At 45.5% G+C, this 144,179-nt stretch overlaps 1 long non-coding RNA gene and 1 pseudogene across 4 annotated transcripts; both read left to right on the top strand.

Moving 5' to 3' along the window:
* The first annotated feature begins 2,735 nt into the window (after positions 1–2,735).
* On the top strand, positions 2,736–6,302 carry LOC125535529 (uncharacterized). Of its 4 annotated transcripts, XR_015615709.1 has the most exons (6): positions 2,736–3,054; positions 3,164–3,267; positions 3,335–3,414; positions 4,247–4,461; positions 4,944–5,070; positions 6,038–6,302. It is a non-coding gene; the product is annotated as an uncharacterized LOC125535529 (long non-coding RNA). The 4 variants fall into 4 exon arrangements; XR_015615708.1 differs by lacking the exon at positions 3,335–3,414 and having other exon boundaries at positions 4,205–4,461; XR_007294710.2 differs by lacking the exon at positions 3,335–3,414 and having other exon boundaries at positions 2,738–3,054; positions 4,944–5,051.
* Positions 6,303–68,185: 61,883 nt separating this feature from the next.
* LOC125532843 (ACT domain-containing protein ACR2-like) lies at positions 68,186–127,948 on the top strand (annotated as a pseudogene).
* Positions 127,949–144,179: the final 16,231 nt, after the last annotated feature.

Here is a 144,179-nt window from a genome sequence, read left to right as displayed (position 1 = left end):
TACTGTCAGTGATCAAAGGCTGAAAGAATGACGAGCTGGGAAACAAATTTCCCAGCTCGGCGAACAAGCGAAGCAATCATGCCCCCCGCTCAAGGTGCCTACCGACATCGTCGATAATGATCCGAGGATGGTGCCCGGTTATAGCAATCTTGGAGATTACCTGCCCGACGATGTACATTATGATTTCATGGAGGTGCAGATACAAAGATACAAGTACGGGAAGCCTCTCGTCAAAGATGAAAGATCTCTATCAATGATGATGCAAAGATTGCATGATTGGTACTTGAAAATCTGCAGAGAGTTAAAAAGGAACATGACCTCGTTGGAATTAAACTGTTGCCTATTCCATTTGAGGAGTTCTTTCAGTTTTTCAATCAATTGGCCCTCGATAAAGCAACGGTCACCTGCTACTGTCTGTAAGTAGTAGTACTTCTGTCATTAAGTCTCTCTATATAGCTCAGCTCTTTCATTGCATGTATTTATAATTATCCTCACTATATTATGCAGATTGAAGATCGTCGAATTGAAGAAAAGACAAATTAGTGATATTGGGTTCATTAACACAAATCTCATAGATGCAACTCAGGTTAAATTTCATGCCACAGATACCGAGGCCAACTTGCTACGATCGTTGGTAATAAATGAAAACAAAGATATAATACTCTTTCCTTACATCTTCAAGTGAGTGTTACTGTCTTGTGCATATTCGGTTTCCCTTATATATTAGTCAAGGTTATAGTAATGTAATTGATGAGTTATGCATGCGTGTGCAGTTTCACTATATTCTCCTAGAGATTAAGCTTGAGCAGGGACTAGTAACCGTCTTAGATTCGAGACAAAAAGATCCCCAGGACTATGCGGACATGACTCAAATGCTCGAGAAGTAAGTTAAATCGATCATTATCCACCATATCAGCAACTTTGTTCATTTCCTGATATATCAAGTAATTGTTTTCTTTGTCTGGCAGGGTTTGGAGAAAATTCACCAAAAAAGCTCCGGGACTGCCGAAGAAGCTGCAATTTAGACACCTAAAAGTAAGTACTATAGTAGCATGTTCCGCGCATCTCCTAGTGATTCAAGCGCTAGTTTCATCAATACCATTTGGCATTCTTGCTTATCAGTTTGATTGACCACTATTTCTTGTAAAGTGGTTGTGGCAAGAACAAGGCAATGATTTCTATGGATACTACGTTTGTGAGTCCATCCGCCACACGACCTGTGAGCAGGGCTACTCTGACGAACAATATGAAGTGCGTAAATAACAACATTCACAATTTGATTTTATTACCATCATTTGTGTTGAGTTTCATTCATTCATATATATATATATATATATGTATTGACCCCCTTCTTCAAATTAGATGTTTCGGAAGCGGGATGAACTCCTAGCACCAGCTCGCATGCGAGCAATTCAAGAGGAATTGGCGGCATTCTTTCTTGACCACGTGATCGCTGAACACGGAGAATACTATGTGGACCATGCATTCGTATGTTAGGAGATTATATTTGTAAGAGATAATTATTGTATATATGTAGCCGGTAGTGCCGGATAGATATACGAGAACTTGTTGTTCGACCAATCTCTCGGAGAAGGAGAGGTGGTCGATATCACTTCTCTCTGTATGCATATATGTTCATGACGATCTTCTGTTTCCTTCGTTTGCTTACTAGCTAGCTAGCGTGTCTAGTCCTCTCTATACGTATGTATAGTACGTAGCGTCGATCAAGCACGGACATAAGAGAGGACACTTCTCTCTATTAATTAACCCCCCCAAATTGGTCGACCAAGCACGGACATAAGAGAGGACCAAGCTAGCTAACACAATATATGAAACACCTAAATTAACCCCCCCAAACCCCCCACTTTAAAAAAAACAAAAACCCCAGCCACAGAAATGCTGACGCGTGGATGCCTATTGGTCCCGGTTGGTGCCACCAACCGGGACCAAAGGCCCTCCTGCCTGGGCTCCGCGCACAGGCCACGTGGAGGCCCATCTGTCCCTGTTCTGGATTGTACCGGGACTAAAGGGACAGGGCATTACTACTGACCCTTTAGTCCCTGTTCAGGAATCGGGACAAAAGGCCCTTACGAACCGGGACAATAGGCCCGTTTTCTACTAGTGAATATGAGATCATTTATTTCAATTTTTCATGTAAAAAAGTAGAAGAAAAACAAAAGAATATTGAGGTAGATTCTTTTTTGAAGCATAATTTGTCTTTTTGATGAGAGGTGGATCGAAAGCATTTTACATCTAAAGATTTGGTCAACTGTACATAAAGTGTTGTCTTACAGTTTTGGAAAATGGAGTGGTGCTGTAAACATTTTTGGCACACCGAAAATAGAAAATGACCCCCCCCCCCCTAAAAACTCATTTCTCATAACAATTTTTAAAAGATATTTGTCTTATTCCAATTCCAAGTTTGTTAGTTTTCCTAGAAACTATGACACATTTGGTGACACAATGAAAATGTTTCTTTTTGAATTTCTCAAATCATAAAACTGTTTATGATTCAACACCTTTTTTTGAAAAATAATATGGTTCAACACCTTATTTTTAGTCGATTACGACCAATTTAGAAGGTCATAATGTGTACTGGGTTCTGATTGGTCCATGGGCATGTCACGCGGATCATGCTCAAATGCCGTCGGATGCTCTCGGATCCGTCGGCAGCCCTTTCTCCCTCACACCCCCCCTCTTTGTCTCAAAAGAAAAATAAAAAAGTAAAAAGTAAAACTCCCTCACCCTCTCACCCCATGAAACCTAGCATTGTAGATCCGCCACCCACCCCTCGTCTCCCACATCGCCGCCGCCACCCCGATCCCTTCCCTCGTCTCCCACATCGCCGATCGACCGACGCTCTCGCGACCTCGATCCCGATCCTAGCCCCGCCTAGCTCCTCCTTTGGTTGCGTTTGGCATATAGCCGAGGCGGAGCCGCAGAGGAGGCGGTGCTGCATTGCTTTGCTTCGCTTCGCGGGAGGGAGGGAAAGTCGGCCAACCTTCTCGCTGCTGGCATCGGCGTCGGCGTCGTTCGCGTCTCCGCTGCCCGCAGGTGAGCCGCCGGCCTCCTCTTGCCCCTCCCCTCCCCTGCCTAGGGTTTTTGTGCTTCACCAACCAGAGCTGACGAGCATTTCTTCACCCCGTTCCGTTGTTCGTCGCAGCTACAGTCACCGCCGCCCCCTCGCTCCTCCTCTCCGGCGAGCTCGGCGACTCCCTCGCCGCGGAATCCGCCGCTCCTCCCGCTTCAGCACGCCCGCGAGTGCAGGTGAGAAGCACGCACCCCCACCACCCCCCTCTCCGACTCCCGCAGTAACGCCATCCCCTGCTCGTAGTCAGCAGTTAATCGGCGGGACGGAGGGCCCGCACTTCTGCCCGGGCGCCGTACGCTCCGCGGCGGACGTTCATATTTCGGGTCAGGATTTTGGCCGGGAAGGTTGTGCGGTGAACTGCTCTTGGTCGACATATCGTTTCTGCGAATTTTGGCCGTGATTTGGGATCGGGATTTTGGCCGGGATTTGCGTCCCAGGCTCCCGACTGTTCTGTTCTTAGTTTTTAGGTATCATAATACTTGAGCTCTTAAGTTACTGATGTGATTCGTGGATCATGGCAATAATGCTTCCTAGTGTATTCCGAGCAGATATTGGATGGATCAGCAGGGGAGCAAATATTCAGAGCAGATATTGCAACTGATTGCTTAGTTATCGAGTGGCATGCAATTTTACTTGACTTGTTCTTAGTGCATTGCTTAGCCCAATTTGTGTGCACATTGCTGTAAGACGAGCTGTGTTGTATGATGTTCCTTTACGATGACAAGTTCTATCTGCCTTTCAGTCGGATGCATTTGTATCTCAATCTTCTGCTGATGTTGAGATTCATTTGCTAATCGCTAGTTTACTCATGTTCTTACTTACTAGCGTGATTCATGAATGCTTGTTAGCGTATTCTGAGCGAAAAATCTTTCTGATTTTCTTAGTTTCTAAGCCAAATTGGTTGCTGAACCCATTATATATCTGTCAACCCTTGCTGAGTGTTAAGTACCTGCTGGTTGTTATTATTGCTCTTTTTTATGAAGGAAGTTAGTATTTAACATCAATCGCTTTAACGCCTAGCGACTAAACAATGTTTTGTTTCTGGTTAGTTAGGATGATTCGTCCGCTTGTATCCATTTTCCTGAACTAATTCTGTGTATTACTTCATTTTAGGTTAATTTTTCTGATGCGTTTGTGCATGCGTGTGTTTATAAGTGACCTCGGATCTGGTGAAGGGCGCCAAGGAGAAGCAGCTCAAGGTCAAGGGCCTCGATTTGGGCTGATTTACTGATTTGGTTTCCTCTGCTGGTGATGCTTGTTCCTGAAGGCGCTGGCCAAGGAGCTGGTGCAGTCCAGGAAGGAGGTCAACCACCTCTACGAGAACAAGGCCTAGCTCAACTCCATCTCCATGCACCTCGGCAAGATCGTCGGTAATGGACACCCCCTGCATCGTATCTATCTTTCTAGATAGTATTCAGTATGGTGACATTTAGTAATATACAGCTGCTGTTCATGATGCTATTACAAACTCTGAAATCTGGTACTTGGCGAGCTCGTTGGTAGCAAACAGTTTCTACTGGCCTCGTATCATTCTATACTAGTATTGATAGATAGCATCCAAGTTTGTTGTCTACTGACCTCTGCTGGTGTCTTGAAATTCTTGGGAATGGCCCGTCCGTCTGGACATGCAGTTAGTCTGAATCTGTTTTGGCAGCTAACATGCCTCATCATTCTGACTACCTGCTTTCTCACTTCATGGCACTTGAGAACATTCATTACTTCAACGATCCTACAATGGCGGTTTAGGACATGCTTATCCTTTCAAAAAAACTGAGTTCGGGCAATACTAATGTTTATATCTATCATTCATTACTACTGTTTATATCTAATCAAGACCTTATGATTTACATAGGTCGGGTTGTCGCAGGTTCCATGGAGCCCCCTTCCCTCGTCAAGCTCGGCGCCAAGAGCGAGGAGCTACTCTTCGCCTCGCCTCGCCTCGCACAAGCAACGTTGTCTGGTTGCAAGAAAATATTCCTGTCTGCTCTTTCACTAGTGTCGACCCTTGCTTTCGTTATTAATAATTCACGCATGCTCCACAACTAATACTGAAGATGCATTTCCATCCCATCTAGTAGGTGCTAACTCAATGCAAACAAATAAAATAAAATTAGTAGGTGTTGACTAATGTGATGTTGAACGATGCTAGCTGCTGTACCAATGTGATGTTGCTTGCTTGATTGATGACTTGTTGTCATTAACTAGAAAAAGGAAGAAAACCTTGTCAATTTATTTGAGGAAAATCATGTATCCCATTCATTAGACAACCAGTACTACTACTTGTATTTGCATGTTTGCTTGCTTGCTTGCTTGTAGCACTATCAAGTGTGAGGAAATCCAGTACTAGGATGTGTGGAGCTGGGACGCTGTTGGATCATTAGCACTTGTAGCACTATCAAGTTTGTACTGATTGCAGATAGAAAACTTTGTAATTTTGTTTCCGTAAGATAAACTTTGTGATTTAATTTCTGGAAGCTAAACATTGTAAGTCTATTAAGAAACTTGAGCAAAATCAGTCCACAAGTTAGTTGAAGTCACAAGTAAGTCTATTAATAACTTAGCACTGGTCAAGTTAGTTGAAGTCACAAGTGCTAAGTCTATCGACTTAGTTTTCTGCTGGAAGTCAAATCTCCTAAACACTAGAATGCCTGAAATGTCAGGATAGCAAGTACTAGCCCTGTGCTTCATTCTATGTACCGTTTTGGTGTCTGTGCATGTATGGGCTAGCTTTTTGTGTAGAATAGTGAGTTGATGCTTCTTTCTACAGAAATACAAAATGTTAGCTCTATGGATGTTTATGTACCTGCAACTTCTTCCAGCTCTAACTTGGTTATATAACAGTTCAATTCAGTTAATCTTTCGGGTGTTAATACACTACTGTGCAAGTTCTATGGTATGTGAGTTCCTTCTATTGTTGCAAGCATTGACACAATATGTCATGTGCAGGGAGCTCCGCATCCGAGTCTCGTCCATCGTCGGTAGCAAGGAGTTGGGCCAACGGGGCAAGCAGTGCTGCTAGTTACTTGGTGCACCATCGCGTGTGGCGGCCTATTTTGCTTCCAGGAGCTGTATTGTTTATTTGAAATTGAAAGATGTACTTGGCTACTGCCTAGTAAAAAATTGAATGATTGTCATGTACAGTATATGATGTAGTGAGCTGTAGGAGTGAAATGAAATTTTATCTACTTTTGTATGTGTTATTTTCCTATAATGTTGTGTACATTTTACTTGAACATTAAGTTCTCCAGAAAATGTTCTTACTGGACCTGATAGTGGCCACGGCCCAAATATACTTGTACTATTAAGATGCCATGGCCCAAAATAACCAGGGCTGAAAAGCTATTCAGAAGTACTATAAGAAGGCCTCGACTCAAATAGAAAATAGAAACAAAAAGGAAACAAACTCTATGGAAAGGTAAAGGCCCATAATAGAAAAGGCCCAAAAACATCTAGGAAAAAATCATAAATGGGCCGAATTGTTGGGCTAGGCCCATGTAGAAAACTGAATTGGACCGGGCTGAATCTTGTGCCACATCAGCTTGCCACGCTGGATGCCTACGTGGCCCAGGGAGGTTGCTAGTGACCAAAACAAAACAGTAGGCATATTTTGGGGTCGCACCCCGAAAATTTCCCGTGAATTTTAGCATGACATTGCTAAAAATGGGACATATGGGGTACTTGCGACTAATGCATGGCCCGGGGTATCTTAGTACTTAATTAAGTAGGATCAACTGTTTTTTGTCCATCACTCGATAAACTACATGTATGTGATTTAGCATGACTTTTTTAGGCAACACAGTGGGTGATCTTCCAACTGCATTTTTTCAAAGAAGATGCAAAAGAATGAAATTGGCTCACTGTGCCAAGGGAAATCAGGCTCAATGTAGGACAGATGTAGTTGATTTGCTGTTCTTATGGAATAAATAATAGTTGTTTAACTGAAACCATTTACTGTAGGACTTGCAAGCAGCTGTGCTTGCAAGCAGTAGCCCTTCTCTCTTCTTCTAATTTCTCTCATCTCAAGCAGTTAAAAACTTTATTTAATTAAAACTACTCCACACAAAATTAAATGAAACTTTTCAAACAAAAATGATCATAAACATATGGAGTAAAGTTTTAGTATAGATCCAAGCACAATAAAGTTTCAGTAATGTTATGGAGTACTGAATTTTGCAATTTTGGTTCTCTGTAATTTTGCAATATTGCTTGCAGTAAGTATTGCTTTAATATGTGAAAATTGGAGTAGCATTATTGCTTGCTCTGTAGTGCATTTTTGCTAGGGACCTGATACACCATAGTGGTGCATTTTTACTGCAACCTAAACTGGAGTAAACTAGAGTAGGACCTAATACATTTAAGCCATTTGCTAGCACTTCTTGACTAAGACAATTCCTAACAATTTCTCTAGATTTCCAAAATTCAGTTTTTTAGCGCACACCGAAGCCCCAAGAAAGAAAACTGCAATCTGAAACAGATGATCACTTTTCATCCCTTGGATTAGTTTAGTATTTTTTCACACACTCAGACACCCTTGCGTGCCATGTGTGTGAGAGAGATAGTGAGAGGAGACAACAAGAAGGGGGTTAGGAAGGGACTTGGACCTTAGCAACAACAGACTAACAGGTTCCATCCCAAAACACCTAGGCAATGTCACAATAACCAACTTTTTGGTGACATTCCTCGAGAATTAGGTTATTTGGTCAACTTAGAGATCTTGTTCCTTGACAATAACCAACTTTTTGACCAAACTTTTTTCCTATTTAGAGCGAAACATGGCCCACAACGATGAGGATGGCGGTTCGTGCAAGGCATTCTGGGAGCTATCCCAGGAGATGGAGGAAGAACCTCACCGCTATGAGGACACCGCGGAAGACACCGATCCCGACTACACAACCCCTAGTGGCGTCGGGGATGACACCACTGATAGATGGTGCGCCAAGGATGCCACCACTAATGATGGCAGCGCACGCACAGATGGCAGCCAACCGAAGAGGTAACGAAAGGACCAGCACCCGAACATGCTCGGCACCGTCAAGGAGGAATTTACTGAAGTGTCCTCCAGTGGGCAGCCAACGGCGCCCAAAGAATTAGTCAAGGGGTACACGGGACAGCTCGGGTGCATTCTCCGAAGCACCGTCTTGATCAACACCGAGAACCTAAGGCATCGTGACCGAGGGAATTTGCGCAACCTCCTCTTCACGAAGCTGCACGAACGATACAAGTTCCCCGGTGACTTTGCAAACACACGCCTCTTAGGGAATAAAGTGAACAGTGCCGCCCTCACGAAGATGAGCACGGCCTTGGCTACTTGGAGAGCCGCGATGAAGAGAAGGATTGAAAAAGGTGATAGTCATGAGAAGATTAAGGAGACAAATCCTTCGATCAGCGAAGCTGACTACCTAGACTACAAGATCAAGTGTGAGACCAATGCAACCGCGGAATCAAGTCAGTGGGGGAAAGATATGCGGGACTTGAACTTAGGGGTCCACAAACTCGGTCCAGGAGGTTACAGAGTGGTGGAACCTATATGGGACAAGGAGGATGCGGAGCATGCCGAGCAAGGCCAATCGCCCCTCTTCGATAAATACCGTGACAAGCAGACCAGGAACTATGTCAGGGCCCCGTACAAGATTGACCCGGTAACCAAGGAGCTTACCATGGATTCGAAGACCAAGGCACTTGAGCTTGTTCTGGTAAGGAATACACCCCCAGGTAATTAGCTCCATATGGTTGCATTCTAATTAATGAAGCCAATTTTCTAAATGGTTCACGTTCCTTCCGCAGGAAACTGAAAGCAGTAGCGCGGGGTCATCTCATAGCTCCCCTTGGGACATCACTTTAAATCAGGCGTTGAACGTAATGAAACACAAGGATAAGCTCAGTAAGCTGACGTCAGCTGGTCGTGTGGCCAGCAAAGGCTTGTCCATGAAATGGTCAGAATACTATACCGCTGGGCGAAAGGAGAGAAAGACCATCTCGGAAAGCCAGGAGCGCGAGGTTCAAGAACTCAAGGCACAAGTGGCGCTGATTCCAGAGATAGTCGAAGAGCAAGTGCGAGACCAACTGGGAGCGACGATCACCGCCATTATGCCTACCTTGCTTGAGGGGCTGCAGGCATGGATTGCGGGTGGCCAACAAGGGCCGCCCCCGATTCCCAGCTTCACGGGTAGCAACTCGCACATCGCGCCGGCGGCGCCATTGGTGTCTCCAGCGGAGGCGGCGCCATTGGTGTCTCCGACGGAGGCGGCATTGGTGTCTGCAGCATCGGCACCGGCATTGGAGCTTAATGCACCCGGGTGTGGGAAGAATACGTCGGCCGGCACCTCGGCAGCAAGCGGCCCCTCCGTCACTTGCACGCCCGCCATTGGCGATGCCTCGAAATTAGTCGAGCTCGACGCCATCACGGTAACTAAGCCTCTCGGCCAATGACTTCATCTCCTTGCCTTTGACTAGGCATCCTAACGCCCTACATGTTTTTGCAGGGCGCCGCCGACGTTCCATGCACTCTCCTGCACTTCGTGGATGGTGAGTTGATCGATGTTTCCAAGGCCAGAATCATTCAACAAGACAACCGCCTATTCCACGGTAATCCGATGCCACCCAATGTGTATAGGGTTCAACTGGTTCGGGTGCTGCGGGGCTACGATGACTTGTTACCTCTGTATCGACCCCCTGGGGCCAACGAAGATGATGTGATGACCCTCAGCGCCTGCATAAGCTGGTCTATGCTTTGGCCGAAGAGCCAGATTAGTTTGGGGGCGGGGGACACCACCCCACAGACAACACCGCCAGTCGTGCCGGCGCCAAGCCATGGCAAGACCGCCGCAACGCTACCGCCGTCAGCAGATCTGGACATGCATATGGCACAGGATCCGGACGACGACGACGGTACATTTACCAGGGTCGACAAGTACTTCAACGAACATGGGTATGGTGATGAATTCTTGGGGCCTCCTTCTCAAGAACCCAACCCTGCATAAGATGATCGTGATCTAGCTGGTACCGCGGAGAAACCCAATCGCATCAGGTGTCGTGTGGCGTTCAGTTCTCAGGAGACGCCTCCAGCTGCCGCCTTCACCGAGCCTCAGATAGCCAAGGTGCGAAATATTATCAGCCCCAACACACTCAAGAAGGTGGTCTCTGAGAAGAACTCGATCCCATTACAGCAGAAGAAGAAGGGACGGAAAATAAAGAATAACAAGGGTGCGAGCCAGCCGGCACCGAGTACGATCTGTGCTCAGGACGGGCCACCTTCACCGAAGGATATCTCGAGGAGGGTGCATGTGGCGGGTAGGCCGATGCTACCGACTAATCTTCTCAATGCTGCAACCAGTGCTATGCGGAGTCTGCATGACAGTGTTCTTTCTTTGGAGAAGCGGCGTCTCTCCGAGAATGTTGTGGCATTCCCGGTTTTCGTGGCCAAGGTGCCAGAGGGCAACGGCTTTGTCGACAACGCCATCGGGGGTATCATCGTCCTGCAGTTTGATGACATCTTCGCTATGTTTAACCTTCATCCACTACACTACACCTTCATTCGGCTATTTTCGATAAGTATGGAGATACGGATCATTAGAGACAAGACCCCGGACATTGTGATAGTCTACCCATTCTACATGTGTGCAAAGATCTTGGACAGCGCTGGGGACCGGCAAGTCGCGAGTTCATACCTCGAAGGCGTCATTCTGGCGAACCCAGATAAGGATAACTTCCTCGTGACTTACTTTCCCGAGTAAGTCATCCCCTCACCGCCCCGTAACATATGATTTGTTAGATTTTGATCGTTCTTTTTTTTCCTAACATTCCGTGTTTTGTGCAGTGACACACGTTGCACACTCATCCTCTTAAGCCCGAACTATTCCATGGCCACGTATTTCGACTCGGACCATTAGTTGAATAAAGACTACAAAAATATCAAGAAAGTTCTTGATGATGTTCTCCCTGGCTATGCCAAATCTGGAGGCACCTTCAGGAGGCCAATTTTTATGTACGGCAAGCACGTGTGCACCCACGTAACGACGTTCCACTGCGTCAAGCAGCCGCCTGGCGGTCATAAGGATGCCTACTACGCCCTCCATCACATGTGGGGGATCGTACGGGACCATAATCACCTTCTGCTACCAAATAGTCTCAAAGATTGGGCCGCACGCTTGTCGGCAACCCAGGACGCGGACCTCAGACAAGAATTCTTTCGCATCCAGCCAGAGTTTGCGGAAATCATCCATCAAGATATCCTTCAGACCTCGGGGCAGTTGTACCTTAGATATCAACCGTCCAACAGTGAAATAGAAACAACGCTACAAATGCAGGCTGACAACGATCACGATTTCATGACCATCATGAAAGACGACGGCTTCATCCACGCTCGGTCCCTGAGTCGAGTCGAAAGTAGTGGTGCTATGTAGTTCTGAAATATCGATTTACTCATGTTGTAATTAAACTTTAATGAACTTGTATGTCTCTTTGGTTTTGACAGTCGTTCAACTTATATGTAATCGATGCTATTTATTAGTAGGACCATGAATCGTGCTATTAATGTGTTGCTTTTCTCTTCTTATCCTTTTGTTGCATACTTATATATTTCTTATGTATTTTTTGTGCATTGCTACTAACGTTTTGTTTGTCTAGTGCATAGAGATGTCATCGTATGTCGTGTACAAGGGTAAGGTTCCCGGAGTCTACGACGACTAGGAGGAGTGTCGGAGACAGGTTCACCATTTCAGCGGTAACAGTTGCAAAGGGTACACCACTAGGGCGGAGGTGGAAGCTAGATACGCGCGCTATCTAGCGGGAGAGAGGAGGGAGCGGAGGAGGAACCAAATGAAGACTAGTTTCATCGTGATGATGCTCATCGTGATGACCGCAGCTCTCTTCTATGTGATGGTACTTTAGATGACCGATATCGAGTTGTAATGTGAAGACAAACTCGCTACTCGCGGTCTCGAGACTTGTAATGTTCTAACTTTGTTCGGTATTTTGAATTCGAAGACTAATATGATGAATTGTATTCGGAGACTAATCTTCTATTGTATTCGATAAATCTGATGTTTATATGTTGTGCTGTCTATATTCTGTGCAGTAATATATTTTGTAACATGTGCAAATATCAGAAAAGAAAAAAAATTCCTAATATTCATACTAGTGGCGCACTGCAATAAACACACTAGTCGCGCATTATCTAGAAGTGTGCCATTAGTAACCTAGAGCACAAGGTAAATATGGCCCCCTGGGAGGCATAGTAATGGCGCATTGGTGGACATAGCAATGGCTCACGGTGTGGTGCGCCACTATTATCTGAGATACTAGTGGCGCACCAGAGGTGCGCCATTACTATTTGTTACTAGTGGCGTGTTAATAGTGGCGCACCTGTAGTGCGCCATTAATAGCAAAAACATGTGCGCCACTAACAGCCCTTTTACTAGTAGTGAGGTGGCTGGCGCGTGTCGGCATGCCGCGGCCACACGCGCTCTGTCCTTCTGGCGCGGCAAGGAAGATGACTGACAAGGTGGGGGTGGTCTGGGCCGCTAGTGGGCTACGAGGTGAGCACACACACTCTCTCTCTGCTTTCCTATTTTGTTCAGTTTTTCTATTTTTTGCTTCTGTTTTGAATTTGGTTTACTAACCAAATTATTTTTGCAGCTTCTGGAAACTTTTGTCAACGCAATATGGTTTATCCCAGAGCTCCACAAAATAGTTCAGAAGTATTGGAGCAATAAAAGTATTTATAGGATTTATCTGCTCCAATCAAAATACAATATGAGTTAATTCAAAAATCCATAAATGGCCAAGAAATATGCTCATCATTTTTGGGAGAGGTTTTCACCTTTATCATAAATCATGAACATTTTCAATGGCATTTTGGGTTTATTGAAAAGATTTAAAGTTGAACCTAGTTGAAAATATTAACTGCTAGGGTTTGAACATCCCCAATTCAAATTCATTTGAATTTTGAACAAGATGACATGATGATCAAGCAAAGACAACAGGGGCTGAGCTAGGATGTGACATCTCGGTCTCACAGAGATGGGATTGTAATCTCTCTATTTCCCTTTGTAACGTTTCGGTCCAACCGAGATGAGCGATCAGTCCCACCAAGATTACAACGCAAACTCTATGTTTCCCTTTCGTAATGTTTGGGTCCTACCGAGATGACCGAATCGGTCCCACCGAGTTTGGCTGAACGACTCTCTGGTTATTCTATTACCAAAATCGGTCTCACCGAGTTTGTGTAATCAGTCTCACCAAGATTACGTTATTCCCTAACCCTAATGACATCAGCCCCACCGAGTTGACATGTCGGTCCCACCGAAAATCCTAACTTGCACATTTTGAACTAAATCGGTCTCACCGAGTTCTCTGAATCGGTCCCACTGAGTTTGGTAAATTGTATTTAATGGTTAGATTTTGTGTGGAGGCTATATATACCCCTCCACCCACTCTTCATTCGTGAAGAGAGCCATCAGAACATGCCTACACTTCCAGATTACATTTTCTAAGAGAGAACCACCTACACTTGTGTTGAGATCAAGATATTCCATTCCAACCACATAAATCTTGATCTCTAGCCTTCCCCAAGTTGCTTTCCACTCAAATCATCTTTCTACCAAATCCAATCCTATGAAGGAGAGTTGAGTGTTGGGGAGACTATCATTTGAAGCACAAGAGCAAGGAGTTCATCATCAACACACCATTGTTACCTCTTGGAGAGTGGTGTGTCCTAGATTGGTTGGGTGTCACTTGGGAGCCACCGTCAAGATTATGGAGTTGAACCAAGGAGTTTGTAAGGCAAGGAGAGCGCCTACTTCGTGAACATCTACCCTAGTGAGGCAAGTCCTTCGTGGGTGACGGCCATGGTGGGATTGACAACGTTGCTTCTTCATGGACCCTTCGTGGGTGGAGCCCTCCATTGACTCGCACAACCATTACCCTTCGTGGGATGAAGTCTCCATCAACGTGGATGTACGATAGCACCACCTATCGGAACCACGCCAAAAATCTCCGTGTCTACATTGCGTTTTCTCCCTCCAAACTCCTCCCTTTAACTTCATATGCAATTGTTTTACATTCCACTGATTGCGTTTGTAGGTTGATTGCTTGACTTGTGCTAAGTTCCTAAAATCTTCCAAGAATTAAAATTGGGAAAAGGCTAGATTTTTATTTGGTCAAGTAGTCTAATCACCCCCCCTCTAGACATACTTTTGATCCTACATATGGGACACATCCAATGGTACACTCCCTCTCTCCCAGTTTATTTGTTTTGAATTTTTTCGTTTTATAAGTTTCAAATTCAAATTTAGAGCTCCCCATCACATGTTGAGATTACAATGTACATTAAATCATTGCGTGCATGTATAGTAAAGAAACAAATCTCTAGTTTGGTGATACGTCTCCGTCGTATCTACTTTCCCGAACACTTTTGCCCTTGTTTTGGACTCTAACTTGCATGATTTGAACGGAACTAACCCGGACTGACGCTGTTTTCAGCAGAATTGCCATGTTGTTTTTTTTGTGCAGAAATAGAAGTTCTCGGAATGACCTAAAAATCAACGGAGAATTATTTTGGATTATATAAAAAATACTGGAAGAAGACTCCACGTCAGCGGGGCCTCCACCTGTCCACGGGGGTGGGGGCGCGCCCCCTGCCTCATGGGCCCCCTAACGCTCCACCGACCTCAACTCCAACTACATATATTTGTGTTCAGGGAGAAAAAACCAGACAGAAGGATTCATCACGTTTTACGATACGGAGCTGTCGCCAAGCCTTAACCTCTCTCGGGAGGGTTGATCTGGAGTCTGTTTGGGGCTCCTGAGAGGGGAATCCGTCGCCATCATCATCATCAACCTTCCTCCATCACCAATTTCATGATGCTCACCACTGTGCGTGAGTAATTCCACCGTAGGCTTGCTGGACGATGATGGATTGGATGAGATTTATCATGCAATCGAGTTAGTTTTGTTAGGGTTTGATCCCTAGTATCCACTATGTTCTGAGATTGATGTTGCTATGACTTTTGCTATGCCTAATTCTTGTCACTAGGGCCCAAGTGCCATGATTTCAGATCTGAACCTATTATGTTTTCATCAATATATGAGAGTTCTTGATCTTATCTTGCAAGTCTATAGTCACCTATTATGTGTTATCATCCGTTAACCCCGAAGTGACAATAATCGGGATACTTACCGGTGATGACCGTAGTTTGAGGAGTTCATGTATTCACTATGTGTTAATGCTTTGGTCTGGTACTCTATTAAAAGGAGTCCTTAATATCCCTTAGTTTCCAATAGGACCCCGCTGCCACGGGAGGGTAGGACAAAAGATGTCATGCAAGTTCTTTTACATTAATGAACTGGAGCTAGTTTTGTGTCACCCTAGGTTATGACTGTTACATGATCGATCGCATCCGACATAATTATCTATCACTGCTCCATTGCCTACAAGCTTTCCATATATTGTTCTTCACTTATTTACTTTTCCATTGCTATTGTTACAATCAATACAAAACACCAAAAAAATTACTTTTGCTATCGTTACTTTTGCTACCGTTACCACTACTATCATATTACTTTGCTACTAATTACTTTGCTACAGGTATTAAGTTATCCTGGTGTGGTTGAATTGACAACTCAGCTGCTAATACTTGAGAATATTCTTTGGCTCCCCTTGTGTCGAATCTATAAATTTGGGTTGAATAGTCTACCCTCGAAAACTGTTGCGATCGCCTATACTTGTGGGTTATCAAGACTATTTTCTCGCACCATTGCGGGGGAGCATAGCCCTATTCTTTGAGTCACTTGGGATTTATATCTTCTTATCATTATGAAGAACTTGAAAGATCAAAGAACAAATATTTATCCCTCAACTACGAGGGGAGGTAAGGAACTGCCATCTAGCTATGCACTTGATTCACCTTCTATTTTGAGTAAGCTTGCGACACCTAAACCTGCTTCTGCTATTAATTCTGATGTGTCACATGTTATTGATGATGCCACTTCTACTTTACATGATACTTATGATGAAACTACTTCTATGCTTGATACTACTATGCCACTTGGTGAATTTCTTGATGAACAACTTGCTAGGGCTAGAGAAAATGAAATTATTGAAACTGATAATATTGATGAAAGTGATGATGAAGATTCTCCCCCTAGATATGAATTACCTGTTGTGCCTGAGGGCTATGTTACGGATGAAGAAACTGCTAGAGACTTTCTTGCTTGTAATGATAGGAGTGATCTCAAGAAACTATTAGCTAAGTTAAAAAAACGTCTAAATGCTAGAATGAAATATGATCCTGCTTATGCTACTTCACCTATCTTTGTCACTCATAAGGATTATGATTTCTCTGTTGATCCTGAGTTAATTACATTGGTTGAGTCTGATCCTTTCTATGGCTATGAATCTGAAACTGTTGTGACACATCTTACTAAATTAAATGATATAGCTATCCTGTTCACTAATGATGAGAAAAGTCGCTACTATTATATCCTTAAGTTATTTTCGTTCTCATTAAAGGGTGATGCTAAGATAACTGCAAACAAAACTCCCCCAGGATTGTTGTTAGTTGGAGGCACTTGTTGTTTCGAGCAAGCCATGGATTGATGCTTGTTGGTGGAGGGGGAGTATAAACTTTACCATTCTGTTTGGGAACCGCCTATAATGTGTGTAGCATGGAAGATATCGAGATCTCTCGGTTGTTATGTTGACAATGAAAGTATACCGCTCAAAATATTACTCTTATCTATTTCGAAACCGAGCTCCGGCACCACTACAAATCCCTGCTTCCCTCTACGAAGGGCATATCTATTTACTTTTATGTTTAGTCATCATCCTCTTATTAAAAAGCACCAGTTGGAGAGCACAGCTGTCATTTGCATTCATTCCTGTTAATTTTCATTGAGTATGACTTGACTGGATCTCTTTTACCATGAATTACAATGTCTACTCAGTCCTTGATCTTTAAAGATGCTCTGCATTTATGTTTTGTGGTCTCAGAAAGGGCTAGCGAGATACCATCTTGTTATATCATATCATGATTGTTTAGAGAAAGTGTTGTCATCCGAGATTTATTATTATTTCTCGCTAGTTGATTATGCCATTGACATGAGTAAACATGAGACCTAAGTGTTATTGTGAATATGGTTAGTTCATAATCTTTGCTGAAAACTTGAATGCTGGCTTTACATATTTGCAACAACAAGAGCAAACAGAGTTTGTAAAAGTTTTTCTTTATCACTTTCAGTTTATCAACTGAATTGCTTCAGGACAAGCAAAGGTTTATGCTTGGGGGAGTTGATACGTCTCTGTCGTATCTACTTTTACAAACACTTCTGCCCTTATTTTGGACTCTAACTTGCATGATTTGAATGGAACTAACCCGGACTGACGCTTTTTTCAGCAGAATTGCCATGGTGTTATTTTTGTGCAGAAATAAAAGTTCTCGGAATGACCTGAAAATCAGGGGAGAATTATTTTGGAATATATAAAAAATAATGGAAGAAGAATCCATGTCAGGGGGGCTCCACCTGTCCATGAGGGTGGGGGGCGCGCCCCCTGCCTCATGGGCCCCCTGACACTTCCCCGACCTCAACTCCAACTCCATATATTCGTGTTCGGGGAGAAAAAAACCAGAGAGAAGGATTCGTCATGCTTTACGATACGGAGCCGCCGCCAAGCCCTAAACTCTCTCAAGAGGGCTGATCTGGAGTCCGTTCGGGGCTCCGGAGAGGGGAATCCGTCGCCATCATCATCATCATCATGAACCATCCTCCATCACCAATTTCATGATGCTCACCGCCGTGCGTGAGTAATTCCATCGTAGGACTGCAAGATGGTGATGGGTTGGATGAGATTTATCTTGCAATCGAGTTAGTTTTGTTAGGGTTTGATCCCTAGTATCCACTATGTTCTGAGATTGATGTTGCTATGACTTTGCTATGCCTAATGCTTGTCACTAGGGCCCGAGTGCCATGATTTCAGATCTAAACCTATTATGTTTTCATCAATATATGAGAGTTCTTGATCCTATCTTGCAAGTATATAGTCACCTATTATATGTTATGATCCGTTAACCCCAAAGTGACAATAATCGGGATACTTACCGATGATGACCGTAGTTTGAGGAGTTCATATATTCACTATGTGTAAATGCTTTGGTGTGGTACTCTATTAAAAGGAGGCCTTAATATCCCTTAGTTTCCAATAGGACCCCGCTGCTACGGGAGGGTAGGACAAAAGATGCCATGCGAGTTCTTTGCCATAAGCACGTAGGACTATATTTGGAATACATGCCTACATTACATTGATGAACTAGAGCTAGTTCTATGTCACCCTAGGTTATGACTATTACATGATCGATCGCATCTGACATAATTCTCTATCACCGCTCCATTGCCTACGAACTTTCCATATATTGTTCTTCGGTTATTTACTTTTTCGTTGCTATTGTTACAATAACTACCAAACACCAAAAATATTACTTTTGTTATCGTTACATTTTCTACTGTTACCACTACTATCATATTACTTTGCTACTAAATACTTTGCTGCAGATATTAAGTTATCCAGGTGTGGTTGAATTGACAACTCAACTGCTAATACTTGAGAATATTCTTTGGCTCCCCTTGTGTTGAATCTATAAATTTGGGTTGAATACTCTACCCTCGAAAATTGTTGCGATCCCCTATACTTGTGGGTTATTATTTGCCACGAGTTCATGCAGCGGTAGCACCACAAGGCCTGTCGCAGGAGTTACATTTACCTCTGGGGGCCCTCAAGTCTGAGCTTCAGCGCCTTACGACACCTGCCTTTGAGTCAATAACATGTGGACCCGATAGGTGGCAGGTCCACATGTAATGCTCCCGATGGCAGAGCGGTAGTGGGGCCGAGAGGGGTGAGCCGCAGGTCGGGGGACGTATGGTGTCATGGGTTCGAGCAGCATCGTGGGAATCGCGTGTGGCTGTGGTAGAAACTTGATGCTCGCCGCGTTTCAGTAGGCCCACATGTCATGCACACAAAGGCAGAGGGGCGGTGCGGCCGAGTGGGGTGAGGCGCACGTTAGGGGACGTGGTGCCGTGGGTTGGAGTGGTGTCGTGGGAATCGCGAGTGGTAGTGGATGAAACGTGATGGTCGCCGTATTTGAACTTCCATGGACAAGCTGTCATGTCTACGGACACATGCATTGCATACCGATCACTGGAAGGAGTAGTAGAGAAATATAGGTGGATAAATAGTTCCTTATAGTCAAGCTGACCCACGCTACTACTTGTTCCAAAGACATGCACACCATCGAAATAGTCCATCTATATCAATATACATATAGTAGGAATATATTTTTACAAGAGAGGAAATCGTTCATCCATCCATAATGCCCTACTGCTGGTGCAGCATCTTCTTCTTCTTCTTCTTCTTGTTCTCATTTTCTGTGGGAGACGGCTTCACAACAAGCTCTTTGCACCTTGTAGCTATCTCGAAACTCACACGGCCATCGAGGGCAACATATTTTATTCGCTCGTATGTCAAGGGATAATTCTACCATCCAGACAACCTTAATGCCAGCGTCTCCTCACCCTTCTGAAGATTTGTTCCGAGCACAAAATTTGCTACGTCGAATAGGGATGGTGTCGATTTATCACAATCTTCTACAGGAATTTTTATTTTTGTTTGTACGTCAGCGATGCTTTTCAAATCAAGGTTGTACGGCTCCAACTTCTGTTTGTCCCCTGCGATGGCTGCCCCTCAGAAGTATATGTCCTCCCGAGACAAGAAATCATGAAGCTCACCTGGTATGGAGGGCGCGTGTATGATGTGGTACACCAAAACATCATCTTCAAGGCACAGCTTAAGGACGGCGGCCCGTTGGATCTTCCCAGTGGCACGCTCCATGTACTCTGCGTCGAGACAGATGACATTCATCTCCACTTTTTGGAGGGAGTTGGATACATTCTTGATCCACTTCCAAACAACCCTCGGGTGGTCGGTGACTGTGGCAACTATGCTAAACGAGCCTTCGACGAGGACATGTTGGACGCTAAAAACATGAATCTCGATCTCTTTCGCCATTTGGAACCGCTGGACCGGAGGGTTATGGTTTGGAGAATTAGGATTAGATGGCTAGTCTAACAGAAGAAGATGATTATTTATAGGGGCTTCGGAATTACTCTAGGAGGATGTGAAGTGGTTAACACAATGTGAATGCAGTGTGATTTAGATGCAAATGAAGATCGAGTAGTGAAGAAGCCGAGGAAAATCTGTTCCCGATGGAGAAGTAAATGGGAGAAGTGGCCTGCAGGCACTTGGTTAGACGGCTAGGTAGACTAAACGAAATGGCTACACTGGTAGACTGAGGAGTGGGGCATGTCCCTGTACGTGCCCATCCTTCCAGCGCTACATGTGCCACTAGCTAGTTGAGGTCACTCTTTCGAATCACCGTGGCGAGACATTTTATGATTCCTTTTTATTTCTGCACCCCTCCGGACAGGTGGGACCTATGCAAACGGATAAAATAACGTGTCATAGCTGGTTCGCATGGATATTGGCGCATGCGTGGGAGACACAACATTCTCTAGTTAAGGAAGATGCGGTTATCCTCAAAAAAGAGAAGTCCTTCTTCGAGCTTCCGCATGCACGAGAATTTGGCTCTGCTCGCAATATGGATGATACCTGGAGGATGAAGTGAACCCAGAGGCATGCTAGCACGGGAGTACTAATCATGTTCCTACTACTCCTACTACTAGTAGTAGTACAACTGTGGTACACTTGATGGTCAAAATACTATTATTCATCTGGTCCTCAGAGTGAAGTGAGAAGACCCTATGCCCGAGGTGACACTAGTCCAGGCGGCGTGTCCGGGTTACCAAAATCAGCCTCACCTTGTGCACTGTGCAGTCACTGTCACCGCCGCTGTATAGCATGCCTCGCATCATCTCCCTCTCCCCTAGCACCACTCCATCTCCATCTCCATCTCGCCGGAGATCCTGAGGTCACTCTTCATCATCTCACTGTGCCCCCGCATACCCTCGCCTCGCTCGCCTCCCCCAGTACCACTATTCCCCCGCTAGCCGCTCCAGCACCAAAAGCCTTCTCCCCCTTAAATCAAGCCCCCCAAAACCCCACCTTCCAAACTCCACCATGGTAGAACATGAACCTCACATCATCCATATGAGCCGCAATTGGAGAAATCTCCCCAGTGACGTCCTCGACCTCTGTTGTTCGTGTATGGATATGTTGAGAGCCCTGCGGCTAGCTGCATGCTCGAGGGGCATGCACGCGGCCATTGTCGAAGCGAGGCCTAAGCTTTGCAAGACACCTTGCTTGCTACTATCTGGTCTTGCGAGATATGCTCACCATGATACGAAGGCGTACATGATTCCACTCGACTTCAATCTGACCTCCATTAGCCGAAACTTCTTTGCAGGTATGTAGTGGGTCGCCATACATCATTTCCCTCGACTTCGATCTGATCACCATCGCCTGAAACATCTTGCAGGTATGTACTGGGTCGGCATGAAGTCCCACTGGATGGCTGCCGTCAGAGAAGACGGGGAAAAGTTGGTGCTCGTGAACATCCAGACCTCCCATGAGATTATCCTTCCTCCGTTGGATGATATAGAGTTTTACCTTCGCGGTCCAAGTCATCTAGATTACGTCATCGGTTGGACGCACCTTGTTTTGCAGAAGATTGTAATCTGCCAAATGCCCACATGACATGCGGATTACGCATACTTCAAGCTAATTGCGTTGTTCAACAAGGGACTCGCCTATCTTTCCGCCGGTGCCTTCTTTAGCTGGAGACAGCTAAGCTCGCAGTGGATCATCATCAAAGCTAACACACACTTGTGTGATGCTATTGAACACAAAGGCATCATCTACGCGATCGACATAGCAGATGGCACCACGTATTGCTAGGACGTCGCGTGTAAGTTGTTTCCGTCTGATGTTAATGATGACGCCATGACACTGTTTGAACTTTTTGTGATGATTGACATATCCCTGTTTGAGCAAAATTTGAGTAGAACTATGGCAATGTATTAGAGACGCCGTAAATCAGCTATATTTGAAAGAGTTAATCCATGCGATTGTGACCATGTCATTACAGCCAATTTGTACCCCTGAATAATCAAACTGTTAGGAAGATATTGATATTCTCCTTATTTTATAGTAATCTATATACTACTAAATATGAGTGTGTATAAATGGCCATGTTAGTTTCCTCATTTTCATGATGTAGAAACAGGCATCACACTATTGATTTCATCTAACCATACATTAGGGAAGTAAATGTGCATACGGAGAACTCTATATTTTGAAGTAGTGAAATCCTGTAATGCTTACCTTGTGTACATACCTATTTTCGCCCTTCAGCAATCAATAGCTAGAATAATATGTTCACAAATATTTTTTCCCACAGAACATGAGTATATAACAATGCATGGTCTGTTAGTTTCCTTGAAGAATTTGTTTGTGAGGATAGAACATGATTACATAACATGCATGACATGGTAGTTTCCTGTGAAGAATCGATTGTGAGATAACATGAGTATAACCATGCATGGCACTTCTATATTTTCGAACCCAGTATACATTTCCCTGTATTTTCCTTCGAGTTCCAAGAGGGACATATCAATGTTGTTTCTTGCATTATCCTACTCATACTCTGAACAATGCTGATCTTACATTAACAATGCCCGTCCTTTTTGATATGATGCAGTGTCCCTATAGTTACTGCCCTTTGTAATCACACCACCTTTGCCAAAAACAGGGAAGCACAACTGGTTCCTCGCTCGATCAGAGGACGACAAAACACTGATGATCATTCGGACACATGAGCCGGAAAAGTTATATTGCAAAACCCCATTTTATGCAAGTACCGTGAAATACGTGAGTATCAGGACAGTGGCTGTTACGTCTATGCGTAGGATACCAGCTTGTTGGGGCCTGCAGTATTTTTGAGATGGAGGAGGGTAAACATCCTTGGTTCATACTCTCTGTTTCTCGGACTCAATTATCCGATTAACCAGGAGATCACCATTGGCAAGTACCTTGATGGCAGAGAGGCTCTGTTTGCTATGGAAAAATGTGTCTACACGGCGATCCCTAGGAGTTCGGGAGCAAACTCCCCTGATTCTCAACGATACAGCCTGCAGCCAAAAGAAGGTGAGAATGATAAAGGCATCTGGATTAACTTTGATCCTTGGATGTGTCGAGTCCGACAGGCAGTGATATAGTTCAAGCCATCAGGTTGATAGGTAATTGGGCTGTTGCGTCGAAAGGGTGGAGTACTGGTGTCTCCGGATCAGTAGGGGCTGAACCGGGGCTGTAAATTATGATGGTGTTGGATCATCCCTCCTAGAATGACTTGTTGTCTTTGCTTCTTGTTCTGGATGGGTAGTTCTCTCTTTTGTTATGTATGTTCCTTGTCATTTGGTCATCCTCGTCTATGTCACTCTTACTATGTAATAGTTCCCTCTATTTAGAATGTTATTCTCGTCTGGATCATGAGAGTCTGAGCGCTGCAGATGGGTGCGTTTTGGTGGTGTAGCAAGACTTCTTATGAACTATCATGTCTTGTTGTTTATGTCAGTAGTAATCACTAGTCAGTGTTTGAATGTTGTATATATCGTTGTTTCGAACTGTTTATTGTCTCGAACTACTAGTGGGCTTAATGAGGCCATCACCATTCTCCAGTGTTTAGAGTATATCTCCTTTTTTCAAGTTATAATTTGAGCTCAGTGTCTTTTCGATGGTGTACACCTGTTTGGGCCAGTGAGGAGTCATTGAATATGGGCCGAGTAGTAACGCAATGCCAAATAGGTCAATTATGACTCTCATGCTGGGCTCTCAAAAGATCATCAAAAAAAGGTCAGGCTCTCAAAAAAAGAAAGAATAGGGACTCTTAGGACGACATGTGGGCGCCGCCGGTGTTTTTGTGCGCTTGCACACCGAGAGCATATTGGCGCGTGTTCGAAATTCGTGCTACCTTTTCATCCCCAATCAACCGCCCCTCCCCCACCTCTGGAATCTCGATTCCTACTCCAGTTCCCCCAAATCTCCTCCTGTACTCCCTATACTCAAGCGCACTATCATGTGCGCCGGTCAACGCGGATCTCTGAGCTAGAGATCCTGAGGTCCATCCTACGTTCGGGCATTGCGTGTTGTCGCTCAACAGTGGCATGGCGGCGCTTGACGACTAGTTTGCCGGCAAAGTGCTGATGGTAACCATCAACGGCGACCGGCCTCCCATCTTGCTGGATGACCTTGTCAAAGCTCTTGGCATTGAGCACAACATCCAAAAAGGGATTTGCTTGTCAAAGTCTGTCCGCCACCGGTTGATTTCTTCATAGGCTTCGGACAACTTTTGACTACAGTCGTGTGTTCGAATCTTCTCGGCCTTTGTTCTGCGATAGTGCGCTGGTGAGCTTTGATCGGTGGCACCCAGGATGGGGCTCGGTGCCCTCTGAGCTTGAGTTTTTAACAAATCTTAGCTTCCACGGCATGCCTCGACATGCTTGGAATAGTGAGTCCATGAATGAGCTTATCAATGACCTTGGAGGTGAGCTCGTAAGTATGTTTGTTCCTCCAGAGAGCTGGACTCTGATAGTTATGGCATCGATGAAGAAGTCGTCCACCAATCCGAAGGTGATTGGAGTTGAGATACCGGTGCAGGAACCGGGGTTGTACTATTCGGCGCCACCAAGGCCGCCGCGGACCACATTAGGGATGTACCTGTATCGAGTGTTTGTGCATGTCGAAGAAGTGGTCAATCCATCAATCGAAGTCCTGCCGCCGTCGTTGGTGCCCGGGTCCGTCGACAACGTCCATTACAAGAGTCAACATCAAACTTTCCCCATTTTGCTTGGAACGATGCATGGCACAGGGCCTACTCCATCGCACGGCGGAGGCCACAGCTTCTTTAGGAGAAGAGGCATGGCTGGCTGCCTGAATGTTCTCTAATTTGAGGTAACAACTGAATCTTGTCAGACGACCTGTTCTATTTATTTACCTAAACTTTTTTAGAACGGGTTGTACGTCAACTTAATGTTCTAGCAGAACTTATATATTGTGTTGTCTGTCTGTTTTCTTTGCACAACATTCAATATTTTTCCCCGTCATTGATAAAGACGATGAACTGTTATGTACGAGTTCATTGGTTTCAACATAGCCCTACCATTAATGATCCACTGCTTTCACCCTGATTGTGCCGATTGTGTGAATTTTTTGTATGCATGTTCAGTGTGCTATGATGTTCTATATGATTGTGTCAACTATATAAGTTTTTACTGAGCATCATCAATGCATATGGCTGAAAGATGTATTTACGAGCATCAACCGATGGGTCTCTCTTTCTCTCTCTCTCTCACACACACACAAGTGGGACCCGTTGAATTATTTCCTCCCTCGTGACAGCTTTTAATTAGGTTCCACTATACTCAAACTTTTTTCTTAAGTTATTAATTGAGCTCAATGACTTCAAACATTTGTACACAAGCCTTGTTTGGGCCTTTCCGGCGTCACTGAATGTGGGCTGAGTAGCCATGTAAGGTTGTACTCTACTACACAGGCGTTTTTTCAACATCAGCAATGCAACTGGGCCGACACTTGTACACAATCCGGGTCAACTTGTTATTCTCCACCCCGCAGGCTGCAAATCTTTCCTAGGAGCGATGCATTAGGCTTAACAAGAAAATGGGCTTTAAAAAATTAAGAAATGGGATGTAATTATAAAAACTGGGCAGTGACTATAAAAGAATGCACCAAACACGTAATTACTTTATAAAATATTACTTTTGGATTTTGAAATTTTTAATTTCATTAATTGTTGCGCGCGCAATGTTTTGTTGGATTTTTACGTAATACAAATTTATATTGAAATTGTATTTAATCTGACTAGAAATTTCAGGACAAAAATATTTCAGATCATATCAAAATGTGGGAAATTTTATTGAATTCTGTTTTGAACGGTCAGTTGAAATTATTAATCGTTGTCCTAGCTAGAAAATGACCTATACTTTTAACAAAGTGTAAATGGGCTGTAGTAAATTCCATTAGAATTCAAAAATGGGTTGTGCATTCTTATAAATCGCAAATGGGCTATAAGTTCTCTCCCACACACTTGTGGGCCTACTAAGTTGACGCGTATGCAAGGGTTTGTCAACTTATAGTCAACACACGGTTCTAGCAGCAGTGTCCGTTGGATGTCCATCCAACGGATGTCATGCTTCTTCCGCTGACATCTAGGGCGCACCGTTTCGGAGGCTGATCTATGGGCCTACTAAGTTGACGCGTACCAAGGGCTTTGTCAACTTAGTCAATATAAACGATTCTAGTTGTAGTGACCGTATGATGTCCATCCAACGACCGTTGTGATTCTTCAACCTCTGGTCTTCTTGCTCCAGCCGCCCAAAGCAGCGCCGGTCGTGCCGCCTGCTCCTGCCTCCCATGGCCGGCTGTGCTGCCGCGGAGGCCTCACCTCCCCCTACCACTCCCACTGCTGGCCAGGCCCTGCGGCGATGGCATCCTCACACTGCAGCCGAACTAGTGAACCGTCGTACTCCTCTCCGCGTGGGCATCCACTGACGCGTCTTCCCCGGCTCCGCGTCGTCCCCTTCCTAGGCCTCGCCGTTGTCCACCTCCTTGGTGCTCTCAGCGTAGCATGGTCAATGTGGTCAACGACCAACTTCCATCGGAAGAGTGTTGTACGTGGAGAGGCTGACAGCTGGGTCCACGGCCACAACAAGGAAGTGCCTCCTTATTAGGCGGAAAATAATTATTCCTCCACCTGATAGCAGGGACCCACCGGACGGGCCACCGTATTTCGCGAAAAAATGTTTCCCCCCTGACTGCTGGAACCCACCAGCTACATCTTCGCATGCAAGGAAGTGCATCGATATTACGGGCAAAAAAATGATTCGCCCCCCTGACTGTTGGGACCCACCAGCTACATCTTCACACGCAAGGAAGTGCCTGACAGTCGGGACCCTCCTGGTCGAAGCGTACGTAGCTTTGTCATTCTGGTTGCGAACGTGTACGTACATACTAGTCGATGTTGAGGCGCGCACGTGTCGTAGTAGAGGCGCACACGTAGCATGTACACATACGTCCAGCGGCCAGAGTGCAAGAAAGAAAATACGGCCACATACGTACATACGGGCGAGGTCTCGAACGCCTACTCGCGCATACGTATGACCAAGGCTCGTGTACATGGTTGGGTCGGAATGGAGAAGCTGCGCCGTCGTCATGTTCATGGGGAGGCAACGGAATGCTTCTTGTTCATCGGAAGGGAACTGAACGTGTGCTGTTCATTGCGAGCCAACCAGCTTGGATGGAATAGCCGATGGAAACGAAGCCTAACGTACCGCAGAACGAAGGAAACGGCCTTGTGTTTGACCGGCCACGGTCGAAATGGGATTCTGTTCATCAGAGGGGTCTGGCATACCGCAAAACATAGGAAACAGAGTTTTGTTGGACCTCCTACAGTCGAAACAGGGTCCTGTTCATCTGGAGGGTGTGGCGTACCGCAAAACGGGACTCCACAGGATACTATTCATCTCCACCATCGACCTCCTCCAGCCTCCACCAGCGACTGTTCATCCACGGGCTCCTGTTCATCCAGCCTACACGGCGCGCTCCTCCATCGGCTACTGTTCAACCAGCCCTCTCCACAGGCGTCCTATTCAGCCACCCCTCCACGGGCTACTGTTCATCCAGCCCTCCACCGGCTACTGCTCAACCAGCCCTCCACCGGCTACTGTTCAACCAGCCCTCCACGGGGTCCTGTTCATCCAGCCCTCCACGGGGCCATGTTCATCCACCGACTCGATCGATCGGGGTACTGTTCATCCAGTGGCAACGGCCTCTACTACCACGGGTTCCTGTTCATCCAACCCCCACCGGGAACTGTTCATCCAAACCCCCCCAACAACGCTCACTGTTCATCCAGAGGAAGCATCAATCGGCTTCAGTTAGCAGCAGTAACGAAGTAATCGATCGCTCGGGTTCACTTAACAGCCATCGATCGATCGCTCGGGTTCAGTAACGCGTAGCCTGTAGTGCAATCACTCAGGTTCAGTTAGAGCCCAACGCCTCGCTAGGGTTCAGTTAGAGCGCAACGCCTTGGACACACAAGCGAACGTATGAGAGAAACGTGCATCACTTGGCTCCCGACCAGCCACCGTAACCGGGAACTCCCCGATATTTTCCTGGCCCTCGCCTCTACCACAGTTTTTCCATCATGGACGACCCAAAGAATGTCATGCAGCTGCATCTCCGGCCCACCCAGGATGAAAAGCCCATTTTCTGTCACGATTTTTTGTCATAGAAGTAGGACCCCACCACATCTATGATGATACCGGGTTTTTTCAAAATTATTGTCATAGAAGTGTCATAAGTATGACAGAAAAAATATTCTTTCGGCCCAAAATGTCAAGGATGTGTCTATTTTTTCTACTGTCAAGAAAGTGGAGCCAGTCAGAATGATTCCGAAATTTCTGCGGTAAGTAAGAATCTGTCAGGAAAAACGGGTATGCATCAACTCACTGCTTGGAACCCGAAGTACCTGCATTTAATGGAAGAACCCAATGCAAGGAGTTAGTGCTTGGGTGTTCATCAGGAAAAATCTGATCACCACTTCATGCAAGTTTGCCAGTACAGCCACAACAATCGACAATCACTCTCGGATTTGTGGGCCAGACATATACTCCAATCATGATAACAAATCACACTCAGCTAAGTCAGCAGATATGAAAAGAATTGGAGCCAGTATAGGCATGAAAATGTGAGGTAAGATCTGCAAGGATATGGATACAGTAAAGCAAACCACCCCAGAGCCAGTCAGGTAAGTCAGTTGAAGAATTTAATGGGAACAATCAATAAAGGAAAAAGGATACCCGAGTTGGAAATGGTCTCCTTAAGTCAGTATATGCATACTTGTTCCCTGAGCAACCAAATCTCGAGGACGAGATTTCATTAAGGGGGGAGAGTTGTCACCACTACAAAAAAAGACACATCCGTGACATTTTGGGCCGAACGATTTTTTTTCTGTCATACATATGACACTTCTATGACGATAATTGTGACAAAACCCGGTATCATCATTGATGTGGTGGGCTCCTACTTCTATGAGAAAAAATCATGACAGAAAATGGGTTTTTCGTCCTGGGCGGGCCGGAGACGCAGCTGCATGACATTCTTTGGGCCGTCCATGACGGAAAAAACCATGGTAGAAGCGAGGGGGGGGGGAATTTGGGGAGTTCCCGGTTACGGTGGGAGGTCGGGGGCCGAGCGATGCGCGTTTCTCTCGTACACGTACGCGCGTGTGTGCGAGGCTGATAACCCACAAGTATAGGGGATCGCAACAGTTTTTGATAAGTAAGAGTGTCGAACCCAACGAGGAGCTAAAGGTAGGAAAAATATTCCCTAAAGTTCTATCGACCACCGATACAACTCTACGCACGCTTGACGTTAGCTTTACCTAGAACAAGTATGAAACTAGAAGTACTTTGTAGGTGTTTTTGGGTAGGCTTGCAAGAAAATAAAGAGCGAGAAAATAAAAGCTAGGGGCTGCTAAGGTAAACAAGCAACTAAAGTAAATATAGCGAGTGTGGAAAAGTGGTGGTAGGAGTTGTGAAATTGTCCCTTAAGAAATTGACTACTTTACTAGACCGATAGCAAGTATTATGTGGGAGAGGCCACTGCTAGCATGTCATCCCTTACTTGGAATTCTATGCACTTATGATTGGAACTATTAGAAATCATCCGCAACTACTAATGTTCATTAAGGTAAAACCCGACCATAGCATTAAGATATATTGGTCCCCCTTCAATCCCGTATGCATTAATTTCTATGCTAGGTTGAAGCTTCTTTCACTCTTGCCCTCCAATACATAGTCCTATAAACATACAACTAACCCTATGGTGTGATCCATGCGCGCGCTCATATGATGGGCACCAAAGGACAGCAACATAACCACAAGCAAATTAAATCAATCATAGCAATTCATCAACCACCGATAGGACAATGAAAATCTACTCAGACATCATAGGATGGCAACACATCATTGGATCATAATATGAAGTATAAAGCACCATGTTCAAGTAGAGGGTACAGCGGGTTGCGGGAGAGTGGACCGCTGTAGATAGAGGGGGGAAGGTGATGGAGAAGATGGTGAAGATGGCGGAGGTGTTGGTGAAGATCGCGCTGATGATGATGATGGCCACAGCGGTGTTCCGGCGCCATCGGAGGAGAGGGGGAGAGGGGCCCCCTTATTCCTCTTCTTCCTTGACCTCCTCCCTAGATGGGAGAAGGGTTTCCCCTCTAGTCCTTGGCCTCCATGGCATTGGAGGGGCGAGAGCCCCTCCGAGATTGGATCTATCTCTCTGTTTCTCTCTGGTTCTGCGTTTTGTTCTGGCTATGTCTCACCGTTTCGTATATATATGGAGATTCGTAACTCCGATTGGCCTGAAACCTTCGCCGTGATTTTTTCCGATTATTAGCTTTCTTGCGGCAAAAGAAGAGCGTCAACCGCCTTACGGTGGGCTCACGAGGGTAGGGGGCGCGCCCTAAGGGGGGGGGGGCGCCCCGCTGCCTCGTGACCACCTCGGGCACTGGTTCGTGTTGATTTTCCTTCCAAATTTTCCATATTTTCCAAAAATAAGCTCCATCCGTTTTTATCCCGTTTGGACTCCGTTTGATATGGATATTCTGCGAAACCAAAAACATGCAACAGATAGGAACTGGCACTGGGCACTGGATCAATATGTTAGTCCCAAAAATAATATAAGAAGTTGCCAAAAAGTATATGAAAGTTGAATAATATTGGCATGGAACAATAAAAAATTATAGATACGACGGAGACGTATCAGCATCCCCAAGCTTAATTCCTGCTCGTCCTCGAGTAGGTTAATGATAAAAAAGATAATTTTTGATGTGGAATGCTATCTAGCCTAATCTTGATCATATGTCTAATCATGGCATGAATATTACGACACGAGTGATTCAAAGCAATAGTCTATCATTTGATATAAAAATAATAATAGTTCAAGCATACCAACCAAGCAATTATGTCTTATTGAAATAACTTAGCCAAAGAAAGCTCATCCCTAAAAAATCATATAGTCTGGCTATGCTCCATCTTCACCACACAAAATATTCACATCATGCACAACCCCGATGACAAGCCAAGCAATTGTTTCATACTTTTGACGTTCTCAAACCTTTTCAACTTTCACGCAATACATGAGCATGAGCCATGGACATAGCACTATCGGTGGAATAGAATATGATGATAGGGGTTATGTGGAGAAGACAAAAAGGGAGAAAGTCTCACATCAACTAGGCGTATTAACGGGCTATGGAGATGCCCATTAATAGATATCAATGTCGGGAGTAGGGATTGCCATGCAACGGATGCACTAGAGCTATAAGTATATGAAAGCTCAAACTGAAACTAAGTGGGTGTGCATCCAACTTGCTTGCTCATGAATACCTAGGGCATTTGAGGAAGCCCATCGTTGGAATATACAAGCAAAGTTATATAATGAAAATTCCCACTAGTATATGAAAGTGACAACTGTAGAGACTCTCTATATGAAGAACATGGTGCTACTTTGAAGCACAAGTGTGGTAAAAGGATAGTAACATTGCCCCTTTTTTTGTGGGCTTCTTTGGCCCCCCTTTTTTATTTAGGCTTCTTTGGCCTCTCTCTTTTTTTGGGCAATGCTCTAATAATGATGATCATCACACTTTTATTTACTTACAACTCAATATTACAACTCGATATCTAGAACAAAGATATGATTCTATATGAATGCCTCCAGCGGTGTACCGGGATATGCAATGATCTAGCATAGCAATGACATCAAAAAACGGACAATCCATGAAAACATCATGCTAGCTATCTTACGATCATGCAAAGCAATATGACAATAAATGCTCAAGTCATGTATATGATGATGATGGAAGTTGCATGGCAATATATCTTGGAATGGCTATGGAAATGCCATGATAGGTAGGTATGGTGGTTGTTTTGAGGAAGGTATATGGTGGGTTTAGGTACCGGCGAAAGTTGCGCGATACTAGAGAGGCTAGCAATGATGGAAGGGTGAGAGTGCGTAAAATCCATGGACTCAAGATTAGTCATAAAGAACTCACATACTTATTGCAAAAATCTATTAGTCATCGAAACAAAGTACTACGCGCATGCTCCTAGGGGGATAGATTGGTAGGAAAAGACCATTGCTCGTCCCCGACCACCACTCATAAGGAAGACAATCAATAAACACCTCATGCTCCGACTTCGTTACATAACGGTTCACCATATGTGCATGCTACGGGACTTGCAAACATCAACACAAGTATTTCTCAATTTCACAATTACTCGACTAGCATCACTCTAATATCACCATCTTTATATCGCAAAACTATTGCAAGGAATCAAACATATCATATTCAGCGATCTACAAGTTTTATGTAGGATTTTATGTCTAACCATGTGAATGACCAATTCCTGTCATCTCTCTAAATAGATATAAGTGAAGCGAGAGAGCATTCTACAAATGGTATGCCCACGCTCTAACAAATATAAGTGAAGCAAAAGAGCATTCGACAAATGGCGGTTGTCTAAGTGAAGAGAAATAGGCAATCCAAACATCAAATGATATAAGTGAAGCACATGAAGCATTCTATAAAGCCATACTCAAAGAATATAAGTGAAGTGCAAAGAGAATTCTATAAATCAACCAAGGACTATCTCATACCAGCATGGTGCAAAAAATAAAAATGAAAACGAAAGCAAAGACGCTCCAAGATTGCACATATCGCATGAACGAAACGAATCCGAAAACATACCGATACTTGTTGAAGAAAGAGGGGATGCCTCCCCAGCATCCCCAAGCTTAGACGCTTGAGTCTCCTTGAATATTTACTTGGGGTTCCTCGGGCATCCCCAAGCTTGAGCTCTTGCCTCTCTTCCTTCTTCTCACATTGAGACCTTCTCGATCATCGAACACTTCATCCATACAAAACTTCAACAGAAAACTCGGTAAGATCCGTTAGTATAATAAAGCAAATCACCACTATAAGTACTGTTGCAAACCAATTCATATTTTGTTTTTGCATTGTGTCTACTGTAGTATAACTTTTTCATGGCTTAATCCACTGATATAAATTGATAGTTTCATCAAAACAAGCAAACTATGCATCAAAAACAGAATCTGTCTAAAACAGAACAGTCTGTAGCAATCTGAACATTCACTATACTTCTGGTACTTGAAATATTCTGCCAAAATTAGGAAAAATAAAGAATTTGTACAGCAAGAAATTCCAAAAAGAATCAGAACCATTTGATGTTCCAGTAAAAATTAAATTCATGCACTACAGACAAAGTTTCTGTCCTGCACCGCACAAACCAACAAGCATCGTAACCATCCTAAAGGCAAACCTTGGCACATTACTTTTATAATACAATGGAATTGTACAAGGGGATAATTATTTTTTTTGAAAAGTTTCTGTAATCAAGGTTCACAAAGTTGCCGCGAGCATGAACAAAGTTCAAGGAGCTCTCCCACTTCAACAGTGCTTGTCTTTCTCACTTTCACTTTCCTTTTTGAAAAGTTTTGGGTTCCCCTCTTTATTTCTGTTGTTTTTAAACTATATGAAAGAACTCAACAGAAATAAATGACTCTCTAAAACTTCCGGGTTGTCTCCCTGGCAGCGCTTTCTTTAAAGCCATTAAGCTAGGCATATAGTGCTCAAGTAGTGAATCCACCCGGATCCCAAGGTATATCAAAGCCAATTTTAATTAACAATGATTTGTAATTTACTAGTGAGCACAAAGCAACATATATCAATCAATGACGAAGTCTAACTCTCTTCCTATGCATCGGCATGTCATAAAAGAACAATTCATGCACACCTAGTAAAGGCCAATGCATAGTATAAACAGTTTCTTGCAATTTTATCATGTTGGAAACATAGAGAGGTGGAGATATAGTTCCTCTCTCATAATAATTGCAAGTAGGAGCATAAAGCACATGCATATTATATTTATCGAAATCATCATGTGCAACGGTAAAAGGCAACCCATCAATATAATCCTTAATAAGTGCAAACTTCTCCGATATAGTATAATCGAGGGAATTCAAAAAGATAATAGGACTATCATGTGTGGGTGCAATAGCAACAATTTCATGTTTAACATAAGGAACTATAGCAAGTTCATCTCCATAAGCATAATTCATATTGGCATCTTGGCCATAGGATAGCAAGCATCATCAAAAAGGGATATTTCAAAAGAATTATAGGGATCATAACAGTCATCATAGAAATCATCCTTCGGTAAGCACGAAGGGGAATTAAACAATGTATGAGTTGAAGAGTTACCCTCATTAGAAGGTGGGCACGGGTGATCAATCCGCTCTTCCTCCTTTTGTCCTTCGCTCTACTCATCATCTTTTTCATCCAATGAGCTCACAGTTTCATCAAATTCTTCTTCCATAGACTCCTGCAAAATATTAGTCTCTTCTTGGACAGCGGAGTATTCCTCAATATATTGTTTAACATAGGTATTAGAAGCATAATTATCATAGCAATATTTAAGTATAGCAAAATTTTCAGATTTGTGAAAAGTAGCATCATACTTTTCAATCAAAGAAGCAATTTCATAAGCACCCTCAAAAGAACAAATTCTTCAATTTGTTGAACATCATAGTAATTGTAAACACCCTTAGCATATGAAGATATGATTCCATTATCACTAAACTCACATTGATAGGGAAGGTGTTTCTTAGGGTTTTCGGAACAACAAGTAAAATCATATATTTCACATAAATTCCAAGCATAGCATTGCAAACGTTGAATTTGACCCCATAATAGTTTCCCTTTTTTACATATACGGTGTCGCACATAACAAGCATGCTCATCTAAGGATTTGCCCTCAACTAAGCTAGTTGGTGTTTCAGCACGAGCAGATAGGGATTGAAGATGATCCAAGTAATAAGCTTTAGTAGTGTGATAGATTTTGATTGGTTCTTCAACCATTGGTTCAGTAGGTACAACTACTTTTTTTGGTATTTTGCGTCTCCTACCCATAACTAAAGATAGAAAACAACTAAGAACAGCAAATAAAAATTACTTAGTGATAAAGCAAACAAGCACACACGAGAATATTCACCCCACGCTATTACTCCCCGGCAACGGCGCTAGAAATTTTTCTTGATAACCAACAAGTATAGGGGATCGCAACAGTTTTCGATAAGTAAGAGTGTCGAACCCAACGAGGATCTAAAGGTAGGACAAATATTCCCTAAAGTTCTATCGACCACCGATACAACTCTACGTACGCTTAACGTTAGCTTTACCTAGAACAAGTATCAAACTAGAGGTACTTTGTAGGTGTTTTTGGGTAGACTTGCAAGAAAATAAAGAGCGAGAAAATAAAAGATAGGGGCTGCTAAGGTAAAGAAGCAACTAAAGTAAATATAGCGAGTGTGGAAAAGTGGTGGTAGGAGTTGCGAAATTGTCCCTTAAGCAATTGACTACTTTACTAGACCGATAGCAAGTATTATGTGGGAGAGGCCACTACTAGCATGTCATCCCTTACCTGGAATTCTATGCACTTATGATTGGAACTATTAGAAAGCATCCGCAACTAATAATGTTCATTAAGGTAAAACCCAACCATAGCATTAAGATATATTGCTCCCCCTTCAAACCCGTATGCATCAATTTCTATGCTAGGTTGAAGCTTCTGTCACTCTTGCCCTGCAATACATAGTCCTATCAACATACAACTAACCCTATGGTGTGATCCACACGCGCGTTCATATGATGGGCACCAAAGGAAAGCAACATAACCACAAGCAAATTAAATCAATCATAGCAATTCATCAACCACCGATAGGACAACGAAAATCTACTCAGACATCATAGGAAGGCAACACACCGTTGGATAATAATATGAATCATAAAGCACCATGTTCTAGTAGAGGGTACAACGGGTTGCGGGAGAGTGGACGCTGTAGATAGAGGGGGGAAGGTGATGGAGATGTTGGTGAAGATGGCGGAGGTGTTGGTGAAGATCGCGGTGATGATGATGATGGCCACGGCGGCGTTCCGGCGCCACCGGAGGAGACGGGGAGAGGGACCCCCTTCTTCCCCTTCCTCCTTGACCTCCTCCCTAGATGGGAGAAGGGTTTCCCCTCTGGTCCTTGGCCTCCATGGCATGGGAGGGGCGAGAGCCCCTCCGAGATTGGATCTATCTCTCTGTTTCTCTCTGGTTCTGCGTTCTGTTCTGGCTCTGTTTCACCGTTTCGTATATATATGGAGATCCGTAACTCCGATTGGCCTGAAACCTTCGCCATGATTTTTTCCGAATATTAGCTTTCTTGCGGCAAAAGAAGAGCGTCAACCACCTTAAGGTGGGCTCATGAGGGTAGGGGGCGTGCCCCCCTGCCTCGTGACCACCTCGGGCACTGGTTCGCGTTGATTTTCCTTCCAAATTTTCCATATTTTCCAAAAATAAGCTTCGTCCGTTTTTATCCCGTTTGCACTCCGTTTGATATGGATATTGTGCGAAACCAAAAACATGCAACAGACAGGAACTGGCACTGGGCACTGGATCAATATGTTAGTCCCAAAAATAATATAAAAAGTTTCAAAAAGTATATGAAAGTTGAATAATATTGGCATGGAACAATCAAAATTATAGATACGACGGAGACGTATCAGAGGCGTTGGCTCTAACTGAACCCGAGCGAGGCGTTGGGCTCTAACTGAACTCGAGCGATTGCACTGCAGGCTACGCGTTACTGAACCCGAGCGATCGATCGATGGCTGTCAACTGAACCCGATCGAGCGATTCCTTGGCTACTGCTGCTAACTGAAGCCGATCGATTGGATGAATAGTGAGCGTTGCGTGGGGGGGTTGTGGTGTGGTGGAGGGCTGGATGAATAGTAGACGGTGGAGGGGTGCCCGTGGAGGGGTGGTTGAACAGGACCCCATGGTGTGGAGGGCTGGATGAACAGTAGACGGTGGAGGGGTGCCCGTGGAGGGGCGGTTGAACAGTAGCCGATGGAGTAGCGCACGGTGGAGGCTGGATGAACAGGAGCCCGTGGAGGCTGGAGGAGGTCGATGGTGGAGATGAACAATATCCCGTGGAGTCCCGTTTAGCGGTACGCCACACCCCTCCCGATGAACAGGACCCCCATTTCGACCGTAGCGCTCCAACACAAGTCCGTTTCGCGGTACGCCACACCCCTCCCGATCAACAGGACCCCCGTTTCGACCGTAGGAGGTCCGTTTTGTCCGTTCTGTGATATGCTACACCCCCTCCTAATCAACAGGACCCCTGTTTCGACCGTAGGAGGTTTGTTTCCTTCGTTTATGGTACGCCAGACCCCTACCGGACAAGAGGAGCCCATTCCGAATGTAGGAGGTCCGTTTCCTCCGTTGTGCGGTACGCCAGGCCTCGTTTCCATCACCTGTTCCATCCAAGCCCTCCCGATGAACACGACCACGCATTCTGTTCCGACCTAGCCGGTTGGGTCCCACGCGTTCCATTGCCTCCCGATGAACACGACGCATTCCGTTGCCTCCCCATGAACACGATGCATTCCGTTGCCTCCCCATGAACACGACGACGACGTTGTTTCTCCGTTTCCGACCCAGCCATGTACACGAGCCCTGGCCGTACGTATGCGCGAGTAAGCGTTCGAGATCCCGCCCATATGTACACATACGTGGCTGTATTTTCTTTCTTGCACCCTGGCCGCTATACGTACGTGTACATGCTACGTGCGCGCCTCTACTATGACATGTATGCGCCTCTACTATGACACGTGCACGCCTCTATATCCACCAGTATATATGTACGTACACGTTCGCGACCAGAATGACAACGCTACGTATGCTTCGACCAGGTGGGTCCCGACTGTCAGTCACTTCCTTGCGTGCGAAGATGTAGCTGGTGGGTTCCAGCAGTCAGGGGGGAAACGTTTTTTTCACGAAATACGGTGGCCCGTCCGATGGGTCCCCGCTGTCAGGTGGAGGAATAATTATTTTGCACGTAATAAGGAGGAACTTCCTTGCTGCGGCTGTGGACCCAGTTGTCAGCCTCTCCACGTAAAGTCCACATTCGATGGAAGCCGTTCCTTGACCACATTAACCACGACGCGCCGAGAGCACCAGGGCGGTGGACGACGGCGAGGCCTAGGAAGGGGACGACACGGAGCCGGGGAAGACACGGCAGTGGATGCCCACGCGTAGAGGAGTACGAGGGTTCACTGGTTCGCTGCGGTGTGAGGCTGCCGTCGCCGCAGAATAACAGGGGGTGTGGGTGAGTAGAGGGATGGCCTGGCCAGCGGTGGGAGTAGTAGGGGGCGGTGAGGCCTCCGCCGCATCGTAGCCGGCCACGGGAGGCAGGAGCATGAGGCACGACCGACGCTAGTTTGGGCGGCTGGAGCAAGAAGACTAGAAGTTGAAGAAGCACTACGGTCGCTGGATGGACATCGTACGGTCACTGGAGCTAGAATCGTGCATATTGACTAAGTTGACAAAGCCCTCCGTCCCTGTCAACTTAGTAGGCCCACAAGTCAGCCTGCCACTATACTGGGTCCCAGCTAACAGGGGGAGTATTCATTTTTTGTGCGTAATAAGGAGGCACTTCCTTGCGTGCGAAGATATAGCTGGTGTGTCCGAGCTGTCAGCGGCGGTAATGTTTTTTTGCGAAATACGAAGGCCCTTTCGGCGGGTCCCTGATGTCAGGTGGAGGAATCATTATTTTGCGCATAATAAGGAGGCATTTCCTTGCGTGCGGCCGTGGACCCAGCTGCCGGCCTCTCCACGTACAGTCCACTTCAGATGCATGTCGGTCGTTGACCACGTTGACCAAGCCGCGCCGAGAGCACGAGGGTGGTGGACGACGGCGAGGCCTAGGAAGGGAACGACACAGAGGAAGGGAAGACTCGGCAGTGGTTTCCCACGCGGAGGGGATTACGGTTGTACGAGGGTTTACTGGTTCGTCTGCCGTCGCCGGAGAATAACAGCAGGCGTGGGTGAGTAGAGGGATGGCTAGGCCAGCGATGGGAGTACGGTGGGGCGGTGAGCAATTCAAAAAAAGACACATCCGTGACATTTTGGGCCGAACGAAAAAATAATTTGTCATACATATGACACTTCTATGACGATAATTGTGACAAAAACCGGTATCATCATAGATGTGGTGGGCTCCTACTTCTATGACAAAAAATCATGACAGAAAATGGGCTTTTCATCCTGGGTGGGCCAGAGATGCAGCTGCATGACATTCTTTGGGCCGTCCATGGTGGAAAAAACCATGGTAGAAGCGAGGGGGAGGATAATTTTGGGGAGTTCCCAGTTACGGTGGGAGGTCGGGGGCTGAGCGATGCGCGTTTCTCTCGTACACGTACGCGCGTGTGTGAGAGGCGTTTGCTCTAACTGAACCCGAGCGAGGCGTTGGGCTCTAACTGAACCCGAGGGATTGCACTGCAGGCTACGCGTTACTGAACCCGAGCGATCGATCGATGGCTGTTAACTGAACCCGATCGAGCAATTCCTTGGCTACTGCTACTAACTGAAGCCGATCGATGGGATGAACAGTGAGCGTTGCGGGGGGGGGGGGGGGTGGGGGGGGGGGTTGGATGAACAGTGAGCAGTGGCGTTGCCTCTGGATGAACGTACAAGACCCCGTGGTGTGGTGGAGGGCTAGATGAACAGTAGACAGTGGAGGGGTGCCCGTGGAGGGGTGGATGAACAGGACCCCGTGGTGTGGAGGGCAGGATGAACAGTAGACGGTGGAGGGGTGCCCGTGGAGGGGTGGTTGAACAGGACCCCGTGCTGTGGAGGGCTGGATAAACAGTAGACGGTGGAGGGGTGGTTGAACAGTAGCCGGTGGAGTAGCGCGCGGTGGACGCTAGGATGAACAGGAGCCCATGGAGGCTGGAGGAGGTCGACGGTGGATGAACAGTAGCTTGTGGAGGTTAGAGGGGGTCGATAGTGGAGATGAAAAGTATCCCGTGGAGTCCTGTTTTGCGGTACGCCACACCCCTCCCGATGAACAGGACCCCCTTTCGACCGTAGCGCTCTAACACAAGTCCGTTTCTTCCGTTTTGCGTACGCCACACCCCTCCCGATCAACAGGACCCCCGTTTCGACCGTAGGACATCCGTTTCCTCCATTTTGCGGTACGCCACACCCCTCCCGATCAACAGGACCCCCGTTTCGACCGTAGGAGGTCCGTTTCCTCTGTTTTGCGGTACGCCACACCCCTCCCGATCAACAGGACCCCCGTTTCGACCGTAGGAGGTCTGTTTTTTCCGTTGTGCGGTACGCCAGGCCTCGTTTCCATCGCCTCTTCCGTCCAAGCCCTCCCGATGAACACGACCACGCATTCCGTTCCGACCCATGAACACGGCGACGACGCTGTTTCTCCGTTCCGACCCAGCCATGTACACGAGCCCTCGCCGTACGTATGCGCGAGTAGGCGTTCGAGACCCCGCCTGTATGTACACATACGTGGCCGTATTTTCTTTCTTGCACCCTGGCCGCTGTACGTACGTGTACATGCTACATGCGCGCCTCTACTACGACACGTGCGCGCCTCTACATCCACTAGTATATATGTACGTACACGTTCGCGACCAGAATGACAACGCTACGTACGCTTTGACCAGGTGGGTCCCGACCGTCAGGCACTTCCTTGCGTGCGAAGGTGTAGCTGGTGGGTCCTAGCAGTCAGGGGGCAAACGTTTTTTTCGCGAAATACGGTGGCCCATCCAGTGGGTGGGAATCATTATTTTCCGCGTAATAAGGAGGCACTTCCTTGCTGCCGCCATGGACCCAGTTGTCAGCCTCTCCACGTACAGTCCATGTCCGATGGAAGTCATTCCTTGACCAATTTGACCACGCCGCGCCGAGAGCTCCAGGGCGGTGGACGACGCGGAGCCAGTGAAGACGCGGCAGTGGATGCCCAAGCGGAGAGGAGTATGAGGGTTCACTCGTTCGGCTGCGGTGTGAGGCTCCCGTCGCTGCAGGGCCTGGCTAGCGGTGGGAATAGTAGGGGGCGGTGAGGCCTCCACGGCAGCACAGCCGGCCATGGGAGGCAGGAGCAGGCGGCACGACCGGCGCTGCTTTGGGCGGCTGGAGCAAGAAGACCAGAGGTTGAAGAAGCACTACGGCCGTTGGATGGACATCGTATGGTGACTGGAGCTAGAATCGTGCATATTGACTAAGTTGACAAAGCCCTCCGTCCCCGTCAACTTAGTAGGCCCACAAGTCAGCCTCCCAACAAGGTGGGTCCCAGCTAGCCGGGGGAGTATTCATTTTTTTGTGCGTAATAAGGAGGCACTTCCGGTGGGTCCGAGCTGACAGCGGGGGGAACGTTTTTTCGCAAAATACGGTGGCCCGTCCGGTGGGTCCCAGCAGTCAGGGGGAAATGATTTTTTTCACAAAATACTGGTGGCCCGTCCGGTGGGTCCCTGCTGTCAGGTGGAGGAATAGTTATTTTCCGCGTAATTAGGAGGCACTTCCTTGCGGCTGCCGTGGACCCAGCTGTCAGCCTCTCCACGTACAGTATTCTTCTGATGGAATTCGGTCGTTGACCACATTGACCATGGCGAGCTGACAGCACCATGGCGGTGGACGACGGCGAGGCCTAGGAAGGGGACGACGCGGAGTCGGGGAAGACGCGGCAGTGGATGCCCACGCAGAGAGGAGTACGAGGGTTCACTGGTTCGGCTGCGCTGCCGTCGCCGCAGAATAACAGGGGCTGTGGGTGAGTGGAGTGGAGGGATGGCCTGGCCAGCGGTGGGAGTAGTATGGGGGCGGTGAGGCCTCCGCGGCAGCACAGCCGGCCACGGGAGGCAGGAGCAGGCGGCACGACCGCGTTGGTTTGGGCGGCTGGAGCAGGAAGACCAGAGGTTGAAGAAGCACTACGGCCGTTGGATGGACATCGTACGGTTAGTCGAGCTAGAATCGTGCATATTGACTAAGTTGACAAAGCCCTTCGTCCCCGTCAACTTAGTAGGCCCTGGTTCCCAGCTAGCAGGGAGAGTATTCATTTTTTTGTGCGTAATAAGGAGGCACTTCCTTGCGTGCGAAGATATAGCTGGTGGGTCCGAGCTGTCAGTGGTGGTAACGTTTTTTTCGTGAAATACAGAGGCCGTTTCGGTGGGTTCCAGATGTCAGGTGGAGGAAATCATTATTTTGCGCGTAATAAGGGGGCATTTCCTTGCGTGCGGCCGTGGACCCAGTTGTCAGCCTCTCCACGTACAGTCCACTTCAGATGCATGTCGGTCATTGACCACGCTGACCACGCCACGCCGAGAGCACCAGGGCGGTGGATGACGGCGAGGCCTAGGAAGGGAACGACACGGAGGTAGGGAAGACTCGGCCATTGTTTTTGTTTCCCACGCAGAGGGGAGTACGATTGTACGAGGGTTTATTGGTTCGTCTGCCGTCGCCGGAGAATAACAACAGGTGTGGGTGAGTAGAGGGATGGCTAGGCCAGCGATGGGAGTACGGTGGGGCGGTGAGGCCTGCGCGGCAGCACAGCCGACCGCGGGGAGGAAGGAGCAGGCAGTCCCGCCGGCGCTTGTTTGAGCGGCTGGAGCAGGAAGAGCAGAGATTGAAGAAGCAGGACGGCCGTTGGATGGACATCCAATTGTATACAGGCCATCTGTGGAAAGCCTCAAATCTGTGAAAAACAGCATACAACCCATCTGCCATTATTTCAAATAATTTACAGCCCATTTGCTAATTCTTTCGGGTTTTTTTGGAGCCCATATTCTTTATGTTAGCATTACAGCCCATATTGTAGCCACGGTTAAAAAATTATACAAAATTTTGCATATGTTGGTGCGGTCTGAACTGTTTTTAATCCCGAAATTTCGAGTCACATTCAGACTGATTTTAAAAATAAATGTATATCAATATAAAATCCAATAAATTGTCCACGCATAAAAATCAATGCAATTTAAAATCTCGAAATGAAAAAAAGATATTTGAAAATAATTGCTGCATTGATGTGTTTCAAAAATGTACAACCCATTTCTCATTACTGATAGGCCATTTTCTTGGCCAGCCGAATGAAGCTCTCCTCGTCTTGAAAGATTTGCAGCCCAACAGGCCTGATAAAGCGACTTACTTGACAAATCACAAAAAAAAACTAGGCTAGCCATTTTCAGAAAGAAAAAAAACTACTGGGCTGGTCTGTGGTAAACATAAAAGAAAAGGCTGTCTAGACAGGCCAGAGTGTCCCGCACAGCCCAGTTGACACCCTGCTTCCATCTCAAAAACAAATTAGATAAATGCCACTCCAATTATGGCGATTCATAAAAATGCCACTGCAATTTTTGCAAACTTTGAAAAACGCCACTACAGTTTGCAAACTTTGAAAAACGCCACTCCAGACTTCAAAAAATGCCACTAGAAATGGCATGAAATGGCATTTTTCAAAGTTTGGAAATTGCAGTGGCATTTCTCGGATACACCAGATTTGGAGTGGCATTTATCAAATTAACCCAAAAAAAAAATAACTGGGCGAGCTGCTGGGTCCCTGGTGTCAGCCGCTTGTTGTGCAATTCTCTCGTTTATTGACTACGTTGACAATGGCATGGGACCCAGATGTCAGAAATCCACAAGGAGGAGCCATTTTTTATTGGCTGGAAATAAGGAGGCACTTGCTTGCGTACTGCCATGACTTTGGCGGGTCCCTGCTGTCATCGTCTCCACGTACAATCATCTCCTGATTGTGTACGCGTCAACTTGCTAGGCCCACAAGTCAGCCTCTAAACCGTGGAGGACAAATATAACCCATTTTAAAAAATAACAGCCCATTCCATACGTTCAAACGGAAAGTTCAACATTCAGACCAAAGTAACAGGTCTGATCCACATATAGAGTACTGAACTTCCACGTTGACAACCATCATAGCCAAGTTAACTATCTACACCCACTAACACTCTAGTAGCGTACAAGTACTAACTTACTCTTGGCTAACTAGACGATGCCGGCCGCCATCTGCTGTCCATGCTAAATGCCGTCACCGGCATCCTCCGCCTCACCTCGGACTTGCCAGAGGTGCAATAGGAGGCACTTGCTTGCATACGAGCTTGTCAGTTTCTTCAGAGGTAGGCATTTTTATTCAAAAAGCTGCCACTTCGCATCTTGCGTCGCAAATAAAACTGCCAGGAGCGCATTTGTAGTCTAGCTAGTGATCAATTAGTAACTTGTAAACACTGAGCGAACAGAAATAAGTAACTGTTAATGCATCTCAATGATTCATAGATCATATACAAATATGTAGCTCCAAAAGCAAAGATCAGCCACTTCGGATCTTGCGTCGCAACTAAAACTAACTAGTATGATTCCCATACATAAGATCAACATGTTAATGCATCTCAATGACTCACAGATCATATACAAATATGTAGCTCCAAAAGCAAAGATCTAGAAAAAACATATGTTCTTCCTACTAACATGGATGCTTCTATTGGCCAACATTCAGTATAGACTGAAAAACAAATTTGTTTGTGAAGTCTACAATTCCTCTTGCAAACATAAGTGGTTTCACCAACAGCTGGAACCATGAGAATGAACCAGACATGATGGAGGAACATGCACTTCAATATGATTTGGTCTTCCCTCGATCACACTGCGAGACTATTTTCGGAATACAAACTTTAACTTAGGCAAAATGATGTCCATTGTATAATCAGACCAAAGCAATGAAGCACCTAGTGTTGGCCAATAAATAGTACAGTACTACTTTTCTGTAGTCCATGAAGTGACTATCCAATCTTTCTGTGTCTATTTTCAAATGGCACTGCATGCAGTGACTATACTATTCTCTTGTGCAGTTCAACCAAAATTGCGGGCACTTTGTTGGTTTGCCAAATAGCAACGGGCAGACATCTCTGTCTGCACAAATATCAAGCAGCTAGTAAACATATACCACACCTTGTATTTTCGGTTTAAACATGTCTCTTCCTCTTAGCATCTGTCATGTCCTGCACTGGACAATCTGATCCAGTTATGTTTTGCCCTGGACAATTTCATACTGAATTGATTTGCTAGTTCAGAGCAGAAATATAGTGCCTATTCTTCATCAGACCAAGGATATCCATGTTCACAGTGATGGAAGAGGTGAAATCGATACAACCGAAATTGAGCATCCAATCATTGAATCATGTCCTGCACCTCCAATGTAGGTCCACCCTGCCAATAAATTCACATGCAAACCACTAGTATTACTATCTAATGATAGTACAAAAAGAGTAGCAAGATAGTAGCAAACCATGTACCTTCATATTGAACAGCTCATAGTGCCACCAATTGGATATAAAGGTTGGGAAAAAACATGCTCCTAATGTTGAACCAGTTGGACTTTTTGTGCAGTTCCACTAAAATCGAGCATCCCTGTTTGCATAGATATTGAATGTGTGATTACTCTAAAAGTGGCACTAGTTGAAGCATAGACTCGCAAATATAAGCATTCCAATTTCATAATGGGAAAAGGTAGCAAGACTGTTTCTAACCACCTGTTTGAAGGAATAAATAAAGCAACAACCGCTGATGTGAGGAAGGCATACATAGTTTTTTTTGGAAAACCGAGCCATTCCCGACCTTCCCTCTTCTTTTAAGCAAATTTTGTGCAGTTCTACTAAAATAAAATGCCATCACCGCCTTGACAATCCAGTTACACTGTACAAAAGGAAATGACTTAACATTACATCATGATGTCAGGTATGTAGTCGACATGCATTAGAGACAAACGTACAGACCTCCTTCGATAACATAATGAACATTCATTTTAACAAAGGTGTGACTAGCTTTACTGGGATAATTTGAGTGAACTCTACACCCTTTGTTCCTTAATATATGCAGGAGGAGGGGTGGATGAGACGGGGGAGGAGGAAGAGGAGGAGGTGCCCACTCTTGACCTTTCCTCTTGTCTTCATAATTGTTTGTGCAGTTTAACCAAAATAGAATGACATCAGCGCCTTGGAATTTTGGTGACACTGCATAAAAAATTTAACTTATCTCATGAAAGTGAGGTATGTAATATATAAGCATTAACAGTGCAAAAAATCTGACGGGAGTAACAAGTTTCATCGTTGGTATACTGGCTGTGCAACAGCATTGGAATGCCTTATAGCTGAAAAATCTTTAATACATCCTCAATCAACAGCTAACCCTGAAATAATCCAGTGACATTAAATGGCATTGCTTAAATTTATGGGTGGCATTAGACTGAGAGCGGCATTAGTTAAATGTGGCATCACTTTAGCAGTAGCATTGCTTGACTTGACTGCTGGCGTTATACTAACAGCAAAAAAAGTGGCAATAGGAGCATGGGAGGCACCAGTACAATGTACCTCCACGGACGCAGAGTGGTGAGGGAGGTATGGTTGCCCAGAGCAACAAATATCTAGGCAGCATATGTGGATTACGGTCCCATTTTTGTTCTCTTTATCCACCTTTTTCCTATGCGAGAACAACAAACCGATCGACCTGGTCATTCTCTATTGCGTTGTCATGCATTTCTACCCTTCTTCAACCAAGAGACATGAGACTCGTTCCTTATCTACTGATTTTCCCCTTTTCAACCTAGATGCGGGTTCGATGCCTACTCTCTTGGACAGTACAGTCTCCCTTCCTTTCCTTATTCAACCCAGACATGGATTAGTCTGCATGAAGTAGGGTTTCCTTTAATAGTGCAAATTATGGTTTTCGTCTGCGTGGCCAGCAGAGTAGAGGATAGAAAATTGGGAAGATGGTGGAGTGGAAAAAGATCCACATGCAATGACGTGGCATATGGGGCAATAGAACAAGGTTATGGCTCAAAAAGAGGTAGCATACCTGAGGGTCGGCGGGAAGTGGCTTCGCTCATGGTCGTTGTCCTCCGCACACACTACGGCAGCGAGCTTGGGGACGGAGGCCATCCCGCGCGGGTGCTAGGTCTGAGAGGACGGCCTTGTCGTCAGTGCGTGACCTCGCTCGCCGATGACGAGTGCGTCAACACTGCACGTCCTTTTCTTCCCCGGCGGATCTGTGACCACCGGTGAGGAGGGAGAGATGGGCCGTCTTTTTTAGATCTGGAGAGAGGGTGGTAGTGTAAGAAGCAAGTGGGCAGCCCTTAGCAAGAAAGCGCTTAAGCTCCAGCCTATATATATCTTTTTAATACTACTAGTACTGGAGGTGGGATAGTGGTAGAGTAGTTTATATTTTCTCTGTGTACAGTACGAGTTAGTCGTGCTTCAAAACTGATCGGCACGCCATTAAAAAAATAAAGGCCGATAACTAATGTGGCACCTCGGGCCAACGCGGCCAGATCGCATTTTTCACGAGAAATTACACACCATGTTTCGTTGACATGTGGTCCCGTTCCAACATATCAGTGAGATGACGGCGAGTAGTAGGAGTATTTTCGAACGTACGTGTAGGCCGGGGCGCCTCTTCGTGAACCGTGGCAAACTCGCAACCTTCCACCGACTCTTCGCCTTTCCCTCTCGATTTGGAACTGCTGTCGCACGCTCTTCCTCTCCCTCCTCCATTTTCCTTCAGCCCTTCACCCTTTCTTCTGCCATTGTTCGATCATCTTCTCCATGGAGGGAACAGGCCAGAAATGACCTCGTTATTCTTGCCCCAATCTGAAAGATGACGTGGTGGATGAACTCATTGATCGGTGTGACATCATCACCACGGCTAGCATGGCAGGTTCGTTCTAGCCCATTCTCGACTCAACTAATAACATCATTGCAAGGAACCCAAGGGTGAAGGAGCGGTTCGATCTCCCCTATCTTCTTCGCCGTGACCCTAATGACAGGCGCCGGCACGACAGAGGCCTCGCCCTGTGCAAGTTGATGCCGCTTGATAATGATACGTGTGATGTTAAGATGCCATCGCTTGAGGGCAAGGCTTGGGCGGGCGCAAATGGATATTGGGTTGTTTACATTGGGTCAAACTGCGAGTGGGAACTTATGAATGTGTACACTCGTCACCGGGTTCCACTTCCAAAAATCTCAGCACACTGCCCAGAGGTTGAGCACACCGGTAATGTACGCACGTTCAAATATGATCATGGTGACTGTCGTCTACGGAAGATAGCAATTTGTCGAGTTCCCAACCGCTCTTGGAATTACAAAAACTATGATGTTGTTGCTATCTTCGACAAGCTTGTTGCCGTCCTTGATGGTTTCACTCGATGGATATTGCTCAAAAATCAGTTTCTGTACACGGATGACTACTGTGATGCAATTGAATACGAGGGCCTTGTGTTTGCTACCACCACTCGTGGCACTGTTTTTGCATGGCATCCTCGTTGTTTCGGTACGTTTGTCTTCCACCATAACTATAATTGTTTCATCCACATGCATGCGGGTTAGCAAGTTTCCATTTACTAATTAACCTTCTTCTTGTGTTTCCAAGGTCCTGTGAACATCCCACCACCTATACTTGAAGATTTTTATAACCAAGGGGGAGATGACGATGCTGATGATCACGAGCATGAGGACGAGCAGCGCCGATATACTCTGTGGCGCCTGGCAACTAATTCTGATGGATCACCTCTTCTTGTGTGTATACAGCCCACTGATGATGTTACTGCTAAGGAAGCACATGTAGTCTCCCATGGTCGCACTCTTCGGACCTATTCCAACACCCGTTGCATGGTATTCGGGATGGATACTAGGGTGCTAGCGCCAACTCCTTCTCCCTGGCACAAAATTGATAGTCTTGGAGAAAACTCGCTCTTCCTTGGACAAAACTATCCGATGATGGTGAAAGGCGATCCAACTACTGTTGACACATTTATGAGAAGCAACTCTGTCTATACCTCGGACATTTGGGTGGTTCCCTACCCTGGTACTTATATAGTAGGCCGCTTCAGCCTGGATGATCAGTCCTGCGTTGGTCTCCAGATCGACAACGGATGGCCCGTCCCAGAGAATCACTTGTGGTTCAAAGCAAGCATTTCCAACGCCGCGGAATGGTTGAGTTGAAGTTCATTTCATGGCTTGTTATGTGTTGTGTGGTGAAAACTTTAGTATTTATAATGTATCCTCATTGTCGATGTGTGTTGATGACCTATTGTACTATGTAATAAAATGATATGCCTGTGATAAACTTACTAAATTTATGAATGGCTTTCGAGTCGCTTCTCTGAGTGAGTGGTGCGACGAGGCAAAAAAATATTTTCCGAATACATAATTGTACGTGCATTGAAACCGGTTATCAGATGAGGCCAATCAACAATAGTAGTACACTATTTGTACTAGCTTCACATGCTTCGCGCATCGGGCGGGTGTTTTTACTATAGCCATATGTTAATGTCTTCGTTGTACGTAACAAGCACCTCGAATCCTCGATATACTAGTAGTATAGTATATAGTAGGAGTAAGTAGTAGGAGTAGTAGGGTGGCATGGGCCAGAACAAGCATTCACGTCCAGGAGTACGGCACACGCCACCACCACGACATCCATCTAACACCATATTATTTCTTGGAGTCCGTGCGAGAGCAATCTCTTCAACCTCGTCATTTCTCTAACTCCAGACATCTCACGGCGGGTGAGGTGGGGGTTTGTCGATAGTCCGTTTCCTTAACTGCGGTCCAACTTGTAAGGCCTACTCCAACGCACGACCCCAAACGGACCTCCGATTTGCACGAACTCCAACGATAATTTTTACTACTCCTGTAGTAAGTTGGATTAGTGCCTTCTCGATGCATTCATTGTTGATCTACGGAGGCTCGATCTTGCGTGCTTCTTTCTTCTTCGAGTGTAAAGAAGTAGATGTTGCTTCCTCGCATCTAGTCTCATGTCTAGCCTCTATTCTATACTAGCTAAAAGTGATAGAACATGTACTAAATTGCACTCTATCAATATATGGATGTACTCTTCTTCCCAATACAAAAACTTGCATCCATTCTACTCCCTCCGTTGCACAATACTACATGCCTTCTATTTGTCAAAATATATATGTATCTAGACATGTCTTAGTATATAGGTACATCCATTTTTGGACAAATGGAAGTCAAGTATTTTAGAACGGAGGGAGTACACAATAAAAAATTTAAGTTAGCACAACTAGTCTAATCCGAGAGCAGAACCAAATATTTGGTCGGGTTCTTCCTCCTTTTGCCGACACGTGGGACATCCAGCATCCAGGTCGTGTCATGAAAAAAAATAGAGTGGTAGTTGAAGCCACGATATGTTCATCTTGGGTTAAACTCTAAATAGAATCTTACTACTCTTAAGTAACTCCAAAAGCGGCCACCGAAGATCTTTATTGGATTTGTTTTTCATCACCAACACGTCGAGGTGAAAGATGTGCAGGTTCAATGGGTCCTCTTGCGTTTTCACTGACATGTGGGGCCGCATGTGAGCAAACAGACGATGGGCTCCGTGCGTCCGCTGGCTGGCTGAGAAGAGAGATAGAGGAGGGCTGAGCACGGACTGCAGGAAATTTATTCTACGTACCTCGATATAGGCTCGATATAGTGGGGTGGCATGGGCCATAACTAGCATTCACGTCTAGCAGTACGGCACACGCCACCCACACGAGTCCCATCCGACACCAATTTTCTTGCAGTCCGTGCTACAGGCATCTCTTCTCCCTCATGTCCTCTTTTCTCAGCCATCACGCGGTGGGCGTGGTGGGGGTTTGCCGATAGTCAGTTTGCTCAACTACAGTCCCACTTGTAAGTGAAAATGCAACACCGCACGCATTCCCTCTTGAGCGGCGTGCCGGACCAACCGTATGGGGGTGCGACGTGAACACGACAGGCTTTTCCTTTTGAACTCGTAACTTGTAAAATTTGGTTCTTCTCCATGGCGCGACCGATAGATAGAAAATAACGATTTTGCCTAGAGTAATGAGAAGTTTGCTTCTAGCGCCGTTCATGCATGGAGTACGTACGAAAATTATGAAGTTGATGCGAAAGGTAAGATAATTACTGTAGTATCATATACTACTACATGGATTTGACGGAAGGATAAAAATACATACGGATCCATCAACGTTCAATGACGTCCTCACGCCCTAGTGCGCCGGGTCACCAACCGACGTGTGAGGAGCAGCGGCGTTGGCGGCGAGCTCAACGTGCTTCTGAACAGTATCGTCCAAGGTTGCCCTGCACTCCAAGAAGGCCAGTGTCCTATCGTCCTCCTCTTGCATGTACTAGTCCTTGTGGACGATTTGCGTGTAGACGTGGGTGATTATGTCGATGGTGTCTTGCTGCGCCAGGCGCTGTGCAGCGAGCGCGACCTCGAGGTGGACATTCTCCGGTGCGACAGCGGGCAGTCGCAGGGCCACAAGTGCGTCGAAGAGGTTGTTACCATAGTGGCCATTGAGGGTGGCGGGCATCGCAGAGCCTGGGGGCGTCGGCTGGAGGCTTACGTCAAAGTCATCCGCAAGCTTCTTGATGACGGTGAACTTGTCGAGGAAACCGAAGAGGACCTCGTCGAACAAGGATGCGAAGCTGTCGTCCAAGCGGCCCCTCGCCCTGGCGGCCTCAAGCAATACTACCTGCCGGGCCGCAGGCCGACGTCGTGGACCATCTTGCACAGCCGGCTGATGCTCGCGCTCATCGCCTCCATGGGTCTAGCGTAGCTTCTAGTCAACTGATCTTGCGATTCGAGTGATCACTCAACCCTTGGTTAGCGTGCGTAGGTGCGTAGGATTTCGTACTACTCCTCGGCCCTCTACTTCACCTGCCTTTGGCTGTATGATAGGTGGGCCAGCCACCCCCTGGGGCCACGTGTCATTCACCTCCTGACCCGTCTCTCACACACACCCTGCTAGTGTATATACTCCCTCCTTTCCGGTTTATAGGGCTTATCTCAAAATTTTAGTTTTTTCCATTTCATAAGGCTCAATTTGGTTGTTTTCCATCACATGTTCAGATTCCAAGGTACATTAAACCATTGCATGCAAGTACTAAGAGAAAATTGACCAATGCATGTAATTTATGCATGCATGCATTGCAATCAATGCATTGGTAAACATACTTTTTTGAGGAAAACAAGAGCATTAATTGGGTGCTTTTGCAAACTACAAAAAGTATTCCACCACTCACCATCTACCTTGGTTGGTGAGAATTTTGAATTGAGCCTTATAAACCGGAAAGGAGGGAGTATGGTGGTTTTCTTTTTCTCTCCATATCAACCATTTTATATTGCGTACGTGTCATTCAAGAGTGAAATGATGGTTGCTTCTTCCGACTAACTTGCTGTGTGATTTGACTGCTCCTTAGTGGCCCCTACACGTACTCCCCCTACGTGTATGCAACAGTCACACGTACACACGGACGCAAAAACACGCGCGACGCCCTAATGCATGCATGTCCGAGCACACGACGGAACACACACGGTGACGCTCAAGTGCTCAACCTATACGTGCATGCACACACATACTCAGTCAGGGTGAGCTAGTGACCGTATCAACACCGGAAAATATATATATTGAGCGCAATGAGCGTATTATGAAGTCCACTGACCGTATTTTTACAAATATACAGTGACAGACAGTGTATTTATCTCGTTTGAAATTAAGCCATGTTAACCGGAGAGGAGGCAGCATGGACTAGCATTACTTTGTTGTGTCCCGTCAACTTGCCGAATGAGGATAAGGTTGCAGGACGGGAGAAGCTTGTGCGCGGTGGCTCACAAGACAAGGAGAAACTTTGGACTAATGCAAGCTCTCCCTCGCTGAGGCGGTGGACGTGCAACAGTTAATTCGGTGTCAGATTGCCAGAAGCATACTACACTATACTACTAGGAACCGGATGGAGGAGCGTTTGCACTCTTATTATAATTTTAAAATGTGATAAATCAATCTTCAACACATTTGGTTCTCTTCGAGGGTTCTCGCATGTGATAATGGAAGTTGATTGCATGGAACACTCGCCACAATTCTCGCTTAATTCTGGCTCATATCCTGTTACAAATAGTAGCGCTCAGTAATATTTCCTATTTTTTTGTTATTCAGCATATAAACAGGTCAGCAAACCTTGCGGCGCATCTTCGTGCGAACCGTGCTTGCTGCACTTTGAATGTGGCCGAGAGCTGGCTTGATGAAACACCTCGCTTCCTACTTCTTTTTTGGCTTCCTAGTGACCAGTGTCTTGGCTGATCGTCCTAAGAATGCCTATGTATGAATAAAGCTCTCTCATTTACCCGCAAAAAAGATTAAGCCATATTAACAGGAAAGGAGGGAGTATGGACTAGCACTACTTTTTGGTGTGTCCCGTCAACTCGCAGAACGAGGAGAAGCTTGCAGGACAAGGTGAAGCTCGCTTACGCCTTTTGACTAATGCAACCTACCCTCGGTGGACATGCATCAGTCCATTCGGTGTCAGATTATCAGAGGCATACACTCTAGTACCCAACATGCGGAGTACCATCATTGTTCGACTTCACGAAGGGGCGAAGAGCCAAGCGCCATACTAGTACGCGTACTTGGTTTTGCACCTTCATACTACTCCACCCTCCGTCACAGTTTACAGGGCGCGCTTCATTATGATGCATTTCTCTCAATGCATTTCCACCACCAGAGAGACTTTTGACGCATTTGGTTTAATGCTCAATTAATTAGGGCATGGTAACCGCAATCAAGTCCACAATTTTCTCTCCATGTACTGTACTACTACGGAGTGCATGCATGTGTGTACCCGGGGTGGAAGCACTGCATGCATGTGTGTACGCATTATTCCCTCTAGTAATAGACGTCGTGCTATAACTACCAATGCTATTTTTCAGGCCGATCGCTAGTCGCCTTGGTCCCACAAATTTTTTTTCTTTTTTCTGAAGCACGCTGTATAAACAGTGACGGATGGAGTTGTATGAGCGGATTCAAAGAAGAGCGTATTGATGGTTGCTTCTTCAGAGCAACTTATAGTGGCAAAGGTGGGGCTTATGATTTGACTGCTCATTACTCACTATTAATGCGGCGCAACGACCGGGCTGAGTCTCCCATGCGGTTGTGCACTACCCCCTCGGTTCTTAAATATACTCTGGAGTATTTGTCTTTCTAAAATATGTTGAAATCTCTGTTAAGACGAATAGAATATTTAGGAACGGAGGGAGTACACATACGAAGCAAAATGAGTGAATCTACACTCTAAAATATGCCCGTTTGAAATTTGTAAAAAGACAAATATTTAGGAATGAAGGAGTATAATTTCGTGCATGGCACATGGACCCGGATGATGAAGAGGCTTCTGGCAATGCTATCAAGCTTACATAATTGACGTACTATACAAATAATTTTCCAGCGACATGAAATTGTACAATGGTGTGAGCTTTCAGCTTTTGTTTCGCGTGTCTTTCCATCGATGCTCTTTCAGAAACAATAAAAAACTAACTTCCTTGGTAATGCATGTCAATTATTAGCAGATCAGAGCTAATAATTACATCACAACTGAGGACAAAGTTGTGAGAAGGTGTTAAATTAAAATTGATCCATGCTTTCATTGGCAGCAACGTCCCCCCAGCTCTGTCTAAATCAACAAGGCATGTTGGGCAAAAAGTAGCTGTCTGGAGCATGCAACATTCCGATCATTTTGTGCAGTTCCACTAAAATAGAGCTGAGTGTCCCTGTTCCAAAGATATCAAGTGTGATTACAATACTAGAGGACTGCTGATGAAACAATAAACACACAAATAGAAGCCAGTCACCTTTGCGGTCTCTCTTAAGAATAACTAGTTGGAGAAGATTAGGCTCGGAGTTGGATGAGGAGGATAGAGCAAAACCAATCTCCCTTTTTGCAGTCGCACTGAAATGTACAGACATTGCCCGTGTGACATTTTAGTACAACTGCACAAAACACTCATAAGAAAAAAGTGATTTGTGCAGTTCACCAAAAGGTCGCAATAGCAACGAGGTGAAATGGATAGCCCTGTTTGCAAAAAAGAGGTAGAAAGGAAACAATTACTGGCCAATAACAGTTGATGACACATGCGATGACACAAAAGAAGCATATTCCTTGTCCTAAGGGAAGATAACAGCATGGTTGTGTTTGTCTAAAACGGTGTGAGGATGAGAATGCAATATGGAAAGTACGCCGGACTAACTACGTTTTGGGCAAAGAACTATGGAAGATCCACGTGTAGTGACGTGGGAAAACGGGCAGTGGAGCAAGGCCGGAGGGGATACCTTGAGGTCGTCGGGATGTAACTAGGTGAGCTGCAGCAGGCGGAATCTAGGAGCAGGTGGCATAGGCCCTGCCGTGCGGGAGCTTGGTCAGAGAGAACGGCGTGTACCGCAGATCGGGACGTGCTGCCTCGGTGACGTCGAACGGAGAAACGATGCACTTCCTTCCTTTCCCCCGGCGGACGGGATGCGGCCGAATCAGTGACCAATGGTGCGAGAGAGAGAGAGGCCACCGCACTCCCTTTCCCCCGGCGGACGGGATGCGGCCGGATCAGTGACCAACGGTGAGAGAGAGAGGCCACCGCACTCCCTTTCCCCCGGCGGACGAGATGCGGCCGGATCAGTGACCAACGGTGAGAGAGAAAGAGACAGAGGCCACCGGAGCCTTGTGTGAGATACTCTGAAGAGCGGACTACCTTTTCCTCCATAAAAATCGTTTTATATTCTGTGTGCGTGCCATTGAGCGCTATAACTTTATTTAAAGATAACGTGGCAACGCGTCAAGTCGAACTTTGTTTCGTGCACGCGTGGTACACGACCTCCCTAGGTAAACAACCGCTACAGGCGTTCAAATTAGCACGTGGGCTGCCATTTCGTAAAGAAATGAGCTCCACAGTGTACCCGCGCGGGTGTGGCTAGGCACGAAGCGTGAGTACGTGCACGGTGCACCTATTCTCTTCTTCTATACGTACACCGCCTATGTGGGGTTGTGTGAGAGAGATACAAACCTAGAGAGATATAGTGTGTGGGTTCTTGAGAGTTCTTTTGGGGGGGGGGGTCAATCAAAAAATTTAACATATGCAATGTGTGTGAAATAGAGTCCTGGATATAAGATATATATAGAGGGGGCGATCCACGAAAAGAGAGTGGAGGTATCATCAGCTTGAGGTGTCTATAGAATCGAAGAGAGGGACGATGTCTGTGTGTGTGCACGCGCGCGCGCGATCGATAAAGAGTGCCATCGAATTTGCGTGTGCCCACGTCAAAGATATAGAGTGGCTGGCCTACTGGAATGTGAGATGGGACATGTGAAGTTTGTCTCTGTGGCATGGACACCTACCTGCAGCGCTCGACTATCGGTGTGTGGTGGGGGAAGAGGGAGGCCCAATTAACTATTGAGGTACAATGGCTGGTATATGTGTGGAGGAGGAGAGAGGCCTACCTCATGTATTAAGGAGATCGATCTGCCTCATGTATTAAGGGAGATCGATCGGCATCCATGCATATGTGCAGGACATGAATAAGGTTGGGAGAGAGACAGAGCTAGAGTGTTGGAGGGGGTGGTAGTGGAGTTGCTTCTAACAAATGGTGGGATAGGCTTGCTAGACAAACGGAGGGCACGCCCGCAATATCAATAAGAGAGGAGATGGCTGCTTGTTGTCTGTGCACATGCGTGTGAGAGACAGGTCAGGAGGCATGCACGAATGGTGTGGGGGACGATGTGGCTGTGCTAAGCAGACGTAACTACATAGGAAGATCAATCGCCCTTTGTAAGAGAAAGGAGAGACATAACTTGTGAGGTACGTCGATCGATGGGGGGGTAGTTAAAGTCGACCTAGGTATTTGTTGGGAGATCGATCGATATACATGCATGTGTGTTAGAAGCAAATGAGGCACAAGGAGAAGGATAGAGAGAGAGGGATGCATGTAGGAGGTGGTACGAGAGGCATACTATATCAAGGGGGAGGAGTGTGCGAGTACGAGAACGATGAAAAGAGTGGTGGGGGTGAGGCATGGACGGTGACAAGAGAAGAGGGGAAGCTTGTGTTTGTGCTAGGCGACTGCTTCAGCGACCAACCCAATGATGCTGAGGTCGACACGGCTAAGGCAAAGAGGTTGTACACTTGTACACTATGTAACGGAAAAACATCGATCCACTGGTTGTTACCATCACTCTAAATTTCTGCATTCTCTCCTTACATAATCTCACCATATTTTTTTCGTATGCATGTCAGATATTGTACACAGTCATGCTGAACATGTAGAGAAAAAGAGAAGAGTTTTGTGCGGCAATACAATGTCATGCAGACATCGCTCCATGGTGTGTTCAACGGCAAACCCTCCCCACCCCTCTATAGATTGTAATCCAGAGGAAGATATCTGTTCTGAGGCGTATTCGGACGCCGCTGACCACTCCTATTTACCCCCCAAGGTGTTTGCTCTACCTTGGCATGATGATGTTAGTCATATCATGCATATGTTGCCTTACAGTGCCTACTTTTGACATCATATATGTCATCTGCTTAGTTTAGACATGTTCTGTAATGCCACCTGTTTAGTCTCTATATCATATATGGGAATTATGCAGTCTCATGTCTTTTAGCCAGCCATAGTATATGTGAAATGTGCAATGCCATCCTGTTTAACCAGGCATCATATATTTGAATGATATCTTGCCCATTCTTTTCTTCATTACATTTCCATTGTCGACAATGTTTGTACATTAAACTACTCTTCCTGTGAATCAGCCATTTGGGTGGGAGATGGAAAAATCTGGAGTGAAAACAAGGCCTTCAGAGCAGACAGTGCTACCTGTCGAAGCAGATCTTTTGTTGGGTCCCGATAGCTCCTCAGAGATGGATTTAGAGATAGATGACCAGTCCTATTCCCCCACTTAGGTGTATGCTCTAACTTGGCACGGTTATACTGCTCATATCATGCATACGGTGTCTTGCATTGCATAGTTTAGACATCATATACACAATATTCAACACCATGTTCTTAGTTCAGACATCATATCGAATGCCCTCTGTTTAGCATATAAATCATATATGTGAATTAAATGATGCGATCCTGATTACTTAGATAACATGTAGGTGAATTATCTCAGGCGATCCTGTTTAGTTATTCATCATATCTTTGAATTATGTTATGCTATGCTATCCAGTTTAGATAGACATCATATATGTGAAATTATGTCATGCTATCCGTTTTAGTTAAACAATATACATGCCAACTATTTCATGCCCTCTTTTTTCCATACTATATATTGCATTTGTCTCTCATACAATGTCTGTACATTCAACTATGTTTCCTGTTTATCAGCCATTTGAATTGGAGCGGGTGATGCCACTATCTAGCAGACTAAAAACACGGTCTTCAAATAAAACAGTGCTACCTCTTGGTGGAGATAGCACCCCGGTTGTACATGCACAAGAACCATCCCTACCACACATAACCCAAACTCTCGCAAATTGTACCCCTACTACGATGGACAGAGAACCAGCTTCACCCAATCTAACCCCAACCCCAGCCGATAGTAACCCAGTTCCTGTTGACACAGCACCATCTCCACCACAGAGCTCCCAAACAAGAGCAGTTAATAAGGCAGCTCCAGTGCCTAAAGGGCCAGTACTATCACGGCGAACCCCCACTCCACCAGTTAGTACGCCTATTCGTGTGGAGGAAGCACAACCAGCTAGTCGTAGTTTAGCATCTATCGCATTTGATGTTGTTAAATCATATGTGCGTATCTTCCCATCTTGGAAATATTATACTGAAGATGAAGGAAAATGCCAGTTGCAGGTGTTTGTCCAGGAGTTATGTGTAAGTAATGTTATTCATGGCAATTACTTTGCTTTGTCCCATACATCCTACCTCCATGATGGTTATAATACAACAAATTTTCCCATTTTTCTCTATAGAGAAGGACCGATTTGGAAACTCAGGATGAGGTAACCTGTGCTAATACCTCTGCTATCTTCAAGAATGCTTGGTGGCAGTATCGGAATTACCTAAAGAAAACGTACTTCACCGGCAAAGAAACTCATTAAATTCCCTTACGTTCTCCTGAGACACATTTACAGGACGATGACTGGGAACGCCTTGTTCTCTACTGGTACCAAACCAAGAATGTGGTAAGGTCTATGAGCTCATTTTCTATTTTTAAGTATTATATTCTTGCGTCTTACTGTACTCTGTTCATGTAGAACAAGTGCCTAAACCTGAAGAACAACTGTTCTAATTTAAGATTCCATTGCTACCATAGGACATAGATATATGTTTGTTTGATGCTTTTATTATGTAGTAGTACTTGGCAATAGAAGACTTGGTAGTTTAATCATGGCCACCTTACTAATGAACTGGTTCACCAAAATGAGTTTCATATACTAGTACATGCTAAACTTGTTATGTGTCTGCTTGTTTCTTCTTTTAGAATGCTGACAGAATATTGGGGAAGAGTGCCTTATTAAGCAACGGTAAAGGAAGTAATGCAGATAAGGTTCAGGATAGTGACACATCCTGTCTTGGTTTAGTGTTGGAGTTACTGGCCACTACTTCTTGCACAAGCTATTCAAACTCACTGTCTGAATCAGTTCGGTTTGTTGAGTCTCAATTACAAGCTGAAAGACATCGATCAGCTGTGCTGCGACAAGAAGCGGAAGGACTGCGGAAGTCCCTGGAGCATTTAGATGCATACTTTCTGGTGCAACAGCAAGCATTGGAGGATTTTAGCTCCAAACAGGACAAAGCTAATCAGCTTGCTAAGCTTATTGCCAGCATGGTGGATACCCAAGATAACGTTTCTTGAGCTCTTCTGAAGTTGTTTCAGTTATGCTCTTGTTTTGCTGCCGCGTTTATTTGCACTGGCGGCCAATTTTGACGGCCAGTGTATATGATATGCTGTTTTGTTCCCTATATTTGAACTGGTGGCAAACTTTGATGCCCAGTGGATGTAATATGTGTAATAGCCGTGATAGCCTAGCGTTAGTTGCTTGCTTATTTATTTCCTTGTTGTCTTGTTTATTTGTTTTCTTGTAGTCATTGCAGTTCTTTTTCCGCGGTAAACTAGTGGCTGCAATAACCTATTTTTTAAAACTAGGCCACAATAACCATGGGCTAATATTTACTGTAGTGACACTGGGCCTCCTACGGGCCGTAGAAACAATGGGCCTTTTACGGGCCATAGAAACAGTAGGCCTTCTACGGGCCGTAGAAACAATGGTCCTTCTACGGGCCGTATCATCAATGGGCCTTATACGGGTTGTATGATCGATTGGCCAGACATGGGCCAATAACAGGCCGCATTATGGCCGTAAACGGTCTAGAGTTGGAATCGTCCATTCATGGGCCGACCGTAACGGACCATCGTTAATAGGCCGTATTTGATGACGCTATGAAAACGGCCCAACGTATTAACGGACCACAAACGGGCCGACTATAACCACGGGCTGAATTTGGTCCACATGCAGAAAATGATAGTAACGGGCCGTAAGTAAACGAATGCTGGAAATGAGCCCAAGAATAAATGGGCTCTGAGAAGGCCGAAAGATAACATGGGCTGGAAATGGCCCAACGGAATAACGTGCCGTTAATGGGTATAAAGTGATACACTGTTCATTATGGGCCAGTTTCACCACGGGCCGTTAATGGGTGTAAAGTGATACACTGTTCATTAAGGGCCAGTTTCACCACGGGCCGTTAATAGGCCAAGAGTTACATAGGGCCTCATATGGGCCGAAAGACGTCATGGGCCATACATGGGCCAGAAGTGAAAACGGGCTGGAATCATATTTGATGGCCCAGAGGACGCTACTGGGCCTAATTCGGATAGGGCGTAATGGGCCTTGGGTTAGCGGGCTGTAAATGGGCTATATGCGAACAGGCCGTTAACAGGCTTTCCATGGGCCGGCCCGCCAGCTTTTGACCAAGTCAAACGGGCCGGCCTTTTCACAGGAATGGGCCTCTGTTGGGCCATGCCACATGTCGACGTATCATAGGCGCCTATCTGACCAACTGAAGAACTGACACGTGTTTCGTCCGGCCAATAAGAATTTTACACGTGGAAATTTCCCATTGGTCGGGGCTGTTAACGGGTTATTGGATCCAAAACCCGACCCGATAGCTTAACGGCGTTCCATTACGGTGGATGCCACGTGTCGGTCACCCTTGACGAAAGCACTTCTATGATCCGTGATTTATCATCATGGAAGTGGACACTTCCGTGATGACAATTTTGGAAATGTCATGGAACACTTCTACGACAGCACAGGTATGACTATCTTGGTCCTGTAATAAATTTGTCATGGATGTACATGCATGACAAAAAAAGCGACCTACTGTGACAAACACGTATCATCACGGAAGTGTATTTTTTTTGTAGTGGAGGCCTGCGCGGCAGCAAAGCCGGCCGCAGGGAGGAGGGAGCAGGCAGTCCCGTTAGCGCTTGTTTGAGCGGCTGGAGCAGGAAGAGCAGAGATTGAAGAAGCACGACAGATATGGGATGACCATCCAACAGTCACTGCTTGTGCGTCAACCTTTTTTAGGAAAGCCTCAAATCTGTGGAAGACAGCATACAGCCCATCAGATGCATATTTCGGTGCGGTCCGAACTATTTTTAATCCCAAAATTTCGACTCACACTCAAACTGATTTTAAAAATAAATGTATATCAATATATAATCCAACAAATTCTCCACGCATAAAAATTAATGTAATTTAAAATCTCGAAATGAAAAAAAATATTTGAAACTAATTGCTGGTTTGATGTGTTTTAAAAATGTACAACCCATTTCTCATTACTGATGGGCCATTTTCTCGGCCAGCCGAATGAAAGCTCTCCTCGTCTTGAAAGATTTGCAGCCCAACAGGCCTGACAAAGCGACTTACTTGGCAAATCACAAAAAAACTGGGTTGTGGTCGTGGACCCAGCTGTCAGCCTCTCCACGTATAGTACTCTTCCGATGGAATGTCGTTGACCATGTTGACCATGCCACGCCGAGAGCACCAAGGCGGTGGACGATGGCGAGGCCTAGGAAGGGGACGACGCGGAGCCAGGGAAGACGCGGCAGTGGATGCCCACACGAAGAGGGGTACGAGGGTTCACTGGTTCGGCTGCGGTGCGAGGCTGCCGTTGCCGCAGGGCCTGGCTAACGATTGGAGTAGTAGGGGGCGATGAGGCCTCAACAGCAGCATAGCCGGCCACTGGAGGCAATAGCAGGCGGTCTCCCCGGCGCTGGTTTGGGCGGCTGGTGCAAGAGGAGCAGCGATTGAAGAAGCAGCAGGACCATTCGATTCAAATCCAACGGTTACTGCTGCTAGAATCGTTTGTTGAGTAAGTTGACAAGCCTCCCAACCGGTGCGCCCCAGATGTCAGTGGGAGGAATCATTTTTTTCACGTAATAAGGAGGAAGTTGATTGCGTGCGGCCAGGCCAGCGGAGGGAGTAGGGTGGGCCGGGGAAGCCTGTGTGGCATCACAGCGGGCCACAAGAGGAGGGAGCAGGCAGTCCCGCCGGCGCTAGTTTAGGCAGCTGGAGCAGGAAGATCAGAGATTGAAGAAGCACATCGGCCGTTGGATGGACATCCAACAGTCACTGCTGCTAGAATCGTGTGTTCACTGACAAAGCCTTGCGTAAACAAGTCAGCCTCGAAATCTATGGCGTGTACAACCCAATTGCTATTATCTTTATTATTTTTACTCCTTTTCTAATTCATATGGAATTTATTGCAACCCGTTTTCCATTTTTAGAATTGCTAGCCATTTTCTGGTCAGTACTAGGGTCAAAAAATTAACTAAATATGTGGGAAATTTTGAAAATTCGCAAATTTTTGCTAGGGAACGAAATATTCTTAATCCAAAAATTAATAGCCGTACTAAAAAAAATTTAAAAATAAATTAGTACTATGTCATGTTAAATCCAATGAAATACGTATAAGATATCAGTGAAGAACAAAAACAAAAAAAGAAACTTATATCCCATTTGCTATAAATTTTTTGGAATTTTCAACCCCTTTTGATATTACTTTTAACAGACATTGACCATAATCTTAAGCCATGCCGGAATGCATCCCTCCTCGTCTTGAAAGATTTACAGCCCAGTAATTCGGAGAAAACAAATAGGCTTAGCTTGGGTATTCTTCAAAAAGAAATACTGGGCTACCTATTTTCCCAAAGAACTGGTGCATGAGCATTTAGCTTTATTTATTTATTTATTTACTTATTTATGTTTAGGGGACCATGAGCATGTACCTGGGCTGGATTCATGTGAGAGCCTCCCTTCCAGTTAATTATGAGCTTCTCTATTGGGCCTTCATCAGTGGGCTGCATGTTATCAACAAGTGGAAAATGTGTTCCCTACGAAAAATAGTATGCGCTACGTACGGTACGGGGCACTAAAGGATCGAACCGTGCAACGACTTCCAAAACATTGTGTTTTTCGTTCTAACAACACATTTATTCAACCAACAGACAAAATATACTACTGATTGTACATTGAAAACAACGGCAGCAACAACCAGGGCTGGGGGTGCAACAGAAGGAGTAAGCAGGCCAGAAGAGTGAAGACGCAACTCTCTCTTCCAGACCAAACATCAACCATCATTACAAAAGGGCTACCAAAAAAGAACAAGTGTATGCATCAAACTAAATAAAGATCCTACTACACCAAGTGTACGCATCTAACTAACTGGCTCAGTTAGACGTTACTATTTATTAAGCTGTGGAGATTGGCTGGCGGCTTGAACCAGATGGGTGCATGACGGGGGAAACTCCAGCCAACAGGTCGAAGCCTGATACTTGCGACCCTCTCTCCTACTTTGGGCTGCAGAGCGTGGAGGCACATGGTACGCTGTGTACACACAGTTTTGCATGATGAACGAAACCGCACTGCCATCATGATCATTGCCGTCGGTTATCTCCTGGTTAATCGGTTAATTCAGTCTGACAAACAGAGAGCGTATGCCAAGGCTACTTACCAGCCTCCAGTAAAAATTCCCGAAGGCCCGGAGAAGCTGGGATCCTGCTCAAAGACCTTGCAGTGACTGTGATTGTATTCCGCGAAACAACATGTCCGATACGTGCGAATGATCATCAATCTTTCGCCATCGTCTGATCGAGCCAGGAACCACCTGCAACTGCCATGCCGCTTTTCTTTGAAAGGTTCTGGGATTAGGAAGGGTAGGGACACCAGGCGCCCTACAACATCATATCAAGTTGGAGTCAAATAAAAAAGGGCTCTTGATTTAGTCAATCTTAAGAACAGCATGTTATGAGCATGAATATTTTTTCAGCAAATGTTGACAGTAATATAAGCAAGCCATCATGATATCATAGGAAAGTAACATACTACTGTAACAGCCATTTGTAGCGATGACTAGAGTAGGCCAGCAATACGTCCAGCCATAGAAGGAGTCGACAGCGTAAATGAAGCCCGTGTGTTCAATGGCATCAGAGAACCATGGAGGATGTATGATCCCGCAATGGACGTGCAGATTTATCCACTTACTGCAGTGACCTGTCAGATAGGCGAGACTGCGGTTGAAGAACGCAATTAGCCTGAAGTCTTTATAATTCGCAGATCTTGTGGGCACTTGGCAGATTACAACCTTGACCAAATCAAACTTGGTATCATGTTGGCTACTTTAAGATTCCGAGTATTCTGGGCCACAGTGCCAAAGCAGTGCAGTGTTAATCGAAGGAAGGGGGATCAATCCCCGGGTGTAGACCTCCACGAGCATCCAGCTGTCGCGACCATCGACGAGCACCATCCAAGACGTGTTCATGCCGACCCAGTACATACCGTTAATGTAGTTGAGGCTGACGGGGATCGGATCGCAGTCAAGGGGGTTGATGCTCGCCACCCTACGATCGTTATGCTGTGTGATGTGCCGTTTCTGAAGATCAGGCGGCATCAGCAAGCAAGGAGCTGGCATAAAAAGCTCTGACCTAAGGGCTTTGAGTAAACGTTATAGCCCCGACGAGCACGCGGCGAGTGGCATGGTACTGAGATTGTCCACACGCGAAACAATGAGCTTGATTACCTCTGTGCGGAGCGAATTCCGGCCACTCTTTCGGCAGATGCTGCTCAGTTCTGCCATTGTTAGTGCTTGGGTTTCGGACGAGGGGGGAGGCGCCTTAGCGGGGATGGAAGATTGGACGAGATTACGTGCAGACAAAGATGGAGAAGTGAATATGTGCTACAGGAAGTGGACAGGTGATGATGACTACAGCACGCCGCTTGACTTATGAGACAACTTGCTTGAGTGGTCACAGTACTGGTACTCCCTACAGTGCTATGCCCTAACTTGCTCGAGTAGAGTAGTAGAGTAGGACTCTGCTCTACTACTAGCACCGGAGGAGTTGTATATTCTAATCTAAAATAGTTACAAACTTCAATGCCCGAGCGTGGAACGACTATGAACCGTGCTCAAAGACCGTGTCGACATGTTGTTTGGACATGGGCGATAACCGCAATGCCAACGGTGTTGCTCCTGTTGCACCGTATGTGTTTATGTCCTTCCACTAGTGCAGAACCGGGCAATAGCACCGGTTCGTAAGGCCCTTTAGTGCCAGTTTGGTAACCGGTGCTAAAGTGTAGGCACTAAAGCCCTCCCCCCCTTTAGTACCGGTTCAGCACGAACTGGTGCTAAAGGGCAACCATGTGGCACGAGCCAGCTTCAGGGGCAGGGAGCCCTTTAGTACCGGTTGGTGTCACCAACCGGTATTAAATGGTTGGGGGGCTTTGGGTTTATGATTTCTTTTTCATTTAATTTTGTGTTTTCCATTTAATTATTTTTCGGTTGCTGGTATTTTACGATACTACATATTGTACACGTTATGCATATATATAAATAGAATTTCTAGTAGAACCGATCATAATATATATATATATACATCTGTGTATATATGTGCGAATTAATTAATGGTGGTTGTGAGACATTCGATGTGTATATATATATATATATAATTTATCCTAATTGGTGCCTTCGGAGCCAGTGGCATTAGCCTAGCTAATTGGTCCCTTCGGAGCACGACAACAATTGGAAGTGGTTCATGGGGGCGGTATGTAAGCAAAAACATGTAGCTAGATAGTAGGGAAAAACAGAATTTGTAGTACAAGACAGTGTGACTCACTGGAAGTTGTAAGGAAGTAGTATATCTTCATTGTATTTGAGTTCCTTGAAGAAGTGTAGCCGGGACCCGAGGCCGGGTTCCTCACCAAGCGACGGGGACAGGGCGGCGGCGACGGGGACGGGCCGGGCGGGGACGACGTACGGGAGGACAGGCCGGGCGGGGACGACGGGAGGACGGGGCGGGGCATGGCGACGGGGTGCGGCATGGCGACGGGGACAACGGCGACGGCGACAAACGGTGACGGGGGCGGCCACGAGGGGCGGCGGCGATGGGGCAGAGGAGAAAGAAGCAGGGAGAGATGAGAAACTGACAATTATTTTGAAGTGTTTTCTTATATAGAACAACCTTTAGTACCGGTTGGTGCCACCAACCGGTACTAAAGGTCTGTTTTGGCCAGGCCAAGCGGCGGGAACGGCACCCCTTTAGTACCGGGTGGTGGCTCCAACCGGTACTAAAGACCCCCCCCTTTAGTACCGGTTGGAGCCACGACCCGGTACTAAAGGGTGTGCGCTGCCAGGCGAGGGGCGCAAAAGTTTAGTCCCACCTCGCTAGCCGAGGGGCACCCGCACCTGCTTATAAGCCCCGCCGTCGCTGCTGTCTCGAGCTCCTCTCTTAAGCAGGCCTTTTGGGCCTACCTCTTCTGCGATGCCCTGTTGGGCCTACTGGGCTAGCGGGCCTGCATCCTGGCCCAACTAGAATTTGGGTTTCTAGTCGTATGCAGGCCGCTGTGGCCCAGTACAGCACCGAAAACAACAAACTAATACAATACATAAAGTTCATACATAAAGATCATACAACACTTAAATGCAACAAGCAAATAACTCTCTAGCTAAAGAATTTAAATGCAACAACAAATGCGATCAAGATCGCAACTAAGGTAACAATTGATCCAACAACATAATGATACCAAGCCTCACTATGAATGGCATATTTTCTAATCTTTCTAATCTTCAAGCGCATTTTCTCCATCTTAATCTTGTGATCATCGACGACATCGGCAACATGCAACTCCAATTCCATCTTCTCCCCCTCAATTCTTTTCAATTTTTCCTTCAAATCCTCGTTTTCTCTTTCAACTAAATTTAACCTCTCGACAATAGGGTCGGTTGGAATTTCCGGTTCAACTACCTCCTACATACAAATATCTATGTCAACTTGATGGGCATAATTTGTCATAAACACGAAATGCAATGAATAGTTTTAAAAAAGAATATACCACATCCTAATCATAACCCAGACGAGGGCCGACGGGGACGGATATCAAAACCATGGCACTATGTATAACAAACAGTGTATGGTAAGATAATTATACGAGTAACTATATATCCAAATCACACAAACATCAATTTTTTATAAAAAAAAAACTTCATCAAAAAGAGGCTCACCACAAGGTGGTGCCGGCGACGGGACGTTGCGAGCGATCGACGGTGGTTACGATGGAGATTTAGAAGGTACTAAGTAAACCACACCTACATATTCAAACTAAGTGTTATTTTTGACCTCAAATTGCATATAAATCAAATACTAGCACATATATATAATTCCTCCCAAATTACTAAACTCAAAAATCAATCACTATATAAAGCATTGCACGAGCTAATCTAGCAATGAGAGATGAAAGGACAAAGTTGCTAACCTTTGTGATCATTTGAATGGATGGGGGCCTTGAAATCTTGACAAATTTTGGGCAAAATGTGTGATGAGCTTGAGAGCGGCCGGCTAGCCGTTGGAACTGGCACTAATGCACACATTAGTGCCGGCTCAAATTCAAACCGGCACTAATGTGCTTCACGTTTGACCCTTTTTCTACTAGTGTTCCTGTTCGAAATCGTGGTAGAATTCATGTTTCTACTTTGTATCCTACTACTATGCTAGTCCAAATGAATAGTTTCATCTCTGTTATAGCCGTCATGATTTATTTTGTGCTTATTTGGATTAAATCTCGTTGTAACTTGCTCATATATTCAACTGGTGCAACGTCCCCTACAGCCACTCCCATTTCATGGACGGCCTGGTCGATGCCTCCAGGGAGCGCTTCGTCCACTGCTATGAGTGCCCGATGCCGTTTTGTGGCTCGCCGGCGGACATGGTGCATCACCTCACGGATGTGTGCAGCGGTCACTGCTGTCCCTTGGCAGAGAACATCAAGTATGAGACGTGCTACCTGTTCACCATGCCGGAGTCGCTGGAGGATCACCGCCGCCTGCTAGTCTCCGATGAGGACGGCAGCGTCTTCCTCTTGATCATGGGCACCAGCGAGGCCCGCGCAGGCCGCCGCCCCGTCTCTGTAATGTGCATCAGGGGCGACACCGCTGACGTTGACACTGACACGAGGCTGATGTACGGGTGCTCATGGCACGACAGTAAAGCCGTCATATCACAAAACCCAGCCACTCCCAATAATAAATGTCCTGGTAAAATAAACGGACAAGCAACCATCACATCCCTCCGTCTTTTTTGCATTTCATCTCTCTGCATTTACTTTCTCCGGTTCATCTCGCACACTCGATCCCTAGCTACTACTCCTAGGGCCAGTTCTTTTGGCAGCTTACCCAGCTTTTCCAACAAGACTAGTCACAGTGGAGTGTACTACTCATTTATTTGGGCTTCTAAACAACTACTCCGTCCTGGTCTATTCCCCATCATTGTAATTTGTGCAAAATTTTGACCAAAGATTTAACTGGTTTATTCCGCACCATTGTAATCCCTCCGTCTAGGTGTGTAAGTCATCTTACGAAAACCAAATAATCCCAAAACACTTAGGCGCGGTGCATTAACTTCCACCTCGTTTCTTGTGTCTTGACATATCAACCAATAAGAGATAAAGAGTGTGCATGCTTTTAATGACATGAGATATCAAACATGACATGCAGTGGTTAGTTCATTGCATGCAATACTATTAATTAGCAAATAAACATTAATGTTTCTTGTTTTCTCCTCCTCCTTGGTCACGGTGGATATCCTAAGATGACTTACTCATCTAGACGGATGGAGTAGTGCATGTGACATGCACTAACATTTCATTAGTTAAATTTATGATCAAAATTTGACACAGATTACAATGGGGACCAATAAACCAGGACAGAGGTAGTAGTTATGGGATTACTAATCTAGAATCCTAAAAGAACTGGCCCCTGGTACTCGTACTAGTAGTAGTACTCAAGTTGGAATTCCAATTACACGACACTACTTGTTAGGCAAAAAATTCGATACAGGGTGTAGGAAGCGGTTTGGGAATTTGCATGCCTTTCCAACCAGTGAGATACTCCGTACAAAGTACGACGGAGAAATAACCACAGAGAAGGAAGCTAAAAGTAAACAATCAAACGAGCATTTTTGCATTTGTTTTGCATTGAATCGTTTCACAAGCTTGACTAGTGCTGTTTTTCTACTATTACAAAGACCGCATCGTAATGTTAAAACATGCATTTGCACGTACTCCCTCCGTCCGGGTTTATTAGGCCTAAAGACAACTTCTCTTAGACCAAGACACATAGTAATTTACTCACATTAATTCTTCCATTCCACTCCCAAATGACTCTCTCACATGCATGCAGCCAATGAAAAAGCACACATGAAGTGTATTAACTTTTCAGCCATGGCACCAACAACAATAGCTTTCAGTACAACCAATGACATGGTTGCATGCATGCACCTTTCCAACGCGGGGCCTTATAAAACGGGACATGCTTGTGATGCTGAGAGGCCGTAGTACTCCCTTCGTCTAGGTGTATAAGTCTCCCCTCCTTCTTGGTCATGGTGCACAACCAAAGATGACTTATTGACCTGGACGGAGGGAGTAGCATAGTCTGCAAGCATATATCGAGAGAGACGTGTAGTGCGATAGTATATAGTAAAGTTTGTGCTATATGCACGTACTTGAAAAATGCGTACGAATACACAAGGTTTCCAAACTTTCCCTTTTACATACTTAATTAAGGATGCTAAAAATTCCTGAACATTCGGGATTTATCATTTGCGTCCCAAAACTGATGAGATCGCCTTACGAAACAAAAAATTATACTCCTCCTAAAAGCCACGGCGCTCGTAGGAGCGCTTGCGGCGCGCCACGAGTGCCCTAGTGCGCGGCCGTTTCCCAGCGCACCGACACAACGCCTCTTCCTCAGCCTCGCAACTCGCGAGGTGCTGATTGGCGGCTTGCCGGCGGGTGAGCGCGATCTCACCGGTGCGGTGATCCGGCGCCAACAGGTACTCCTCCTCGCTGGAAGCGTGCACCCGGTCCACGTGCCGCCAAGCGTAGATGAGGCGCTTGGGCCCCACTGCACTCAGGGCATCGGCACAGGTGTCCTCCGCCACCCTCACAGCCCTCGCACGAGCCTTCTGCCAAAGAGCCAATTGCCTGACTCTGTCGGACGCGACATAGGCCTCCCAGGCAGCTTGTTCTGCGGTGCGCTTCTCTTCCTCGGCCTTCTTCTCCGCCTCTATTTTGGCGCGCTCTGCTGGAGGCAAAGCCTCCCACAAGGCGACATCCATTTCTTTCCAAAGCTCCTCAAGGCTGGGGGGCTCGGCGGGCGGCGCGGCGTTCTCCTCGTAGCGGGGAGCCGACGCGTCCTCCGGCGCGCGTCCTGGCGAGATTGGGAACGCCGACGCGTCCACCTCGACGCGTCGCGGTGAGGAGCGAAACACCGACGCGTCCTCCTCGACTAGTGGCAACGAGGAACGGAACGGCGATGCATCACGTTAAGGCGAGGAGCGGAACACCGACGCATCCTCCTCGACTAGTGGCCGCGAGGAACAGAACGCCGACGCGTCGCGTAGCGGCGAGGAGCGGAACATCGATGCTTCCTCCTCGACTAGTGGCGGCGAGGAACGGAACGGCGACGCGTGACCGTCCATGCGGTGCAGCGAGGGGATCCTAGGGCTTGGGAGGGGCGATGCCATGGTGGTCGACGTGAGAGGGAGGGGGAGGAGATAGCGATGTCGTGGGAGGCACAGTATTTATAGTGAGCAATGGCACACCTACGTAAGATATGGACTGAGCTGCACTAACTTAACTGCAGGTCTAGTTGCGTCACTGACATGTGGGCCAGACCCCTGTTGGGACCATATGTCAGTGACCCAATGCACCTGCAGTTAAGTAATAGCTACGTGGGCATATTTGTTGGAGTAAATTACGGGGGAGCGAAGGGGTGGAAATATTGCTGGTCACAACGGATTGGATGAGCGTGGGGGGAGGAGAGTCATGCATGCAGATTTTTTACACGGGCTTGCTGCAGGTATGGGGAACGGTGCATAATAAGTCATCTTGCATGCCGGGCTAAGTATAGTCTCAAGTCATTAAAAACATACACGCCCCACACATGTTCATATTTCAAGGTGCACTAAATTATTGCATGTGATGATTAAGGCTGGCCATAATGGTGGTATCATAGCTGGTATCATGCACACAGGAATAGCAAACATGCTGATGTGGCAAATAATTAAAGAAGAGAGGGGGGTTAGATCTAAACCATAGTATTTGCCCTAGAACTACCAGGGTCAACATCTCGCAACATAAACCCATACAACCTCCATCGCAAAAAAAACCATACGCCAAGGAGGTACGTAGTACTATGAATTCCATCTTCGCTCCATACCAATCGTTCTAAAAACTACTTACTACTTATAACGCGCCATTGAAAATCGGAACTCTTAACCCCACTAAAAAAACGATATTTTAAACATGGCTACTCAATCTGTGGCAACTGGCGAGCCACCGCGCTCCAAGTCGTTCACCTGTGGTCCCGACCATCAACTCCTACGGATCAAATTATCACGCGAGCTGACTATTCCTACAAAGGTGCTCCACCACGTATCCGGTACCCGCGAATGCAGCAATCGTGCACCTAGGGTTTTAGGGTTTATTTGTTAACGTCGCCTTTACGTAACACTCATGTGTGCGTGACAGCGAGAGGCCGACTGTGTGCGCGCGCCTCTTCTCTTCGTATATGTACTCCACCATTTGTCTGGTGTCCAAAAAATTATAATAACTACTAGCAATGTGCTAATGCGTTGCCACACGGTCAAAGTAGATTAATACATATTCACCGATTTTGTAGAAAAAAAAGTCTAGTTTTGAAATACGTATATCACTAAAAATATGTTATGTTTCACTCAAAATATATTCCTTTGGCGGTTTTGATGAGATAAGGGAGGAATGTTGTTGGTTTCAAGATTCGAGAAGTGGTATATGTCTAATTTCTACTCTTACTAGCAAGATGCCCGTGCGTTGCACGGAACATCAAGATCTTGTGGGAGAAAAGGATGAACGAGGGAAGGCCTTATCTGCAAATGTGGTGAAGAGTGCGGGTAAATCGCCATATTTTCCTTCCTATCCGCCAGATATAATTCGAACGACCTACATTGCAGGATGGCAGGCCCACCATCATCACCAACTCTATTTATCCTACTCTTATAAAAAGCATTGTCGGTGATGATCGTGTGCCTGCCATCTTGCAATATAGGCCGTCCGATCTATATCTGACGGATAGGAAGGAAACTATGGCAATTTTGCAAAAAGATACCACACCCCTCTCCACATTTGCAAATAAGGCATGCCCTCGTTCATCCTTTTCTCCCGCAAGATAAACTACTTATACAAATGAATCTTGATGTTGCATGCAACGCATGGGCATCTTGCTAGTTCTTGCAAAAAGCCCATGTGTGTGAGAGAGAGGGAGAGTGGAGGAGGACGGAGTGCATGTGTGACAAAGACACAAGGAGTGTGTTTGCGATAGGTATCAGCTTAAAATGAGGCGATAGTTTGTGTGTGCACGATCGAGAGGGCGTGTCTCAAGAAGGGAAGAAAAATCTACATAGATACAAGGAGCGAGAGAGAGACATGTATGCGATGGTGGAAGCACGAGTGTGCAGGTGTATAAACCTATCTAGAGGTTGGCTAGTCGATAAATGTTTGTGAGAGAAATACGAGTCGGGGTGCGAAAGCGAGAGTTTTGTGTGTGTGTGTGTGAGAGAGACGCTAGTGGGGAAGGGGAATGGAAGCAGGAGTTGTGTGTGTGTGTCTGTGTGTGAGAGAGAGGAGATGGTAGTCGGGGTTGTCTGATCGGTAAACAAATGAATAATGTCAGTCTGGGATGGAGACGAAAAGGAGACTGCAACAAATGTTGTGTCTACAGGAGAAAGAGAGAGAGTAATTTTAGTGGTATGATTCATATGTAGAGACATATAGGGTGTGTGAGAGAATCCCATATAGAGAAAGACAAAGTGAAAGACGAGTGGAGACTGTGTGTGTGGCGGTGAAAAAGAAAGCTTAGGTACCGAGTGATAGCAGAGAACAGTAGAGACGTGAGAGATAATGAAAACCGTGTAATGTATACTGATAGGGAGAGTGTGACACTTCTCAAGGGAGACGTCGAGAGACCATGTTTGCGAGGATAGGAGAAACATGAAGTGAGCGTGCGGGTGAGCTGGAGAAAAGAGAGTGATAGCTACCTGAAGGAGCATGCATGCGAGAGAGATGGGCGTGAAAGGAGTGAACAAAAAAGGGATTCAAATATTTGAATTCGAGATGATGATACATGTAATCCATACTCGAACCAAAATTGATCTATCAAACATGCATACTCATATGAATTCACGCACATCTATGTTATTTAATATGTAGATATTACTGATCCATACATTTTAGTAGAACATAATTTTGTTAAATTTTTTCGAATTCAACCTTAAGATTTCGAGATCGTTGTATTTGTAAATCATATTATACATATAAAGGAGCAGAATTCTTTGTTGTGCTTTTGAAAGTATATATAAAAAATGATGTATATAGAATGTAATTGCAATTGAAAATGGATCCCGCCCAAAAAAATAGAATACAAACGGGATTCGAATTGAGTTGGCACGGTAAACATGCACTCTGCAAAATTTGAATGAAGCGGGGAAAGTCGCAGTAACCGCCCGAATCCAAAATCTGCGAGATGGAAATCACTACTGCCTATCCCTGCCACGCAAAGTCTATCTGCTGGATTTCTATAGGTTTCGATAGGGGTAGGTTCATAATTTCACCCAAACGTGACGTAACCGCCTCTCACCCGGATTCATAAACGGTGGGCACCAAAACACAGTGTGTCCTCGGCCGAAATCGACTCCCTCCCCGATTCATATTCATACATGGTGGGCGCCAAAAACAAACTCTCGTCGGCAAATATTCGGTGTACGCGAGATTACTGTCCTATCCCCAACCGACTAGTGTTGTTGTGATGTAGTAGAAAGTTGAAACGGGGGCTAAGTTTGTAAATTTCCTCGCATTTGAGACAAGCGCGCCCTGAATACATGGTTCCCCCTTCCTCTCTACCTTCCTTTTCCCCATTTGTACTCCGTGGACGCCAAAACACCCTCTACACCCCACCCTCCTCCGTCCGCCACCCCATCCACCGCCGTCCTCCTCCACCATGCCGGAGCTGATACCCCGACGCCGCTGTCCATTACAAGAGATCGACCTCTCTCATCCTCGGCTTCGGACCGGGATCCTTGCATCCCGTCCTCTCGCTTCATCCCCGCCGTCGTCCACCTTGTCGGCGCCGCTCCTACGACCGTCTCATCCACCGCGCCCCGCCGCCACCGTCTACCCTCCTAGATCTGCTTCCACGCCACCGACAGCCATCGCTACCACAGCACCGTCAAATTCTCAGCAGATGCGTACACGGCGCCGCACCAGAGGTGGTACTCTTTCGTATCTTCTCAACTTATTTATCGCAGCAAGAAAATAGATCGCCACTGCTTTACTCTGATTTCGTGTCTTGGTTGCGAAATTTCCTTTGTCCGGTTTGCACCTTCAGATCTGCCATGGCACGCTCTACACTATAGTCCCAATGCTTATGGTTTTCCCCTTTTATATTCCACACTAGTTAAATCATAGTAGACTAAATTTCAAAATTGGGTCAGTCGATTTTTCAGAGCTCGCCGGAGTTTGCCGTGCGATCGAAGGGGCTCGGTGGTTGTGGGGCCTCGCCGAATGAAGAAAACTTGACGCGCGTGGGGGTTGGGGCGGGGCTGGGGGTGGGGGTGGCGGAGGAACACAGGCGGTGGGGGCCGGTGGTCCGGCCGGCGGCCCGTGCGGTGTTCTGTATGGGAAGAATCAGAGACGAGGAAGAAGAAGGGTTAGGAGACATAGGATCTTCATCCAACCGCCTGAAATGGTCGAGAGACAGCTGGGAGTTACATTCTTAATGCGCTCTAGTTCATCATGTGTGGGCACTGCGCAACCAACATTTTATTATCCAAAATCTGCTTGCTCTTCTTTACCATGTTCCTCTTCCATTCTTCTTTAATATGTTCTCTCTCCGTTCCTAAATACAAGTCTTTGTATAGATTCCACCATGGACTACATATGGAGCAAAATGAGTAAATCTACACTCTAAAATGTATCTGGATACATCTGTATGTGATCCATAGTGGAAATCTCTACCAAGACTTATATTTTGGAACGGAGGGAGTATGATAGTAGTACAGTATGTTCCTTGTACTGAAGATGAGCAGGGACATTTGCAGTGTAGAGGTCTATACGGTCGATTGTGATGGACACTTTGAGCCTCTTTGATTCATAGGATCTTGTAAACATAGGAATAGGATTTGTAGTGGCCTGCCCACTTGAATCCTATAAGAATAGCAAGGAAATGCAGGGAGCTGTGTCGCCTTTGAGAGTTACACTGATATTAACAGTACCGCACCTTCACTTGAAGAGAGCTGGTATCCGAAGCCTTTCTAGCCGTACCGGCAATACTAGCACATATATTCCAGCAAGTTCCACTTTGCTGATTTTACTCTGATGCTTAAGGTTTTCCCGTTATATCTACACTATGATCTGTGTAGCTACTTTGTGTCGCACTAGCAGCAGTCCACTCTTGAAGCTAAACACTGCAATGACTTACAAAATTGGCACCGAGGCATTGAGTTCCATTCTGGATGCAATGAAACTCATATGCTCACCACCTGTTGATTCTTGTTCAGAATATGATCCTAATGACTATTCTAACCTCGAGGAGTCAAAGGCAGATGGCATGTCCTATTCACCCATCAAGGTGCCTGTTCTAATTTGGCAATGTTTTACTGATTGCGGGTATCTTGCATATGTTGTCTTGCATTTCTTCTACTTTGTTGCACCGCCATCTGCTTAGTTTACTCATGATATATGTCTAGATGCCATGCCCATCCATTATCAATACATATTCCATCTGTCATCATACCATGTTTTTCCACTCAAATGCTATTCTTGTGCATCAGACATCAAAAATAAAGAGGGTGATTGCTGAACCTGAAGGAGCACCAGCAAAGTCTCTGAAAAACGTGGTGGTGCCGGAGAAATCAGACAGCACCCCACTTATATTGGCTGTACAACCAGTGACACAAAACATAGGACCGACTCCAGTAGACTGTACCCATACTTCACTAGCCACACCACTAGCCCAACCACACAGGACCTGCACTCCAGCAAAAGGTATACCAATTTCATTTGCCATAGCACCAGTTGTACCATAGAAAAATCCCACTCCAGCAAAAACTACAGCAAGTCCATCGGCCGAAGACCTATCCCAACTGCAGAGACGGCCAATTCCTATAGATTGCAACCCCATTCCATTTATTCATAGTTTAGAAGACAATGCTTTCAATGTTGTTAGGGACTACGTGCATATATTCCCATCATGGGAAGATTATTGTGAAGACAAACACCATTTTCACATCTTCTTGTCCAACTTACGTGTAAGTGCTATTATTCATGGTTATTATTTTCTTGTTTTCTGTTGACTGAACACATCAATGATTTACATTACATTGTTGTAACTAGGCGAGGGTCAATCTGGATAGTCATTACGAGCAAAGCTTGCTTGTGCTTTTCAAGGAAGCATTGCAGCAGTATCGGTGTTACCTGACGAAATCACACTTTGATGGCAAGTCTATAAACGAATTTCCGGTGAAGTCTCCAGTGCTAAATTTGGAAGACATTGGATGGAAAAACCTTGTTATGCACTGGTCTCGTTCCCAGGATGAGGTATTGTCTATGAAATCACATGACAATTTGAACTTCTACTTTTCTGCATGTGCCTTACGGATTCTTTTTGCAGGGAATCTGCTTGAAGAAGAATTCCGATTTGACAAGAACGACATGATATCGCAAATATGCTGCCCGCTGCTTTGCTCTTGTTAGTACATGTTGTCCTGTATCACTGTACTTGCATACATACCTGGTTCATTATGTGACAGCAGCATGCATGATAGCTTGCTTATCAATTGTTTGCTCCAAATTATCTGATCTGTATGAATGGTTACATTAGTGTAGAATATATCCAATGCCAATGTTTTTTTAGCTCTGCATTGTTCTTGTAAGTACATGCTGTCCTTTATCAGTGTACCATCACTCTGCAGCTTATTTTCCTCTGCCCTCCATTTTCTACACATCAGATCTATATTTACTCTTACCATAAGGTTGGTACTGAAGAAGTTTATCTATGCATTGCTCTTGGCTGTACCTTTTGCCTGTATCGCTGCACTTACATTTATAGCTACTTGGCTATGTAGCGTCACTCTTCATTTTATCTTAAATATTCTCCATTTTTTCGTACATTATCACATCTATATTTACTCTTAAAAAATGTAGAATAACGGCAATGCTTTTGAAGAAGATTATGTGGTAAACTTCTTGAATTGCCCCCCATCAGCATGGACAAGGCCTTTATAGAGCCTGTCTTCACCAATAATGTAAGTTTATCCATCTCAAGCCTTCAAACTTTGTTGTATATATTTGGTTAGGCATGACTGTAACAGCTGTTTATTTTTGGTGTTTGCATCAAATTGCTTGTTTAAAGTTTATTATGTAGTTCATAAACAAAAGTTTGTCCTTTATCAATTTAAGTTTTCAGTTGTACAACCAAGTTCCTTCTTCATACCATGTAAATTAAACTATACAGAGCAAGTGATCTTCTTTTGCACTGCATGTATGCTTCTGTTCTTCATCCGTAATCCAGTGGTGTGGTGAACCTACCCACTACAGCACAATGTCATATTCTGCAATGTCTTAACTATGAACAATGTCATATCATTCTATTATTATTTAAACCGTCTCTTTATTTGCCAATCTGAAATGATATAAATTGACAGCACACTAACCATTGATATTTATGAGTTCCTGATCTGTAATCCAGTGGTGTCGTGAAGCTGCCAACTACTTCACAATGTCATTTCCTGCCATGTCTTGACCTGAACAATACCATATTGTGTTAATGCAATTTTAAACTGTGTCACTTTATTCGTCAGTAAGAAATGTGATGAATTGTCAGCACTAATACTTTTATGTGCAAAACCTGTCATCTGTCTGCTTGTTTATCTTTCAGAGTGAGGAAGATATAAGTGTTGAACAAGCGCAGTCTCATCATCTTGCTCAGCTGCTTGCGCTGCAGCTCCCCAGCAGGGCTAACCTTTCTTGAACTCTATTGAAGTGATGTCGGTTTTGTATATTATTTTGACGGCATGTTTATTTTCACTGGTGGCGATCTTTGATGCCCATTGTATGTAATCTGTTGTCTGCTTGTGCTTTATCATCATAGTGGCGAACTTTGATGCCCGGTGGATGTAATATGTCGTAATTTCTTTATTGTATAGTCTAGGTTTTTTCTTATTCACGATGCTGCAGTTATTTTACTGTATATATATCCTGTCTTCGCAGTAAACCAGCCAGACTATAAAATTACGGTACATAATCGGGCCTCATGCAATCACGATGTACGTTGGGCCTGAAACGTGCCGAACAGCTCATGGGCCGGCAGCAGCCCGAAATGAACCCCGGCCCATGATTATGCGAATCAAATCACGGGCTTTTAACAGGCCAAAATTGTCTCGGTCCTTGTTTGCCCAATTAGATATCGGCTGCGAGCAGGCTGGATGCAAACCGGGCCGTAGTTAGGCCCAACCATATGACGGGCTTTTAACAGGCCAAAATTAATATAGGGCCGAAATGTTAAACGGGCCCATAGCAGGCCAAAACTAATATCAGGCCGAGTTACTAAGTGGGCCTTTAGCAAGTGGGCCCAAAGCATAGTGTCTAGTTGACGGGTCGAATCTGATATGGGCCATAATTGAGCCCAAAGCCTCTTAAAGGGCCGGACCTGATCTGGGCCGTAATTTGGCCCAGAATGTGGTAGGCTTTTAACGGGCTGGATCTCATATGGGCCACTATTAGGCTTGGAGCGTGGTAGGCCATTAATGGACCGGATCAAATATGGGCCGGCATTTGGCCCAAAACATGGCAGCCAGTTAATGGGCCGGCCTACTAGGGCCCTCAAAATCTTATGGGCCTACAGCTGGGCCGGCCCATTAATGTCGGCGAAATCTCGTGGGCCTTTAGCTGGGCCGGCCCATTATGATCCGCAAGAATCTTGTGGGCCTTTACTTGGGCCGGCCCATTATGGCACACAAAAATCTTGTGGGCCTTTACCTGGGCCGGCCCATTATGGCCCACAAAATCTTGTGGGCCTTTAGCTGGGCCAGCCCATTATGGTCCGCAAAATCACGTGGGCCTTTAGCTGGGCCGGCCCATTATGGTCCGCAAAATCTTGTGGGCCTTGAGTTGGGCCGGCCCATTTAAACTTGATTAGCCGGTCCACGTGTCAACATATCATAGGCGCATCTCGCCCATTGGATGAGTGACACCTGTGCCAACGCGGACTTGACACGTGTCTCCTCCAGCCAATGATGATTTTACACGTGGAAAATCCCCATTGGTTCGAGCTGTTAACGGGTTATCAGATCCAAAACCCGACCCAATAGCTTAACGGTGTTCCGTTACGGTGGATGCCACGTGTCGGTCACCCTTGACGAAAGCACTTCTGTGACACGTGATTTATCGTCATGGAAGTGGACACTTCCGTGATGATAATTTTGGTAATGTCATGGAACACTTCTACGACAGCACAAGTATGACTATCTTGATTCTGTCATAAAATCGTCATGGATGTACATGCATGACAGAAAACGCGACCTACTGTGACAAACACGTATCATCACGGAAGTGTATTTTTTTTGTAGTGCACAGCCTGATTTTTGGCCCTTTCTTTTTTCCTTTTGTTCCTTTGAGATTTTTTCTTGAGTTTTCTTTATTCGTGGCTTTGTGGTCTGGAAACTGAAGAAGATGACCTCTTGTTTCTTTCTAGAGTGGCTTGTCATCCTCAAAACCCTTCCCAAGACCTTGCCATTTTCATCCTAGCCCAACCCCAATAATCTTTTCCTTCGGAATATTCCTTTTTCTATTAAAGGAATAGCCCAATTAGCCCTAGGTTATGAAGCAACCTATATTTCTATCACTCCCAAAATTCCCAAATAATTCTCCTAAATTGTTTGGTCATATCTACCTAAAATATGGCAAAATATTTCATTTTCCATGTTCCTCATCATGCTCAATTAATTCTTTTCCTATTCTTTGCCCAATTGACCTCAAACTTGTTGGACACATTTTCATGTCCATATAATTGCGTCATGACAAAATTGAACTTAATTTGCCAAGTGAATATTCCTAAGCAAATTTTCAAAGTTCCTGTCTAAGGGAATTAGTTGTGAAGGAAGTACTAGCTAGGTTAATCCTATTGAGTTGAAATTTTGCATGACCCTTCATATCACCAAATCATCACCCTTCTCAAGATCTGAGCTCATGCAATGCATTCATGCGAGCACAACATCAATTCTTTGGTTCTGTCCAAATTTTCAGTTAATGAAGCAAGTATATTTTATCTTGCTCCATAATATCTGAATATTTTCCTAGGAATTCTCCTACCTATATAAATTATCTCCACAAGTTTTGGGATCATTTCATCTAGCCATTTTCCCATAGGAGTTTTCCCAATTTTCTGGACAGAGAGGATGGCTATGAAGGAAGTACCATTTTGGCTTGGACAAATGGCATGAAATTTCTGTGGCACTCTTGTATGACCTAATAACCTTGCCATGTTCATTTTCAGACTAATCCATCACTCTATGTGAGTGCTTCTTCATGTTCTTGTTTCTGGACCAATTTATGTGGTTGTTAAGCAACTATATGAAATACTAGTCCAAACCATCTCAAAATTAACATGACTATAATCCTTCCTAACCTAAACACCCCAGACAACTCATTGGACTCTTAACCTCACTCTGTTGATCACTGCATAATGATTCAGTTTGATGTAGTAAACTTCATAGCTCACTTACCATTTTAACCACTGCGTCTTTAACCAAGTTGCCACCGCTGTTGAAACCTACCCTGGAAGAACTTACCACTAGACAACATTTGCCAGCCCATTGCCCCAGCTACATGCCAGTGCATGCGGTGACCACGTTAATGGCATAACTGTGCGCGCTCTCTGTTGCCGTTGGCCGTGTCCAGGACGTCTTCTTGCTCGGGCCCCTCCTCTGCTCGGCGATTCAGCGAGCCCGGGCCTATCCAGCGTGTTCCCCGCGTCGTCGCCGTCCTCTTGGAGCCGTCTCCCCCTCCGTAAGCCCCTCCGTCAGCGCTCGTCGCCGCGCGCCCACAGGAGCGCTGTAGCCTGATACGTCTCCGTCGTATCTATAATTTTTTATTGTTCCATGCCAATATTCTACAACTTTCATATACTTCTAGCAACTTTTTATACTATTTTTGGGACTAACATATTGATCTAGTGCCCAGTGCCCGTTCCTATTTGTTGCATGTTTTTTGTTTTGCAGAAAATCCATATCAAACGGAGTCCAAACGGGATAAAAACTGACGGAGATTTTTTCAGAATATATGTGATTTTTGGGAAGAAGAATCAACGCAAGATGATGCCCGAGGGGGCCACGAGTCAGGGAGCGTGCCCCAGGGGGTCAGGCGCGCCCAGGGCCCTCTTGGCCACCCCATAAGGAGGTTGGTGCCCTTATTTCTCCGCAAGAAAGCTAATATCCGGATAAAAATTGTGTCCAAATTTCAGCCCAATCGGAGTTACGGATCTCGGGAATATAAGAAACAGTGAAAGGGCATAATCTGGAATGCGGAAACACAGAGAGATAGAGAGACAGATCGAATTTCGGAGGGGATCTCGCCCCTCTGCCGCCATGGAGGCCATGGACCAGAGGGGAAACCCTTCTCCAATCTTGGGAGAAGGTCAAGGAAGAAGAAGAAGAAGAAGAAGAAGAAGTAGGGGGGCCTCTCCCCCTCTCTTCCGGTGGCGTCGGAACGCCGTCGGGGCCATCATCGTGTGACGACGATCTACACCAACACATCCATCATCTTCACCAACATCTTCATCACCTTCCCCCATCTATCTACAGCGGTCCACTCTCCTGCAACCCGATGTACCCTCTACTTGAACATGGTGCTTTATGCTTCATATTATTATCCAATGATGTGTTGCCATCCTATAATGTTTGAGTAGATTTTCGTTGTCCTATTGGTAATTGGTGAATTGCTATGATTGATTCAATTTGCTTGTGGTTATGTTGCTGTCCTTTAGTGCCCATCATATCAGCGCGCGTGTGGATCACACCATAGGGTTAGTTGTATGTTTATAGGACTATGTATTGGAGGGAAAGAGTGACAGAAGCTTCAACCTAGCATAGAAATTGATGCATACGAGATTGAAGGGGGGCCAATATATCTTAATGCTATGGTTGGGTTTTACCTTAATGAATGTTATTAGTTGCGGATGCTTTCTAATAGTTCCAATCATAAGTGCATAGAATTCCATGTCAGGGATGACATGTTAGCAGTGGCCTCTCCCACATAAAACTTGCTATCGGTCTAGTAAAGTAGTCAATTACTTAGGGACAATTTTGAAACTCCTACCACCACTTTTCCACACTCGCTATACTAAATTTATTGTTTCTTTATATAAACAGCCCCTAGATTTTATTTACACGCTCTTTATTATCTTGCAAACCTATCCAAAAACACCTACAAAGTAGTTCTAGTTTCATATATACTTGTTCTAGGTAAAGCGAACATTAAGCGTGCATAGAGTTGTATCCGTAGTCGATAGAACTTGAGGGAATATTTGTTCTACCTTTAGATCCTCGTTGGGTTCGACACTCTTACTTATCAAAAGAGGCTACAATTGATCCCCTATACTTGTGGGTTCTCAAGACCTTTTTCTGGCGCCGTTGCCGGGGAGTTATAGCGTGGGGTGAATATTCTCGTGTGTGCTTGTTTGCCTTATCACTAAGTAGTTTTTATTTTATGCTCTTGTTTTCTATCTTTAGTTATGGGTAGGAAACGCAAAATACCAAAAAAAATTAGTGGTACCTATGTGCTCGGGCTATTGAAGCTTTTTACTTGGATCATCTTTGATCCCTATGTGCTCGGGCTGAAACCCCAACTAGCTTAGTTGAGGGCAAATCTTTAGATGAGCATGCTTGTTATGTGCGACATCGCATATCTGGAAAAGGGAAACTTTTAGTGGATCAAATTCATCGTTTGGAGTGATGTGGTTGGAATTTATGTGAAATATATGATTGTACTTGTTGTTCTAAAGACCCTAAGAAACACCTTCCTTACCAATGTGGGTTTAGTGATAATGGAATCGTATCTTCATATACTAAGGGTGTTTATAATTACTATGATGTTCAACAAATTGAAGAATTTGTTGCTTCTAGGGGTACTTGTGAAATTGGTTCTTTTATTGAAGAGTGTGATACTACTCTCTACAAATCTAAAAATTTGGCCATACTTAAATATTGCTATGATAATTATGCTTCTAATCCTTATATTAAACCATATATTGAGGACTCCTCCGCTGTCCAAGAAGAGACTAATATTTTGTAGGAGTCTATGGAAGAAGAAATTAATGACATTGTGAGCTCATTGGATGAAAAAGATGAGGAGGAGAGCGAAGAACAAAAGGAGGAAGAGCAGATTAATCACCTGTTCCCGCCATCTAATGAGAGTAACTCTTTATCCCATACATTGTTTAATTTTCCTTCGAATCTACCGAAGGATGAATGGTATGATGATTGTTATGATCCCGTTGATTCTTTTGAAATATCCCTTTTTGATGATGCTTGCTGTGCTTGTGGCCAAGATGCCAATATGAATTATGCTTATGGAGATGAACTTGCTACAGTTCCTTATGTTAAACATGAAATTGTTGCTATTGCACCCATGCATGATAGTCCTATTATCTTTTTGAATTCTCCCGACTACACTATATCGGAGAAGTTTGCCCTTATTAAGGATTATATTGATGGGTTGCATTTTACTACTACACATGATGATTTTGATAGATATAATATGCATGTGCTTGCTGCTCCTACTTGCAATTATTATGAGAGAGGAACTATCTCTCCTCCTCTCTATGTTTCCAACATGATAAAATTGCAAGAAACTGCTTATGCTATGTATTGGGCTTTACTTGATGTTCCTGAATTGTTCTTGTATGACATGCCGATGCATAGGAAGAGAGTTAGACTTCGTTGTTGCATGATATATGTTACTTTGTGCTCACTACTAAATCACAAATCATTGTTAATTAAAATTGGCTTTGATATACCTTGGGATCCCGGTGGATCCATTACTTGAGCACTATATGCCTAGCTTAATGGCTTTAAAGAAAGAGCTACCATGGAGACAACCCAGAAGTTTTAGAGAGTCATTTATTTCTGTTTTGTGCTTTTATAAAGTTTAAAAACAAAAATAATGTGCCAAGATTTGCCTTTGGGATGTTTACACTGCTTGTTGGTTTGTGCGGTGCAAGACAGAAACTTTGTCTGTAGTACGCGATTTTACATTTCTTACTGGAACATCAAACGGTTCTGAAACTTTTTGCATTGTCTTTCTATTAAAAAATATGTTTCCTAATTATTTCAGAATTTTTGGACTACCAAAAGTATAGTGAATGTTCAGATTACTACAGACTGTCCTGTTTAAGATAGATTCTGGTTTTTTTTGATGCATAGTTTGCTTGTTTTGATGAAACTATCGATTTCTGTCAGTGGATTAAGCCATGGAAAAGTTATATTACAGTAGATAAAATGCAAAAACAAAATACGAATTGGTCTGCAACAGTACTTAGAGTAGTGATTTGTTTTATTATACTAACGGATCTTACCGAGCTTTCCGTTGAGTTTTGTGTGGATGAAGTGTTCGAAGATCGAGGATGTATCGATGTGAGGAGGAGGAGAGACAAGAGCTCAAGCTTGGGGATGCCCAAGGCACCCCAAGTAAATATTCAAGGAGACTCAAGCGTCTAAGCTTGGGGAAGCCCCGAAAGGCATCCCAACTTTCTTCAACAAGTATCGGTGTGTTTTCAGTTTCATTTCATTGATGTGATATGTGCAAATCTTGGAGTGTATTTTGCATTTAGTTTTCACTTTTCTTTGATGCACCATGCTGGTATGAGATAGCCATGGTTGATTTATAGAATGCTCATTGCACTTCACTTATATTTTTGAGTATGGCTTTATAGAATGCTTCATGTGCTTCACTTATATCATTTGAAGTTTGGATTGCTTGTTTCTCTTCACATAGAAAACCGCCATTTGTAGAATGCTCTTTTGCTTCACTTATATTTGTTAGAGCATGGGCATATCTTTTTTAGAAAGAATTAAACTCTCTTGCTTCACTTATATATCTATTTAGAGAGATGATAGGAACTGGTCATTAACATGGTTAGTCATAAAATCCTACATAAAACTTGTAGATCACTGAATATGATATGTTTGATTCCTTGCAATAGTTTTGCGATATAAAGATGGTGATATTAGAGTCCTGCTAGTGGGTAGTTGTGGATTAAAGAAATACTTGTGTTGAAGTTTTTGATTCCTGTAGCTTGCACGTATGGCGAACCGTTATGTGATGAAGTCGGAGCATGATTTATTTACTGATTGTCTTCCTTATGAGCGGCGGTCGGGGACGAGCGATGGTATTTTCCTACCAATCTATCCCCCTAGGAGCATACACGTAGTACTTTGTTTTGTGACTAAGATTTTTGCAATAAGTATGTGAGTTCTTTATGACTAATGTTGAGTCCATGGATTATACGCACTCTCACCCTTCCATCATTGCTAGCCTCTTCGGTACCTTGCATTGCCCTTTCTCACCTTGAGAGTTGGTGCAAACTTCGCCGGAGCATCCAAACCCCTTGATATGATACACTCTATCACACATAAGCCTCCTTATATCTTCCTCAAAACAGCCACCATACCTACCTATCATGGCATTTCCATAGCCATTCCGAGATATATTGCCATGCAACTTCCGTCATCATCATATACATGACTTGAGCATTCATTGTCATATTGCTTTGCATGATCGTAAGATAGCTAGCATGATATTTTCATGGCTTGTCTGTTTTTTGATATCTTTGCTACGCTAGATCATTGCACATCCCGGTACACCGCCGTACGCATTCATATAGAGTCATATCTTTGTTCTAGTATTGAGTTGTAAGTAAATAAAAGTGTGATGATCATCATTATTAGAACATTGTCCCAGGTGAGGTTATCAAAATAAAAGAGGCCAAAGAAGCCCACCAAAACAAAGAGAAAAAATAAAAAAAATGAGAGAAAAGAGGTAAGGGACAATGTTACCATCCTATTACCACGCTTGTGCTTCAGAGTAGCACCATGTTCTTCATATAGAGAGTCTCTTGAGTTATCACTTTCATATACTACTAGGAATTTTTATTATAGAACTTGGCTTGTATATTCCAACGATGGGCTTACTCAAATGCCCTAGGTCTTCATGAGCAAGCAAGTTGGATGCACACCCACTTAGTTTTCAGTTTGAGCTTTCATATACTTATAGCTCTTAGTGCATCCGTTGCATGGAAATCCCTACTCCTCGCATTGACATCAATTGATGGGCATCTCCATAGCCCATTGATTAGCCGCGTCGATGTGAGATTTTCTTCCTTTTTGTCTTCTCCACACAACCTCCATCATCGTATTCTATTCCACCAATAGTGCTATATCCATGGCTCACGCTCATGTATTGCGTGAAAGTTGAAAAGGTTTGAGAACATCAAAAGTATGAAACAATTGCTTGGCTTGTCATCGGGGTTGTGCATGATTTGAATATTTTGTGTAGTGAATATGGAGCATAGCCAGACCATATGATTTTGTAGGGATAACTTTCTTTGTCCATGTTATTTTGAAAAGACATGATTGCTTTATTAGTATGCTTGAAGTATTATTGTCTTAATGTCAAATGATAGACTATTGCTTTGAATCACTCGTGTCTTAATATACATGCCATGATTATATTACATGATCAAGATTATGCTATGTAGCATTCCACATCAAAAATTATCTTTTTTATCATTTACCTACTCGAGGACGAGAAGGAATTAAGCTTGGGATGCTGATATGTCTCCGTCATATCTATAATTTTTGATTGTTCCATGACAATATTCTACAACTTTCATATACTTTTGGCAACTTTTTATACTATTTTTGGGACTAACATATTGATCCAGTGCCCGGTGCCAGTTCCTGTTTGTTGCATGTTTTTTGTTTCACGGAAAATCCATATCAAACGGAGTTCAAATGGGATAAAAACTGACGGAGATTTTTTTTGGAATATATGTGTTTTTTGGAAGAAGAATCAACGCAAGACGGTGCCCGAGGGGGCCACGAGGCAGGGGCATGCCCTAGGGGGTCAGGCCCGCCCTGGGCCCTCGTGGACACCCCGTAAGGTGGTTGGTGCCCTTCTTTCGCCGCAAGGAAGCTAATATTCGGATAAAAATCATGTCCAAATTTCATCCCAATCGGAGTTACGGTTCTCCCGGAATATAAGAAACGGTGAAAGTGCAGAATCTGGAACACAGAAACATAGAGAGATAGAGAGACAGGTCAAATCTCGGAGGGGCTCTCGCCCCTCCGCCACCATGAAGGCTATGGACCAGAGGGGAAACCCTTCTCCCATCTAGGGAGAAGGTCAAGGAAGAAGAAGAAGAAGGGGGGCCCTCTCGCCCTCTCTTCCGGTGGCGCCAGAACGCCGCCGGGGCCATCATCGTGTGACGGCGATCTACACCAACACCTTTGTCATCTTCACCAACATCTTCGTCACCTTCCCCCATCTATCTACAGTGGTCCACTCTCCTGCAACCCTCTATACCCTCTACTTGAACATGGTGCTTTATGCTTCATATTATTATCCAATGATGTGTTGCCATCCTATGATGTCTAAGTAGATTTTCGTTGTCCTATCGGTAATTGGTGAATTGCTATGATTGATTTAATTTGCTTGTGGTTATGTTGCTGTCCTTTGGTTCCCATCATATGAGCGTGCACGTGGATCACACCATAGGGTTAGTTGTATGTTGATAGGACTATGTATTGGAGGGCAAGAGTGACACAAGCTTCAACCTAGCGTAGAAATTGATGCATACGGGATTGAAGGGGGGCCAATATATCTTAATGCTATGGTTCGGTTTAACTTAATGAACGTTAGTAGTTGCGGATACTTGCTAATAGTTCCAATCATAAGTGCATAGAATTCCAAGTCAGGGATGACATGCTAGAAGTGGCCTCTCCCACATAAAATTTGCTATTGGTCTAGTAAAGTAGTCAATTGCTTAGGGACAATTTCGCAACTCCTACCACCACTTTTCCACACTCGCTATACTAAATTTCTTAGGGCCCAGTTTGTGGTTGTGATCGTGAGATGATCACCATGGTATCGAGGATCCCGAGTTGATGAATATTTGTGGTGTTATGCGAGAGTCAAGGGTAAAGATCAAGCTCCTTGTGGTCATGTAATGATTACTATGGTATGGTTAATACCAAGCTTGATTGGATCCTGAGATGATCATGTGATGTCCGTGTTGGTTACAAGGTAACCCGAACAGAGTAAGTTGGTGCATGATAACGTCATCATGTTGCATGATACTGTCATCATGTTTATATGTTCATGCCAAGCTCTTATTGTTCTAGCCGTATCATGTTGTTCATGCCATGTTGTTCTGATAGTATCACGATAATCCTTGTTAACCTGTAATTTCCATGTTGTTGTATGTCTTGATTGCTTTGGTTGTTGTGAGCTTGCAAGTACATTCATTGTACTGAGCTGGCGTGTCATGCCAGTTTGCAAGTCATGCCGGATTTGATTGCTTGTTTGCCGTGGATCCCTTGTTTGCGAGCTAGGATAAGCATTCCAGCCAAAGTCCGTGTGGAGTGGAGTTCATCACCATCATCATTGTTCCCCTGCTAGAATTATTCTGCTGCTTGCATGGAGCAACCGTGGTAGGCGTAGTGTCGCCGTGCCGATGTAATCCCCTTGTACCAAATTTAGATTGTCATAAAGAGTTGATTTGTTCTATACTAAGTAGTGTCGTATTCCAGAAGACTCCTTGATACGTCCATTCTGCATCATGCTTTTATATCGATATTTATTGCATTATGGGCTGTTATTTCACATTATGTCACAATACTTATGGCTATTCTCTCTTATTCTACAAGGTTGACATAAGGAGGGAGAATGCCGGCAACTGGAATTCTGGCTGGAAAAGGAGCAAATATTAGAGACCTATTATGCACAACTCCAAAAGTCCTGAAACTCCACGGAATACCTTATAATAAATAATGAAAAATCCTCGCCAAAGATGAAGACCAGGGGGCCCACACCCTGTTCACGAGGGTGGGGGGCGCCCCCCCCCCAGGGCACGCCCCCTACCTCGTGGGCCCCCTGGTGGCTCTCCGATGACCATCTTCTCCTATATGAAGTCTTTCATCGAGGAAAAAATAGGAAGCAATGTTTCGGGACGAAACTCCACCGCCACAAGGCAGAACCTTGGCGGATCCAATCTAGAGCTCCGACATAGCTGTTCTGCCGGGGAAACTTCCCTCCCGGAGGGGGAAATCATCGCCATCGTCATCACCAATGCTCCTCTCATCGGGAGAGGGCAATCTCCATCAACATCTTCATCAGCACCATCTGATCTCAAAACCCTAGTTCATCTCTTGTATCCAATTCTTGTCTCCAAGTCCGGGATTGGTGCTAGTAGGTTGCTAGTAGTGTTAATTACTCCTTGTAGTTGATGCTAGTTGGTTTAATTGGTGGAAGATCATATGTTCACATCCTTAATGCATATTATCACCCCTCTGATTATGAACATGAATATGCTTTGTGAGTAGTTACATTTGTTCCTGAGGACAAGGGAGAAGTCTTGCTATTAGTAGTCATGTGAATTTGGCATTCATTTTATATTTTGATGAGATGTATGTTATCTAGCCTCTAGTGGTGTTATGTGAACGTCGACTACATAACACTTCACCATTATTTGGGCCTAGAGGAAGGCATTGGGAAGTAATAAGTAGATGATGGGTTGCTAGAGTGACAGAAGGTTAAACCCTAGTTTATGCGTTGCTTCGTAAGGGGCTGATTTGGATCCATATGTTTCATGCTATGGTTAGGTTTACCTTAATACTTTTGTTGTACTTGTGGATGCTTGCAATAGAGGTTAATCATAAGTGGGATGCTTGTTCAAGTAAGAACAGTACCCAAGCACCGGACTACCCACATGTCAAATTATCAAAGTACCGAACGTGAATCATATGAACGTGATGAAAACTAGCTTGACGATATTCCCATGTGTCCTCGGGAGCGCTTTTCCTTATATAAGAGCTCGTCCAGGCTTGTACTTTGCTACCAAGAGGATTGGGCCACCTTGCTGCACTTTATTTACTTTTATTACTTGTTGCTCGTTACAAATTATCTTATCACAAAACTATCTGTTACCACTTATTTCAGTACTTGCAAAGAATACCTTGCTGAAAACTGTTTATCATTTCCTTCTGCTCCTCGTTGGGTTCGACACTCTTACTTATCGAAAGGACTACGGTAGATCCCCTATACTTGTGGGTCATCAAGACTCTTTTCTGGCGCCGTTGCCGGGGAGTGAAGCGCCTTTGGTAGGTGGAATTTGGTAAGGAAAAATTTATATAGTGTGCTGAAATTTATTGTCACTTGTTACTATGGAAAGTTATCCTCTGAGGGGCTTATTCGGGGTATCTTCACCCTGACCAGTAGAGCAAAGAGTTTCTCCTCAACCTACTGAACCTATTGAAAATGAATATGAAAATGAAATTCCCTATGAGTATCCTTCGGGTATGATAGAAAAACTGCTAGATAATCCTTTTACAGGAGATGGAACAGAGCATCCTGATGAACACCTAATATATGTGGATGAAGTTTGTGGATTATTTAAGCTTGCAGGTATACCCGATGTTGTTGCTAAGAAGAAGGTCTTCCCTTTATATTTGAAGGGAGACGCATTGATATGGTATAGGCTATGTGATGATACGAGATCACGGAATTATAGAAGATTGAAATTGGAGTTTCATCAAAAGTATTACCCTATGAATCTTGTTCATCGTGATCGCAATTATATATATAATTTTTGGCCTCGCGAAGGAGAAAGCATCGCTCAAGCTTGGGGGAGGCTTAAATCAATGTTATATTCATGCCCCAATCATGAGCTTGCAAGAGAAACAATTCTACAAAAAAATTATGCTCGGCTTTCTGAAAATTATCGCACCATGCTTGATACTTCTTGTGCTGGCTCTATTATGATGAAGACAATTGGATTTAGATGGGCTTTATTGGATAGAATTAAACGCAACTCTGAAGATTGGGACCTCGACAATGGTAAGGAGTCAGGTATGACACCTAAGTTTGATTGTGTTAAATATTTTATGGATACCGATATTTTCCGTAAGTTTAGCACTAAATATGGACTTGATTCTGAGATAGTAGCTTCTTTCTGTGAATCTTTTGCTACTTATGTTGATCTCCCTAAGGAGAAGTGGTTTAAATATCATCCTCCCATAGAAGTAAAAGTAGCTGCACCTATTAAAGTTGAAGAAAAGACTGTCACTTATAATGATCCTATTGTTCCTACTTGTTATGTTGAGAAACCACCTTTCCCTGTTAGGATAAAGGATCATGGTAAAGCTTCAACGGTGGTTCATAAAAGCAATATTAAAACATATACACCTCCTGAGCAAGTTAAAGTAGAACCTAATATTGCCATTGTTAAAGAGCTCTTGTCTGATAATATTGTTGGGCATGTTATTCAGTTCTGCGGTGAAACTGCTAGAATTGCTAAACCTTGTGCTAAAGATAAACATAGACCTGTGGTAGGCATGCCTGTTATTTCTGTTAAAATAGGAGAACATTGTTATCATGGCTTATGTGATATGGGTGCTAGTGCCAGTGTTATACCTTATGACTTGTATAAAGAAATCAAGCATGAAATTGCACTTGCTGAGTTAGAAGATATTGATGTCACAATTAAACTTGCTAATAGAGATACTATTTCAGCAACGGGAATTGTTAGAGATGTTGAAGTCTTGTGCGGGAAAACTAAATATCCTGCTGATTTTCTTGTTCTTAGTTCCCCACAAGATAGCTTTTGTCCCATTATATTTGGTAGACCCTTCTTGAACACTATTAATGCTAAGATAGACTGCGAAAAGAATGTTGTTACTATTGGCTTGGATGATATGACTCATGAGTTTAATTTCTCTAAATTTAGTAAACAACACCGTGAAGAAGAATTGCCTAGTAAGGATGAAATTATTGGTCTTGCTTCTATTGCCGTACCTCCTAGTGATCCTTTAGAACAATATTTGCGAGACCATGAGAATGATATGTTTATGAATGAAAGAAGGGAAATAGATGAAGTATTCTTTAAACAAGAACCTATTCTGAAACACAATTTGCCTATTGAAATCCTAAGGGATCCCCCTCCACCTAAGGGTGATCCTGTGTTTGAGCTTAAACCGTTGCCTGATAATCTTAAATATGCTTATCTTGATGAAAAGAAGATATATCATGTTATTATTAGTGCTGACCTTTCAGAGCATGAAGAAGAAAGATTATTGAAAACTCTGAAGAAGCACCGTGCTGCTATTGGATATACTCTTGATGATCTTAAGGGCATTAGTCCCACTCTATGTCAGCATAAAATAAATTTGGAAGTAGATGCCAAACCAGTTCGTGATCCTCAACGACGTCTGAATGCTAAAATGAAAGAAGTGGTAAGAAAAGAAATACAAAAGCTTCTGGAGGCAGGTATAATTTAACCCGTTGCTGATAGTCAGTGGGTAAGTCATGTTCATTGTGTCCCTAAGAAGGGAGGTATTACTGTTGTTCCTAATGATAAAGATGAATTGATTCCACAAAGAATTATTACAGGTTATAGGATGGTAATTGATTTCCGCAAATTAAATAAGGCTACTAAGAAAGATCATTACCCCTTACCTTTTATCGATCAAATGCTAGAAAGATTATGCAAACATACACATTACTGCTTTCTAGATGGTTATTCTGGTCTCTCTCAAATACCTGTGTCGGCTAAAGATCAATCAAAGACTACTTTTACATGCCCTTTTGGTACTTTTGCTTATAGACGTATGCCTTTTGGTTTATGTAATGCACCTGCTACCTTTCAAAGATGCATGATGGCTATATTCTCTGACTTTTGTGAAAAGATTTGTGAGGTTTTCATGGACGACTTTTCCGTCTATGGATCTTCTTTTGATGATTGCTTGAGCAATCTTGATCGAGTTTTGCAGAGATGTGAAGAAACTAATCTTGTCTTGAATTGGGAAAAGTGCCACTTTATGGTTAATGAGGGTATTTTCTTGGGGCATAAAGTTTCTGAAAGATGTATTGAAGTTAATAAAGCCAAGGTTGATGCTATTGAAAAGATGCCATGTCCCAAGGACATCAAAGGTATAAGAAGTTTCCTTGGTCACGCCGGATTTTATCAGAGGTTCATTAAGGACTTCTCAAAAATTTCTCGGCCTCTGACTAATTTTTTACAAAAAAGATATACCATTTTTATTTCATGATTATTGTGTAGAAGCATTTGAAATACTTAAGAAAGCATTAGTCTCTGCACCTATTGTTCAGCCACCTGATTGGAATTTACCCTTTGAAATTATGTGTGATGCTAGCGATTATGCTGTAGGTGATGTTCTAGGGCAAAGAGTTGATAAGAAATTAAATGTTATCCATTATGCTAGTAAGACTCTAGACAATGCTCAAAGAAATTATGCTACTACTGAAAAAGTACTTTTAGCAGTTGTATTTGCTTGTGATAAGTTCAGACCTTATATTATTGATTCTAAACTAACTATCCACACTGATCATGCTGCTATTAAATATCTTATGGAGAAGAAAGATGCTAAACCTAGACTTATTAGATGGGTTCTCTTGCTACAAGAATTTGATTTGCATATTGTTGATAGAATAGGAGCTGAGAACCCCGTTGCAGACAACTTATCTAGGTTAGAGAATGTTCTTGATGACCCACTACCTATTGATGATAGCTTTCCTGATGAACAAGTAAATGTCATAAGTACTTCTCGTAGTACCCCTTGGTATGCTGATTATGCTAATTACATTGTCGGAGTAAGTGACCACGGGTAGCCTAGCCGGCTCCCCCTGGCCTTTCTGAAAAAATTACGAGCCGATCCGGCTCTCAAGAATCCAAGACATGGGGCCGCCTTCCCCCGGCCGGCTGTCTCCCAGACCGGCTATCGGAAGGCGGCCCGACTTCAGCCCTCATGAAGAAAGCCGCAGGAGGGCCGACTCCGAGGAGCCGGCTGCGAGAAGGCCGCCTCCAAGGAGCCGGCTCCCATAAAGCGGTCGAGATCGTACCCTCGAAGTCTGCACCCACATAACAGCGATGTGACGGGGTGTGGCTACAGTAAGGCTGGCCACCCCCGAATCCCGGAGCACGCCTGGCACAGTGCGCCGAACGGGTGGCCATGACCCGTCCGGCGCAGCACTGTTGCCACGTTGACCCTGATGTCATCCACGATGAGCTGCCAGTACGGCCCACGGGCGGTGGGCCCCTTCGGGCAGAGAGACACCCGGAGGCGGCCAGACCTCCCCCAGTCGGCCCAAGATAGAGCCGGCTCCCCACAGCCGGCTTGCCACCTCCCTCGAAGAAGACGCCCCATTAAGGAGACAAGACGCGGAGGGGCTATAGTGATCGCCCACCGGACGGTAGCACTGTAGCCACGCTTACCTCGGCGAAGCCCTCATCACCAAGATTGAGCAATAGTAACCAGCCACCGACAAGGCCCAGGACAGTGGGGCCTGCCTGTCGACCCAGGGCTTGCAGTCGGCGGGCCCCAGTAGTCGGCGCGGAAGCCGGCGAGCATAGACACAGACGGCTGGGCCCCATGCCCAGCCGGATTACCATTGTACCCCCGAGGGGTAGGCCTATTTAAACCCCCCGGGACACCCATGCGAAGGGTTGATCACTGCTAGTTTTAGACACCACGTAGGGAGGAGAAGAGAGCAAGCAGAGCCCTTCTTCCTCCTCTCGCCAAACAGCTCAAGGAGCATCGTGTAGCTACTTGTTCATCGAGTGATCATGCAGAGACCCCGCAGAGCAGCAGTAGGGGTGTTATCTCCACGGAGAGCCCCGAAGCTGGGTAAGATTCGCCGGCGTGCATGTCTTCGCCTCATCCCGTTTCCAGGCACCGGCGATGTTTTACCGGCTCCCACAATGATAAGCCACCCGTTGGCATATGTCGCACCTACCACCCGACATACATAGTTGCTAAATTTATACCACCTAGCTTAACATACCAACAAAAGAAAAAGTTCTTCTATGATTTGAGACATTACTTTTGGGATGACCCACATCTTTATAAAGAAGGAGTAGATGGTGTTATTAGACGTTGTGTACCTGAGCATGAACAGGAACAGATCCTACGCAAGTGCCACTCCGAAACTTATGGAGGACACCACGCGGGAGATAGAACTGCACATAAGGTATTGCAATCCGGTTTTTATTGGCCCACTCTCTTCAAGGATGCCTGTAAGTTTGTCCTATATTGTGATGAATGTCAAAGATTTGGTAATATTAGTAGACGTCAAGAAATGCCTATGAATTATTCACTTGTTATTGAACCATTTGATGTTTGGGGCTTTGATTATATGGGACCTTTTCCTGCCTCTAATGGATATACACATATTTTAGTTGTTGTTGATTACGTTACTAAGTCGGTAGAAGCTATTCCAACTAGTAGTGCTGATCATAACACTTCTATTAAAATGCTTAAAGAAGTTATTTTTCCAAGGTTTGGAGTCCCTAGATATTTAATGACTGATGGTGGTTCACATTTTATCCATGGGGCTTTCCGTAAAATGCTTGCTAAATATGACATCAATCATAGAATTGCATCTCCGTATCACCCACAATCTAGTGGCCAAGTAGAATTGAGTAATAGAGAACTCAAATTAATTTTGCAAAAGACTGTCAATAGGTCTACAAAGAATTGGTCCAAGAAACTTGATGATGCATTATGGGCCTATAGAACTGCATATAAAAATCCTATGGGTATGTCTCCGTATAAAATGGTCTATGGAAAAGCATGTCACTTACCTCTCGAACTAGAACATAAGGCATATTGGCTATTAAAGAGCTCAATTATGATTTCAAACTTGCCGGTGAAAAGAGGTTATTTGATATTAGCTCACTTGATGAATGGAGAACCCAAGCTTATGAAAATGCCAAGTTGTTTAAAGAAAAGGTTAAAAGATGGCATGACAAAAGGATACAAAAGCGTGAGGTTAATGTAGGTGATTATGTATTGCTATACAACTCTCATTTAAGATTTTTTGCAGGGAAACTTCTCTCTAAATTGGAAGGCCCCTATGTTATCGAGGAGGTCTATCGTTCCAGTGCCATAAAAATCAACAACTTCGAAGGCACAAATCCGAAGGTGGTAAACGGTCAAAGAATTAAACATTATATCTCGGGTAATCCCATAAATATTGAAACCAACATTATTGAAACCGTAACACCAGAGGAATACATAAGGGACACTTTCCAGAACGTTTCAGCCTCCGAAAACGAATAGGTATGTGGTACGGTAAGTAAACCGACTCCAAAACAATTTTTAAGGCAATATTTCTCCGTTTTGGAATATTTAGAAAAATAGAAAATTAAGTAGTAGTCCGGGAAGGACATGAGGGCACCACGAGGGTGGAGGGCACGCCCCCTACCTCGTGTGCCTTCCGGACTCCCTTTTCTTGCACGATACGTATTTTGGTCGGTAAAAATTCACTATATATTCTCCCGAAGGTTTTGACTCCCGTATCACGCAAATATCCTCTGTTCTTGTTTTGGGTTGTTCTCTGTCAGGGTTGTCAAGGCCAGGCATCATGTCGTCCCCCTCCTCCAACAACGGTGACAAAGATGCCTAGCTAATGAAGATAGAGCTGAATAGGGAAGAACCCATGGAGATCAACAAGGATGAAGGGATCAAGAAGGCTACGGAGAACCAAGCTCCGGCAACAGAAGACATTCTTCAACTTGATCACAACCTTCTTACCCCAACTGAGATCGAAGCTTTCCAGAAGATTGAGTTAACTCGTATTCAAAACAAGTATCTCACAAGTGAAAATATTTTCTTGAAGGAGCATATCTTAGCACTCAAGGGCATTATTCGCAAGCTAGAGGACCTCTTACGCTCGATGTGCGACTATCCATCACCTCCTTCTTCACCAACCAAGGAGATATAATCACATGGGTATGGGCACTCCCCTTGGCAACTGCCAAGCTTGGGGGAGGTGCCCCGGTATCGTATCACAATCACAACTCCTATCTTTACCGTTTTCCTTAGTTCGATCCTATTAGTAGTATTTTGATCTAGTAGAATAAAGTTTATGGCATGATCTAGTTTTGAGTTTTGCCTTATGATCTCTCTATGTAATAGAGTCCTTGAGCTATATAATAAAGATTAGTGTTGAGTCAAGGGCTTGATTTTCTTGCTATGATCTTGGGTGAATAAAAGAAAAGAGAAAAAGAATAAGAAGAAACAAAAGTTCATATTGATCTTATTGATAGTAATGACTTCACATAGAAAGAGTGTGATGATTAAAAGTTGTTGGGAGTTGGCAGACATAGCTTTGGTCATCGTTGCAATTAATAGGAAGTAATAAGGAAAGAGAGCTTTCACATATAAATATACTATTATTGACATATTTTATGATTGGGAGCACTCATCAAAATATGACATGCTAAAGAGTTGATGTTGGACAAGGAAGAGAACGTAATGGGTTATGTTTTCTTATATCTGAGATAAAGTATGTTGTCATGGATCATCCAACATGTTGAGCTTGCCTTTCCCCCTCATGCTAGCCAAATTCTCAGCACCAAGTAGAGATACTAATTGTGCTTCCAAATACCCTTAAACCAGTTTTGCCATGACAGTCCACCATATCTACCTATGGATTGCATAAGATCCTTCAAGTAAGTTGTCATCGGTGCAAAGCAATAAAAATTGCTCTAAATATGTATGATAAGTGTGGGAGGAATAAGCTTTATACGATTTTGTGATGTGGAAGTAATAAAAGTGACGAACTGCATAACAAAGGTTCATATCACAAGGGGCAATATAAAGTGACGTTCTCTCGCATTAAGATTTTGTGCATCCAACCATAAAATCATATGGCAACCTCTGCTTCCCTCTGCGAAGGGCCTATCTTTTATTATTATCTTCTACCTTATGCAAGTGTCATGGTGATCTTCACCTTTCCTTTTTCATTTTATCCTTTGGCAAGACCGGCATGTTGGAAAGAACCTGATATATATATATATATATATATTTAATTGGATGTAGGGGGGCATGAGTTATTATTGTTGACATTACCCTCGAGGTAAAAGGTTGTGGGGCGAAACTATAAGCCCCTATCTTTCTCTGTGTCCGATTAAAACTCCGTAACCACAAGTATTGCGCGAGTGTTAGTAATTATGAAGGCCTAGATGATAGTTGAGTATGTGGACTTGCTTTTTAGCTCTGACATAGACTCTTTCTGATGTTATGATAAATTGCAATTGCTTCAATGACTGAGATTATAGTTTGTAGGTTCTCAATAAGGTTTTTGATTCATACTTTTGCATTGTGAATAGATCATCACTTGAACATAAGTAATCATATGACAATATCTATATATGTTGCTGTTATGAGAATAATCATGCTGCCTTCATGTCCGTATTTTATTTTTATCGACGCCTCTACCTCTAAACATTGGGGACATATTTATTGTTATCGGCTTTCGCTTGAGGACAAGCGAGGTCTAAGCTTGGGGGAGTTGATATGTCCTTATTGCATCATGCTTTTATATCGATATTTATTGCATTATGGGCTGTTATTTCACATTATATCACAATACTTATGGCTATTCTCTCTTATTCTACAAGGTTTACATACAGAGGGAGAATGCCGGCAGCTGGAATTCTAGGCTGGAAAAGGAGCAAATATTAGAGACCTATTCTGCACAACTCCAAAAGTCCTGAAACTCCACGGAATACCTTATAATAAATAATGAAAAATCCTCGCCAAAGATGAAGACCAGGGGGCCCACACCCTATTCACGAGGGTGGGGGGCGCCCCCCCCCCCTAGGACACGCCCCTACCTCGTGGGCCCCCTGGTGGCTCTCCGATGACCATCTTCTCCTATATGAAGTCTTTCGTCGAGAAAAAAATAGGAAACAACCTTTCGGAACAAAACTCTGCCGCCACGAGGCGGAACCTTGGCAGATCCAATCGAGAGCTCCGGCAGAGCTGTTCTGCCGGGGAAACTTCCCTCTCGGAGGGGGAAATCATCGCCATCATCATCACCAACGCTCCTCTCATCGGGAGAGGTCAATCTCCATCAACATCTTCATCAGCACTATCTCATCTCAAAACCCTAGTTCATCTCTTGTATCCAATTCTTGTCTCCAAGTCCGGGATTGGTGCTAGTAGGTTGCTAGTAGTGTTTATTACTCCTTGTAGTTGATAGTAGTTGGTTTAATTGGTGGAAGATCATATGTTCAGATCCTTAATGAATATAATTACCCCTCTGATTATGAACATGAATATGCTTTGTTGTGACGCCCCAAGACCGGAGCTTCAGATGCCTTCCAGGGTTTCCGGGTTTCCTCATGTGATTTTTTTGGTTTATTGCATTCATCATTGCATCATGTGCATTGAATCATGTCATCTCTTTTCTTAACTCAACTAAATAAATGGCATGGATCTTTGATCCATTTAAACTGAGGGAATTCACATGACGATTCTCTTTATAACATATCCTCCCGATATTAGGGAGCTATATTAAATATTCCATTTTCGAAATCACCCATAAACACACTTGCAAATAATCACATGCCTTTTTCCCGCTTCAAGTTTGGTCATCAAACTTTGTCCATATTTTCTTTCATTGCTTTCCCGATCTCCACAAAAATTCGAACATTTTTGGACTCTCCAAATTTTTTTTGCTAATTCAAATTTATTTGAATCACATTCAAATGTGTTCGAATGCAAACCTTCCAAGCGGTGCCAAATGCATTTTCTCGGAACAAACTCATTTTTATGAGTCTGTGAAATTTAACCGCATGCCCAACTGCTTTCTCCAACCCCTCCTTTTCCATTTTCTCCTCTATTTGCTTTCTGTTGAAGGGAATTGAGAGAGAGAGAAAGAGAGAGAGAGAGAGAGAGAGAGAGAGAGCAGATCCCAGCTGGCTGGCCCATCTATAGCCCAGGCCGGACCAAACCTCCCTGGGCCAGCTGGACACGCGGGAACCCTAGACACCAGGGAGCCTGACTCCCCTCTCCCTCGACTCCTTCCCCTCGCGCCGCCAGAAACCCTTCGCCCAGATCCCCCTCCTCACGATCCCCTGGCCGCTCCCTCTCGTGTTCTCCTCTCTCGCCGCCACAGAGAGAGCGCTGCGGTGCCCGATCCCATCCCCGTGCGACCGAACCTCCCATCTCCCTCTCGTTCCCTATGACGCAACCCCGCCGCCGAGCACCACCGTCGTGCTGCACCGGCCGCGTCCATCTCCCTCACCCGCGCCTCGACCTCCTGCTTCCTCGACTCCAGCCGCCCCTGCCGGCGACCAGCAGGCCACTGTCGTCCGTCTCCTCCGCCTAGAGCTTGCGCAGCGGCACGCCCAGAGGTTGCCGCCCGCTCCTCCCTCTAGCCCGCCGCTGCGCCGCCGTTCTCCATGGCCGCTGCCGGCCAAGCTCAAAGGACTACCGCTCCACCTCGTCGCCATGGATGTTGCCTGTATGTCGGCCACGAACCGGAGCCGCCCTTCCCCGTCGTCTCTCCATGTCACAGGAGTCCCAGCGCTGCCGCCGCGAGTACCCAGCGCCGCCCGCTATTAATGTTCTGCTCGGGAACGAGGGAGCCTGGCGCACCTACAGCGTCTCCATGGACCGCTCGCCCGGCGCGTGGGTCGTGCCCTTCCCCCTGTACAAGCAGCCGCCATGCCCCTGTTTTTTTTTGCTTTGACTTCCTGCCCGAGTTTCATTTCCGTCATCGATGTGGGGTAGCAGCTGAAGCTGGCCATGTTTCTGTCCAACGCGGCAAGTCTGACGTCAAGACCACCTCAAGTTCGGCTACATGTAACAGCAGGTACGACTACATATCCGAGATGCGTCAAGTACCCCACCGTCAAGACCGAGACCGCCCCGAACCACGTCGTCCCGCCGAATCATCAAGACCATCTTGGTTTTCGCAAGTACCTCTACGCCCGAAGGCATTGGATGAACCAAGTTCCACTATCGTCGCTCGGTTTCGACAAGACAATGTGTATTGCGACGCCCGAAGACCCTGGATGCACCAAGTTCCTCTTCGGACATGTACAACTACCATCCCATGCAGGTCGCCAAGTACCACGACACCCACGACCCCGAACATCTACGAGAACGTATGCTCCACTATGGTCGACCCTCGAAGACTCCTGGACGTCAAGTTCCTCGCATGGCCCTGAACATCTGTGAATACTTTTGCATCTAAGAACGGGAACCACTACCGTCGAACCCCGAAGGACTCGGATTCGCCAAGTTCCCCTCCGAACCGGGAACCACTACTTCCGCTAACATCGAACCGGAATCGTCCGGAAACGCACGCTTCGAAGGTATAACCCCGAGACGACCGCCCGTGGACCGTATGCATGAGTTGTATGAGATGCATGTTGTTTGTTGTAATCTGCCAGTGAATGTTAGTTGTTCCCTTGTTTAACATCGTTGTCTACCCATGGGAACCCAGTATCCGGGAGCACCCCACCATCCTTGCATGACACGCTCCCTTCACACTTCCTTTTGCACCGGCACCGCAATCGAGTTAACGGAACCGGAATGTCGTCGTGGCACCATTTTCGTTGTCGTTGCCATGGCACCCCTTTCGTTTCCGCCACGATGGCAAATGCCTCATATCTTATCATGTCAACATTTTCATAAATTCTGCATAAGACCTGCACATGTCATTCGCATCATGATAATAACATTTAAATGTTTAAAATTGTTGTTGCACCAAATTGTTAATGCACATGAGGATTTACCGGAATTGTTGTTTTGATGTTTCCGGCCTCATTTAAACTTGCCTAAATGTTTAGTTTGCTTATGCTCCACCTCTTGCCATGTTAAGAACATTTAATATTGTTGGGTACATAACCGAGAGAGAACTAAATAATTGATGTGGTGTTCCGTCAATATGCATCCCGATGCATATTGGGCTCCATTTAACTTGTAGTTTTGCTTGTGCACTTTTCCATGCCATGCATATTTAAACCGGACATGCATCATAATTGATTGTGCATCATGCCATGGTTATGTGATGGTTGTTTATTATGTTGTTTGCTTCTTTCCGGTGTTGCTTCTTCGGGTTAGTTCCGTTAACGTCGCGTTCGTGAGGATCCGTTCGACTTCGTCTGTTTGTCCTCTTCATGGACTCATTCTTCTTCCTTGCGGGATCTCAGGCGAGATGACCATACCCTCGAAATCACTTCTATCTTTGCTTGCTAGTTGCTCGCTCTATTGCCATGCCTATGTCGCGAGACCTACCACTTGTTATATCATGTCTCCCATATTGCCATGTCAAGCATCTAACCCACCTTGTCCTAGCAAACCGTTGTTTGGCTATGTTACCACTTTGCTCAGCCCCTCTTATAACGTTGCTAGTCGCAGGTGAAGATTGGAGTTTGTTCCTTGTTGGAACATGTTCATTGTTGGGATATCACAATATCTCTTATTTAATTAACGCATCTATATATTTGGTAAAGGGTCGAAGGCTCGGCTTATGCCTGGTGTTTTTGTTCCACTCTTGCCGCCCTAGTTTCCATCATACCGGTGTTATGTTCCTTGATTCTGCGTTCCTTATGCGGTTGGGTGTATGGGAACCCCTTGACAGTTCGCTTTGAATAAAACTCCTCCAGCAAGGCCCAACCTTGGTTTTACCATTTGCCTCCTAGCCTTTTTCCCTTGGGTTCAAAAGACTCAAGGGTCATCTTTATTTTAACCCCCGGGCCAGTGCTTGTCTAAGTGTTGGTCCGAACCTGTCAGCAGCCGGTGGCCACTAGGGGCAACTCTGGGCTGGCCTACCGAAATCTTGGACAATCCGGTGTTGCCCTGAGGACGAGATATGTGCAGCTCCTATGAGGATGTCGGCATATCGGGTGGCTTTGCTGGTCTTGTTTTACCATTGTCGAAATGTATTGTAACTGGGATTCCGAGTCTGATCGGGTCTTCTTGGGTGAAGGAATATCCTTCGTTGACCATGAGAGCTTGTGATGGGCTAAGTTGGGACACCCCTGCAGGGTTTTGAACTTTCGAAAGCCGTGCCCGTGGTTATGGGCAGATGGGAATTTGTTAATGTCCGGTTGTAGAGAACTTGACACTTAACTTAATTAAAATGCATCAACCGTGTGTGTGGCCGTGATGGTCTCTTTCTGGCGGAGTCCGGGAAGTGAACACGGTTCTTGTATTATGCTTGAACGTAAGTAGTTTTAGGATCACTTCTAGTTCACAACCGTGCTTGTCTTCTCTTCTCGCTCTCATTTGCGTAAGTTAGCCACCATATATGCTAGTGCTTGCTGCAGCTCCACCTCACTACCTTTTCCTACCCATGAGCTTAAATAGTCTTGATCGCGAGGGTGTGAGATTGCTGAGTCCCCGTGACTCACAGATTACTTCCAAACAGTAGCAGGTGCCGATGATACCAGTGCAGATGACGCAGCTGAGTTCAAGTGAGAGCTCGTTGAAGATCATGTTCGTTGTATTGTTTCGTTTCCAGTTGATCAGTAGTGGAGCCTAGTCAGGGCGATCGGGGATCTATGCATTAGGGGTGGTCTTCTTTTATTTGGTTCCGTAGTCGGACCTTGATTGTATCTGGTTGATGTAATGCTATATTCATGTATTGTGTGAAGTGGCGATTGTAAGCCAACTCTGTACCTCTTTCTTATTCAGTACATGGGATGTGTAAACATTACCCCTCTTGCGACATGCCTACAATGCGGTTATGCCTCTAAGTCGTGCTCCGACACGTGGGAGATACAGCCGCATCATGGGTGTTACAAGCTGGTATCAGAGCCTTCCCCGACTTAGGAGCCCCCTGCTTGATCAAATCGCTGGCGTTGTTGAGTCTAGAAAAATGTTTTGAGTCTTTTAGGATTATATATATATCGGAGAGTAGGATTCTTTTTAATCCTCAGTCCCTTCGTCGCTCTGGTGAGGCATCCTGACTTAGAGTTTTGACTCTTCTCTTCTCAAATTTCACAAAAAAATATTTAGAATTACGTGGGTATCTTAGAATCGTTCCGATGGCTTTGTGACGAGAACATTGTTCTTGGTGCCTCCTGACATTTAGGGGTTGTGGCAGTGTCCTGGGGAGTTGAGCTCCGAGGTGTTGTCGTCACAATTTTATCGTTGCAGTTCTGGTATACCTGAGCTTCGCCGACATCGAAAATCTCTTTTATGTAGTTGTTGATGAGATAACCTCGACGCCACCCAGTACTAGGGCGGGAGTTCGGGAGTATTGCCATAACTTGTATAACGGATGCTTTTCGAAGGTTGAGGTAAATGCTTTCCGAAGGTTTCTTGGTTATGTTTTGAAGGATGGATACAGCAGGATGTAGGATTTGTTAGTTTGGGTGAGATATTATGCTTCCCCTGTATCCCAACCCCTGATTGCATAACCGGAAAGTTTCGGGAGTTTATAAGTGGGAATTCAAGTAGCCCTTAGGATATCTTTCCGACAGAGGCATGATATGAGATTGGGGTTCGACGTCTAGTGGTCCCCCTATCCACGGTTGGTTTTATAGCGATCTCATTGTGTCTTAAAGAGTCCTTGGCTATGCTGACTCGGGGACGCTTCATATGTCATGTGCACTGCCTTGTACATGATGGTGTTGTACGATCGAGCCCGTGTGGTCCCCACCACGAAAACTTCGGACGGAATCTCTATCATATGTTTGTTCCGGCTTATTCTGCAAGCCAATCCTTTGTTTTATTTTGATTTGTGGTATTCGAGTTGCTTCGAAGTCAAGTGTTGATTCCATACCTTCCCTAAGCGGTGTTTTCATGTTCCTATGTGAATACTAATCCCTCTCGATCATCGAGTTTGTCATTTCAATTTGTTTTCAACCGGTGTGATCCTCTTCAGGTGGATCTAATCTTGTCAACATTCGCAAGATCAACTCTAGTATTCTCAACGGTGTTTGTTTCATCCGTTCCCAAATTGTTTTTGTTTTCCCACCCTCCCACCCTTTTTCTTCAAGGACTCATATTTCTTAATCAAGTATCCTTTTTATTGATGTGAAGTCTCTTCATTCTTTTCCATCAATGTTCTTATCCGTTGATTCTCAGGAAGATGCCAACGAAGCTTCAAGTTCGTCATTCTTCTTTCTTTTCTTCTCCGGTGGATTCAATTCAAGCTTTGGTTTTGAGCATAGTCCTTTCATTTTGCCCAATGCTTTTCTTATGCCGGTGCACCTCATGATCATTCCCCGCTTGCTATTCAATTATTCCGGAGTGCTGAAGATATCTCAAAAGATTCGTGTTTTCATTCCTAACCCGTTCAAGATATCTCGAGGTTGTTATCTCATTCAAGCCATTTAATTCAACCCACGCAATCTCCCTTTTAAATTGTTCAACGGTGTATCTTTTGAGTGGGCCCTAACCCACAGGTCTTTTCCCAGGATCTTACATGACTCTTCTAATTTTACCAGAGCTATTCTCTAATCTTTTAAAGTTTGGCATAAGAATGAATTATCATCAGTCAAATGTCTTTCACCAAGATCTTTCAAATTCTTTTCATAGTTGGTTCAACCTTTCCAATTTTAATTCCGGAGTGCCTCAACAATTCTTGGTGGTGTTTCTCGTCGTCATTCTCGGATTTTGAAGACCGAAGAAGAGTTTTTCCTGCATATCTTATCCGTTCTCTTAGAGATTCGTGGTTCTAGTTTGAGGCCATCCTCTCATAATTGTTTTGATTGTGGGAATTCTTTTCATCCATCCGGAGCATTTCATGAGTTCTTTCCATTTCTTTCCTCCGAAGGCCATCTTGTCAAATATTATTCATTCCAGCTTTTAGCTCTCATTCTTCAAATCTTACCGGTGCATCGCTCAAGTATTCTATAGTCAGTTTGTGATCTTTTCGTTCACTTGTATCAAAATCCCAGCAAGTACCTACATTCGTTTTCAAATTCTTCCCGGTGGTTCTTTATCTTTTCTTTGTTCATTTTCAATTCTTACGGTGGTTCGTTCAAGATTTCTCTTCCTTCGTTTACCATATCAATTTATTCGTTGTTTCAATCCTACCGGTGGTTCGTTGAAAACCTTCCCAAGTTTTGCGCTATATCTACCTTAACCCTTTCTTTATACGAGAATAAGTAGTATGCCAAATCCATTGTGTGTCATCAATTTAAATTGGTGAAGGATAAGCATAATGTAATTCCTATTCTTGTTTCATCGGGTAAATTCAATTCCTGCTTTCTGGAGTGGTTCATCTTATCACATTCTCGGTTCGAGATGCTTTATTTTTTCTTTTCCAAGAGTTCCAAGCTCTCGCAATTATATCACCATGGAGATTCATCTAAATCATTGCAAGGATTCACCTTGTGTTTTCAACTTCTCTTTCCTTTCGTTTGATCATTCTTTTGTTACCGGAGTTCTTTATGGAGGCCCTACATGTTGGTTCATAAAAGATTTAATTCCTTCTCGAAGTGTTCGTCGAGATTCTTTTCAGAGGAGTTCAAGCATTATTCATCTTGCATCCCAAAGTCCAATTCGTTCTATCTTATCTTTTGAGGTGGTGTTATGTCATTGTTGTTAATTTTCCCTACGTGTTTCATGATTCACATGTTTTCAAGAGTGACATATCTAAATCCATCATTTTCTCTTCGTTCAAGAGATCCTTTCAACCCATCAATCTCTTCATTGGAATTATCTTGGGTTATATTTCACCTAAAGCTTTCCCTAAGGATTGTTGATAATTATGGTGCTTATAAATGGCCCAAGTTCTTCTTTTATCCTCCCGGCGAAAAAGCTTCTCGTATTCTTGTTGATATCAATCCAATCTATCGTTTCCGTTAATGGCAGAATTTCACCTCATAATTTTGAGATGTTTTCCATAATCCCAAAACAAGTTTACTCTTCTCGTTGTTAATCCAACAACTCCGTTCTAGCATTTGTTGTAAGCGTGCTCTCTCAAGATCTTCTTTCCTCCGTTCACTGCATTCCATTTTTTTCATTTCTTTCAGAGGCTTTGTAATGTTGCTCTCTTCTGTCATCATCTCGAATTGTGAGGATCGTGCTCTTTTCGTGCTTATCCATTTATCCGGAGTGTTGTGTCCTCTGCTCAAGTTCTTTTCATCTTATCAAGTTTCATATCACTTTTCAACCAAAGTGTTGTCCGAATTTGTTCTTCCTTGTTCCTCTTTTCTAACGGAGTGTTTTCAACTTCGATCATCTCCGTGGTATTCTTTCTTTCAAGTTGTTCAACCTCGCAAGGTTCTTTGGTTTCACTCGTTTGTCAAAGAAGCAACTTAGTTTTACCTCTTCTCTTCCTCTTCCGTTTTCTCTCCGGCACCATCCTTGATCTCGGGACAAGACCCTCTCGTAGTGGTGGAGTGTTGTGACGCCCCAAGACCGGAGCTTCAGATGCCTTCCAGGGTTTCCGGGTTTCGTCGTGGGATTTGTTTGGTTCATTGCATTCATCATTGCATCATGTGCATTGCATCATGTCATCATGCCATCATGTCATTTCTTTTCTTAACTCAACTAAATAAATGGCATGGATCTTTGATCCATTTAAACCGAGGGAATTCACATGATGATTCTCTTTATAACATATCCTCCCGATATTAGGGAGCTATATTAAATATTCCATTTTCGGAATCACCCATAAACACACTTGCAAATAATCACATGCCTTTTTCCCGCTTCAAGTTTGGTCCTCAAACTTTGCCCATATTTTCTTTCATCGCTTTCCCGATCTCCACAAAATTCCGAACATTTTTGGACTCTCCAAAAATGTTTTTCTAATTCAAACTTATTTGAATCACATTCAAATGTGTTTGAATGCAATCATTCCAAGCAGTGCCAAATGCATTTTCTCAGAACGAACTCATTTTTATGAGTCTGGGAAATTTAACCGCATGCCCAAATGCTTTCTCTAACCCCTTCTTTTCCATTTTCTCCTCTCTTTGCTTTCTGTTGAAGGGAATTGAGAGAGAGAGAGAGAGAGAGCAGAGCCCAGCAGGCTGGCCCATCTACAACCCAGGCCGGACCAAACCTCCCTGGGCCAGCAGGACACGCGGGAACCCTAGACACTACGGAGCCCGACTCCCCTCTCCCTGGATTCCTTCCCCTCGCGCCGCCAGAAACCCTTCGCCCAGACCCCCCTCCTCACGATCTCCTGGCCTCTCCCTCTCGTGTTCTCCCCTCGCGCCGCCACAGAGAGAGCACTGCGCTGCCCGATCCCATCCCCGGGCGACCGATCCTCCCATCTCCCTCTCGTTCCCTGTGATGCAACCCCGCCGCCGAGCACCACTGTCGCGCTGCACCGGCCGCGTCCATCTCCCTCACCCGCGCCCCGACCTCCTGCTTCCTCGACTCCGGCCGCCCCTGCCGGCGACCAGCAGCCCGCTGCCGTCCGTCTCCTCCGCCTGGAGCTTGCGCAGCCGCGCGCCCGAAGGTCGCCGCCCGCTCCTCCCTCTACCCCGCCTCTGCGCCGCCGTTCTCCCTGGCCGGTGCCGGCCAAGCTCAAAGGACCGCCGCTCTACCTCATCGCCATGGCTGCTGCCTGTATGTCGCCCACGGACCGGAGCCGCCCTTCCCCGTCGTCTTTCCATGTCACCGGAGTCCCAGCGCTGCCGCCGCGAGTACCCAGCGCCACCCGCTATTACCGTTCTGCTCGGGAACGAGCGAGCCCGGCGCACCTGCAGCGTCTCCATGGACCGCTCGCCCGGCGCGTGGGTCGTGCCCTTCCCCCTGTACAAGCAGCCGCCGTGCCCCTGTTTTTTTTTTTTTTTGCTTTGACTTCCTGCCCGAGTTTCGTTTCCGTCATGGATGTGGGGTAGCAGCTGAACCTGGCCATGTTTCTGTCCAACGCGGCAAGTCCGACGTCAAGACCACCTCAAGTTCGGCTACATGTAACACCGTGTACGACTACATATCCAAGATGCGTCATGTACCCCACCGTCAAGACCGAGACCGCCCGAACCACGTCGTCCCGCCGGATCATCAAGACCATCTCGGTTTTCGCAAGTATCTCTACGCCCGAAGGCATTGGATGAACCAAGTTCCACTACTGTCGCTCGGTTTCGATAAGACAATGTGTATCGCGACGCCCGAAGACCCTGGATGCACCAAGTTCCTCTTCGGACATGTACAACTACCATCCCGTGCAGGTCGCCAAGTACCACAACACCGACGACCCCGAACATCTACGAGAACGTATGCTCCACTACCATCGACCCTCGAAGACTCCTGGACGTCAAGTTCCTCGCGTGACCCTGAACATCTATGAATACTTGTGCATCTAAGAACGGGAACCACTACCGTCGAACCCCGAAGGACTTGGATTCGCCAAGTTCCCCTCCGAACTGGTGAACCACTACTTCCGCTAACATCGAACCGGAATGCATGAGTTGTATGAGATGCACGCTTCGAAGGTATAACCCCGAGACGACCGCCCGTGGACCGTATGCATGAGTTGTATGAGACGCATGTTGGTTGTTGTAATCCGCCCGTGAACGTTAGTTGTTCCCTCGTTTGACACCGTCGTCTACCCGTGGGAACCCGGTATCCGTGAGCACCCCACCATCCTTGCATGACACGCTCCCGTCACACTTCCTTTTGCACCGGCACCTCAATCGAGTTACCGGAACCGGAATGTTGCCGTGGCACCATTTCCGTTGTTGTTGCTGTGGCACCCCTTTCGTTTCCGCCACGATGGAAAATGCCTCATATCTTATCATGTCAACATTTTCATAAATTCTGCATAAGACCTGCACATGTCATTCGCATCATGATAATAACATTTAAATGTTTAAAATTGTTGTTGCACCAAATTGCTAATGCACATGAGGATTTACCAGAATTGTTGCTTGATGTTTTCGACCTCATTCAAACTGGCCTAAATGTTTAGTTTGCTTATGCTCCACCTCTTGCCATGTTAAGAACATTTAATATTGTTGGGTACATAACCGAGAGAGAACTAAATAATTGATGTGGTGTTCCATCAATATGCATCCCGATGCATATTGGGCTCCATTTAACTTGTAGTTTTGTTTGTGCACTTTGTCATGCCATGCATATTTAAACCGGACATGCATCATACTTGATTGTGCATCATGCCATGGTTATGTGATGGTTGTTTATTATGTTGTTTGCTTCTTTCCGGTGTTACTTCTTCGGGTTAGTTCCGTTAACGTCGCGTTTGTGAGAATCCGTTCGACTTCGTACGTTTGTCTTTTTCATGGACTCGTTCTTCTTCCTTGCGGGATCTCAGGCAAGATGACCATATCCTCGAAATTACTTCTATCTTTGCTTACTAGTTGCTCGCTCTATTGCTATGCATATGTCGCGATACCTACCACTTGCTATATCATGCCTCCCATATTGCCATGTCAAGCATCTAACCCACCTTGTCCTAGCAAACCGTTGTTTGGCTATGTTACCGCTTTGCTCGACCCCTCTTATAGCGTTGCTAGTTGCAGGTGAAGATTGGAGTTTGTTCCTTGTTGGAACATGTTCATTGTTGGGATATCACATTATCTCTTATTTAATTAACGCATCTATATACTTGGTAAAGGGTGGAAGGCTCGGCCTTATGCCTGGTGTTTTTGTTCCACTCTTGCCACCCTAGTTTCCGTCATACCAGTGTTATGTTCCTTGATTTTGCGTTCCTTACGCGGTTGGGTGTATGGGAACCCCTTGACAGTTCGCTTTGAATAAAACTCCTCCAGCAAGGTCCAACCTTGGTTTTACCATTTGCATCCTAGCCTTTTTCCCTTGGGTTCTGCAGACTCAAGGGTCATCTTTATTTTAACCCCCCCGGGCCAGTGCTTGTCTAAGTGTTGGTCCGAACCTGTCAGCAGCCGGTGGCCACCAGGGGCAACTCTGGGCTGGCCTACCGGAATCTTGGACAATCCGGTGTTTCCCTGAGAACGAGATATGTGCAGCTCCTATCAGGATGTCGGCACATCGGGCGGCTTTGCTGGTCTTGTTTTACCATTGTCAAAATGTCTTGTAACCGGGATTCCGAGTCTGATCGGGTCTTCCTGGGAGAAGGAATATCCTTCGTTGAACCGTGAGAGCTTGTGATGGGCTAAGTTGGGACACCCCTGCAGGGTTTTGAACTTTCGAAAGCCGTGCCCGCGGTTATGGGCAGATGGGAATTTGTTAATGTCCGGTTGTAGAGAACTTGACACTTAACTTAATTAAAATGCATCAACTGCGTGTGTAGCCGTGATGGTCTCTTTTCGGCGAAGTCCGGGAAGTGAACACGGTTCTTGTGTTATGCTTGAACGTAAGTAGTTTCAGGATCACTTCTTGATCACTTCTATTTCACGACCGTGCTTGGCTTCTCTTCTCGCTCTCATTTGCGTAAGTTAGCCACCATATATGCTAGTGCTTGCTACAGCTCCACCTCACTACCTTTTCCTACCCATGAGCTTAAATAGTCTTGATCGATAGGGTGTGAGATTGCTGAGTCCCCGTGACTCACATATTACTTCCAAACAGTTGCAGGTGCCGATGATACCAGTGCAGATGACGCAGCTGAGTTCAAGTGAGAGCTCGTTGAAGATCGTGTTCGTTGTATTGTTTCGTTTCCAGTTGATCAGTAGTGGAGCCTAGTCGGGGCGATCGGGGATCTATGCATTAGGGGTGGTCTTCTTTTATTTTGGTTCCGTAGTCGGACCTTGATTGTATCTGGTTGATGTAATGCTATATTCATGTATTGTGTGAAGTGGCGATTTTAAGACAACTCTGTACCTCTTTCTTATTCAGTACATGGGATGTGTAAACATTACCCCTCTTGCGACATGCCTACAATGCGGTTATGCCTCTAAGTCGTGCTCTGACACGTGGGAGATATAGCCGCATTATGGGTGTTACATTTGTGAGTAGTTACGTTTGTTCCTGAGGACAAGGGAGAAGTCTTGCTATTAGTAGTCATGTGAATTTGGTATTCATTCAATATTTTGATGAGATGTATGTTGTCTAGCCTCTAGTGGTGTTATGTGAACATCGACTACATAACACTTCACCATTATTTGGGCCTAGAGGAAGGCATTGGGAAGTAATAAGTACATGATCGGTTGCTAGAGTGACAGAATCTTAAACTCTAGTTTATGCGTTGCTTCGTAAGGGGCTGATTTGGATCCATATGTTTCATGTTATGGTTAGGTTTACCTTAATACTTTTGTTGTAGTTGCAGATGCTTGCAATAGAGGTTAATCATAAGTGGGATGCTTGTTCAAGTAAGAACAGCACCCAAGCACCGGTCCACCCACATGTCAAATTATCAAAGTACCGAACGCGAATGATATGAATGTGATGAAAACTAGCTTGATGATATTCCCATGTGTCCTTGGGAGCGCTTTTCCTTATATAAGAGTGCGTCCAGGCTTGTCCTTTGCTACAAAAAGGAATGGGCCACCTTGTTGCACTTTTTATTTACTTTTGTTACTTGTTGCTCGTTACAAATTATCTTATCACAAAACTATCTGTTACCACTTATTTCAGTACTTGCAGAGAATACCTTGCTGAAAACCGTTTATCATTTCCTTCTGCTCCTCGTTGGGTTCGACACTCTTACTTATCGAAAGGACTACGATAGATCCCCTATACTTGTGGGTCATCACTCCTCGATCTCTGGGCTGGAATACGGGGCGTTTCGGTTTCTCTGAGCCGGGGTGCCACATTTTTACCAGGGCACGGTGATGCCATACCATGGCACCACACCAGGCATCATGTTTTCCAAGCATTTATTTCATTTTTGTATAGTTGTTAACCCAGTAAACAACACGTTTATGGTTGACTATTGCCACACATTTCCTCAAAATATCTTCCCATTCCTTGTAAAAGGCATGAGAATGTACTAAATAGCACGAGCATGGTTTTCCAGACCATTCTTGTGCACCTTTGCATGCACCGATTGTTCGAATTTGAATTATGAGCATTAATGCCTAGAAAACGCACATAATCCCATAAATATGGTAAATGAGCCTGGAAAAATGTCAAATTTTAACACGTTGCATTTGAGGTGGTATGTTGACCGTTGGAAAAAAAACCGAATGACAAACTAGGATAGAAATTTGGATTCCCCTTCAATATTGGTGATTTCCCTCTCGAAAGCATGGAACTTCCTCGGTGATAGTTTGATTTATCAAGGGCGTGCATGACGACATAAGCCAAACCTTCTCAAATTTTTACCAGGGCATGGTGCGGTCATACCATGGCACCATGCTAGGCGTCATGTTTTTCAAGCATTTATTTTATTTTTTTCTATAGGTGAAAACCCAATAAACAAACATTTGTGGTTGACTAGTGCGACACATTTCATCGAAATATCTGTCCATTCCTTGTAAAAGGCATGAGAATTTACTAAATGGCATGAGCATGGTTTTCCAGGCCGTTCTTGTGCACCCTTTCATGCACCGATTGTTTGAACTTGAATTATGTGCATTAATGCCTAGGAAATGCACATAATCCCCTAAATATGGCAAATGAACCCGGAAAAGTCCCAAATTTGAACATGCTGATTGCAGGGTGTATGTTCATCGTAGAAAAAACTCATGAACAAAGGACAAAGGAAATTTGGACCCCCTTCAATCTTGGTGATTTCCCCCTCGAAACCATGAAACTTCCTCGGTGATGGTTCGATTTATGAAAGGCATGCATGATGACATAAGGAAAACATTCTCAAATTTTTACTAAGGCACGGTGAGGCCATACCATGGCACCACACGAGGTGTCATGTTTTCCAAGCATTTATTTCAGTTTTGTATAGTTGTTAACCCAGTAAACGACGCGTTTATGTTTGACTATTGACACACATTTCCTTGACATATCTGCCTATTCCTTGTAAAACGCATGGGAATGTACTAAATAGCACGTGTTGGATTTCGGGTTCCGGCAGACCCTTAAGGTTCGAACTCTGGGGTGCGCACGGAGATCTTTCCCCTACCGACTCGCGCTTCTATGGCTCGCAAGAAATCTAGGCTGGAAAGAAGAACACACAAAGGACACGAGGTTTATACTGGTTCGGGCCACCGATGTGGTGTAATACCCTACTCCAGTGTGTGGTGTGGTGGATTGCCTCAGGGGCTAATGATGAACAATACAGGGGGAAGAACGGCCTCGCGAGAGGTGTTCTTGAGCTGGTGCAGTGTGTTCTACTCGGTCTGGATCTATCTCTCTCTCTCTTCTCTCCCCCTTTTTTCTCTCCGCCCTTTTCTCTTCAGGGGCTAGTCCTATTTATAGAGGCCCCGGTCCTCTTCCCAAATAATGAGCGGGAAGGGCGCCAACAATTGGCCATTTTGAAGGGGAACATCTAGTACAAGTTATCCTGACCAAAACTGGTCTTCGGCTGCCAAAAGCACTGGTGATGACGCCGTCTTGGGCTCCATGGTGACCTCCGTCCTGCCGCTCTGCTGGTCTTGGTATCGTTGCACCAGAATGGTAACCTTTGCCCGATGCCTTGGCCTGTGCTTGCTCCCTTTGCACCGAAGGGGAAACAAGGACACTGCATAGGCCGGCGCCCGCCTAATCTCGATCGTCATGGCTTGCGTCACGGGCTCCTCGCGAGGCACCCCTGCCTTGATCTCTCCGCCTCCTCGCGAGCCTGCCTGATGAGGCGGCTCCTGAGGAAGCCTCCTGTCGTCTGCTCCACAAGGCTTGGCCCCTTGCGAGGGTCTTGAGCTTGAGCTGATGAAGCTGGGCCGCACTGGGCCGCCACTCAAGCCACGCCGCAGGCCTCAGGCAGGCAAGTCTGGGGACCCCCGTTCCCAGAATGCCAACAGTAGACCCCGGGCCCAAGGCACGCCCGGGCTTGGCTTAGCAGGGAAGCGAAGGGGCAAGCGTGAAGCGCCGCGGGCCCCAATATCCTACGGCCTTGGGCGCCACGTAGCGGTCGATTGGACGTGGGCGTCTGCGCTTCCCCACGACGCCTCGGCAACTGCTCGACTTGACAAGTCCCTGCATGGAGAGAAATGGGTCATCATTACCTGCGATCGTGGTGGTCGGCGGTCGGCCTTCTCCGGCTATAAGTACGGGGCCGCGTGAGCCTCGTTAACTTATCCCTTCCTGCTACTCCTTTCCTTCTTCTTCCTCTTCCTTGCTTCTCCTTATGCCAATGGCACCAATCCGCCGGTTTTCTGCAGAAGAGAAGGGAAAGGCCCCCCGAGAAGGTCCTGACCCTCTTCCGCCGAAGAAACGGCTAGTCCCCTGCCGCCAAGATGAGGGTGCTTGGCAGGAGGCATTGAGGCCCTGGTACGAGCGGCCGCCGCTTGGGTTTCCACTACCCTTGTACGCCTGAATCGAGGGCCCTACGGAAGAGGGCGTCGAGCGGCACCGACGGTGCCGCCGCCGACGCCGGCGAGTCACGGCGGTGCGTGTCGTTCCTCCTGGAGTCCACGCCGAGGGCTTCACGCCGCCATGCCCCGTGCTCTTGGATCCGTCTTCCTCCCTCCTTCGCCTTCGAGATGCCGCCGAGCGGGTCTCTGGAGCTCTGGCTGCAGCACGCCGACTGCAGCACCCTCGCGACCGGAGCGGAGGTCGCGGTCGTCGCTCCGGGCAAGGTCAACACGACCCGGGGCTGGGGTGAGATCGCCTGGGTCTGCCGGACGGAGGGTGCCCTCGTAATTCATCTTGAATATGACGGCACCTCCCTGATTTTCTTCAAGGTCTTCGATGCTGAAGGACGCCGGTTGGAGTGCTGCCCCAAGGAAAGCGGCAGGGGCATCGGACTGGCGAGGACCTGGCCTGCCCATCAGCCCTCCAGCAGCTCTTCAGGCGGTACCGGAGGAGATGGGGAATCTGGCAGCTCCCCCGAGCTTCTCGTGACTCCGGAGTCGAGCGATGACAGCTACGGGCCTCCGAGCTCGCGCCGTGCTCGGAGTAGGGCAACTACATCGGGCCGCCGAGACCACTTATCGGGGTCGGCGCCGGCGCCGGGCAGTCCACTGTTGATGATGGCGTCACTTGCGGAGGCGCGGGCAATTAGTGTTCCTTAGGATTAGCACCTTTTGTTCCCTGCAAGGAATCGAAGCAACACCCCGCGGGGGTATGTAAAGCGCTTGACATGTCTTTTGCGAACATTATATCCCTAATATGAATCGATGCGAGATGCTTGTCCTGTCCCGGCTCGGCTCCCCCTTTCTATCCTCACGAGGACTTAGCGCTCTACGCTGATAGGTCCCAGTCCCCAGGCAAACTTCAGTCGTCACTGGTATGCCAGGTCGCGATGCCATGGTCAAGGCCAGGAGGTGTGTGGCCCGAGGTCCGGTAAGAGCCCTCGAGTCGCGATGCTCGGGAGGTCCCCTTTAGCGCTCGAGCAGCCCTCGCTGGGCGAGAAAGGAAGGCAACGTCGTCGTGACAGAGCTGCACTAGGCGAGGGTTTGGTGCTGCATTGGTCCAGCTCCTGTAAGGGCGTGACTTATCTTTTGATTTTGGGGTAGTTCTTCAACGGGGCGGCCGGCCCGAGTGGCGGTAGCTCAGGTGCTGCTGGGTTAGGTCCTCACGAGCTTCTTCCCACTTCCCCACACCTTCCTTAATGCTCTATGTCCTCATGTCCCGGCCCTCGAGCGAGCTCAGCCGCCGCTGGTATGACAGGTCGCGATGCCATAGGTCAAGGCCAGGGGGTGAGGGCTGGAGAGCCAGTAGGAGCCCATGAGTCGCGATGCTCAGGCGCCCCCCTTTTAACGTGCAAGCGGTTCGTGCTGGAGAGAGGGAGAGATAGCCCGCGATGTCCCCAACGTTCCTCCTGGAGTGGGTCCTGCATACCAATCATAAGGAGAGACAAGACCTGCCGCTACGGTTGCCAGCCAACCATTGGTCGCTCCGAGGGAGTGATTGGAGCACTGAGGGCCTGGTGAGGTGGCGCCTTGCGGGGCTGCCGCGGCCAGAGCTCGACCACTCAGGTTTATCGGTGTTGCAGGGACGGACCCGTACACAGATGTCGTGCCAGAGCGAGCGGCTCCATGGGTAGGTGTCAATCGAGCAGGCGATTAGGTCAGGTATGTTAAGTACGAAGGAGCAAATCCGTTTCAAGCAGATGCGAGAAAAGCAAACGCCGCTGGGCTAGGCCTGAGCAGCTTGGGGATGATGCAGCCCGAGGGGCGCCCCCACCAAGGTAGGTAAAGAGCATAAGCAAAACGGGTACATGCCGCAGGGACGGACCCACGCGACCTAGGGACGACGCGGCCCTATGGGCTCTCCCAGCTAAAAATGGCTTGAAAGATGTCATCTGATGCTGCTGAAGATGAAGTGATGCTGAAGAAGTGGGCGACGCGCGGTGAATACGTCGACCCTCACGAGCCCCCAGGCCGAGGAGCCTCGGCAGGCTCCGGGGGCACGGGTAGGTCTTCGAGGGCCATCTCCACCTCTGCCAGGAACGCACAATGCCTGACCTCCTAAGCCTCCAGAATGCTCCTCAGCAGGCGCTGATGAGCGGCGACCGCATTCGGAAGGCCGAAAGGCATGCGAACGTAGATGTGAGGTGGACCCTTGCAACGCCCCACACGCGAAGGCCAGAGGCACTCCTGAGACGCGGCTCGGTTGAGCCCTGGCACGTCGATGCAGACGCGCAGCCCATCGTCCTCGCCTGGATGTGGGGCCACGACGGGCAAGCGGCGGCTGCCGCGCATGACTCTCGACTCCTGTAGCTCCTCGGTGTTTCCCGCGATGAACTCCTGAGGGTTTGGTCTTCCTTGCCTGGTACCTTCCTGAGGGAAACGTGCCTGGAAGAACCCCTCCAAGTGGTGCCCGAGCGCCTCCCTCATGACCTTGGCAAAGTCGGTGGCTCTCCAAGAAAGAGCCCCCGAGCCCTGCCTGAGGAGGGCGCCGGGCACGCTTTCCTATGCGACAGAGGGTGGCGCTCCCTGAACGGGCGCAAATCCTGACGCAACGCCTCCAGAGGCGCCTGCCTCCTTATGGCTTGGGCCAGGCGAAGCCTTCTTCTTCTTAAGGGTCGCCTCGGGAAGTCTTCCGCTCCTGTGATCTAGGTCTTCGATTGCTGCGGTTCGGAACGCACGCTCAAGTGAACACACCGCGTCCCTTTCCTCACAGGGTACGATGATGACTCCACCGCTTTCTGGCATCTTGAGGACATTGTAGCCATGGTGATTCACTGCCATGAACTTGGCTAGGGCCGGGTACCCGAGGATGACGTTGTATGGCAGGCGAATGTGGGCGACATCGAAGTCGATGAGCTCAGTGCGGTAGTTGTTGCCCTGCCCCAAGGTGACTGGTAGGCGAACTTGCCCTATCGGAACAGTGGAACCATCAGTGGCTCCTGAGAAAGTCTTGGTCGGCTGGAGCTGATCATACGGCACTTGGAGATTGTCGAACGTCTCGACGGACAGGACGTTGAGTCCTGCTCCGCCATCAACGAGGGTCCTAGTGACCTGCACATTGCTGATGACTGGGGAGCAAAGCATCAGGGGAACTCCGGCAATTGCGGCGCACTTGAGATGATCCACTGAGCTGAACGTGATGGCACACGCAGACCACCTAAGAGGGCGCGTGGCCTCAAGCTTGGGGAGGACTGCATTCACCTCGCGAGCAAACTGCTTGCAGATGCGCTGTGATGCTGGGGCCTGGGCGCCACCCAAGATGCAAGCAATTGCGTGCGGCTCCTGGAAGCCCCTAGCCCCCTCGTCTTGATGTTGGTCTTCGTTCCTTCTTGGTGGTGGCGGTAGAGGAGGGAGGCCTGCGTTGCCGTGCGGGCGATCCTCACGAGGCTGATCCCTCCAGCCTCCCTCGCGAGGCTAGTCCTGCCAGCGATCCTCGTGAGGTCGATCACGCCACCCTTGGCGAGGGCCACGGTCTTCCCATCGTCCTCCACCTCTTCCAACTCCTCGGCCATAGCCCCTGTCATTGCGCTCGGGGCGTCGGCCGATACGCCCATCTCGCACGGCCCTGAGCTCTTGGCATTCGTTGGTGTTGTGGGTGTGGAGGTCGTGGTACACGCAGTATTGGCTGCCCTTTGATGACTCAGGCTGATCCCTACCTCGCTTGGTGTCTGGTTCCGCTGCGAGCATGGCAACTCCCTTAAGCTTCACCTCCTTGGCCTTGGGTTTTTTCTCTTCTGGGTCGGCAGCTGGGAGCTCGAGGAGAGAGAGGCGTCCTTCCTCAGCCCTGGCGCACTTGGTCGCCAAGTTGAACAGCTCCAGGGATATGCACAGGTCTTCATGGATTGCCAGCTCCTCCTTCCTCTTGATGTCGCGCACGCCATCAGAGAAGACTGAGATAATGGCTTCCTCAGTCACCCTAGGGATCTTGAGGCGAGCGTTGTTGAAGCGCTGGATGTATTTCTGCAGGGTTTCCCCTGGCTGTTGCTTGATGCGGCGCAGGTCGCTTATGGCCGGGGGCCGGTCGCGAGTGCCCTGGAAGTTGGCGATGAAGCGAGTGCACATCTCGTCCCAGGAGGAGATCATGCTGGGAGCCAGGTTCAGGAGCCAGGTGCGGGTGCCGTCCTTGAGCGCCATGGGAGACCAGTTCGCCATGACCTTTTCGTCCGTTGGCGGCTTCGATGCCCAGCTCGTAGAGCTGTAGGAATTCCGCAGGGTCCGCCGTGCCATCGTAGCGAGGGGGTAGATCAGGCTTGAACTTGCCTGGCCATGTGAAGCCGCGTAGCTCGGGGGTGAAGGTGCAGCAGCCTGCTGTGGCAACCGGCGCCCTTTGCTGGTGCTGGGCCTGCTCCTGGTGATTACCACACGCCGCCGCTTGGAGCAGCGCGGGGTCTCGGCGTGGAGGCGCAGGGACGCGATCTTGGCGTGCCGGTGCTGGGAGCGCGCGAGCACCTTCTTGGGGACGAGGGATCTCTTGGCAGCTCCCTTCTTGCCGCGCAGGCGCCGGACGTGGGGGGTCTCGCCCTGGGGCTGCGCGCCTTGGAGCCAGAGTGCCTTCTTGGGGAGGAGGTGGCGGAGGCGCCTCCTGATCCTCGCCCCTTGCGCAGAATGGAGGGCGAGGCAGCGAGAAGGACGGCAAAGGAGAGCCCCCTGCGGCGCTGACGAACTCAGTGATGTGGGCGAGCCAGTCCTCGTAGAGGTCGTCGACGGGGCGGTACTGCAGGAGCTCTCTTGCCAGGAGCAGCGCGGCGTGCGCGTCCGTGGGGGCGCGACGGGCGTGGGACGACGAACCGGCTGGAGTTAGTGATGGGGTTGCGGTGCGGCCCTCCCGCCGCAGCGAAGGATGCTGGGACGAGGCCTGCTGCTCGTTCCCCGCCGGGCCGGTGGTGGCGTTGGCGGCAGGCGACGGGGAACGACGAGGGCGTCCGCCGACGGGCGCCGTCTGGGCGACGTGGGTGGCGAGAGCAGCCCGGCGCTCGGCGCGAGCCCGACGAGCGTCAGCCATGGACACGACGGAAGATCATACGCGAACAACGGAAGAAAGATTCTGGCGCACCCCTACCTGGCGCGCCAAATGCCGGATTTCGGGTTCCGACAGACCCTTAAGGTTCGAACTCTGGGGTGCGCACGGAGATCTTTCCCCTACCGACTCGCGCTTCTATGGCTCGCAAGAAATCTAGGCTGGAAAGAAGAACACACAAAGGACACGAGGTTTATATTGGTTTGGGCCATCGATGTGGTGTAATACCCTACTCCAGTGTGTGGTGTGGTGGATTGCCTCAGGGGCTGATGATGAACAATACAGGGGGAAGAACGGCCTCACGAGAGATGTTCTTGAGCTGGTGCGGTTTGTTCTACTCGGTCTGGATCTCTCTCTCTATCTCTCTCTTCTCTCCCCCCTTTTTTTCTCTCCGCCCTTCTCTCTTCGGGAGCTAGTCCTATTTATAGAGGCCCCTGTCCTCTTCACAAATAAAGAGCGGGAAGGGCGCCAACAATTGGCCATTTTGAAGGGGAACATCTAGTACAAGTTATCCTGACCAAAGCTGGTCTTCGGCTTCCAAAAGCACTGGTGATGACACCGTCTTGGGCTCCACGGTGACGTCCATCCTGCCGCTCTGCTGGTCTTGGTCTCGTTGCACCGGAATGGAAACCTTTGCCCGATGCCTTGGCCTGTGCTTGCTCCCTTTGCACCGAAGGGGAAATAAGGACACTGCACAGGCCGGCGCCCACCTGGCGCCCGCCTAATCTCGAACGTCATGGCTTGCGTCACGGGCTCCTCGCGAGGCACCCCTGCCTTGATCTCTCCGCCTCCTCGCGAGCCTGCCTGATGAGGCGGCTCCTGAGGAAGCCTCCTGTCGTCCGCCCCACAAGGCTTGGCCCCTTGCGAGGGTCTTGAGCTTGAGCTGATGAAGCTGGGCCGCACTGGGCCCCCACTCGAGCCACGCCGCAGGCCGCAGGCAGGCAAGTCTGGGGACCCCCGTTCCGAGAACGTCGACAGCACGAGCATGGTTTTCTAGACCGTTCTTGTGCACCTTTTCATGCACCAATTGTTCAAATTTGAATTATATGCATAATTAATGCCTAGAAAATGCACATAATCCCCTAAATATGGTAAATGAGCCCGAAAAAATGTCAAATTTGAACACGTTGCATTTGAGGTGGTATGTTGATCGTTGGAAAAAAAACTAAATGACAAACTAGGACAGAAATTTGGATTCCCCTTCAATCTTGGTGATTTTCCTCTCGAAAGCATTGAACTTCCTCGGTGATGGTTTGATTTATGAAGGGCATGCATGACGACATAAATCAAACCTTCTCAGCTTTTAACCAGGGCACAGTGAGGCCATACCATGGCACCCTGCCAGGCGTCATGTTTTTCAAGCACGTATTTCATTGTTCTATAGTTGATAACCCAGTAAATGACGCATTTGTGGAACTATTGCCACGCATTCCCTTGAAACCTCTGCTCATTCCTTGTAAAAGGCTTGATAATTTACTAAATACCACGAGTATGGTTTTTCCAGACCGTTCTTGTGCACCTTTTCAAGCACCAATTGTTTGAATTTGAATTATGTGCATTAGTGCCTACAAAATGCACATAATCCCCTAAATATTGTAAATGAACCAGAAAAAGTGTCAAATTTGAACACCGTGATTATTAGAGTTTATGTTCATCGTAGAAAAAACTCATGGATGAAGGACAAAGGAAATTTGGATTCCCATTCAATCTCAGTTATTTACTATCGCACACGATTCACCTCCGTCGCCTCTGCGAACCGTGTGTGTTCACTCATACATGCAAAAGGAAAAAACAAAACCTGCGCCCACTTCGTCCCCACCCACTCGTCGTGGACTCCTCCACAACTATGCACCTCATCAACTTCTATCGCGGCAGCCACCCTAAGCTCCACGGCTGTTGTCGGCGGGCGTAGGTCGCACTCCAAACGGAACGAGATTTCGCCCCTCCCACTTTCCGCCGCCTATCTACACTGACATTCTAGACTCTAGTCGACTGTGGTTTTCTGCGCGATTGGGCCGAGGGTTTTTCTCATGGAGAAGGTAATCAACTTAGCGAAATATTCACTCATCTCTTATCAAAGTCCGTCCATTGCTGTTAATCAACCTACGGAAATCGTCGTGGAATCAGTTTTGTTCTAGCTGATTCGTGGGTGTTCATTCATGTGTCGACAGTGCGAGCAAAAATCGGGGAAGTGTGTTCGTGGCCAGTCGGAGACGAAGTTCTATCTCACCATTCTAGATGACTTCAAGGAGCACTCGGTATGTTCAATCTCAACCTACCACGGTCGGCATGGCCTACATTTGTGAACATATACCGTCTATTGCTACATTATCTATATATTTGCATCAAATCTTTGTTACATTATCTATTTTTAATTCTATATTTTTGTACTTTGCTTTCATCTATATATTGATCTGTTCTATCAGTTACTCCCATATTTGCATCTTGCTCTGTTATTTCAATATATCTAATTTATGATCTTAATTTTCATTTCAAGCAGTACATCCCTTGCTTTGCAACAACAGGAGTAGAAGGAAATCTTGGGCTTTACTTTTTTGATGACTCCCAGGATGTCATATTGACAACGCAGCATGGAATTACCATGACGGTTAGCGTAAAACATGATAAAGATGGTCACTCCTATTTTAATGCGGACCTTTGAAGAAAAATGTCTAAGTGTTATGAACTGAAAGCCGGGAATAAAATTCTAGTACGTGCACCACAACCTGGTCTAATTAACATGGATATTTACTTCCCCAACGTCATCAGCCGATCAAATTCTGATCGAGGTTAGTATCCTTTCAACTTTCTCCATGCTGTCATATTACTTAGCAAAATCGGGGTATTTGTTCTAACTAACTGATCACTATTTAAGCAACCAATTGTGATTTCATATTCTGATTCCGTTCTTAGGCCGTAACAAAGTCTATTTACCAATTTATGTGCACTATATATTCTTCTGTCATCTTCTGAATAAATAATATCTTTCCACCTTTTAAGAAGTGTATGTTGGATGCATAGTGAATGATCTGTATGTTACAAGTGTACCAAATTTCACTGGAAGGACTTGAAGCATGTCATAAACTTTGTTGATAATCTGATAGAGACAACACATCGTATGAACGCTCGATTTTGGATCGGATTAATTAGACCAATGGTGCACACATTGAACAAGACCAATTGTTTGCAAAACGCTGGCAAAAAGTATTATTTTAATGTTGATACTCATACACTATATATATCTTCAACGATATGTTACAATTGGTTTTTATTCTACATGTCAACATAAATTGCCCGCTGTAGCAGTTCCTGTATCGATTTCCCGGCGTGGTCGAATTACACTTGTGCCTGCTAATAACGCCAAAGTGATTGCAAGGTACTGCATTCCCCATAGAAATGAAACCATTCAAATTAACAAGTTCTCGTTTATCATGGAAATGCATCCATATTGGAAAATTGGAGACAGTGTTCTGCTCATGATATACCAAGGCACAGGAGGGCTCTTCCTTTTCATTGACGAGATGCCGAGTCGCCGTGATCAAGCTGCTTCCAGGGGATAGTTGTGATTGTTGGCCCTCAGCCTCTTAAAATGTGCTAGCTGTTACTATGTTAAGTATATATATATGGACCATATGGTTATTGTCCCTTAGCCTCTTAAAATGTGATAGTTGTTACTATGTTAAGTATGTAGATATGGACCATATGGTTGTCAAAACCGTTTTACGAAGATCCTCCTTTTGTCGAATAGTGTAACCATTATATATATGTTACTCAAATGTTGTTACCCAAGTTGTCAAATTTTCATAGAAAGTATTCGTATCGTACACAGTTCATTGAGTTTAAGCGTGTTCCCGATGTCCAGAAGGCATTTGCATATTAACTGTCCATATTGCAAATTCACACACATATTAACATAAGGAAACATATGTGTAACTTACTAATCATCGCACACGAGTACCCGCAGATGCATCATGTGCGATACTCCTAGCCACCGCAAGCAACTAGTTTGCATTTTTCAAAGATTTTGTACACACAGAATCGCACACGAATTAACTGTATTAACTGTCTGTATTATAATTTCCCATCGCAAACAGTTCATCCGAGTCGGCTATTTGCCACATATCACACACATCTTGTTTACATGCTCGTTTGTGTTCTTTTGGCTCATCGCAAACAGTTCATCCATGTGAACTGTATGTCGCATATCACACACATCTTGCTAAGTTGAATCGTTTCTGTTGTGCTCCCTAATCGAAAATAGTTCGTCCGAGTGAACCATATGCCGTATATCGCACACACATTGATATGGCTGCCCGTTTCTGTTGTTCTGACTATTGCAAATAGTTCAAATGGATTAACCGTGTGCCCTTCATCACACATGCAACTAAAATCTGAACTGTGTTTGTTGGCTCCGCCATCGCAAACGTTTTGCACCTTTTTTACGGTTTTTTACACCATTGTTTGCGATTATTGCATCGCACACAGTTTCGTCAAAGGGTCTGTGATTGTAGTGTCGCGTTAGCAGTATCCTGCAGTAGTGATGGCTCAAAATTTACGGTTCAGAAAGTTTTCCATCCATGTCTGAATCTAATATTACTGCGTCAGGAAACTTGCATATAAACACAAAATGTAGTCTGGCTAATGAAAACATTCATTTCAATGTTTCCACTTCTCTCCCAGGTCATCCATATCTCATTGGATATTTTACTTGTGGAGAACCTCAACCCAAAACTCTGAACGAATGCAAGTAAGTTCTTCACCCATCTAACTACAAAGTTTTCAGTTCATCATTTTCGTATTTGCCCAACTGTTTTGCAGTTTTCCATGTGAGAGATCAGGAAGGAAACAAGGTTTACAATAAGAAGGCCATAAACTACATAGAGCAGGTCTCCATCTCCCTCTCCCTCTCAACTGAACTGGTTGTTTAGAAGCAGGGGAAAACAACTTGAAGATTTATGATTTGGTGTCTTCCAATTTTTTAGGCAATATGTACTAGAGATTCTCGGAGGTTCACAGTGATGAGATCGAATGAGCTTGCATCTAGACCCGATGTTGCTGTACACTATACAGGAATTGAGATGATTGGCCACAACCGGCCTTGAATTTTCTCTAAGATATGTGATATTCTTACAGAGCAAGGGTGTAGTGTTATGGAAGAGCATGCTTGGAGCCACAAGGATAGCTTGGCATGTGTTGCATTTTGTGTCTGATGAATCAACATCATCCCGCATCAGTGATCCAAACGGCTTAGTCTCTATTCAAGACCATCTTGGAACTGTTCTTGGATCTGGTACCTCAATGGATGAAGATGGGCGTAGTGCAAGAGCTCATCTGCTCGTCCCTGATGGCCTCGCAAGCCACCCCGAGCGTCGGTTGCACCAGCTATTGTTTGCTAGTAAAGATTTTGATGGAAAACAGGGACATGTATCTAATGCCTTCCCAATGCTTACTTTGGATGGCTACAAAAGGGCAGGGGCGCAGTGGTCTCTGTTGATCGGTGCAATGAGAAAGGATACTAAGTCGTAAATGTGGAATGTGTGGACCGGCAGAAGTTGATGTTTGACATTGTGTGCACGCTTACGAACATGCAATTTAATGTTTTTCATGCGTCAGTTTCTTCCCGTGGGCCTTTTGCCAGTCAGGTAACTTCATCTGCTTCTGTTTTAGTAGGGATATGTATATGTTGTGTTGCAGGTTTGAATTAACATGAAAAGTGAACACAAACTAAAAAAAGAATATTTGTAGGAGTACTACATCAGGCACAGGGATGGACATATGCTAGACACTCTGGATGAAAGATGCTTAGTTGTAAAAGGTGTTAAAGCTGCAGTCGAGCATCGAACTTGTGAGGTGAGTCATATAGTGGTCTGATGTTCATTTTTATTTATTTTAGGAATATAATTTCCAACTGCATTAGTTGAATTTCATTCTCATGGTAACCATGGATAAAATCTGCTCCGTATTCATGTTGAAATTCTCTATTTAAATATGAATTGTTTTCTTTTAACATCTGTGAAATTCCGAATCTGATTATATTGCTATTATTGCTTTGAGGGTGTGAAGATGGACTGATGGATCTATGCACGGAGAATACCGTTGGCCTCCTCTCTTACATCACTAGGGTCCTCCGGGAGAACGGGTTAACCGTTACACAGGCGGACATCGCAATGGACGGGGACAAGATGAAGAACACATTCTATGTCCAAGGCATCTAAGACAACAAGATCGACATGGACGTCATCGAGTCTGTCAGGAGGGGGCACGATCCCCTGCCCTTCCAGGTGAAGGATGATGAGCTTCTGTCCCGGGGTCAGCTAGAAGGAAAACCAGCGGCAGAGAGAAATGGCTTCCGTATCCTTAGCCTGCTGAGGTCGAAGATAGGGAGTTTGTCTCATGGTTTCATCTCTTCATGGGGTAGGTTTTCTCTGTGAATGTGATGGTATTTCTGTTGCCTGAGCTGAGTATAGACGTACATACACTACAGGAAAAAACTTATAAGCCGTGTACCTAATACACTCGGCTTACATCGATTTAAACTCGGTTTACATATAAGCCAAGTAAAACACCCAGCTTATAGCACTCGGTTTACAGTCGATCGGCTTATATCATATAAGCCGAGAGCTGGACCGAAAAAACCCGGCTTATGTATAACCCGAGTATTTTTAAAGGGCTCTCGGTTTAATAAAGTAACATGACGGTAGCCTGCTGTTAACGGCCACGTGTCACCGTCTATATAAGTCGAGTGCCGTCTTTCGGGCACGGTTTATATATAAGCCAGGTGCAACCGCGAACGCACGGTTTATATATAAGCCGGGTGTAACCAGGAACCGCATGGTTTATATATAAGCCGGGTGCAACCACAAACCACACGGTTTATATATAAGCCGGGTGCAACCGCGAACAGTTACTATATAAGCCGAGTTCCTCCGACAACAGCATGGTTATATACATATATAAGCCGGGTGCTGGTTAACTGAGGCACACGGCTTATACAGCCTGCCCGTGTGTCCATATGGTCTATAAGCCAGGTGCTTGGTGCTGGGCTACACGGCTTATAGGTTGGCCGCAGCTATATGTCTTATAAGCCGGGTGTCAGATAGCTGGGCTACACGGCTTATAAGTCTTATAACATTTTTTTGGTACTCGCTTCAGGGAGCAGCAACAACATATATACAGTAGTACATCTATCCAGCAACACATATATCCAGCAGTACATGACCATGACCGACAAATATATATCCAGTAATACATATATCCAGCCGTACATGAGTGCAAAGTCCACATATGCAACAAAAGATCACAAACGAAAGGACCGTAAGTTTCAGGTCCACACAGTGCATACATATCCAATGAAGGTTCACAACAACATACATACATATGCAACCAGAGGTTCACAAATTAAAGGATCATGAGTTCCAAGTTCACACCAAGTATGAACCATGCAATGAGCTCCACCGCAGCATATATGCCCACCGTCAACGCCATCCACAATGCAAACCTATAAGTCCATTCTCACACGCATGAGTTTGAGTTTCTAAAGTTAAGTTGCAAAGATGGATAAGGCATAAGAGTCAACAAGAATCAACATATGAGGCTTAAATAGAAGCTAGGAAGTATGTACAATATAAGCATCAACACTTGTGGACTCTACCATCAACAATGCACAAGTTTTAAGTTGAGAAGCACAAGCAACAAGAAGACGCAAGCATCAACAATGGACAAACATAGACAACTACCTCAAGTGATCATTGTTGCGGGGAGGTCGAAGCGACATGAACCGTAGTGGGTGTCACTGGACTTGCTTGGCCAGGTGAAGATCCACCTACCACACAGTTATTGGAGCCTTGTCCCGACTGAGAAAACTTGAAGCACGAGAGGATGAGATGGTAAGATTCATGATCTTCAAGCATGAAGGTAAGATGCATGATTGAAAAGTTGGAAGACTTACAAAGTTGAAATTAGGAAGAGTCGGAAGAGGAGGAAGAACGGGCAAAGTGGAACCCTGCATATTATTTCTGAGTTGAGCAAATGTCTCTTGCAGGATTGCCTGTTGTTTAACCATGAATTCTTGCTGTTGAAACAGGGCCTGCTGCATTTTCATGGCTTCCTCCTCTCGAAGCATGGCATTGGCCTACAATATGCCATCACAACAAGTTCACCATTGTTGCAATACAAAGAAGAAATCACAAGGAAGGTCGATGAAGCAAAAGATACCTTGAGTTGATGGAGCATGTGCAGCCCAGGCTGTGGGCGATGCTCTATAGCAGGACCTGAGCTCGACGTGGTAGCACGGAGGTGAGAGAGTTTTGGGATGTCCTTCTTATGGATGGCACCGTCGCCAACATATAACCGGCCACCCTTCTTGCCCTCTCCCGACCGGAGGGAAATTGTAGCGTCAATGTCCTGTGAGGCAGGATCAGAGTCAGGCCCGTTGTGCTCCTTGAACTTCCCACTGTATGCATCAATTCTCAAGCCAGCGCCTGGGTTGACCCACCCCCCTTCCGGTTTCTTTGACTTGCGGGAGAGACATAATCCCGTGAAGGTATTGAGCTTCTCTTGGCCCTCACCTCTCTCCCTATTCTGCAATAGAAGCAATAATATCCATAAGAGCACAAGTTTAGAAGTTGAGAAGCCGAATGATATTATTACCTTCTTCTGCACGTAAGCGTGGAGGTTGAGGTTGCCTTGAAGGTGTACCGGACCACCCATCAAGGCACGCCGCTCCGAAGCCATTCGATGTTGGACCCTCCACTCCGGGTCTATCCATTTGGATATGATTTGCTGGTAGCAAGGAACATTGTTGTTGCACCACGAGGGAACCGCCTGAAGTATGCCAAATACATCCAACTTAGGAATGAAAGTAAGTTGTTTTGATCCAGGCAATCATAAGTAAAAGGAAACTACCTTCATGTACATGGAACGGGTGAGATGCACTCTCTGGGCTAGAGACTTTTTGAGAAGCATTTTGCGTTCGTGCGCGAAATACTTCACCACAACATCAACGCGCGCCTCATAGGGCATGTCTTGGACAATCTTCTTGGCAATCGCCTCCACAACCTCATTAGCTTCATCCTTCATACCCTCGGTGCAAGTAAAGAAGTCCTGCCAAAGTGCATAAGAGGATAAACCAGTTATTAGTGCAATGATTTTAAAGATTGGCAAAGAAATAACTATGAAAATTGACAAAGAATTTTACCCAAAAATCATTGACCACCCGCTCGGTGGCACTACCATACACCCTGCCCCACTTGTCTTTGGTATCCGGAGCTCGTTTCCAATGCTCCCAATACCAAGCTGGCTCCTTCTCACCGTCTCCTATGGGGACCAGGCCAGGGTAATAATGCCTGCAAAGACATCCAATGATGCTGCTTGGCTGGCGTGGCACTTTTATGTCTTCTCCATCAACCACCAAGGCCCTGCAAAATGAAAAGGCAATTAAGTTAGTATCTGCAAAAATCTTAAAAGTAAAGACGCAAGTAAGAGTCCACACAAACACTTACCATGTGCTGTAAGCCGAGTGCCTTTTTCAGTAGATACCGTGTCCTTACTTTAAACCGTGAGCTATTTTGTGCAGCTCGGCTTATAGGTTGTTATAAGCCGGGTGTTTTGTAGTTGCCGGGTGTTTTTCTTTCTTGACTCGGCTTAGTGTAACGTAAGTCGGGTACCCGAAAAAATAGATCTCGGTGCATAGTCTTTTACACGGCTTATAAGTTTTTTCCCGTAGTGATAGTTTGTGATGTGCATGCGTTTTTGTGCGGTGTATTTATGTGATTTTTGGGTTCGAGCAGATAGTTTGGCCACGCTGCCACTGTTTCCTTTTCTAAAGATAAATGCTTGTCTCTTCTACATGATACTAGCTGATCACGTTTGCATTATTTTCTGCCAAGGAATTTATTCGTACTCCCTCTGTTCCTAAATATAAGATGTTTTGACAGTTTAATTTAAACTGCCAAAACATCTTATGTTTAGAAACGGGGGGTGGTATTTGAGAAGAGGGGGTGTTTGCATTTTTTTGTTTATATATAAGAGCATGTTAAAATATCTGCCTTGGCTACTCAGTCGGTTGTCTAGAAATTGAATTTAATTGAATTTCAATTAGTTGATTTCGTCTGGGGATGATGCAGCTGGCCATGATGTTGCTGGCCGAGGCGAGTCGGGACTTTTGACACTAGCATGCGCACTAGCACACTACAATTTATAGAGCTGTGTCATGTGTCTGTGCATGCTACGGATGGGAGAGTGATCTGCCTAAAAATCCTCCATTAATTTCTTATCCAGCTTGTGTCCTTCCAGTTGATCGCTCTCGCCATGCCATTTTGGTACTTGGAGAGTTGGAGTATCAAGTCGAATCAATGTGAGGATAGGCTTTGACAGGGTTCAACATGTGCACTATATTCTGTTGTTGCTCGCGTTTTAGAATCGTGGTACACACATGAGAGATGTCGGTTTTCTCCGAAACTTGACGTGCACACATATAATGTTGAGATGTATACGCTAAATTTTTGTTTAAATTTTTTTCACACTTTGAAATAATTTTTCGCACGCAGGAGCGCGTGCTCTCAGAAGCACCAACGGATTTTTGCCCAACCAGATCCCTCATTTCCATCCTAAACGTCCGGACTAACCGGCAGCCCTCAAATCCATCTCAAGTTTGGAGGCAGTATATGTAACACCCCGGATGTAACTTTTTTTAATTGTAACTCTAACTCTTGTTTTTTCCGGCTATGTGATATGATATTTCCTTCGTGGCTGGGTTTTTGTATTTCGTTTTGCATTTTTTTATGTCATGCATTTCATCTCATGTCATCATGTGCATCTCATTTGCATTCGTTTTTGTCTCATGCATCCGGTCATTTTCTCCGTTGTCCGTTTCGCAGTCCGACACTCCCACATGCACCCGTTGCACCCCTCAAATCTCGCTTCGTGAGCAGGAGAATAACATGCTCGGAATGGGTAAATATTTGTCGAGCGGCCCTGGTATATCATCGGCCGGCCGCCTGTCAAATTTCGTTCCATTTGGAGGTCATTTGATGCCCCAACGGTTAACCGGGTAACCGCAAAAGCCCCTCTCTTGTTTCAGCCCAACACCCCTCCAAAACATCCCACTAGCCCATCTAAACCCTCTCCATGCTCTCCATCGTTGGATCACGATCCTGTGGCTGAAAACCGCACCTCATTTGAACTCTCCTAGCTCCCACTACCTATAAATATGCCCTTTCCCCCGAATTTTCGTCCAAAACCCTAGCTTCCCCTCCTCGGCCGCCGAACACGTCCGCCTCGTCAGGACGCGTCCGTGCCGCCGCGCCGGACGAATCACGGGTCGCCACCTATCCCTCCGCCGCCACAGCCGCCGCCGGCCCGCTCAGCCCACGGGGAGCCCGCCCTGGGCCGGATCGGGACCGAGCCGCCCCGCGCCGCCCCGCACTCCTCCGCCGCCCCTCGCCGGTGCCGCCGCGAGCCCCGCCACGCCGGACTGCCCGCTCCTCGCCGTGGACCTCGCCGCCGACCCCGCCGCCTCTGTGCCAAGCTCGCTGCAGCTCTCTGCCGGCACCATCCCGCGACACCGGCGACCTCCCTGGCTCGGATCCGGACCCCCCCCCCTCGCTGGCAACTCCCTCCTCCACTCCGGCCGTTGCGTCTCCTTCCTCTCCGGTGAAGATCTAGCGACTTTCCGGTGACCTCGGTTACCGTGCCCAGAACCCTAGATCCGGAGGTTATGAATTCGTCCAAGTCCCGTAGTTTTCAACATTTTGGGACCCTCTTTGACATGCCATATCTCCATGGCTGTAGCTTTTTTTGCATGCATGATATATGAAAATGTTCGTCTCGTGATGCTCTTTATGTTAGTGTCATTTGAATGCATGTTACTGCTCATATTGATGCCCTAATCCTCGTTGCGAAAGTGCTATATGATGTTGTCTACTGGAATTCAACTTAACTTGCTGATTTGTCATTTTCATTGCATTTTGTGTGTGCATCCTATGAGCATCATGTCTGTATGTTTTATGAGCTCCATCATGCCATATTTACAGTGGTGTAAGTCTTGTATTTTTATGAGTTATGTGGTGACTAGCACAAGCATCCAAAGTAGGCTTCATGATGTTGCTGATTTCAGACACAGAATATTTTGCTAAGTCATTTCATGTTACATTTTGATGCCATGTTGTCATGTTAGTACCATGAGATCCATGCACATTTTGTGGTAGTTCATTAAGAGTGTTTTGAAGATGTGGTATTTCTATATCCATTCATGCCTCTGGTTGCAATTATCAAGTAGCGTAGCATGTCATTTCCATGCTCTTCTTTTGCTAAATGTTGTTGCTGGCAGATTGTTAACATGAGATTCAGTTTTTTCATGAGTTTTGCTAGTGATCCATGCACCCTATGAACTTGATATTATCATTGTTAGCTTCTTGAACATGTCTACTTAATGTTGGTTACCTTTTTATGCCATGAAATTCTTTGTGGTGAGTGGCATGAGCTTGCAAAGTTGCTACAATGAATATGTTTCTGCCATGCTCTGTTTTTCTTATAAGTCTGAAACTGGTCATATAACTGGCCATGTTTGCATGGGTGCCACATCATTTTCCATGCATCTTTGGGTAAAGTTCAGTAAGGGAATTTTGTTATATGTCTTTAGTACTAGAATTCCATGCCTTTGTTTGCCATGATATGTTCTTTAGCATGATGTTTGATAGATCTAAACATTGCTATATGCTACTGTTTTGCCATGGTTAGTACTTTCTCTAAGTCTATGAAGCTGATATCATTTGCATCTTTGTCATGCAATTTTAAGCCTGTTCTAGTGAGTTCTAGGAGGAGCTTAGTGTTCATGATTTGTACAGCTTCATGTGTACTTTAAAGCCATGTGCTTTGTTGGTATGTTGGAGTGCTGTAGCATAGTTTCTTGTTGCATTTTAAGTGCTATGATGCTGTTAATCGTAGATTTGCATCATTCTTATTTTGTTGTTATTTGCAAACTGTGCATTCATTTCCGGTGATCCTTATATCAATTTCGACCGAAATCACTCACTCTTTCCAATGGCATACCTGGTTTGCCAAGTTGATGCCTTGATCATCATTTCCCTCTGGAGTACCCATATTGCATTGCACGTCATATCTTGCATTCCATGCCATGTCTTGCATCATGTTGCTTGTGCATTGCACCGTAATTGATTGTTGTTCCGTTGCTTGTGTTCTTACTTTGGTTAGAGCCAGGAGACGAGTTCGTGAATGAGGAACCTATTGAGTACGCTAACGAGGAGCAAGCTTTCGACAACTCTGAGAACTTTGCAGGCAAGATGATCATTGCCCTTGATATCACTTCTATCTTTGCTTGCTAGTTGTTCGTTCTATCACTATGTCGCGCTACCTACCACTTGTTTATGATGCCTCCCATATTGCCATGTCAAGCCTCTAACCCACCTTCCTAGAAAACCGTTGTTTGCCTAAGTTACCGCTTTTGCTCAGCCCCTCTTATAGCGTTGCTAGTTGCAGGTGCCTTGCAGGTTGTTCCATGTTGGAACATGGATATGTTGGGATATCACCTTATCTCTTATTTAATTAATGCATCTATATACTTGGCAAAGGGTGGAAGGCTTGGCCTTTTGCTCAGTGTTTTGTTCCACTCTTGCCACCTTAGTTTCCTTCATACCGGTGTTATGTTCCTTGATTTTGTGTTCCTTACGTAGTTGGGGTTATGGGACCACCTTGACAGTTCGCTTTGAATAAAACTCCCACACCAAGGCCCAACCTTGGTTTAACATTTGCTAACCACCACATATACTTTTCCCTTAGGAGTTTCAAACCCAAGGCTCATCTTAATTTTAATCCCCCCCCAGGGGCCAGTGCTCCTCTGAGTGTTGGTCCAAACTGGGTGATGTCTGGCGCCCCCTGGGCAACCAGGGTCTCAGCTAACCCGACGTCTGGCACATCCGGTGTGCCCTGAGAACGAGATACGTGCGACTCCTATCGGGATTTGTCTGCACATCGGGTGGTCTTGCTGGTCTTGTTTTACCATTGTCGAAATGTCTTGTAACCGGGATTCCGAAACTGATCAGGTCTTTCCGGGAGAAGGAATATCCTTCATTGATCGTGAGAGCTTGTGATGGGATAAGTTGGGACACCCCTGCAGGGTATAAACTTTCGAGAGTCTTGCCCACGGCCGTTATGTGGCAGATGGGAATTTGTTAATATCCGGTTGTAGAGAACTTGACACTTGACTTAATTAAAATGAATCAACCGTGTGTGTAGCTGTGATGATCTCTTTTCGGTGGAGTCCGGGAAGTGAACACTGTTTGGGTTATGTTTGAACGTAAGTAGTTCAGGATCACTTCTAGCTTTTCGACCATTGCGTAGCTTCTCATCTTACTCTTATTTGCGTATGTTAGCCACCATATTTTCTTAGCGCTTGCTGCAACTCCACCTCATTACCTTGTCCTACCCATAAGCTTAAATAGTCTTGATCTCGCGGGATTGAGATTGATGAGTCCTCGTGACTCATGGATACTTCCAAAACAGTTGTAGGTGCCGATGATGCTACCGAACTCAAGTGGGAGTTCGACAAGGACCTTGGACATTACTACGTATCTTTTCCTGATGATCAGTAGTGGAGCCCAGTTGGGACGATCGGGGATCTAGCAGTTGGGTTTATCTTCTTTTCATTTGGTTGTCCGTAGTCGGACTATGAGTGTACTCTGATGATGTATGAAATTATTTGTATATTGGGTGACGTGGAGATTGTAAGCCAACTATCTATTTATCCCTTTCTTGTTCATTACATGGGATTGTGTGAAGATGACCCTTCTTGCGACAAAACCACCATGCGGTTATGCCTCTAAGTCGTGCCTCGACACATGGGAGATATAGCCCCCATCGTGGGCATTACAAGTTGGTAATCAGAGCCATCCCGGACTTAGGAGCCCCCTACTTGATCGAATCGCTAACATTGTTGAGTCTAGAACAAAAATATTTTGAATCTTAGGATTATATATATATCGCAGAGTAGGATTCTTTTTACTCCTCAGTCCCCATTGTCGCTCAGGTGAGGTCTCCTGACGTAGATGTTTTGTCTTTCCTCTCCTAAAATTTCACCCAAAAAATTAGGATCACACAGGTATCTTGGAATCGTTCCGATATTCTTGTGACTAGAACATTGTTCTTGGTGCCTCCTGACATTTAGGGGTTGTGGCAGTGTCCCGGGGAGTTGAGCTCCGAGGTGTTGTCGTCACAATTTTATCGTTGCAGTTCTGTAATACCTGAGTTCGCCGATATCGAAAATCTCTTTTATATAGTTGTTGGTGAGATAACCTCGACGCCACCCAGTACTGGGGCGGGACTTTGGGAGTACTGACATAACTCGTATAACAAATGCTTTTCGAAGGTTGAGGTACATGATTTCCAGAGTTTTCTTGGTTATGTGTTGACGGATGGATAGAGTTGGAGCGTAGGGCTAGTTAGTTGTGTGATATATATTGTGCCTCCCTATATCCCCAACACCAGATTGAATAACCAGAAAGTTTCAGGAGATTATAGGTGGGAATTCAAGTAGCTCTAAGTATTTCTTCCTGCAGATATTTGGATTGTGATTGGGTAATCCTTACCACTTATTTGTTCCAGTCGTACCTTGTTGTTTCTCTCATCAACCTTGATATAAGTGGTTTCTCACCTGAATGGTTGTGTATTTTTAACTATGGAATTCATTCGTTCATTCTTGTTCGAATGTTTATTGTGAATACTATATGTTGCAATTTCTATCCATTGATTCAGCTTGTCTATCTGTCTATCATGATTCTAACGGATGTCACCCTCTTCAGGATGGCTCCTCCAACGCGTCTGAATCCGCAACTTAATGATGGGGAACAGGCGAACCCTCCACCTCCGCCTCCGGAGGCATGGCAAGCTGTCATGGCAGCCACCAACGCCAACACCCAGATACTTTTTCAACTCTTGCAATAGTGCAACCAAGGCCAAGGCAAGAAAGGAAATCAAGGTCAAGGGCAATTCAACAATCAGCCTCAGTTTGCTACCCTCAACCAGTTCCTTGCAAATCAGCCAAAGTCTTTCAGCAACTGTGTCGAGGCCACGGACGTCGAAGATTGGCTCATGGACATCAGCAAGCATTTTGAATGTAGCAATGTCAGGCCTAAGGACTTTTTCAAGTTTGCTTCTTTTCAGCTCAAGGGCCAAGCAGCCAATTGGTATCAGCAATACAAAGATTCCAGAAGAGGTCGAGTGATTACCTGGGAGTACATCTGTCGGGATTTCAAAGCTCACCACATTCCTATAAGTGTTGCTGAGAGCAAGCGTGAGGTATTCCGCAGTCTCAAGCAAGGCAGCATGTCCGTGTATCAATACAACATCCAGTTTCAGAAACTTGCTCGCTTCATAAGGCAGGATGTTCCTGATGAAAAGAGCATGATCTATCACTTCACGGGTGGCCTTAGAGAAGATATGTAGTTAGCTCTCGTGCTTCTTGAGCCTACTAAGTTTGATCAATTCTATAGCATGGCCCTCAAGCAAGAAGGTGCTCGGCTCAAGTGTGAGGTTTCAAAGAAGAGAATCAGGGATGCAGTTCAGTCTTCTTGTTCCTCACAAGTGGCAGCTAAGCAACAGAAGTTCTGGCTTCCTCCGCCCCCTCCATTTCGTCAGCCCTACCAGCAGAAGAACAAAGGTGGCCATGGATCTTCCCACCCACCCAACCCAGGCTATCAGAACAAGTCTCAGACTCAAGTTCCAAGGTCAAGTGGTCCTCCTTCTTATTTCCGTCCGCTCTCAGAAATTACATGCAACAAGTGTCAGCAAAAAGGTCACTATGCAAACAAGTGCTTCAACCAAAGACGCCTTCCTCCTCCTCCTCCTGTGAGGTCTTCAAGCAATGAAGTGGTCAAGCATAATCCCAAGTCTATAAGGGTGAACATGATGAACGTAGCTCAAGGAGAGGTTTCTTTAGAAGTGGTCATGGGTAATCTTCCAGTTAATGATATTCCTGCAAAAGTCTTATTTGATACTAGTGCATCACATTCTTTCATGTCATATCCATTTGCATCGAAGCACAATTTGGACACAGAGGTATTACCGAGAGCATTGCAAGTTGTTTCTCCGGCTAAGCGTTGGAGCTCTAGCATGTTGGTTCCGAATGTCGGTATCAAGATGGGCAACTATAAATTTTTGGCTTCTCCAATTGTTCTTGGCGACTCAGATATTGATCTAATTCTCGGGATGGATTTCCTTTCTAAGCACAAGGCTCAACTTGATTGTGCCGCCAAGGAGATTATGTTGACACACTCTTCTGAGGATGTGATCATCAATGCCGCTCGGGACGAAACCACTCGATTGTTCTCTCTCAATGAGAAGGGAGAGTTAGACGCCATCTCTCAGATTCCAGTCGTTTGTGAATACCAAGACATCTTTCCAGAAGAGCTTCTGGGAATGCCTCCTCACTGGCAAGTTGAATTCGTTATCGATCTTGAGCCTGGTACTGAACCCGTTTGCAAGCGTCCATACAAGCTTGGACCAAAGGAGCTGAAGGAATTGAAGAAACAGCTCGATGAACAAGAGCGTATGGGTCTGATCAGACCGAGTTCATCTCCATGGGTTTGTGGTGTTATTTTTGTCTAGAAGAAGGATGGCACGGACCGACTTTGCGTCGATTACCTTCCATTGAACAAGAAGACAATCAAGAACAAGTACCCACTTCCCAACATCAATGAGTTATTCGAGCAACTTAAAGGTGCAAAAGTATTCTCCAAGCTTGACCTCCGTATGGGTTATCATCAGATTCGCATTCGTAAACAAGATATCCCCAAGACAGCATTCAGAACAAGCTTTGGTTCTTATGAATATACTCTCATGTCTTTCGGCCTTGTCAATGCTCCTCCAATGTTCTCTCGCATGATGAACTTCATCTTCAACCCCTACACAAATGAATTCGTCCTAGTGTATGATGACCCACAAGTATAGGGATCTATCATAGTCCGTTCGATAAGTAAGAGTGTCGAACCCAATGAGGAGCAGAAGGAAATGACAAGTAGTTCTCTGCAAGCACTGAAATTATTGGTAACATATAGATTTGTGATAAGGTAATTCGTAACGGGTAACAAGTAACAAAAGTAAAAAAGGTGCAGCAAGGTGGCCCAATCCTTTTTGTAGCAAAGGACAAGCCTGGACAAATTCTTATATAAAGGAAAGCGCTCCCGAGGACACATGGGAATTATCGTCAAGCTAGTTTTCATCATGCTCATATGATTAGCTTCCGTTACTTTGATAATTTGATATGTGGGTGGACCGATGCTTGAGTAATGCCCTTCCTTGGACAAGCATCCCACTTATGATAAACCCCCCTCACAAGCATCCGCATCTACGAAAGAAGAATTAAGGTAAACCTAACCATAGCATGAAACATATGGATCCAAATTAGCCCCTTACGAAGCAACACATAAACTAGGGTTTAAGCTTCTGTCACTCTAGGAACCCATCATCTACTTATTACTTCCCAATGCCTTCCCCTAGGCCCAAACAATGGTGAAGTGTCATGTAGTCCACGTTCACATAACACCACTAGAGGAAAGACAACATACATCTCATCAAAATATCGAACGAATACCAAATTCACATGACTACTTATAACAAGACTTCTCCCATGTCCTCAAGAACAAACGTAACTACTCACAAATCATATTCATGTTCATAATTAGAGGGGTATTAATGTGGATAAAGGATCTGAACATATAATCTTCCACCGAATAAACCAACTAGCATCAACTACGGGGAGTAATCAACACTACTAGCAACCCACAGGTAACAATCTGAAGTTTTGAGACAAAGATCGGATACAAGAGATGAAATAGGGTTTGAGAGGATATGGTGCTGGTGAAGATGTTGATGGAGATTGACCCCCTCTCGATGAGAGGATCGATGGTGATGACGATGGTGACGATTTCTATAGCGACCCGACCTCAAATGGTCAAGTCTCTGTGCTTCAGTGTCATCCCTGGATTGGTAATGCTGACACACACAATACTCGAAGGATTTATAACCGAGTAGCAATCACACACTTATTACATTGAATGTCTCAAAAGAGAACTTATTACAATAAATATGGATTAAGGCCATCTAATTACGATAACAGCGGAAGGCTTGGAAGATAAAGTGAGTCCATCAACTCCAACGGCAAAGCTGAGTGCATGACAAACGACCTACGGCATCTTACTCGTCATCTGAAAAGTCTGCAACATGATATGTTGCAGCCCGAAACGAGTCAGCACATGGAATATGCTGCAAAGTAACACATGAGAGTAATGAACACATAAATGCTATCACTACATGCATATATGGCTGGTGGAGGATCTATGGTTATATTGTTTTGCGAAAAGCCAATATTTTCCTACAACAAAGGAATATATTTTATTTTTAGCTATCATGGTAGTTGGAACATCATTGAGAAGGTTCCTCCAACTCAATCCCAATTAAAGTAGTCATTAACATCACAACAAATTAATTTAGAGTGATGAGATCAAATCAATAATTCAAGTACCAGATACTCAAGATGTCCATAACCGGGGACACGGCTAACCATGATTAGTTTATACCCTCTGCAGAGGTTTGCGCACTTTTCCCCACAAGACTCGATCTCCTCTGTTGGATTTCTCGCACTACAGGGTGTTTGAGAAACGGATGACCGAGACATAGTCTTTCAGAAGCATTAACTCTTTACTCTGGGTGGACCGTTACACCTACATCCCCTACATCTGCTAGCCCACCACTGAAAGAGGTCACACAACATACTCAACTATGCCAGAGCCCATAATGGCTTGTGACTGCACATGGAATTTTCTAGCGTGAATAATCTTATGATTCCTTTGAGCCTGGGTGGCGGACAGTAGGATGATCACACAGGTACTCCAGGATATCCTAGGACAACACTAGATTCTCCAAGTGCCCACAAGAAATCCACCCAGATGTGTATTAAAGTTGCCACCTTAACTTGAACCATTAATTAACAACTCACATTTGTCATGGTTACACTCAAACCCAATCCACGTCTACGAGCATAGCATAGGAATATAAGCATAACGTAGAAGTAACTCCCAAGGGTTTGATAATAAAACAGGTAATAGGTTCTACCTCATCATCTACTTCCCAAACCCACATGTTAAGAGATCCTACTCATGCAATGTGTGAGGGTTGAAACTAATGCATAAAAACTGGGTGATAAAGGGGTATGATCTATGTGTTACTTGCCTTGTTGATGATCCGCAAAACCTAGAGACTCGTAGTAGCACGCTTCGCACTTTGAGTGTTCTATCGCAAACAAACAATAGCATACATAAGTAGTCAAGAAAAGATGCACGGGTAAAACTCAAATAAAAAGATGTAACCAGAAAGTTCAACTGAAGAACTCCGGTTTGCAAAAAGAGTCAAATCAAACGGAGCAACAAAACTCAAACTACGGAAGAAACAAGATCCCAATACTAATCTGGACTAAAGTTAAATGGAAAGAGGGCTTCGAGACGAAGATCCAGGCGCTTGTTTCACCTGATTCGGATAAATAAGCGAAAAGATATACTAGATCGAACATTAGGACAGAAATCGCAATCGAAAATAATCACGGAAAAACCCTAGAAAAAGAAAGCTGATGAACAGTCTAATGAACGAACATTCTCTGTCTGCAGCTAATGGATGAATATCGTTCGTTAAAACGAACGTACAGATGAACGTTCGCTATTTACCTAAACCGAGAAAAACTGAAAAAACCGATCTACAAAAAAACGAACTAGGGTTTCGAAAAAAAGTCGAATGGTTTTCTTGCGAAAACCAGCGGCGGCGGCTACCTCGGCAAGGTCGGCGGCGTGCGGCGGCGGTGGAACGGCGGCGGCGGCCGAGGGCGGCGCGGCGGCGGCAAGGTGCGGCGGCGGCTTAGGGTTAGGGCAGGGGCGCGGCGGCTTAGGCTGGCCTCGGGGTCGCGGGCTCAACTTATAAGGCCGGCCGGGTCAAGTGTCCAGGTCGGACACGGCCCGGTAGGTCGGTTACCTTTTTTTAAAATAAATCCTATCGCAGAAAAACAAATAAAAGAAATACTAAACAGACTCCAAAAATCCTGAAATAAATTTTCGCGGTCTTCTAATAATATTGCGGAGAAAGTGAACATTTATTAAGACCTCTAATGCAATTTTGAAAAACGGATTTTTTCCTAATTCCAATAAAATTGCAATAAAACCCAAATAAAAAATCTTATTTGATTTTAATATTTTCCTCTAATATTTTATTTATTTTGGAGAATTCATATTATCTCCTCTCATATATTTTAATATGAAATATTTTCGGAGGGAAAATAATTAAAACCAGATGATCCTCTTTTCAAAATTTGAGAAAACTCAAATATGAAAATATCGAAATTCCGAATTCTCTCCGCAGGTCCTTGAGTTTCTTAGAATTTCGAGGATCGCAAAGCAAAAATGCAATAGAATATGATATGCATGAATGACCTATGTATAACATTCCAAATTGAAAATTTGGGATGTTACAATTTCGCCCTCCAGGAGGGATGTTTCCCCGGCAGAACAGCTCCGTCGGAACCCTAGATTGGTTCCGCCTCGAGACGGCGGCGCTTCGTCCCAAAAGCTTCCTTATGATTTTTTCCAGGGCAAAAGACACCTTATACCAGAAGATGGGCATATGTGGGCTTCCAGGTGGCCCACGAGGCAAGGGGCGCACCCAGGGGGTAGGGCGCGCCCTCCACCCTCGTGGACAGTGGGTGGCCCCCCTCTGGTGCTTTATGCGCCCAATATTTTTAATATATTCCAAAACTGACTTTCATGGAGTTTCAGGACTTTTGGAGTTGTGCAGAATAGGTCTCTAATATTTGCTACTTTTCCAGCCCAGGATTCCAGCTACCGGCATTCTCCCTCTTCATGTAAACCTTGTAAAATAAGAGAGAAAATGCATAAGTATTGTGACATAATGTGTAATAACATCGCATATTGCAATAAATATCGATATAAAAGCATGATGCAAAATTGACGTATCAACTCCCCCAAGCTTAGACCTCGCTTGTACTCAAGCGGAAGCTGATATCGAAAAATATGTCCACATGTTTAGAGATAGAGGTGTCGGTAAAATAAAATACGGACATGAGGGCATCATGATCATTCTTAGAATAGCAACATGATATATATTGTCATATGATCTCTTATGCTGAAGTAACAATCTATTCACAATGTAAAGTATGAACCAGAAACTTCATTGAAAAACTAGCAAACTATAATCTCAGTCATTGAAGCAATTGCAATTTATCATAACATCGGAAAGAGTCAATATAAGAGCTTTTCAGCAAGTCCACATACTCAACTATCATTTAGTCTTTCACAATTGCTAACACTCACGCCATACTTATGGGTATGAAGTTTTAATCGGACACAGAGAAAGATAGGGGCTTATAGTTTTTCCTCCCAACCTTTTACCTCAAGGGTAATGTCAACAATAATGCTTTATGAAAACCCACATCCAATTGGATATATATATCAGGATCTTTCCAACACATAGTGCTTGCCAAAGGATAAAGTGTAAAAAGGAAAGGTGAAGATCACCATGACTCTTGTATAATGTATAAGACAAAAATAAAACATAGGCCCTTCGCAGACGGAAGTGGAGGTTGTCATGTGCTTTTATGGTTGGTTGCACAAAATCTTAATGCAAAAGAATGTCACTTTATATTGCCACTTGTGATAGGGACCTTTATTATGCAGTCTGTCGCTTTTATTTCTTTCATATCACAAGCTCGTATAAAGCTTATTTTCTCCACACTAATAGATCATACATATTTAGAGAGCATTTTTATTTCTTGCAACAATGACAACTTACTTGAAGGATATTATTCAATCCATAGGTAGATATGGCGGACACTCATGGCAAAACTGGGTTTAAGGATATTTGAAAGCACAAGTAGTACCTCTACTTGGTGCAAAGAATTTGGCTAGCATGAGGGGGAAAGGCAAGCTCCACATGTTAGATGATCCATGACAATATAATTTATTTTGGATATAAGAAAACATATATAACCCATTACGTTGTCTTCCTTGTCCAACATCAACTTTTTAGCATGTCATATTTTAATGAGTGCTCACAATCATAAAAGATGTCCAAGATAGTATATTTATATGTGAAAACCTCTCTTTCTTTATTACTTCCTATTAATTGCAACGATGACCAAAACTATGTTTGTCAACTCTCAACAACTTTTATTCATCATA

This window comes from Triticum urartu, chromosome 2A, assembly GCF_056163025.1.
Source record: "Triticum urartu cultivar PI428250 chromosome 2A, HENAU_Tu73, whole genome shotgun sequence".
Lineage (NCBI taxonomy): Eukaryota > Viridiplantae > Streptophyta > Magnoliopsida > Poales > Poaceae > Triticum > Triticum urartu.
The sequence above is the reverse complement of the archived record's forward strand: the minus strand, read 5'-3'. Positions and strand labels throughout refer to the sequence as shown.